Below are 144,179 nucleotides of genomic sequence, written 5' to 3'. Positions count from 1 at the left end.
TGGCTGCCCCTTTCTGGCTTAAGTTTTGAGAAGCGCTGGGCTTTGTCATTAGGGAGACATGGGTTTAGATTCAGGCTCTACCAAGTGCTGACTGTGGGTGACTTTGGGCAGGCTCCTGACTACCTGAGCCTCTCTTTCTTCCTCGCACAGAGATAATGATGACGCATCCCCCAGAGTGTTGTTGTGAGCCCCGGGAGGGTGCAAGCCCCTAACTAGCAGAGCATAGGCATGCAGGAAGCGCTCGCTGAGGGGGAGCTGTTACCATTATTACTCTGGATCCCGTGAAATGTGAAATTCCGAAGCCACATGGAGAGTCCTATAGAAAGGGTGTTGAGACACCAGGGGCAGGGCAGTGGTGAGAATGGCGGTGCTGGGTGTGTCTCTGTCAGTCGTGGGACTCGGAGAGGGACAGGCTGTGACCCCCATGCAGGAGAAGATGCAGATGATGTGGGAGCTGGTTGTAGAATCGGAGAACGTACAACGTGATGAGCAGGGACAGGAAGCCGAGTTGTCACCCCGTTGTCTTATTACGGAACACCTAGATGTCTCTTCATCTGCTCCAGTTCATGAGCTTCCTAGGCAATAGTCACACTCCCCCTCCAAAGAGGTGAAGAGACTCAACTTTGTTGAGCACCCAAGATAGGGCAGTGCCCCCTTGGCCCTTTACGTATCGTATTCAACCTTCAGAAAAAGTATTGGCTGGATTGAATCTTGGCTTCCCAACTTGTCAGTTTGTTTGGGCAAGTTAATTAGCTTCTCTGAACTTCCGTTTCTTCAGGAGTAAAATAGAGGCGTTAATGTTACCAAACTTACAAGGTTGTATAATTTAAATTTAAACTATGTATATGCTAGCAATTAGAATACCCCCAGGCAGATAATTGGTAGTTATTATTATTATTATGTTCATGGTTATTTTATGTGATAACCCCCATTTTGTGGATAAATAAAACGAGGTCCTAAGACACTGAGCTCCTGAACCGTCATACAAATAATAATGAGCCGAGCCAGGACACAAACCTAGATCTGCCTATCTTGAGGATCATTACTCTATTTTCCTGCCTGTGTAGAAGGTAAGAGACAGAAGCAAGGCCATCAAATTTGAAGAGACACTCACTCCGAAATCAGAAGACATTTTATAACGTGTGGGTAACCTGTAGCCTGGATGGATAGTCGTTTAAATTGGTCTGGAGCCTCGGATGAAAGGTCAGACATTATCTGTGTTTTTAAAAAAACTTGGTTGAGACCAGATAATTTAATTTCAATTGAGTCCTTCTCAGTATTGAATGACATTAGGGGCTTACGTCATTTCATTCCAGCCTCAGTCCCCTGAATTAGCATGGTAATCATTCCTATATAGTCTTCTGGTCAACAGGGTCTAAATGGGGGCTCATATGCCATTGCTTAATGATGAAGTTCTTGGCCAGAATACAGGCTGACCCCCTCTTCACCCCACATTCTTCCCTCCAAAGCCTATGGCAATGTCTCTTTATCATCCTCAGAACTTGCCACGGAAGAGCCTGTGATTCATCCATTACTAAGGCTTTGTAAAAGGGAAGTTGAGCTAGGGCTTTCTAATTTCAAGTGAAAAGCCCCTGACTGGTTGAGCCGAGGCACCATTTCTGGTGGGACTTCTTGTCCCAGCCAGCCAGAGAGTGGGCAGTTGGTCAAGGGGATGTGAGTCAATGGAAGGAACCAGGAAAGAGTAGTCTTACTGGGGTCACCCTTATTACTGCATCTCCTCTCCTCAACACAGAGCCTTCCGGAAACGTTGAGCTTATAAAAGTAAAAGGCCAAAGTCATTCCAGAGTTCTGTCTCATCTAATAGTAGCCCTTTCAGTGGAAAGCAGTCTCTATTATTTTCTAATTTCCTGGCATTTATTTGCTATTCAAACCTTCCTATTGTGGCTGATGATTTCACTTGCGGTAGGCTGTGTGATGGAAAAAAAAACATGGATTCTGATTCCCCCTTGAATTCTGCCACCAGTTGAGTGGCTTCTGGCAAGCCACTTCCCTCTCTGAGCCTCAAATTTCTCCCAAAACAGGTGCCCTAGCCTATTGCACAGATACCAAATATTTTTTATTCACTTGAGAAGGGTTTTTGTGCTTCCAGAGGAGAGAGAAATAAATTAATGTTGTTCACTGGCCTTGGATGGCTTCCATGTTAATAGGTGGGAAAAGATACAGTCCCCAAAGCTAGAAAGCCAGGCAAAAAGTGCTAAGTCCGGGTTAAGAAACCATATGCTAAAATGTATAGGATTGGGCAACAAATGCCAAGTATCACCATCATGATCATCATCACCATCATCATCATCATTATTCCAGTACTCTCGGTAGAAGTCATTCCTGATTTCTTTACCCTCTATGCCTCCTACATTCAGTTTCCAAATTCTCTTCCTTTGAAAAGTCTTTTATCTCATTTTCCTTTTCTCTGCCACCTGTCATTCCCCGTTCCCTCATACCAGATAACTACACTGTTTTCTAATTCTTTTCCCTTTACATCTGCCTAGGCTAATGTGTTTTTTAAATTACACACATACATACAATAACTAACAAAAATAAAAAATAAAGTAACATCCCCTCCCAATTTTCCATATGCTGAAAATTTTCCATATTCAACAACGCTCCTGAGAAACTTAAAGTGGTTCCCAGTTGCTCATCAGTATGTCGTCCATGCCCACAACACAGTCCCACCTCAGAACAGAATGAGTACCAGTGGGCCAAGTCCCACTTCCTTCTCCAATGGTCAGGTCCTTACGTGGCCGTTCCCTGCTCTGCTGCAGCCCACTGTGTTCTTCTCCCACCGCACCCTAGTTAAAGCCAAGACCTAGTTCATGGGTGACCCTGTCTGTGAAGCCTAATCCAGCCCGCCCTGGTCTCGGTCCACAGAACCTAATTCCCTGGAGCTAAACCCACAGTCCCTGAGGAAGGATGCTCTCAGGCCTGCACACAAAACAGAAATTTCCAAACCAGGGATCTCAGCATAAAACCACCACCAACAACAAACAACAGCAAGTAAAAACACCCTCTAATTGACAAAGACCGACCAGTGCATATAGATGGTGTACTTAAGATAGTATCTCAAGAGATATAAAAGGAAAGAACCTTATTAATCATCCTAGGAATGTAAGGAGTAATTGTTCTCAATTTCATTATTACCCTGAACTTCATTCAGATAGACTTTCATAAAACACCTGCTGTTTAATAAAATTCTGCTAGGTGCTAATAATGGGGAGAAAAACCTCAGGGCTTGCTATGGTGGTCTCTGGGGGCCCTATCTTGGGGCAGAATAAAAAGTAGAGGAGACTCTCTTGCTGCGTGGTGGGTCTGCTTTACCCTGAGTGACCCTCACTGCAGCCACCCTGGACTGGTGATTAACCCTCTGGCTGGATGTGCAGACCCACACACCAGGGCCAGTGGAGAACTAGTGAGTTGCTTTGGGGAGGACCCTACATGGGTATCTTGAGAGCTTAACGAAGCATCATATTGACAAGGGCATCTGCAAAACCCAATACTGCTCACTGTGCATCAGAAAGTTTCATCTTCCCCTTCTCCTCATCACGTGTAAACTACACTGCAAAAATGTATTATAGTTCTAACATTTAGGGCACGATAAAACTCTTTGAGAGCCAGATAAAATCTCTGGCCTTTCCCCTAAAGATCTGGACATATGCACAGATTGTCAGATACATTTCCAAGAAGCTCATTTATTCTCTGAAGTAGAAACCCAGGGTCAGGATGAAAATCCCTGCCTAATGCGAGGCTGTGTTGGTGGATATGACAATATTGACTTGATGACGTCACAGAGTCTTTTTCCTGTGTTGCCTCCAGTTGGTGAGATATTTATTTCAAAGCTGTAAATACAGCCTCCAGTACCACTGTCGTGTGTCGAGTGATTTGTCGTAAAGATCGTATTTCTTCTCGTAACGTCTTTCTTTCCCCCCAATAGCTCTGTGGCAATTCTCTCATGAACTGCTACGGAGTCCCCCCGAGCTAGATAAAGGAGTGTATCATTGCCTTCATTTACGGACTCCAAGGCAAGGTCCAGAGAGTCTGAGCAAATGGCTGAGACCTTGGGGAGTCACTGAATCCATTCCCAAGTCAGAATTCTTTCACTCGGTGGAGATTTGTGTGTCGGGCACTGTACTTGGCTCTGGGTCTGCCAAATCTCAGACTGCTAGCTTGTTCCCAAGTCTGTTCCAAGAGGAAAAAGACTGTTCTCTTTGGAAATTCACTGGGATGAGTACAGCATCCCTCACCCAGTGAGAATACCTTACATTTTAATAGCACCCATGAAAGCTGTTGACAGTTTCCGGAAGCAGACAAACTGGATTCAAATCTGAACTTCAGGAACTTAAACCCTTGAGCTTTAGGGTTTTTTATTAGGAAAAGTAAAATTATTTCTAAAGCAAGCATCAGCAAACTACTGTGGGCCATATCTAGCCATTGGCCTATTTCTTATCACCCTTGAGCTAAGGGTGCTTTTTACATTTGCAAAGGGTATAAAAACAAGCAAAAATCAACAACAACATAAAACTAAACTGAAAAAGAACAAAAAAAAAAAAAAAAAAGAAGAAGAAGTAGAAGGGTATGCAACAGAGATTATATGAGGATGATAGGACCTCCCTGCCCGAGGAAGTCAGCCCTATAATACTAAGATGACCTAAAAAACTTACATCTAGCCCTAGTATAGGAAAAGTTTATGAATCCTCTTTTAGAATCGGGATGCCTCTGTTTGATTCCTTGTGGCCTCTTACCAGCAGCACGATCTTGAGCAGATTCGCCAACCTCTGTCTCTAACTTTCCTCACATGTCGGGAAGGAGTGATAATAGCACTTACTGCTCATGATGCAGGGATTACATACCAAGCTGAGACTGGATGCTGGTCTCGGGTAAACACTGCAGAAGTCTTAGCCATTGCTATTAAAGTCAATATGACTGTCATCACCAACGGTGTCAACACCAAAGGTGTTTATAAGTATCAAATGAGACAGCCTCTCTTGAACACCTAGCACGGTGCCCTTCTCATGGAAGGCACTCAGTAAATGTCAGCTACCCTCGTTACTATCAGCCCCATCACTGTTGTGGTTTTCAAAGCTCTTTTGCATATATCATCTTACCAGAAGCTCCCATCAACGCAGCAGTTGGCGTTAGGATGCCCTGCTAATAAATAAGAAACTGGAGCTCAGGGAAGTGAAGGGATAGACGCTGAGCCAGGAAGAGGGAGAATAAGGACGAGTGTAGATTTTGCATTCTGGACCAGCCTGTCCTCTCTCCGCACCATGCTGCCTCTCCCATAAAACATCTGAGGATCTGTTGTTTGTTAGTTTTCTCCAAATGATATACTTTGAGTCCAGGGAGCCTGACAAGACAGGCAGACATTACTGTGTTCTTCCCTGGCAAGGCTCTGCAGACAGGAAGCTGGGATAATTGGATTCCAGCCATTTGATCTTAGGATTGCATATGTAACCAGCCAACTGCTGATGACCAAGCCTAATGGAAAAAGCCCTGAGCAAACAAACACAGCCCCCCTTTAGGACCTCATTGTTTATGCTGCAGAGAGTGAAATTCATCAACAGCAGCCTGCCCCCTCCCAATAGTTCCATCCAGGACAGAGCCGGCTTCAGAATGTGCCAGACTTCAGTCTGCCACTAGGGACCAGCCGAGGTACCTGCCATGGGGAAGCATGAGAGGAGGGGCCAGGACATTTTTGACAACAGAGCTGGTGTGGTCAGATGAGTACCGTATTTTATTTGGTTTGGGCAAAAGCCAAAACACATTTGAGCAAAAGCATGCCCTTGGAGTGATGTGTAAAGCAGGTTGTTAAGATCGTAGTGGTCTATAGCCTGAGAGTGAATTCATGACTATAAAATTAGGGAACATTTCAAAGTTCGCTCATGGAAAGAGTCCCTGTCATTTCTGACCAACATCAACTGTAATTCAGCGTTGACTCAGGTTCTCTTTAAGGCCGTAGATGCAAATAGACCCTGTTGTCGGACGGTGTGGACAGTCGTGCTTCCTGACACTGTTGTGGCACAAGTCGTGCAAATGGCCCTTAAGGAGCTTCCGCACTGCCCCTGGCGCAGAGGGCAGAAGGACTGGAGGTGCGCTTTGTAGAGGGGCGCTGGCCCGCGAGGGAGAGCTAACGACCTGCCTCTGCTCGCGGCAGCCCCTTTGCTCTAGAAACAGCCGTGCGACTTGTTCCCCACCGGTGGTCCCGGAGACTTCCATAGAACGTCAGACGGAGGAGGAGGAGGACGAGATGACCTCCCTGCCCAGGGAAGGCAGCCCTGTGGGTCGCTGTGTTGAGCCAGATGGAGTCTTCTCGTAAGAGCCTGTGGCAATGATGTCGGGGTATTAACTCAGTATTTGTGAATAAGACCCTTTTAAGTAAGCGTTCCTCTAAGGGTAACAGGAGTGCAGCTCCGAGCCATGATTCCCGGATCCCAGCTCCCGGCCAGGCCGCTTCTCCCTGTCTGCCACCGAGCCTTGTCTGCCCCGCTTTGAGCTTCTAAACACCTGCTGCCAGGCCGCTGGCTGACCACCAACCAGCGCCCGGCCGGCCACGGCACCCTCCGAACGGCCGCCCAGGCAGCTCGCCTCGTGCGGCTTCCTGTGTCTGTCGCAAGCTCCGGGCTGAGGCCCTGCCTGGACTGAACATGCGTGAACTTAAGGAAGGTGAGCCTGACCAGTGAGCGGGGTCTAGTGTGATCGTTTAAAGCCTTCGGCTCAGGTCATGATCCCAGCGTCCTGGGATCGAGCCCCGCATCGGGCTCCCTGCTCCGCGGGAAGCCTCCTTCTCCCTCTCCCACTCCCCCTGCTTGTGTTCCCTCTCTCGCTGTGTCTCTCTCTGTCAAATAAATAAATAAAATCTTTTAAAAAAAAAAAATAAATAAAGTCTCCCCTGCTGTCTGGACAGAGGAAGGCAATGAGTGACGTATTTTTCATTCAGATCTTCACACCACCTCATGGGTGTGTGGTGAGTACAAAATAATAATGGATGTGAAAGGGCTTTTGTAAGATCGTGATCTGCAGTACAAACGTAAGGAACAATCTCTGTAAATAAAAGCAGACTCGATCGGACGTGGTTTTATGTGATCAGTCCAGCCAGTGAGAATGCAAACAGCGAGAGGTCCCAGGAAGACTGTATTGTTAATCCAGCAAGGGTGACATGGGCAGGGGACAGTCCATAAGGTCTTTAAATACAAATGATAAAATTTCTGAAAATCTAAATTTTTATTTCCTGTTAATATTTTAAATTTCATCTTAACATTACTTGAGGGTGTAAAATTAAATCACATCTCCCATTTTTAAGGATCGGGCAGTGCAAAAACGTGTTTGTTAAGAATTACATTCTATTCTAAGATTTTCACAAGAAAAATTTTTTGGTTTTGTTTGTTTGTTTGTTTTTTGGCCACAATCTGCTATGTTCAGACATGTCTATAAACTTCCCCCCACGTTGCACTCTCAAAAGTTCACTCATTGGACTCATTAAGGGTTATAGCGAAGAAAAGCAGTATGTGGCTTGCATTTAAAAAGTAAATATGTAAGAGTGGGACGCCTGGGTGGCTCAGTCGTTAAGCGTCTGCCTTCGGCTCAAGTCATTATCCCAGGGTCCTGGGATCGAGTCCCACATCGGGCTCCTTGCTCAGTGAGGAGCCTGCTTCTCCCTCTCCCTCTGCTGCTCCCCCTGCTTGTGCTCTCTCTCTCTCTCTGACAAATAAATAAATAAAAATCTTTAAAATAAAGAAAAAATAAAAAGTAAATATGTAAGAGTAGTTAAAATTTTAATTAAATAATTGAGGATATATATATATATATACACACACACACACACATGCATATACACCCCCCCCAAGTATTAGTTATTTGTAATAGTTTATAGTTCTGTGATCCTGTGAGTAATCCCAGCCCTACACCAATACTTGGAAGCACAGAATTGGGGGTGGAAGACCCAGAGTGAAGGAGTGGTTTTGGCTCCTCTTGCATAAAACACACCATGGCTTCCAGTATTTGAACGGCTGGGTTCTGATAGTCTGACTTCCAGGGAAGTATGTCAGGCAAACAGATACCCAGACATTTAAGTCTTCAAATGATTATTTATGGCCTAATTAAAGTTTCTGAGTTTCTCAAATTTTCATTCCAGCATGTGTATTATTGAAATTGAAGAATTTCACAGAATATTCAGAATATTCTGATGGTAACCCTTAGAGAGCTTTGTTAGTGAAGGATTCGGAGGTGTGTCATGGCGCTAGTGAAGGGCTAGAGAGGACCAGTTGAAGGAAGAAAAAGTTGGGGGTCCAAGTTGCCATTTAATCATGTCATTAACTTAAAGTTTGCTTAGAGTAGTGCCAGCTCATATTTACTGAGCACCATGCACGTGATGAGCATGCTTTGTTTCAGTTAACACTCGCTGTGCTTTGCTCAGTGATTTCTGTGTTACAGATGAGGAACTTGAGGCATAGGGAGGTCTAAGGTTGAGGGGCTACTAAGTAGTGGAGCTGAGATTAGAATTCTGGACGTTTGACTCTCAATCAGCATTGCCTAGCTAATAATGATCAGTAAGATGAGTAAATGGCCCTGAGAGGCTTGTAATTTATCTGGAAACATACCAGGTCAATGCACATACAGGTTGCACTTAATAAGCTACATCAAGGACTGTCACAAGGCAGCTTATATTGTCAAATAAATTATAGAAGCAGGAAGCGCTGTGTTTGTTTACAAGAAAGAAAGGGATTATCATATTGGGATGGTCAGAGATGGCTGAATGGAGGAAGTGGCCATATATGCCCAACGATATTTTCAAAGATTCTTCGACGGAGACATATCATAGGAGATGAGCTAAAGAAGAGAGAGGAGAGCTGAAGAGGGTATGTTCTGTGCTTTTTAACCTTATGGTGAATTATTTTAATCAGATTGCCCTTAAAAATCCCAACTGCAGGATCCTGGCTTTCTGCTTGGCCTCTTGTTTCATCTGAAGTGGAATTTGATGTTTGCTAAGGGAAGACATGGGCAGAGTTAAGAGAGCCTTTTAGAGCCTAGAGCCCTGAAGGGGATAGATATTCGGGTGGGGTTTTCTAGTACAGGGGTTTGGGGGTGTCTCTGGCAAACAGGAGGGAGCCACGGACGGCTCTTCCTTCTTGGAATGGGACCCAGAGCTCAATAAAAAAAGAGCCTCATTGCTTTCCTGGCCCAGAATCTGCCTGGGGGGTGGGGACACAGGCAGTCCAGGATTTTAGAAGCGAGGCTTAGAGACTCCTGATTCTCACAGTTTAAAGGTGTGTGCTTCTGAGTCAGAGGGCCTGGGGGTCGAGTCATGTTTTCCCTCCGGCTCACCAGATTATCTTGGTCAGATTGCTTCTAAGCCTTAGCTCCTCATCAGAAAATGGGAGCAGTACTCCCTGCCTCATAAGTGGTGGTGACTATTACGTGGGATCATTCCTCATTCACATAACAATGCGGGATAGGACCTGGCACCCATAAGTACTCGGGAAATGGCAGCTAGTGATGAGGAAGAGGAAGAGGAGGGAGGAGGGTGGCTTTCTGTGCATCCCTTAGCCACATCCCCGTGCAAGGTAACTCAGAACACGTGGCTTTCAGCTGTCTTCGCTGCTGGGTACCTGTGGACAGGAGACTGAGCTCTCTATGCCTGGGTCCTTCCTTGGTAAATCCAGGTGGCCACCTGCACAGTGACCCTCCCAGGCTGCTGTGAGACCCGCGTGAGATGCCAGCTAGAGAAGTGCTTTCTAGACAAACAGTGTGACGTAACCATGTTGGGCAATAAGTATGTTCCCCGCTTTATCCTCCCCTACAGGCACTTTGAGGCTACTGGAATACTCCTTTAGGCTAAGATCACCTGTCCACTCACTTCTGTGTTTTCTTTCTTTTTTCTCTCTCAACTTCTGCTTGGCTCTCCCTCCTCTGTGGCTGTTTTCGGTTTCAACTAAAAGTGGCTGTCCCTCTGTCTCCAGCTTCCTCCTGTTCTTCTGCAATAGACCAGTTCCTGTCTGACTCTGAACGTGCTCTGTAAGTCTGTCACTGTCTGTGTTATGAGTCTGTCTGTGTCTGTCTCGTCACTTCTTCCTACACAACGTCCTTGGTCTCTGCCTGTTTTTCTGTCTTCACTGGGCCAGCTTGTCCGATGGACACATCACCTGCCATGGAAACATCACAGTTGTTGGCAGACGCCCGCCACGCCCAGAGCTCCTTCTGGACTCTGATTGCTATTGATCCGAAGGCCAGGGATACATATGGTGTGGGAGGTTTATTTCATTTTATATTCTTTAATTTTTAGATTTTGTTTGAGGCTTCTTCCCTGTCCTGGGAGCATAGGCTTCCCAAGGCCTCTGGGAGATGAGCACCTGCCAGAGCTCGATTCAACCCGTGAAATTGTGGTCCTAGAGCTTCTGTCATCTGGGTCGTCCCAGGTCCCCATTCATGCTGTCTCTCCTTGGCTATAAGTGGTGAACTCCTTCATCTTTCTTTCTTTTTTTTTTAATATTTATCTATTTATTTGAGAGAGAGACAGCACAAGGGCGAGCGGGGTGAGGGGCAGAGGGAAAGGGAGGGAGAATCTCAAGACTCCGCACTGAGCGTGAGCCCAACACGGGGCTCGATCCCACAACCCCGAGATCATGACCTGTGCTGAAATCGAGAGTCGGCCACCTAACCGACTGTGCCACACGCAGGCACCCCACCCTTCATCTTTCTTAAACAAGTGATCGTGACTAAATCAGGATGAGGGGAGTTTTTTGTAGTAGTTTATTAATGTTTTATTTGGAAACACATTTATATCTGTAGAGTAACAGTCCAGAGATACTACAGAACATTCCCTTATACCTTTCACACAGCTTCCCCCTAATGCTAACAATTTACCCAACCATGGATCGTTTATCAAAGCTGGAAAGATTAGCATTTTCCCAGTACTAGCAGCGGAACTACAGACTTTATTTGGATTCCCCAGTATCAAAACAGATCTTGAGCCACTTTCTTCAGAGCTGTGATTTTGACTTTCCTTTGTTAAGCCACCCTGATATAGTCATGGCCTAAAGAGACGATTGAAACGTTTTCATCTGCACCAGTGGCCCCTGTTGGTTTCACTGGGTCGATTTCTGTCGACTTTCTTATGTTTCTTTGCTCTTTGCACACATTCACTGTCCTTTTGTCCTGCAGCCAGTCTGTCCCCTGCTGGGGAGCTCTGCTCTGCCGTGGGTGGAAGAAGTACCAAGCTCTCCAGAGTTATACACAAACCAGGTGTAAATATTCTCTGAGTGAAAAACCAAGGAAGGCTAAGAGAAGCCAACGTATTTGTGACAACTACTCTGATGATTCAGAGGCCTTAAAAAAGAACAAACAAATAAAAACCTCTCAGTCAGGTCTCTGCATAGTTAACGACACTGGATGCTTGATCTCTAGACAAATGACGTGTTGTTAGTAAAAGATTCACAGAAGCTCCCACTAATTCACACCCCTCTGGTAGTTCATTTATTTTCTCTTGATGCCTCGGGTTTTTCTGAGTTAGTCACTTAAAGACAAAAGGTCCTATCTCTCCAACGCATCCTGTTGTTTCCTTCTCCCTCCCTACGCATTCTTTCTTTGGCTCCTTGAGATCTCCGCTATTAGTCTGCTTGGGCGGCCATAACAAACTATCATATATTGGGTGGCTTAAACAACATTCGTTCCTCACAGTTTTGGGGGCTGGGAAGTTCTAGATCAAGGAGCCAGCAGGTTCGTTTCCCAGTGAGAATCCTCTTCCTGTTTTGCAGGCAGATACCTTCTTACTGAGTCCTCGCATGGCAGAGAGAACCAAAGAGGGAGAAAGAGAGAAAGTGCTCTGGTCTCTCTTCCTCTTCTTATAAGGGCACTAATCCTATCATGGAGGCCCCACTCTCAAAACTTTATCTAAACCTAATTATCTCCCAAAGGCTCCACCTCCAAGTACCATCCCATCAGGGGTTATGGACATATTTAGGGTGGGACGCATTTAGTCCATAATACCCTCAATCCTCTACCAGCTGGAAAATATCCCTTTCTTCATCTTCAGACTCCCACCTTCTCTGCCAGGGTGTTTCCATCGGAACAACCCCAGCCCATGATGTGATTTTCGTGCTAAGGTGGCTTTCTCAGTCTCCTACCCATGGAGAGATTGAGAACCAGAACTACCCACAAGCAGGGCCATTTCCACATGTGGAAAGGACCACACCCTCCCCCCCCAGGAGCTATGGAATGGAACATAAAAGAATGGAAAGCACATCACAGATGCAGAGATTGAGCAGTGCAACACACAGAGCCGAGTGAGGACCAGGGACAGAAGAGTTCAACGTCTTTTGTGATCAATACAAATGCCAGGCAATGTCGGGGAGGATTGTCTCATTCTGTAATCCATTCATTTCATTCCATTTCTATAGATTCCATGATCTGCACTGTGTGAGGTGTTGTGAGCTCTGTAGCAGGATTAAGAAGGAATAAGGTTGGAAAGTGCTAATAGCAAAAAGGGCTTCAGATTCTAACACGTGTGGATTTGAATCGTGGCTTTGCCCATTGCTGGCCGAATGACCTCTGGCAAATCTCAGTTTCCTCATCTGTGAAATGGAGATATATAAAATAACAGCGCTGACATCATAGAGTCAGTGTAAGCACTAAATGCAATAGGGTTTTCAAAGCACTTAGCATAGGGTCTGGTACAGAGGGCTAAAAGATTGTTACCTCTTATAAGATATGGACCTTGCCTCTCAGGAGTGTTAGGAGGCCAGAGATATGTCCAGACACCTGACATTAACAGATAATTTGTATTTCTACAGACAATAAATGCTGAAGGATAGTGTAGAAGGCTTCTGGAAGGCCTCCTGGTGGGCATTGAACTGGGTCTGTAAGGATGGGTAGGATTTGAATGTGGCAGAATTTGGGAAGTGACTGTAGACATGGAAGACAAGGAGCACGGACATTACATCATTTAGAACACTTTGGCCTACAAGGACATTCTAGAATGCCTAACTAAAATTAACTTAAAGAGGTCATTTATACAAGATAGAAAGTCCAGAGTTGGGTAGTTTCAGGTTAGGTTAATCCATTGAGTCAACAGCAGCATGGAGGACACAGATGCTCTTTATCTTTCCACTCTGCCATTCTTAACCTGTTTATTTTCATCCTGGGATGATGTTCTCATGGTCACAAAATAGCTGCAACAGCTCCAAACACTGCATCCTCCTCACAAAACCATAGCCATAACCAAATGCTAGAAGATAAGGCAGACTCTTCTTGCACTTGTGTTTTATTCAGGAGGAAAACATTTTTCAGCAGACTCCCCTAGCAGACCATTAGGTCTTATCTACCAGGAGAAGATCACAGGCCGAGCCCTTAGCTGCAATGCATCAAGCATTTTTGCCTCCACTAAGAGACATGCTCTGTCAGAAAGAAAGAAGAGAGTATGGGCACATGCTTTAAAGGACATAATTCATAGTGTCTACCACAGGCTGTAAATCCGTTCATGCTTCCTGAAGAAAAACAAAGAGAGATTGGAGAGATACGGAGACAGCTCGTGGATCTCCAGAGCAGGAAGTTTCTTGGCTTTCACTGGGGCTAAAATAAGGAATGGGGTGCTTTCAGGAATTAGTAGTCCTCTTTCCATCTCTCTGAGGCCATAATCTCTGGCTTGCTTTGCACTACACATCAACTTCATTCTTTTCTCTTTCTGGACCACCTTTCTCTCTTCTATGAACACACGGGTCAAACCTGGCTCCCTCAGACAGCCCCACCCATTCTCCGTTCAAGCAGTAAGAGCCTGATAGTGTCTTGACATCACATCTTTTCTGGAGATGGAAGAAGAGTGCTCTAGCTTTGGCCTCCACTATGACCAGGATGAGCCTGCTGCGGGAGTGGGGATCATTCCTCAGACCGGGGGGGAACAAGGGCTGATGCCACAGCTGCATCCTACGGTGAAGAAGCACATTTGGGAGATAGTGGGCCCCTGAAGGTACGGGGTGGGGGTGTGAGGGGAACCCACTTAAAGGAAACACTCCCTGTTTTGGAATAGTTATAAATACCTGTATAGAAATGGACACCTGGGCCATAAATGTGGATTTTGATCCTGACTCCACTGATAACCAAGGGGAGGGCCTGAGGCCAAGGTCCCTTAGCCACCTGCAATACTTGTTTTCAAGTGGCAAAGATAAGCTAGTGCAGAGTGGAACAGCCAAGGAGCTGAGGAGAGTAGAAACTCTGATCTGTGAGGAATGTTGAGGAACTGGAGGTGTCTCTACCAGAGAAAAGAGGCTCAGGGTGGTCAGGGCCCTCTCGTGAATGGCATCCACTTAGTTGCCCCTAAACTCAGGCTCACTGGGACATCCTTCTCAGTGGGTCCCCACATGCAATCCATGATGGTGTCCTTCCCATCACTCTCTGTAAGGTTCTCTTTCTCCTTCCACTGCTACTAACCTTTGCTCATGACCTCATCTTTCTTGGAGGAAGGAGCCTCCACGCTGGTCTCAGTGCCCTGGTCATCCGTCCCACTTTCCACGGTGCAGCCAGTATTCATCTCAGTCTCTGTCACCTAAGGATTCAGCCCAACCTCCTTAGCCCAGCTTTTAAGACCCCCAATAATGCCACCTCACCCTCCTTTAAGCCTCATCTCCCAGCACCCTTACCCACCATGTAGGATATATTCTTAGAACATCTGCCCTTCCTCAAACAAAGCATACCACTCTGTGCTCTGTCCTGCCTCCACGCCTTTGCCTCGCTCATGCTGGGCCTCAAACTCCCCCATTGTCCCCATGGCTGATGCATCAGGGGATCCTTCAAGATATATCCTGACTCTGACTTCTTCTCAACACCCCCACTGGTCCCATCCAATATCTCTGAGCCACCTCTGGACACCTTGAGAATCATCTGTGGCGTGTAACGTAATGGCTGTCCTAAGAGGACCACATCCTAACCCCCAAATCCTGGGAATCTGTTACCTTACATGGCCAAAGGGACTTTGTAGATGTGATTGAGCTATGCATCTTGAGATGGGGAGATTATCCTGGATTGTCCGGGGCAGGTGGGTGGGTGGGGGGCACTGTACTCGCAAGCACCCTTATGTCGAGAGGCGGGAGGGTCCTCAGTGGAGGAGGTGTGCTGATGCAAGCAGAGGGCAGGGCAATGTAGCCATAAACCAAGGCATGCAGGCAGCCTTCGCAAGAGGCAAGGAATGGGGTTCTCCTCTAGAGCCTCCAGAAAGAATGCAGCTCAACCCCATCCTTTGACTTTAGCCCAGTGAGACCCATATTGGACTTCTGATCACCAGAACTGTAAGGTAATTAATTTGTGCTCTTGTAAGTCAATGAATTTGTGGCTATTTGTACAGAAGCAATAGGAAGCTAATATACCTCCTAATTTACCTCTGGGTTCCCACTCCAACCTCATTCTAGTCCATTCTATACACCACAGCTAGAACGTTCTTCCAAACAGAAAGTCCTCGTGCACCTGCTCTGCTCACAGCTTTCTGCGGCTTGTGGCTGAGTGAAGCCATCCAGGGTGTGCTGAGCCTCACCGAGTCCCTGTGCTCATCTTAGACTGACATACTCAGCCTGTTCTACTCGAGAAGCACCCACCTGGCCCTGTGGCAGCCGTCTTTTGGCCAGCCTCCCCCTCCCCTTGCCTGCTTAACCCCTACCTACCCTTCAGTTCTCATCTCCATCGCTTCCCGGGCTACGGGACCCTGACGCCCAGCCTCACCTCTGTCCCTGTGACAAGTGCCCACGGCAAGCCCAAATGCCTCCTGTCCCAACACCTCTTGTGGCTGTGACTTTGCATCTGACTGTGGGTCTCCTGCACCACGCTGCGGGCTCCAGGAGGACAGACACTGTGCAGACTGTCCTCACCACCCTCATGTCTCCGGGGCATGGCACAGTGCCTAGACTGTGGTAGGCACTGAAAATATGTTTTTAAATAAACAAGTGGCCGAATGAATAAACGCCTAAGACTTGAAAGTCTCATTCCTCCCAGCATCAAGAAAACACCCAATGTGAGGTCTTTGTTCCCAGGTGATGGGGGTCCAGCTTCGGGAAACTCTGCTTTAGGGTTGAATCCCTTTAAACCCATGCACGTTATATTTTAATAATTAAAACATCTTGCAGGCACCCCATGTGAGCACCGCCATGCTGGAGACGGCTGGGGTGATGTGGAATAAAGTCTAATCATTTCCTTATAATGCCAGGCTGGGCAGGCAGAGGGGGCTATTTTATGCGACTAATTATTGCATCCAAGCTGCTCTAAGTGCGATGCTAATTGCTCAGTGAATGAATTGTAGACTCAGGTAATTACCAAACCTAATGTGGCTCCCTTCATGTTTGAGTAAATTAATGCTCCAGGCGGGAAGCAACCCCGCTTGAAGGGAGCTGCTTCCTGCCTCGCCGTTGCTTGGGAAACAGCAGTGAGTTTTTTCATCTGGGCTTGAAACTGCCCAGGTATACACCCACACATCTGGGGTCTGCCTTCCACCGGCACAGCTGCGAAACGACAAGGAAGATCTTACACCAAACAGAACCGAGAGGCTTTTGCCACTCTGACAGATGACAGGCTGTCTCTGGGGCTCTTTCTTTATCTGTAAAGCCATCATGAAGTTTTCTTTCAGCTCTGTGATCGATTGCTAAGTGAACAAACATCTGATCAATTACTAAAGAATGGATTTCTGCACCGAATCAGCAATCAAGTACTGGCTTCAAGTTTTACATCCAATGTCAAGGAGCAACAGTACTCATAAATATTTATGGAGTGCTTACTACTTGGCCGTCACTATTCTAATAAGAGTTTTGTGTGCATTATCTCATCTAATGTTCGCAACAACCCAGAACATTTGTAGTAATTCACAGAGTTAGTGAGTGTCAGAGCCGGGGTTTACCCAGGCATTAAGAGTCTGTATTCTTAAACATCCCATGTGTCATACTTCTCGGACCCTGGGAAAGCTACATTTTTCTGAACCTTGGTTTCCTTAACAGTGAAGATACCAGTATCTACTATGTGTCTAGCCCTTTGCTAAGCCCTTTCGAGATGGTAATTTTATCATCACAAAGAAGCTGTGAAGTAGGTGGAACTGATCTCCTTGACCAGGTCACACAACCCAGTAGATGGTAGAGTTGGAGTTTGAATGCTGTTCCGTTTGTCTAAAGTATCGTGTGCTTTCTTTTTCCCCACTATTCCTCAAATTGAGGATGTGTAGATCCCCATGAATACGCTTATAGACTGCTGGAGGTTCATGCATCCTACTTCAAGAAACACAGCATAAAGTTGGCCACCGTCAGTGCGACATGAGGGTGGACCTCACGCAAATGTGTGATCTGAATTCACAAGGCAGTGTGAGTTCATAGGGTAGCCATCCAGATCACCCCAGATCTGCTTAAATACCTGTCATATACTATGAAAGTGCAAACACTGACTTAAAGATCTATATCTCATAGAGACTCGGGAATGCATACCCAAGCCCAGAGAGTACCTCTGCAGGCCAGACTCCATTGGGGACACACTGGGGACAGTCCTGCCACTGAAATCTCAGAGCAGTTCCTCCATCCTGTGTGTCCCACCCACCACACCATGGTGAGGACCCCCACCCCACAGGTGTTGTAACTAGAAAGCATACCCTTCTGTCTACCCCCCATCTCTCAAAAAGCTGCTGCCCTTCAGCTGTGCTCTGGGTAAAAGGGAACCTCCACTTGCAATATCCCCTCCAGTTCCACACCTCTTCTCTAGTCATTCCTGAACAATCTGCTCATTGGCACATGAGAAGCTGATGCTTGGGAGAGAGGAAAGGCTGCTGGACAGGCGTGCCTATACTCCGTGAAAGCACATTTACTAACGTGATTGGATGTATCAGTTTGCCTTTTCAACCAGGACACCCTCTTCATGTGAACTTGGTGTAGGAGAAGGTGCCCTTGATGGCCTGTGAAAGGAACTTATTGGCCCCAATCAGGGAAAAGGGTCAGGAATGTTAAGAGTTTTGAGGTCAAGAGTGTGGGCATCGTGGACACTGTGGCCTTATATCAATCGCTTAACTTCTCTGAGTCTCGGTTTTCTCATCTATAAAATGGGTTTAAGTAGAGTAGGTACCGCTTAGAGTTGTGACGAGTAAATGATACAAATGAAAACAATGTATGTCATTATAGAAAATGAGGCCTGGAGTACATCTTACTTCCTTAGTCATGTGAGCTGTGTCTGAAGCTACTGCTACCTCCAGGGTTGAGGGGACAAGGCAACAAACAAACGAAACAGAAGCTTAGAGGAGGGACCCCACGGACCAGAGAGGCGGACCTCTGGAGAGGAGCACTGGCCAGCTAGCGCTGCCGTCTCTGAGAGGCTGCCATGAAGCTGCTTACGCAAGAGTTGGAAAGACGGCGAACTGGACTCAGCTGCCGGGCTGAAGAAGCCTGGCTGGGATGGTGGCCGCAGGAGGAGCAAGGCCCTTTTCCTTCTTCCAGGCTGCCATCCTCCTGCAGTGCCCCCTGTTGGAGAAGCCCGACCGGAGCCCCGTACAAAGCTGATACTGTTTGCAGCATCTTTCAAAGCCAAGCGTAGAAGAGTGGTTTTGAGGCTGAGCATTAATGACTCAGTAGCTGGAACGCTGACTTCCCGAGGTCTTTAGTCACATATCTCCCCGGGGCACCCTCCCTGGTCACCCTCATTATAAGTGTGCCCTCTTCCTTTCTAGAGCCATTTCCAGTCTATTCTTCTCAACGCTCATCTAGCAGGTGCTTGTGGTTTTCCAAGTCGCATGCCCTCCGCTAGCCTCAAGCCCAGCCGCAGCTACAGTGGGCAGTTCTGGGAGAGGTCAGACTCACGCCCTTCACCTTGTCTCTCTTCCTCAGCTAACTTCTGCTTCCAGCCAGCTCAGAGGACTTCTTATTCTAGATCAGGGTTTCTCAATCTTGGCACTGTTGACATTTGGGGCCAGGTAACTACCTCTCTGTTGTGGGACACTGTGCTGTGTATTGCACGGTGTCTAAGTGGCACCCTTGGTCTCTGCCCACTAGCTGCCCTCGCCATGACAACCAAAAATGTCTCCCAGTTGTCCCTGTTGAGACCCACTGTTCTAAGTTCATACCTGGTCCATGGGTTGTGTGAGAACATGGGTACCGGCATCAGATGGAGTTTGATCGACTTTCCCTTCACATATTACCTTCATTCTCTTGGGCAAGTCACTGAAGCTCTGTGTCATTTTGCTCAACTGCAAAATGAATATAATACTATCTTCTACTGTGAAGATGAAATAAGGTAACGCTGGAGAGGGTTTAGTACGGTACCTGGTAAATACCAATCGATCAATACAAGTCAGCAACAATTTATTATAATTCAAAGCAAAGCATTAATGTAATTCATGAGAAACCACCACCAAGTTGATTGTCAACATATGATGCCAAGTAACTGGCATGTGTTTATTTGTTCTACGGAATGGGCTTGACATTGGCCTTAGGGAAGTAGTAGCGCTCCGAAACTCTGTAGAAATTTCGTAAGAATAACTGCCAGATGCTGGAATCTGGGTTACTGATGATAAGACCCACTTGCAATTGAGATTGATTTAAAGGCAGTTAACATATGAGTGCAACTGTGTGATACTGCAGACAAATAATAAACACTTGTCAAGTAGGAAATTTCACTGTGATGCTTAGAGTCAACAGGCTGTTTGATTCATCTAATCGATTTACTCTCCCAAATGTCACCAAAAGGAATCAAAGAAACGAATACAGTTACTGTGTCTTTCAGACTCTGAGTACTTTACGAATCTCAGCACTTTGATATTACTGGATCCAGAACCCTCCCTGGTAGAGGAAACTTAGTGTACATAGTGCTTGAGGTAGTATATAAAGTCCATTTTGATGATTACAAAAGAGCCTTAGGCTTTGTTGGGAGGAAAGAAGAAATCTAGGTTCTAGTCCAAACTCTGCCACTAACTCTTTGCATATTCTAGGCCTGTCATTTCCTCCAGGCCTTCAGTTCCTTACTTTTAAAATGAGCAATTTGGATTCAGTTCTTGATGTAGATTTTGCATGAAGTTCCTTCGGGAATACTATGGAAGAAGGCCTTCAGTGTGTTGGCTAGATCAATAGTTCGAATCTTTTCTGGAACCCCAGGGTTTTGGTTGGGTTCAGGGTCTTTAGAGGAAGTTAGATGGGTAGAACTCTTAGGCTCCTTTTTAGCTTTCAACCAGAGTTGCTGCTTTCAATTGGTTTGCATAGTAAGATTTCACAAAGGTTTCAAATGGTTGATGTACCCCCATGCCCAGCCCCACCTCACCATGCTCTCAGAAACAGACAGCAGAAAGGAAGTCAACAGTAGTGGGAACATCTCTTCGGTGCATTTGAAGGACGCCTGTAGAATTCTCATGTTTTCTTTCCTTCCTCCCTAGGTACACAGTTCTGCACAGTGGACATCACCAGGAACTTGAGAAACTGCCCATACACAATGACCCAGAATCCTTGGAATCATGCTTCTGATTGAGAACATGGCTCGTGATTAAGCCATTCATTCCCATTCATGTCTGCATGAACAGGACTCCCTGGCATCTCTCTTGACCCTCCTCACCACCAGTGAGGCATGAAGCAGTGGGGCCGAGGGCCCAGGGAAGCTACATGGAACACAGTGTTGGACAGGACGAAGGCCAGAATATGGAGGATCTCAGAGTTGAGAAGGGACTTCAGGCATCCTCAGATCCAGCCTCCCATCCAATGCAGGAGTAGCATCTTCCATAGCATCCCTGGAAGTTGGTCAGTCTCTGCTTGCACACCTCCAGGGATAGGAGCTCACTACCTCCTAATGCAGTTCCTTCTATTGTAGGGAAGCTTTAATTATAAGAAAGTTTTTCCTTTTGTTGGAACACAATCCTGTCTCGGCTCCATCTTCCATCGGGGGTCATGCAGTTAGCTCCCTATTCCCTTTGAGAGCCCTTAGATATTGGGAGAGACACTGATCTGCCATCCACCCACCCTTTTAAGTCTTCTCTCCAATCTAAACAGCTCCAATTTCCTCTCCATTGTGGCCATCCTCTGGACATGGTATAGTGGGTGAATTAATCAAGGCTCTTGTAATGAAGTCAGATTGATATCAATGCCAAGATGTCTGTCCAGAAGCACTAAAGAGCTGACGAGTGAAACATCAATATTTTCTGGTTGATAGATATGAACGTTTCTCTTTTCTTTTTTCTTGGGGATAGATTTGGAAACTGCTCAGGGTTTGGTTTTAGATCCATTACCCAAAGGCATCTTTACTATTGGTCTAATTTGTGTGTGTGTGTTTAAAGATGACATTTTTCTCATTGGCATACTGGCTCTGAGGTCACGTGGAATGAATCTTGATTCATTTTCCTTCCATGACAATGGGAGAAGGAACTGTACCTTTACTGAGAATGCTGATTAAGGATGGTCTTGCAACTCATATTTGGTGAGGAAATGAAGTTACTCCAATAAGACACCTTTTAGGGGCTTTCAGGGCCCTGTGCTGAGGCAGTGCTTGGTCTTGGGCCCGGCACTTTGCTCGCTGGGGCGAAGACATAATCACAGACCAACTTACTTTCTTGGAAAATTCCCTGGCCCCCTGCCTGTGAAGCTGCTGGGGCTCCATTTTTCTGCATCTTTTTTAGCATCTCACTTCCTCCAAGCTCCTCAGGAGATGCTCCCCTGATGTCAAAGCTACCAGCAAATCATTTTGTCTTGGGGTGAATTATCCCCCCAGGTTGAAACTCTTGAGGGCAAATTTTCTTCCAGTTGCCTTTCTTTTGACTGCTGATAAAAATCCTATTGCAAAGATGGATTGCTGGTCCTTAGGGACTCAGCCCAGGGAACAGGCAATGTGGGTGGTGTGGGGCGGGGGGAGGTTACAAGATAAAGATGTGCCTGAAGTTTCTAGTCTCACCAGTTCTCCTTGCCTTTGTGCTTGATCTGTTGACCCCACTTTCCTTCCTAAGTCATCCCAGAAGCCACAATTGCCTCCTTACCATCGATTTTATCCATGGAAGCAGAACCCACTGGCTCTCCCTCTTCTCTCCATCCCCAGAAACGGTGGGAAGGATAATCAGACACCCTGGTTTTTTGCACAGCAAGTCCCACATCCCAGGAAACCCCTCAGTTCCAGGCAAAGGAAGCTGGCTGGTCACCCCAGGTATGGGACCCTCTCAGAGAGGTTTAACAGGCCTCCTCACAGTTGCATTTTCTTTCTACACTTTTTCATGGAAAAGGCAGAGCTGAGTAAATTCGGGGCTCCAGAGTTCTTCCTGCGCTGTCTGAATGAGGTCTCTGATCTCAAAGCACAAAGAACTTCTTAGGGAAAGACTAAGAGATCATGAGAACCAGATCATCATGAGGAGGAAGAGGTTTAATGCTTTGAGGCAACTGGTAAGCTTTGTTGAATGTCCCCAAAGTTGACAGTATCTACTATTGAGTACATAGACGCATACACACGTGCATCCATCCAGTAAGATTTGTTCCCTATGAAATGCTTCTTTTCCCAGGAGCTTGGCAAGCTTATCTGCTTGTGTAAAATATGATTTCTCAGTGGTAGGTCTACCATATTCAGTGGGAGCTTGGATTCAACAGGGATCCACAGATTACAGCATGCGTGGGAAAATGAGATCTTGCCATATCCTCAGGCCATCTTCTTCTGGACTCTCAGGACACGCTTCTGTGGGCCAGCCCCTGATTGGTGTCTGCAGAGGTCACAAGCACCCTGGGCCAGCGAAACAGTAGTGATTGAAGAACTAGAAGCCCTTGCCGTTGTCAAGAAGATGGTCTCCTTTGCAGAGAAGTCCTCACAAGCAAACTTCGCTCTTGCTTTGGACCAGGGCTGGGATGATGTGGGTGATGCACCCAACAGCACACTGGAAGTTTATAGGACAGGACCAGAGGTGCTCTGTCTAGACAGCTGCTAGCCTGGCATTACTTAGAGGTCTGGCTTCCTGGAGTCCAGGTAATAGAGCATGTGTATGGAAGATGGAGAAGGAGGAGATGTAGATAGAGCTTGTCTAAGGAAGGAGGAGACTTACTCTGCTGTCTTCTCTGAGAAGGCCACCCTCTTCCAGGTAGCCCCAAGTGTCAAGAAGAGATGCTTCCGGCGGGGGGGTACGCCTCTGGCCACATCTGCCAGGTCAGCCTGGACAATCACGGGGGTGCCGGCGCTGCAGCCAGACTACCCCACGCCTGGGTTCGAGGCGCTCCAGCTGTGCTTGTTCTCCACATGACTCTCCAGCTCACAGGTCTGTGCGGGTAGAAGCCCCGAACTCCCTGTCCAGCTCCTGGTCAGCAGCTGGAAAGCGAAAGAGATCAAAACCAATCTTCTTCAACTGACCCCCAAGTATGGGTTTGTAGACAACCCCGTTCTTCCCGAGATTTCACCTTCTCAACTCACCACCATTTCCACTTCACGCTGCTCACTTGCTCTATCCTGAAGCAAACTGGGAAATGGGGGGGCGGTGGGGGGAAGGAGGGGGGATGTAGGGCAGATGAAGGAGGGGATCTGGGGATCCAGGGAGGGGCTGGGAGTGGCTATAACTAAACTGCCTTCAATTTTGTCTTCAAGTAAGAACAAAGTAATGTTTTCTTGGTGCTGTGCTGTCTGCCTGTTTTCTCTTTGGTGTTGCAATTTTCTCCGGGGAGAGATCAGTGTTGCTTTTGTCTTTCTGTTACTCAGGAATCCGGGACCTGCCTATTCCAGTGTGCAGCCCTGCCCGGCACTTGCTTAGTGTCTTCTTTGGCTCCCTTCCACGCTCTGAGCCTCACTTTGGGTCTCTAAACAAGGGAGGAATTCAGTAGATGACTGGTCTGGAGGAAAGGCCCTCCCGCACTGATCATTCGTACTCTTGCCAGTATTCAGTCGGGCTACTGAGTAACCAGCAGCAGCGCACCCTGAGAATGAGCGGCGTGAGCCAGAGCGAGCGCTCCTCTTTTGTATCTCAGACCCTCCCTGGGCTGCGCAGACGAGGAGGAGTGGCTCCAGTGGAAGGCAACTTGACTTTGCCACATTTTGTGGTTGGAACCTGGACCACTATCTGGATAGGCTCCTCTGTCCCAGGAGCTCACCACTGCGGGCACTTTATAGTTTCTATTTCCCCAGCAAGGTCCCTGGGCCTCTCACGGCAGCCTGCAGGGAGGGATTACTGACAGCATATTCTAGAAAAGGAAGCCGCCATTGTCAGGGAAGGTGATTTGCCCAAGGACACAGGAGTCAGGGCCTGAACACTGCAGGTCACTCCACTCTAACAGACTGCTTTCCTCCTTCTCTTCTTTGAATTTGTTTCTAAATATACAAATTATATATTTTTAGACGACATAAATGATGGGTTACACAGATAATGTATTAATGCAGCCCGTCCCCATGATAACAAGTTCTAACTATAGCTAGAGCAAAACACCCCTTGATCCAGCTCAATCCCACTCGCCTCCTGAGAAGTATCTGCTCTTCTACCTGGCTTATGTAACTCAAGAATGCGTTCTGTGTATCTCCATATGTATAAATGTACATATAAAAATATATGGTCTTGTCTTGTTCTTATATATAAATGATGCTGTGTATCATGATCTGCAACTTGCCTTCTTCAACGGTACACCGTAAACGTCATTTTACATCAACACATGAGACTCTTCATCGTTCTTTTTAGTTGCAGTGCGTCCGCACCGTACAGCAGATGCTGTCCAGCCGGCAGTGTTGTTTCTCTTCGGGTCTGGCTGCATCCCGTGGCAGAGCGGGGCATGTGAGGCCCGCAGCTGAAAATCAGCAGCCTCTCTTTTTCTGGGACTGTGCTAACCACATGAAGGTCAGCAGGAGTGGGCTCACGTTCATGGGGCGGCTGCCCGTGGAGAAGGCCCGCCCCACCTGGGCCTCAGCCGGTCTCCCTTCGAGGCCCTTGAGACGCTCTGCCCCAGGGACACAGGCTCTGCGGACAGACTGACAGCATCCTGCTTCCGCTGCTTCCCAGGTGCGTGCCTCTGACAAGATAGTTAACCTGCTCAGCCCTAATTTCCCCAACAGGAAAGCAGGGGACAGAATGATCAGACACACTTGGAAGTGTTAGTATGAGGATGTACGCAAAGCACTTGGTAAAACTTTTTTAAAAGATCTATTTATTTGAGAGAGAGCACACATTGGGTTGGGGGGGTGGAGAGGCAGAGAGACTCTCAAGCAGACTCCCCGCTGAGTGTGGAGCCCAACACAGGGGCTCGATCTCATGACCCTGAGATCATGACCTGAGCTGAAATCAAGAGTTGGCCACTCAGTCCACTGAGCCACCCAGGCTCCCGGGGAAACACTTTTTTAAAAATGCTTTCATGGTATCATTACTTCCTTAATGGCCTCACCAGTTATCTCTGCTTCCTACCATCTGGAATATGGTACAAGGAAGAGGAGGTTATGGAAAGAGTAGTAAAAACCCCTTTCCTAATAAAGGGAATTACAGCGGAAGCAGTACTTTGTCCCCTTGCGTCCCATTTTCCCGTTTATGGAGGCTCTCATCGCGCCTTCACAACTGCCCTGTGGGGTGGGCCTATTATTCCTTGTTACCATTTTACAGCCGAGGAAACGGGGCCCCCAGAATAGAGGCTGTCCCCGTAAGGGTTATGTGCCCAGCTGTGCTCTCCAGAGATCGTCGGGGCTCACAGCTGGGCAGCACCGTCAGACAGACGCGATTATCTCGCACGACTATCTAACACTGACATTAATTCAGTCATCCGTCCGCGACACAGTGCTTAAGGTCTTTTAAAAGTGTGCCGGACACTGCACCACAAGTTGGTGACACGCAATTGCGTGGACGAACAGGACAACTCCGTTCTCTACGGCAGGTGTGGGCAAGCGCACTAGGGCCTGGGGGCCAAGTCCTCCAGGCTGGAAGAACGCTTTTTACTTTTTAAAGTGGTTGGAAAACAAATTAAAAGATATTTTGTGACATATGAAAATGATGTGAAATTCCAATTTGTGTCCATAAATAAAGCTTTACTGTAACACAGCCACGCCCGTTTGTTGACGTCCCCTGTGTGGCTGCCGTGGTGGAGCCTGGAGGAATTTACCGTCCGGCTCTGTCCGGGAAGTGGGCTGAGCCCTGCTGTAGGCCGATCGCTGTGCAGCCATTCATTCCACATGCACGGACCAAATGCCTACTACACTAGCCTTCTTCCAAGTTCATGGTTTTGGTTTTCAGTCTGAGCATCTTTGCAGTGATTTTAGCGCTTCCTGCTGTCCTTGTGCTAACAGTGGGTTAGATGAGCCGGAGAGAGAAACCACCAAGTTAGAAAGCAGCGGCCTCTAGCGGCCCATCTCAGCATTGTTTAGATGATTTGGTTAGGGTTACATTGAAAAAAAAAACAAACAGGTTTAGCCTAAGGATGGGGGGGGGGTTGTATTATTCGGAAATATCTAGATTGTTTTAGAATTTGTTTCCCTGCCTTTTCTAAACTGGAGAGTACAACACACTCTTAGTTAAAAGGGAGACTGGCCGAGTTAAAAATAAGGTAATAAAAAGATGACTGAACGTGGTACCTGACAATTCTTCCCAATGTGATAGAAATAATTTTGTCTTGAAAAAGAACTTTAACGAAAAGACACTGATGATCATTCACACTATTTCAGTGTTAGAAAAACTTGCTAGCGCCCTTGCATTCCTATGGACGTGAATGATACTGAGGCAGCCCAGTGGGAATCAGACACTTAAATTCTTGTCCTACCTAGCTTTGACCAGTTCTTGACCATAAGTGAGAATTTTCCCTCTCTGGACTTCAATTAATCCCCTGTAAATGAAAAGGTTGGACTAGGCGGTCTCTAAGGGCCCTTACACCTCATAGAGACCGTAAGTACATATCCTATGTGGAAAGGGTTGACAGAATTTTTCCACAGACCTTCCAGTTTAAGCAACTTGTGAGGTCACTCAGCTAGCAAGTGGCAAAGCTATCCCTCAAGCACAGGTGTTGCTCTAGAAGGTGTTTTTGCTCTTGACCCCTGACCCTATAATGAGGCACAGGTCACCGCCCTTTCAGGGTGATGTCTCTTCTGAGAAAGGAGAAAGGCCATCTCCTGGTGACCAGGTATTTCGGGAACTTCTGCTCTCCCCAGTGTTCGGTCACATAATAGCTCTACGGGTTGAACACCTTGCAGCCACAGGATTTTAGAAAAAAAGAGGCAAGAGACCAGCTTACACTGGAGTCTTACTTAGACACGACTCCACACGTTCCTTTTCTGTGCGGTATTTGCTGCTCTTCTTTAAAAACAGGGACTCAGGCCCAAGGCAAGAAAAAAGTTTTTAATACGCTTTTATTTTTATATTCAAGATAAAGCATATACACAACTGAATGTGGAAATAAATAACTAGAAATGCTTTGGAAACTTCCACTGTCCCTCTCAAACTCAATTTTCTTTTTTAAACTCATGAATCTTTTTATTTGATTTTAAGAAATACGGCAACTATAATACCAAGAGAAAAAAGAACCACCATTTTGTACACAAACATAAAGCTTCCTCCTATAGGGTTTAGTTGGTTTTAATAATAACACAAAAAAAGCACACAAGACACAAAGACTCTTCAACAGATTTACTCAAACAGCTTTGCTCGAGAAGAAAAAGGCACAGATTTAAGGGGATGACAATGATTATTAAGAATATAGTAAATGGGGGCTCAGCCAAAAAGTGACACTTTATGAACTAAGTCAGGAAAAATGAACAAAATGAACTCTTTCCAATTATCTGCCTTCATTAAAATGAATTCTTAAATTAAATTGTATAAACATATGATATAAAGGTGGTACTCGGGAATTGTCTTTGTATATTTCCTCTATGTACAAATCTTTGTATACAACTTCAATGTTCCTTATACATTTCCTATATACCAAAATGTGCCAGGGCCTCCAAACTGCATGCCCTGAATCCCTGTGGCACTCGCTGGCGGCTAGGTGACCCCAGCAGCTTCCGCCAGAATATCTGGGAAGTAGGAGGGACCAGTCAAATGTAGTCATCTTCAACCGGCTCCCCATTGACATCACAGTAGTGGATAAAAATGGCCACTACTCGCTGAAACACACCTTTCTTCATCTGACGCATCTCGGAGATTTCTTCTCCTATTGTTTCCATACAGATGTCTGCAGACAGCTGCCCTTTCCTTCGAGGAGCATAGATGGTGCCTTGGAAATTAGAAAGTAAAGGGGAAACATGTAGGATTATGAGAATCATTTGGAGGTCACTGGTGAAGCTGGTGCATGAGAAACGCCTATGTGCTGTAATGTGATGCTAGTGAACTAGGCGTAGCTCCCGGACTGGGCCCCCACGTTACACGTGCCACGCTGCCACCCACGCCTGGGGCCTCGGCGAGCACGCATGATTAAAGGCCCAATGTGACAACGCACCAGACAGGTAAGTCATATGTACACGTACGTGTGGTTTTCCAAATCGGTTTCTTCATAAAGTATGCTTTTAAAACTTCCTACGAATGAATGTTCAAGTGTGCTAACACTCAGAAGAACTCTATTCAAAAGCTCCTTCAAGTTTCTCCCCAACTATCTACACCTGAATTGTAAGTTCCTCTATGGTATCCAAAGAGAAGCGGTTCGTAAGGAGAACAATCATTCATGTAAACGGAACAATTTCAAAACAATATAGCTGACAAACTCTTAGTAGAGAGTAAGAAAATTACAAGCATTTAGGTAATAAAAACACCTAGGTAAAATATCTGTCTCAAGGACTCCTGCCCAACTTTTATATATCCATAGTAAGTCAACTTATTGTACAAACTGAGAGCTGCTGTTTGCGGGGGGGTAGGGTGGAGGGGCAACAAAAAGCAAATAAAAACATTTATATGAGCATCTGAGCTCTTTGCACAGTTTGGCTGCTGTGGACACTGCTGCTATAAAATTGGGGTGCAGATACCCCATCGGATCACTATGCTTTATCCTCTGGGTAAATACCTACTAGTGCAATTACTGGGTCGTAGGGTAGCTCTATTTGTGTTTTTTGGGTTTTTCTTTGACAGATGAATGGATAAAGAAGATGTGGTACGTATATATAACAGAGTATTACTCAGTCATCAAAAAAATGAAATACTACCATTTGCAATGACGTGGATGGAACTAGAGGGTATTATGCTAAATGAAATAAGTTAGTCAGAGAAAGACAATTATCATATGATTTCACTCGTATGTGGAATTTAAGAAACGAAACAGAGGATCATAGGGGAGGTGAGGAAAAAATAAGATGAAATCAGACAGGGAGACAAACCATAAGAGACTCTTAACTCTAGGAAACAAACTGAAGGTTGCTGGAGGGGTGGTGGGTGGGAGGATGGGATAACTGGGTTGTGGGCATGAAGGAGGGCACGTGATGAGTGAGCACTGGGTGTTATATGCAACTGATGAATCAATGACCTCTACAGCTGAAACTAATAATACACTATATGTTAACAAAATTTAATTAACATTTTTAAAAAACTTAAAACAAAAAAACCCCTCACATTTATATGAGAAGCAATTTAAAGACTACATACACTGTTTTTAACTCAAACAAAATATTAAGTATCTAACACAGTAGGATATACTCAAACTAGGAAATACAAATCAGGCCATAATTACTTTCTTCATCATCTTCAAAATCGTATCTGGCGAAGCTGTTGGGTTCTGCGGCCCGTAATGATCTCAACCAAGGGAAGTCAGAGATCATGGAATACGGAGCTCCATCCACAACCCCTAAAATAAGAAGACACATTAACAGTGTTGCTGGTGTGGAAGTAAGAACAGGGCCAAACACTAGTATTTTGTAAGCAGAATGGAAAATGTGCTTTCATCCATCATGGGTAAAAAAGTGCTGGACCAAGAGAGGTGGACTCTTAACTCTAGCTCTGCCTCTATTAGGTCATGTGATCTTGGTCACCCTTTGATTAAGCCTCAGTTTCTCCCTCTCTCTAAATAAAGAGGTTGAGACAGGTGCCCTAAAGTTACTTCCAACTCCCAAACTGTAGCAGGTTTCAATTTTCTTCTACTTTTTGTGTTTCAACACTGCTTCGGATTATTTTGGGGATGGTAAAGACTCACAGAGGGAGAGCAGTATTCATGTGGTCCCTGCTACCTGCAGATACTCAAAACACCCATTACCTTGAAGAACTGTAAGGCTCCAGATTCCTACCCTCCCTATGGCCTGTCTCTCCATCTAGTTAGTGAGCAGCTATGAAGCTGCCCAACCACTGGTCAATGCTCACCTTCTAAAGTATAGATTTCTCTACCCCAGGGGTACTTGGGGTATTTCTTTAAATCATCTTCACTTCGTGTGGCTTCAGGGAAGAATTCATACTTAATGAGTTCTCTGGAGGCAACAAGAAAAATTAAATAAAGGTTACAAAACTGGAAACAATATTGGGGTGTGGGGTAGAAAGGACCTGTCAAAGTTGTATCAGGCCTAGATTCTAATGAACATCTCAAACAAAATATTAAATAGCTAACAGAAGTAGAAAACTAGAGGACGTGTATCTAGTCAAGTCAAAATTACTTTCCTCACTATCTTCAAAGTCCTATTGGGAAAAGAAAGAAAGCCACTCTAATCAAATGTCTTGCGTGTATAAGGTGCTAAATAAAACATTTATATAATAAATGCATAGAAAAATCCAACTTTCTGATGATGTAAAACATTAACAGTTTTAAGATCTTTAATTTCATCGCTTTTCCACGTACATGAAGTCAATGTACGTGTATGGTCTGTTCCTGCAATTTTTCTCTAAGTTTAGAAATAAAGTTACAAATATATATGCGTGCTTTTTAGTTTTAAGTACTCATTTCCCTCAGTTTTTTTACATGTTATATGTCATATGTTTCAGTGCCTGAAAAGCTCAGACAAAATCATTTCAAAGAACAATTAGGATTCATTTCTGGGACCCCTTGCCACGGGAAAGGACTGAAAAGACCTTTAGGGGCCACAGATTACTTACTGATTGATGTTTGCGATAGTATCCATCCAGCTGCGGATGCGCACCTTGTTCCGGACATTGGGAGGGTTACTGAATTCATGGATAATGCAGATGTGATAGGGGTAGGGACCACTAAATAGCTTCTGCTCCAGGGTCAGTGTGTCCACCTGGGGAAGACATCATAGACAGGGCTTTGGACCAAGGAAGAGAACACCTTGAAAATCTCACTCTTTAGAGTATGAACAATCTTTCTTTGGGACCTCAGTTTTAAAAATCTTTGGCAGATTTGAAAATCAAAAAGTCACATTCAGTCCCGAACACAGCTTGCCATGCTGGGAGCGGGGCTTGGTAAAATTCTTCTCAGCAAGCTTGCTGATTTACATGTCACTGTTACAGACACACCCACTAAAGCAGGGAATCCTGATGCAGCTGACTGACCCCGGGGATCCATTTCTGAGTATGCCCTCCACAGGTTGAAGTACTGGCTGCATTGTAGAGCTGGGAGTGTGTAGTTTTCTACATACCCTATTCAAACTGGCCTACTGCCAATCCTAAAGAACACATTCCCTTGCCCCCGTGTAGCCTTTGTTCACTTGGTGCCCCCCCCCCCCGTCTTGACTTAGGCAACCCCACCTTACCATCTTAGTGGCGTACATGTCTCCCTCCTACTGGAAAGGCAAACTTCTCGAGAGAAGGAAAATGCCCTATGTATTCTTCAACCCCAGAAAATTACAGACAACAAATGATTTGTTTGTTGAAATCAATCTTTTGGGGCCAGGCTTAAACACTGATTGCAACGATTATTTACTATCTCCTTTAAACTTGATTTTGGCACCAAGCACAGAGTCTTACATAACGACGTTTGCTTTTTCCCCCACCCCCAGTTTCACTGAGAAGTAATCAACATACATCACTGTGTAAGTTTAAGGCATAGAGCATGATAGTCTGATTCACATATATTGTGAAATGATGACCATAATAGGTTCAGCCAATATTCATCTTCTTATGTAGATACAATAAAAAGTTTCCTCTTAATAATGATGATAATGGCAGCTATCACAGGACTATGTGTTACATGCCAGAAACTGTTGTGATACTTCACATTTATTAATTTAACTATCATAAGTGTAGGTTTTTATTCTAATTTTACAGATGAAGAAATAAGACAAAGAAGCTAAGTAATCTGTTCCTGGTCAGTGAACGAGAACTTGAATCAGGCTGTCTGAAACCAGAGTCTGTGCTCTTAATAAGCACAGGCAACTTTTACTAAGTATAAAAACTTAAATAACAACTGCCTTCATTATATAGCTTGCTGAAAACCCATAAAAATCAAGCATTAAGGATGAAGATTAGCAAGGCAGTCTAACTACCTAAAAGACCTTAAAGAAGTGTGTAGAATCTAAAGACTCATTACCACAGGTTGAGCAAATGAATAAATTCCGAGTCCAAAAAGGTGGAAGACTAAAAAAAAAAAAAAAAAAAAAAAAAAAATCACCGCAATATTCCTCAGAAAAGAGCAGAGTGAGCTCATTACCTGCTGCATGGGGCGTAGATATATGATGCGGTTTCTCTCAGGAGGCATCCTTAGTATCTGATCTAGTACTTGATCCATATTCAGTTTCTTGCACTGTGCATAGTCAAATCGATTCACAATTGGTGCATTTTCTACTTTTAAATGTTTCAGTACCCTGCACCTGGTAGCTACAAAATGGAAATAATGGTAAGCTCTACAAATACTTTATACAAAATAATAGAGCAATGTATAGCCCATCTGGAATCATGTTTGGAAGACTGGGCCAACTTATATTAGCAACAAATACTGCAGAGGTGAACATCTCTAACCTAGGTCAAGTACTGTCATAAAGTACAACTAACAGTTATCAAAATGATTTGAAAATGTCACAGGGCGCCTGAGTGGCTCAATCAGTTAAGCATCTGACTCTTGATTTCAGCTCCCGTTGTGATCTCAGGGTGTGAGACTGAGCCCCACATCAGGCTCTCCACCCAGTATGGAGTCTCCTTGGGATTCTCTCTCCCTCTGCTCCACCTGCTTGTGCTCATGTGCATGCTCTCTCTCTCAAATAAATACATAAAATTAAAAAAAATAAAAAGTCATTCTGTCCTGTTCACAAGAAGGTGGTTACCCTCATGTTGAAGGAATGTCAAGGTACTTTTTCCGATCTAAGCTTTTACTGGCAGAGAATCCATGTTCCAGAGAATAACTTCCCTAAACACAGCAACTGTTTAGAAAATATTTATTGAAAAGAATGATGGTAACTATTAAATTATACAATTTTACGGGTAATGTTCAAATAAACCTAGAATAATTTACAAATACTATCATATATTCACCCATAGGAAATGAGCAGAGCTGATTTTTAACTCCTATCTTAAGCATAGAAGCAAAACCTTAAAAGACCCCAGTATCTGGATACTCTGGTCTGAAGCCGTATAATCCAATGTGGTAGCCGCTAGCCACCTGTGGCTTTTTAAATTTCTATTAACTAAAATGTATTAAAATTCACAATTTAGGTTCCTCAGGCATTAGCCACAGTTCAACAGTCACACGTGGCCAGTGGTTACCACATCAAACAGTGTAAATACAGAACATTCCCATCACTGCAGAGAGTTCTTTTAAAAATGCTGGCCTGAAACATGATTAAATATGCTCTCTGTTTAACATATAAGTGTGAGGTTATAGAGAAAAATAGTTGCTATATAATAAATGCATTTAACTGCAATAGTATGCTAACTTCAGAAAAATATCCCCTTCCTTTTTTTTTTTTAAACCTCGAAGTTCATTCTGATCCAATTTTCACTATAGATTTCAACTTGGTCCAACTCAAAGAGAGAATCAGATGGAAGATATGATAAAACCATAAGGCTGATACGCTTGATCTCGTCAACATTTCATAAAGACATCTTCTATAACATCCTTGACACAATGTCACGTTCCTGAGCAATCTAGCCCCGTAACTAACTTGATGTTGGAGGGCTAAGCAAGTCTCTGCCTTTCTGACTCATTTTCTCCTCCTGTGACCTGGCAGGAGGAAGGGGAAGCAGGGCAGGCGACAGGAAAGGAGGAAAAGAGAGAGGACCAGATGGCGATACGGGATCAATGGCTCTGCAGTGTAAAACCAGACAAGGCTGAGGTCAGTTCGGACCTCAATTAGTCATCTCGCCCACCATTAACTCAGTTAGCAGGTGTCTAGGGACAGAGCTACTTATCTAGGATCCCTGGTCTCATGATAAGCTGAGCTAAACAATTTGGTTTAAGGGCAAACAAAAGGCAGGGCCTGAAGCCATGTGATCCATCACTAGGTTTAGACAAGAGAGGGGGGGGAATGAATCCTCAAGAGTTAAGAGCAGAGGTGAAAAAGAGATTCTCCAAGAGATGAACAGAGAAAAGAATAGGAAGTCAAAGCAGCTCAAAGATTGCGAGGCAGAGTCTCAGACCTCAGAGGGGAGAGCAAGGACAGTGCTGCCTGCCAGGCTGGGCTCCCCTGCTGTTAAGACCTCTGGGCTTCTGAAGGGCCCCCTGATTCTGTTTTAGGAGGAAAGTCCAACAGGAGATGGTCATTTAGTAGATATTTTAAGACTCTGTTGACTGGAATGGAGTAAAGTATCACCTGTTAAGGGTGAACATAGGGTCTAGAGTTTTCTAGAATTCAGGAGAGAGGTAGTGTTTAAATCTTAGTTTTCTCTCTTCTTTCCGGGATTCTCCTAGTGTACGACAAACTGGTAAGGATTTCTTTGCTTTGCTTACTAGTAGTAACACAGAAATGCAAAGAAATGAAAGCCCCTAATACCGCAGTACAAATATAATACAAACTAACATAAGGTAACCTTTTAGTTAGGGCTCAGACCCTCCACTATGTATATGTGTACATACATACATAGACACACACATGCACTTATTGTAGTTAATCTTCACAAATATGTGTATATAGGGTAGGCATAATTATGTACACTTTACAAATTGAAAAAAGTGAACCGACTATATAACTTGTCCAAGGCAAAACACTTGTCATATCTTCGTAATTCTACATTGATAGGTATCAAAAACATAATTCTGAGTGAGGATAATGTGCCAGGAACTGAAGTTCTGATCAACGATGTCAATCAAATCTAGAGCCGTTAAACACATAAGGCACAGTCCCCACTCCCCACAAAAACACAAACACAAAACACGAACAACATCATATAGCGTGGCAAACGGTAGACACAGGATTCAAGCTGAGATCTATTTGACTCCAAAGCCCACCCATGTTGTGAATCTACTCTGTCAGAGCAAGTAGCAATTATCGTTTGGAGGAAAGCAAAGGAGGGGCTGTTTTAAAAGATGAAGTCTCTGCATGTATTCCCTCACAAATACTATGGAGGAACTGCTTGAGAACTTTAGAACAAGGACAGAATTAGAAATAATCCAACATAATGATTCCATTGAAAAAAATAAAGAAATGTTATTGTAGTTATTTATGCGTCTTTAATTCTTTAAGCTCATTCGTGATGCTCGTGTATGACAGAGGCCTAAATACATACCATGGATGAACATCATCTTGGGACAGTCCTTTAACACAAGATCTGTGATTCCACAGTTGGTCATAGTGACTCCAACAAGATTTTTGGATTTTAATACCAGGACCTACAAGGAGAGAAATTTTAAAAGATGTGTCTTTCTGCAGACCTTTTTTTTTTTTAAAGCTTAAATGTTTTCATTGGCACAAGAAGCAGCTGTTACCAATTTCTTCTTTTAGGGCAAAAAAATTATAAAGATGGAAACTTTAGTCATTATTCAGGAACGTGGCTGAACTGAAAGTTAAGTGGGGTTTTTTCCTTCACCTGCACATGGTCATCCTCAATCACAGGATCACTGGTACTGGTGGACTTATCTGCTGTCCGCTTCCGCTTCATGGCATGACGTGGCTTTGTTTTGGCAACTTCTAGAAAAAGGCAAGAGGAAAATCCAAATTTTAGCTTTAGCTTTCTTTCTGTCAAAAGAACATATTCAACTGCATACTGCATATAATGCTATCAAGGCAACTTTCAAATCTATGACTCGGTTCCCAATAGAGTATCATCAGATTATATCCCAACACAATATGACTGCTATTTCCAACTGACTATTCCAAAACAAGATCACCCTCCATTATCTCAAGCCGGTCAACATCAAATAGGATTTCCCTTCTCACACCTTGGCCATATCAACAATCTACTTAACATTCCTATCTCCAGTTACCAACCCATCTTAAATACTATAGGTGGATTAAACTCACCACTTTCCTGCTGAACAACTTTAAATTATTAACTACTGCTTAGTAATAGGTTTCAAGGCCTTTCAAGGCCTATTCTCAATTTTATTCCAAACCATGTCCTAGTCATTTGCCACCGCCAGAGCGCCTGAAGCCAAAATCATTCTAGCTCCTTCTGCCTCGAACCTTTCCTGAACTCACTTTTTGAAATTCTACCCATTCCTGAAAAGTCCAGCTCAAATACCACCTGCTCTAACAAATTACCTGGGCCCCCAAACCTTGTAAGTGGTTCTGTAATTCCCTGCACACTTGTTTTGTTTCTCCACTTAAACTAAAAGTTCCCTGAGGGCAACAACACTGCCTTATTTCACCTTTGTGTCAATGTCAGCCACTAGCAGTGATCTCAAATGAACATTTACTGAACAAATTGGCACTCAACATTCACTGAATGAAGGAGTGCATTACAGATACGGAAATGGAGCAACAATGGTAGCAAATATTTACTGAGCGCTTACTGTGCGTCAGGCACTTTTCTAAGGGTTTTACTCGCAATAACTAATTTAATCCTTAAAATAGCCCTCTGTGAGATTATTCTCCGGTTTTACGTATAAGGACACAGACATGGGACGGGAGAACAGCTTGCCACGGTGTAAGTGGTGGAATGAGGAGGCAACGCCAGGCAATCTGGCACGTCACTACGCTAGAAAACCTGTAGTCTTTATCTGGCCAGATCCTGGTTAGTAAGGCCCTAACTCATTTACTAGTGCTGTTCTAAAACCTGGCAGTTTAATTATAACAGCAAATACTATGTTGATTTTATTTAAAGGCAAGGTCTGAAGTCCTCTCTAAAACTTTAACAAATACATATCCATACTAAGACAAGACACTAAAAAATCACTGTCCTCAGTTTTTGACAAGGATTCTGTAGCACAGCATTTATTGAAAGCACTTAGTAAGGCTGATCTTCATGAATTAAATCTCACCACACTGCCTTCAGAGACCACCACTAGATTACAAACATCCTACTTGGTAATTCTGTAACTTCAAACGAGGATTAGAAAGAAAGATAGGGAAACAAGGTACAAATATAGCAAATTCCCAAAGGCTTGGGTTAGATGGGAACTCTAGAGATCTAATCCAAGTACCTTTTTTTTTTTTTTTTTTTTTTTTTTACATACCAGAACCTTTCCTCTACCATTTGAAAACTTTATGAAATCTTACTATGCAAACCGATTGAAAGCAGCTACTCTGGTTGAAAGCTTTAAAAGGGAGCCTAAGAGTTCTACCCATCGAACTTCCTCTAAAGACCTTGAACCCAAACAAAACCCTGGGGTTCCGGAAAAGATGAGAACTATTGATCTAGCCAACCCACTGAAGGCCTTCTTCCATAGTATTCCTGAAGGAACTTCATGCAAAATCTAAATTATCTTTATTGACGAGGAATCTGCTAAAGGTAGCACATTTCACATGACAGATAAAATTCACACACCTGTTACAACCAATAATAGGAACTGGTTTGTCTCCCAGTACCCGAAAAATGAAAATGAACTAACAAAAAACAGGTCTGCCTCCATTCCTTTACGACAGTGTTGAAATTTGAATCTTCAGTTAGCATTCTCTTTTTATTATCTGATTTTCAAACTTTTCACCTTCCTGCAATGCTCTCTCCCTTAACTGATCAGAACATGGGGTTCAAAGTTAAATTTCCTGCTCTGCAGAGTACCCAAACTGGCAGTTCATATTTTCTAAGAGAAATTATAAAACAGAGTCACACTTTACATGTAGATAAGCATTAAAAACAAAGGCTTCCCAATGTAAAAGAAAAAAAGAATTCATCATGTTTTTTTCTCATGCCTCCCTCTTTGTTTAGGGATAATTCTTAGTGATTTCATACATCCACCAGCATCAACATACCTCATATGTTGGTTCCTACCACTTATTAAGTTCACAATTATTCACTGAGCCCCATACCATGTAACACATTGTGCTAGAAGCTGGGAATAAAATGGCAAACAAGCAGACACTGTCCCTGCCCTCATGGAGCTCAGTCTATTGGAAAGACAGACAGTAAAACACGGAATTACAACACAGTATAGTTAACATTGGCGTAGAAGATGCTACAGAAACACAGAAAACAAACCAATTCAGTCTTGGGGTGTCAGGGAAAGAGGTTAGTATCAATGAGAACCATACCATATTAATCTTAAATGCTATTCTTTGATAATCCAATTAGTTATTTTTGTGATATTTATTTTATAAAGTATACAATGAGGATACAAAGAACAACTTACAGGTATTTATTCCCAAAATCAGAATTCACAAGATAACTATGTTAGCTTCTAACAGGGTTTTAACACAACATTAAGGCCTTAATCGAAAACCAAATTAAAAACTCAAACATTTTCTTTGAACAAGTGATTTTTAAAAAATCCATAACACTCAATCAAGTTTTGTTCCTTTATCATAGTTTGGATTTTTCTCCTTAAAACTTTGAAGAGCAGAATGGCCAAGAGATATCAAAAACATGCTAGATCAAAAATAGCAAGTTGAAAGCCACTCAAATAACTTGTTCTTTCCAAAAGAGATCCAGATAATACTAAAATCAGCACTTTGACATCTCTCCAGAAAAGTTGTTACTGAAAATAAATGAACATTTGTATTGTTGAAAAAATATGAGTTAATCATTTACCTACTGTACAATTAGCTACATACACATTAGAAATCTTCTCAAATTGAAAAAAAATTACAAGATAACAGATATAATTTACCTAAAAAAGTAAAAATGAGATGTCTTTTTTAAGTTCTAGAGAATTCTTTAACCTAAGAAAAATGCTAGACCTGAAACAAGTCAGAAGGAAATGGTAAACAGGGTAGCAGGGCATGAGACAACAAAGAAGTCAAAAGTCCCCTAGGGTTAAAATGAAGTATTTATATTAAAAACAAAAACACCCCCCCCAAAACAGTAACAACTGAAATGTTTACCAAGAGACAAAAGACAAAATGAGAGACAAAACAGTCCCTAATAGGAAGACTCCATGCTGTAAAAATGACAATTGTCTTTTCAGTAGATCAATGTAATGGAATTCCAAAAAAACCCCAAGATTTTTTGGAGCTTCACAAAAATTATTATAAAAAACTATACAAATAAACGAGAAATGCGTGACTAGCCAAGGAAATTCTGAAGAAGAATAAAGAGGACAGAACACTGGAATAGAACAGAGTGCCCAGAGACAAAACTAAGTTTATCTAAGGTACACAATAAAAAAGCATTTCAAAATAATGACATGAGAATGGGATGCCAACAAACAGCATTGAAACAACTCAGTAACAATTTGGAATAAAAAAATTAAGTTCATTCCCACAGATTAAAATAAAGAGCTAAGATAAGCAAATGAATAAAAGAATGAGAAGATATGACCAAAGAGCTGAACCATGCGTACTTCCACAGCAGCAAAGAGAGAAATAAATCATAAAGGTAAACAAGTAGATCTGGCTTGACAAACGTGAAAAACCATGCAACAAAAGGCGTCGTCACGGGGAGTTCCTGTGTAATGGGCACAGAGTTTCCGCTTGGGAGGATGAAAACGTTCAGATGGATGGTGGTAATGGCTGCACGACAGCGTGAACGTACTTAATGCCAATGAAATGTACACTTCAAAATGGTTAAAATGGTGAATTTTGCGCTATGTATAAGAAAAAAAAAGATACGATAAAACATTTAAAATTCAAGGGAAATGTATTTTTCGTCATATGGCAGAACTAGTGTTTGTAAAGCATAATGAAATGTTTAAATAAAACTCATATTTTGAGTTTAAGCTACTATGATTAGCACATAATTAAGGTCTCATATTTATTTTATGAAAGCTTATTTTTGTTAGTTTAGCTCCACGTGATTTGATTGGCTCTATTTAGTATATAAAAAAAAGCACTAACTCTACATTCTGGAGCTAATTTTAAGATTTTCAAATTAAGGGAGACCTGGAGATAATTAAAATATATTATTCATTGATAGCTATTCATGATTTAATAAAGGCAGGTGAAATTACTCAAAAATAAGGTCAGAAATATAAACAGAACTATGATTGAGAAACGTGCTTACCCATCCAATCCAATGCCTTGGCATACACATTATAAATGTTATCAATGAAATTATATACATATATATGTTTTGAGTATATCTTCACCAAAAATAATTCTCAACTAAACTACCTACTTACCTGCTTATCTCCTGGCAAACCTAACTGGAAGCAAAACTAGATTTCAGAAAGAATTACTAAGTAGTGCAGAGGCAGACAGAGGGGTATACCCATATGATATGTTCCCCAGCCCCAGCAACTTCAGGTCCTTACCTTTTGGCTAAGGTTTAAAGCTTCACTAAGAGTTGCAACTTCCCTAAGTATGGGATGGGAGCAGAGTTACACTGGGACTTAGACATCAGAATCAGTATCGTATTTAGGGTCAATATACACAGTTATTATTTCTCTCAGAGGCTGAACTATTTGAGTTTTTCTCGGTTGGAGGTTTGACAAGATCTTTCACATGCCTTCCCCCCACCCGCACCACTGCTGAAAATTAGTTCAAACTCTGTATGATCACAGAACCCCAACACAGAATTCCATTTGCCAAACTGGCTTTATGGAAGAAAACTTATGGAACGAGCTCATGCCCCTGCCAAGGCCTACCCTGCAGTTGCTAGTCCTGGCAGCATTGTCATACCTGACTCAGATACCAGCGGTACATGGGAGAGTCTGCTCCTGGCCCTTGTTAGGGGCCTCCGAGGGTAGTCTTCATGAGACTGCACGTCACAGCTCTCAGGCTGGGAGCTCCCCCTCCTGTCCTCACCTGTAGCCCCAGAGCCACTCCCATTAGTCCTCTCATCATGTGCTGGGCCTGAAGACCCCCCTTGTGGCAGAGTCCTAAAGGAAAAGGCGGATCTCGTACCATCCGGGCCATTCACAACACAGGCTCGGCTGGTTGAAGGACGTTCCTCATCAGAACACCTGCTAGTTCTCCTTTGGGATTCCTGGGGCCTGTGACAGCAGCATCTGGGGCAGACAGAACTCTCTGCATCACCCTCCTCCATGGCCTCAGAGTCCTCTGACCCACCGGGGGAGCAGACACACTGCCTGGACACATCCACTTCTGAAGGGCTAGGCTCGGAAGAGCCGCTGCTGTTCACCGTCCTTACAAAGTCGGGGCTTTGAGAAGCAGTGCCGTGTGAGCTGGAGGTTCCCACTGTGCTGGCCGTGGCGCTGCTGCAGCTGGGATAAACATCCTTGTTTTTTTTCTTTTCAGGAATATCCCTAGCTGCTTTCATATCGGCTTTGATCTGCTCACTGGTGACCTGACAGCCTTTCTCACAGCTGCTTTCCTCGAGGGGAAACTGCTTCGACTGGCCCATCTGATGGGAGTTGTACCTCTTTCGAAGTGGAGTCTTGCCTTTTCCACTTACTGCTTATAGAAAAAGAAGAATGGCCCGAGGAAAAGAAAAGATTTCAGTACAAATTCTGGACAAAAGGCAAGAGTAAATTCGGAACAGGAAACAATGTACACTAATTTTCCTAAAGTATAATGGTGACCACATCACTCAGCTGCTCAAAAAGGCTCTATGGTCTGTAGCGCCTACCTGCTTTATTCTCCTCGGCTCAGCCTCCGCGGCCCACCACCACCTAGTTCCGAACCAGCTTTCTGTTCTTGGCCCCTCCATGTACATACCACACGCGAGCCCAAACTTTTCTCTGAACATACCCCTGCCATACTATCTCCAGACCTTTGTTCTCACCAATTCTTTGGCCTTGCACCTCTGTTCAATCTCTCCTGTGCCCCCACCCCAGAGCCCCTGTAGGATATGCCCTGTTGATACTATTATCTAGATTTCTGGCCTGACTCTTCAACCAGACTAGAGGTTCCCTAGAGAGAAAGGGATCATGACTTATTCATCTCTGCGTCCCTCACCGCACCTAACAGTACCTGGGGCACAGTAAGGCTCAATGAACATATAAAGGAATACTGAAATAAGATTTTGTCTGGCTGACAGATCTAGTTTCTAAATTCAGAAACTGAACTTCCTAGGAAACATTAGGCTAGTCAGCTGGTCACATTCCTTTCCCTAAATTTTAGTTTTCAAAAAAGCTCCTTTCAACCACAGTGTGAAAATACCCGAATTTCTTAAAAGGAATAAAATAAGAATGGAGTAATCAGTCATTGGTTAGTAAATGATTCCAAGTCTAAAGAACTAATAAGCTTTCCACACACAGAAGTGATTATGTATTTCAGGTCCAGTGTTAAATGTATACCGAACATTCAAACATACTAAGGAGTAGGGTACCCAAGGGAAATTAGTGGACAATTTTTAAAAATCTCATCCTTTGCTCAAAGTGGTATGCATGTAGTTCTGAGAAACAGAAGGGAAGGAAAGACAAGGAAGAAGAATGAACTGAAGGTTAAGAGAATTAAGAGAATTCATAGTTTCTTGGTGAGACAAATGGTAGAGGCTGCTGACTGGATGTAAGGGGAGGCGGGGATTATAAGACCACACTGCAGGACTCCCTCAAGCACCAAACTAGCCTCGAACATTGACTAAGCACAACTGGACAGAGTATCAGCTGGCAGAGTGGTTGTTTGCTCACTGCTCTGGACGCCTCGGGAGTCCTCCCCCCACGTGAAGGAAGCCCAGGCCCCTCGCTAATCCCTGATATCCTGATGCCGCAAGGTCCTAAAGCCTCCACTGTGGAAGTCACAATCCTCACGTCTTCTCTTCCCTGAACCCTGATTCCACAGTATTTTTGTTGTGCTACACCTGCCCTCGAGAGTGCCACCCTGACTCCCCTCTCCCTTGGGCTACTGCCCTTCTCGCCTCCTGTCACATTCCATAAGGAAATGTTAACTGCACCACAGGTTGTGGTAGGGACACATTATATAAAGGTCAAGTGTGTCTGTCAGTTCTCACGATGACTCCCACTAACCAGTCCCAGCAAGATATTATCTCTCACCTGACAGTTCCCTGGACTGCACGGACTCTCCAGATTTTTCTTCGCGTTCACAGTAACGCCGAGCACCATTCTTAGGAATCCAGACTTCTTGGAGTTCTAGACTGTCTTCCTCATCATCACTCTCTGAATCATGAACAGTAATTGGGGTTGGTTTTACTACACGCTGAAGACCACTGGGTCCTAAAACAAAAAGCACAAGCCTGACAGTTACTCTTTGCCAAGAAAGGCTCTTACTTCAAGTACTATTTACAGGGATCTGGGCTCACAGAGATGCTTTGGCTCTATGTAGCGTCCCACTCATGTTAATGGAATATACACATTTCTAAAGGCAGATCAAAATAGAAGATCATATGGCATCCCCCTTGAGGACCTTCACTATTTGAAGAAGTCACATAAATCATCCTAAAAATAACCAACTAAGTCATAATAATCATTTAAAAAAATTGCCTACTTTCCCAATTTTGCAAATGTACGGATGAAGACAAAGCAAGTGAAGATGAACCTCAGACACCTATAGGAGTAGTGAGCTCTCTGCGTTCGAGAGTATCGTCTTTCTCATTAGATGTAGCAAGATACGTTCTTGAAAGGCTAGATGCATGTTACAGTTTGGTTATTTGAGTATTTATGTATGTGTAAAAAGTGTCTTCTCTGCTTGGCAGTACACCTTGTAAACGTTTAGTCTTATGACCCAAGTCTCTCTGACTAATGACTGAAGTTCACTCCACTGATAAACTGTAAGCTCCAAGGAACCTTGCCTGTCTTGTTCCTGTCACATTGTACAATGCCTGGCACAGAGTAATACTCAATAAATATTTGTTGAATAAGTGACTGCATCTGTAAGACACTTAAAACAAGGATAGTTAAAAGATATTTTCAATTCAAAGACAAATTAGCATTCCAACAGATCAGGAGTAAGAAAACTTGGGCTCTAATCTCAGTGCTGTCCCTGTAAGACTGGCTGAATGGTCTTAGGCAAATTATTCAAACTCATTCTGAAAGACTTAGTTTCCCCATCTGTAAAGCAGACGGTTGTATCAGGTAATCTTTAAGGGCCTTATGACTCTATATAAGCCTGCTGTAAGTCACCCAGGGGCAAACAGAGACGAGGTCTTGGTCTGTTAACTAAACCAGGTCAACCTCTCCACTCCTGCTCCTCCCCACCAAAATGAAGGAAGAGGACAAGCAAACTATTTAATCGGGTCATTTATTTTCTCCATCAACAATCTGAGTGCTTTCTTTCTACACACACACACCACACACACACACAACACCCACACACACACACACGTGTGAACACCAATATAGAAAAAGGAGTTGCTGCCAGTTAGAAAAAATAAAAAACCCTTAGTAAGATACGTATATGTGCAAGGAGAACATCAACATAATACAGGTGTCAATAATAAATAGCATGTAACACATCATTAACTGTAATGTTAAAAAATAATCACTCTTAGTGTTTTACTTTCTTCACTAGAGTGGGGCCCAAATTTTCAGAACCACGAATGTGGAAGTCACATGATTACCTGCTTGTTCCTCGTCAACATCCACAGGGATAACAGCCTGACTGCGAGCTGCCATCTCCTGTCCACTCACGGCCACCTCTCCGTCTTCTGGGACCATGTCTTCCATCTCGTTCAATGCTTCAACAGAAATAAACACAGTCAAAGTGAAACCAAGAGAGGTCTAAAAAAACCACAATGGGCGGCAAATCTGTGGCACCCCTGAGAAACGAACAGCCCTGTGATTATTAGGCCCACGCTGGAAGAACAGCCTATAACAGTGCTTTCATTATACAGACGAGAACAGGAAGTGCCCAGTCATTCCATGGGAGAGGAAATCATGATGGCAAAGCAGCACTCGGTGGAGCAAGTCCATCACAGTAAGATGAAAGCAGGGAGAAGGGCATGCGGCGGAGAGAAGAAAGCACCATGTTCATTCCTGAGGATGTCAGCAGGCATGGCTCTAGGAGGCAACTGTGGGCCTCCCTCTAAGCAATTTGCCAGACAGGAGTGAGGGCCAGCTACTGGAAAGACCTCACGATCATTTTACAAGCAATTAGTCTTTTGGTATCTGCCAGCTCCACCAGGACGCACTGAGCAGGCAGGCTCAAACGGTCCATTTCCTCTCCTCCGCTCTGGAGCCTATGGTATCATTTTTAGCTAACACAGGACAAGGATTACGAACAAATACACTAAGCGCATTTTTAACATTTTACTATCCCTCAAATGTTCTACATCAAAGAATTCGTGACCGTTACTAGTGCCTAACATGAATGGGAACGTGTGATTTTATTTCTATCCTTCCAGAAGATGAGCACAGTGAGCAATTTCAGACCAATAAGCTTCAATTAGCTTACTCTATCTTCTTAAGATAAAATGGTCACTTTTCCAAGAGGACCCTAAATAAAACAATTCCTAGCTTTGCCAGCTTTTTACAAGATTAAATTCAAGTCCCTCAAATCAGTATTCAAGGCAGTCAATCTAGTACCCTCTTACAACCTAAGCTTGTGTGCCTGATCTCAGTCTGAGTCAGGGCAATAACCATACTATCCTTCCACTTACAGTTTGGCCATGACCTAGCGGGCCGCAGAGACTGTGTCCAGCCTGTTCATCACTATATCCTCAAAGCCTAGGGGTGCTCAAGGACTACTGCTGGGAAGTCAACCAACCAACCATTTGGATGAAATGAATAAGCCAACAAAAGAGAAAACAAGATCCTGTTCCTGAAAGAACTGAAGAATCTACTTACGCAGACAAGGCAAATTCAGTTAACAAATAAACCAAGGCAAAACAGGATTACGACAGAAAGGCAGCATTCAGATAAATGTCTCTGGAATATACAACAGTAAAATTTGAGATTTTGTGGGGACAAGGGGATTTGCTTTGGTCTTTAATATACACCAAAGCACACTCCCCCTTACTGAATAGTCTCCCATCTTACATTCTTGACCAGCTCTAGACCTCAATTTTCTATATTTCATTTAGTGCCCAAAGGAGGCCTGACCTTGCCTACAAATCTTTCATGATAAAAGCCAATCGATTCTCTTCTTTCATTCAATTCTTATGAACAGTTATGAAGAGAATTATCATATACATACTCTATGCCAGGCTCTAGGCTAAAGGTTTTTATATACATTACCTTATTTATTTCTTATGGCAAGCTCACAAGCACATTAATACTAGCCTCATTTATGCAGCTGAGGGAAGTGAGGCTTAAAAGGGATAGTAATTTGCAAGGATGTGAACTGAGGTCTGCTTCCTGAGCCTGCTACAGTACAGGGACAAGGAGCAGATGGGAAATTTATAATCTCTGCTCTCAAAGAGAATGCACACGTTCTAATAGAGATGTCGGATACGCAGAATTAGGTCAGAAGAGACTCGCTAAGTGCTACAGCAGTCCAAGTGCAAGGGGAATATGGACCAAAAAGGAACAACTGTTGGGCAGGGAAGTTTTCACTGATATAAGGGGACATTTCCTAAACACCAGGAAGCATGCTACCTTTTCCAGAGAGTGAGTATTCCAGTGATAGAAAGAACAAGTGTTTGTATTGGCATGAGGGTGTAAAAGAAAACAAGGCTAAAATAGTAGCCTGGGCCCCAGACCGTGAAAAGCTTAGAAAGTCTTGCTAAAAAGCTTAGAATTATCTCTCATATGCAGAGGGGGATTATTAAAACCGAAGTACATTCATATACCTATGTGATAAGGTTTTCCAAAGCTGCTGAGCAATAGCTTTTTAGGTTGCCAGGCTAACCTGCTGGAGGTATTTAATAGAATATCCAAAAGCTACTTTATATTTAACTTCTTTCATTGCATTCATTCCTTTGAATATTTATCAAGCAGCTACTACACTGTGTCACTGTCCCTAGGTGCTGAGAAATAGCAGTGAAATCCTACGAAGAGGCAGCAGTTGGTGTGACAGAGGTACGAGCTCGGCACGTGATAAGCGTAGTGTGTGAGGTGGGGAGTAGCACACAGTGAGGACAGGCCAGATCCCATAGGTTTTTATGGCCCAAATCAAGAAATTGGATGTTCTCCTAAGGCAGTAGGAAGCTACTGGGAAGTCTGAAGTAAGGGAACAACGTCATCTGGTATATGTTTTAACAACACAGCCCTGGCTGCTCTAAGACCTAATTTTAGCTGATCAAGAGAGAAAGTAGGGTGACCAGTTTGAAACGTATTAAAGCATTTAGATTTAAAAAAAAAAAAAAGATGTGGTACAATGGTGGTACAGTAGGCAAGGAGAATGTAGACTGAATGGCAAGATGCTTTGAAGACAGTCAACAAGTTCTTGCTAAAGGACTCAATGCCATGGAGAATAGATAGGTGGGCTGTAAAGAAAAGAAAAGAGAACATCTTGATTTTTGTCTCCATAAGTAAATGAGACGGCGATACCCTTGGGCTAGGGAAGGTGCAAGGGGTTCTTGGTTTAGATTTTTTTGTTTCAAAATATTTTATCATTAGGGCAGTAAATTTTTTTCAGAATGATTTAAACTTACAGAAATTATATAAGCTATCTTTTAATCAACTATCAACGTTTACCAAATGTTTTGTTCAGCTTAAATGTTATTTCAGTTGTAAAAAAAATCCTCTTACAAAATATAACTATAAATCTTAATGGATTTGAGCTGTTTTTACACAAATATATTAACTGGTCTCTTTTATACAAAGCCTGGTTAGAAATTCATAACATTTATTAAATGTTATAAAATAAAGGAGAACTCACTGTCTTTTAAGAAATGATTTATATGTATTATTTAGTGGTTGAAAATCATCTGCCCAAAATATAAAACAAAATGCATTTACTGTAATTTTTTTTTCACACGGTAGTTTACCCTCAGACTTCATATATAAGGATTTTCCAAAATCAATGGTTCTCAAACTGTGGTCCCAGACCAGAAGCATTAGAATCACTTGGGAACTTGTTAGAAATGAAAATTATGTGGCCCCACCCAGACGTACTAACTCAGACCCTCTGAGGGCTAAACCCTGCAACCTGTGTTTTGACAAGTCTTCCAGGTAATTCTGATGCACTCAAGTTTGAGAACCACTACCAAAAATAAAAGCTGCAGAGCAATTTCACTTAGGCTGATTTAGATTAATGGGGGGCAGGGGGGAGTGGTGAGGGGAGGGAGAGGGGCACATCATTTTTAAAAGTAGTAAGTACTTGGGATTTATGTGTTAAATCAAGATAGAAACTTAGTAAAATGATGTAGAGGCAAAACTATGCTTTGTGGTTATAATTAATTCAAAAGTAATTATATTAAAATAATTTGGCAAAATGCTTTAGCAATTAGAGAAGTATGATTTTGACACATGGTAATTTTATGTTAGGCAAATGTGAATTGTTAGAAAATATGAACATCTATTCCTGTTTTAGAGTGCTGTAAAATGCAGGTAGTGAACTTAAATTTTCAATTAACATAACTAGCCCAAAATAAAGCATTCTAAATCTTAAGAATTTTGGAAGTGCAAATCTTAAGAATGATAATATCTTTAACAAACTATAATATTCTGATAAATCAATACTCTGTAAAGCAGTAAAATCATATTTTTGAAATTAAGTATTACCTTAATAATAATGTTCGCTGAAAAACACCCATGATTTACTATAGCAGTTTATAAACAGAGCCACTTAACTTGCATGAATAAAATTTTATTTTTAAAATTATACAATGCCCTTCTTTTAAACTCTGCTACTTTACACAAGCTGTTAAATGTAACAGGGAAAGAAACAGTGGGGGCCTCTGCTTCATTTTGGTGGTGTTCCAAGACCAAGTAGAGGCCCATGCACAAAAAGTTTTAAAATTCTAAATTAACAACATATCAATACCACTTTCAAGTATTTTTAAATTATCAAGATCACACCTAAAGAGTGGAAGCATCAATGCTAGTCATTTCAACAAACACCAGGTCCCACTGATCCCTTTTAGTTTGAATCTCTGTACCACTATTTAAGAAAACTTTTTTTGCTTCTCTTTTGTATTTGAATTCTTTCCACCCCTGGTTTTGATCAAAAGTCACACAGCCTTTCTCCAGCTCCTCATTTTTTATTTAGAAGAACTGACCTGATATGTAATGGAATAACAAATACAAATAAATACACTGCCAACTCAGGGAGATCTGTGGAACCCATGTTTTATGGCAATCTGCAGTTCCCTACAAGTGCTGCCATCATCTTTGGTGTTCTGAGCCTTCCTCTGGTTGAAGCTGTTTAATTCTTCAATCTTGGCATTTATGCAGTTTCTTTGCTTCTCAGCCTCTAACAGCATTTAAAGATAATGTACTTGACAATACTATATCTCAAAATGTGGTCTGTATGCAAGTCTCTCATCTCCTGAAACCTTAGTTTCAAATGTTAGTGGATTTAAGTTCCACTGTTCTCTCCTACAAATCAAATATAGTGTTCTTGCACACATTTTGGTCTCTGCTGCACCAGTATGTGATTTCATAATGGAAGGCATTCTCCATTCTGTACTGAGAAGCCTATGGCCATGTAACTTCCAGTGGAGACTATAGTCTGTCCAGTGCATCCACTCCAACCACAACTGGGTTCCTAGGATTTGGGTAGCTCTGCACTGAAGCTGCTTTAACAGTTTCCCATGGATGGTCTTGTGTCCTCTGAAGTCCAGGTCCTCACGGCCCAGGGACAAATATGACAGCACTCAGGCAGAGTAAGGTGGAGAGATAATACCTGACCTCATTCTCCCTCCTTCAGTGCTAGCACCTGTTAGCTCTGCACTTCTGTTTTTGTATTTTGGGGGCAAGATGTCAGGGGAGAGATATAACCATAAGTTTGAAATGCCTAAAAGTAGTCGTGTGGAAATAAAAAGTATGAAGTTGTATATAACCATATTTATTTCAAAAAGTCGGAAGACAGAAGGTAGAAAACAAAGGTTTGGAATTCATTATCATATAGCTGGTACTGAAACCATGTGACTGAAGGAGCTTATGCAAAGAAAACGTATAGAGAGAAACAGGGAGATCAAGGACCAAAGTAGAATAGAGGAGGTGCTGTAAGCAAAGGAAACTGAGCAGGCACTTCCAGTGAGACACAAAGAAAACCAGGAAAACAGTTTTGGAGATGCCAAGAGAAGAATTATCTTAGGAAGGGAGAAGCGGGCAACAATGACAAATGCTGCTCAGATGTCAAACATGACGAAAGTGGAGAAATGACTACTAGTGTTCTCAAGAGAATCACTGGTGACTTTGCCAAGAGCCAAAATGGAGAGTTCTATAGAGAACATGTGAGGTGAAGACAATGCCTAGAGATGATTCTTAGGTCAGGCCCTACATACTCAGAGCAATCCTAAAGGAAAGGATGCTCGATACACAGTTTGCTTTCATGATGAAAGCAGGTACAACATGTCAGGGCACCCCATTTCTCAGTAATCACTGTGTCCAAGAGAACTGAGTGAAGGGGCAATGAAAACAAGATAGCTTGAAAGATTCCTTTTCCAGTTCTTGAGGGCCAACTGGGAAACTGGAAAACTTGGTAAGAAAACAATTTCCCTTCATCCTCACTCCCCAACAGAGGGGCATATGAAGCCCAAGAGCACATGGGCTGGATACAGCAGGATTTCAGTCAATACTGAAGAATGCATGGGTAATTACATAAGTGAAATCCAACAGGTCTTTATTGGCTCATGTACTTAATATGGTGGGTGTTTGTGAAGACTTAATGATGAAAGGTATACGAAAGGTGCCCAACACAGTGTCTAGCACAGGACTGCTCTTCATTTTTTTTAGTTCTAGGAACATCCAAAAACGGCCCCCCAATGAAGTTCTATCTACCGATCTATTGGTCAGGGAGATATAAAGAGATGTTCCTTTGCCCAAATCCTGAAAGTTAAATCTCAGGTAGGCCAGGCCTCTAAGGCCCACTGTACCCTAATTCCCATGGCATCCATGAGTCCTTCCCATGCTGTAAGCACCCTTACAGAGTCCAGGGACAAGAGGCATCACAAAGATACCTTTGAAACAAGCCAGCAGATAGGCACATTTCATCCCCACCCCCCCATTTGCCTTGTCAACCAGGTCCCCCATGTGTAAAGTGACAAACTAAAATGGGGGAGAAGGAAACAGAACAAGGTCAGAGAAATACAATCCAAAGTAAAAATCACTTCTGTGTGGAGCTCACAAAAGATCTGGGTTACCGTCGGCTGCAAACTGCTGCTCTCCTGGCTGCAGGTCTTGCCGGAAGTCATTCTCCTCGTCCGAGTCATCTGGGTGATGGTGATTGTTGTCATGGATGTTGGCATTATTCTGGGCATTGTTATCATTGTCATTGTTGGAGTTCTGGTTGCTAACAAGGGCCGAGGAAACCCCAATTCCCGTGCCTGCACTCAGACCGACTCGAGCACAGCCCTAAAGCGAGATGAAAGCACATGCATATTCACTCAGGTTAGTTAATAGAACACTTCATTTTTCATATTCCTCCGTTTCATCTTGACCTAAGAATCTTTACATAGCACTACTTTCACATATGCATCAAGCACCTTATTAGAGGCTCACAAGACTTCAAGCAAGACGCAGCGCTATCAGTCTGGACTTAGAGATGACGAAATGCAGTGGAAAGAGGTCTGTGTAAGAGACCAGTAGGTGCTACAGCTGGGACTTGAAACCCAATAATCTGACCGCCAATCCTGAGCCTTCCCCACTATCATGTACTGCTTGCACGGTGGGAATGTAACCATTAAGAACTGAGGAGAGAGAGGGTAACTAGCTGAAGCATTAAGTTTTTATTACAGTGAGAGCAAAAAGTTTTATTAGTTAAGCAGTTTTGAAATAATATTTCATACAACTAGACAATCTCAAGGTTTTCCAGGATTTTCAACTGCACAGAAGAGAGAACAGCAAAGTAAAACATTTCCAAAATAAATCCCTAATCCATACTTATATCTGAGGTTCCTAATTAGAGATTTAATCTCGCAACTAATTACTCTGAGTAATACATTTTGACCTAGCTCAAATTTCCACCTTTGCTCTTACCTTACCTTCAGCTTATAGAACTGACAGAGACAGCTTTCCACTTACTTTTCCCTTTCCCTTCTCTGGAGAGCCCTTACCAGAGCAAGAGGCCATGTAAATTATAACCTTTATGCCTTCACTGAAGCTAGAGTAAAAAGTCCAATTGTAACAATGTAAGGGCATTATTATTAGGAAAAAAATCACTTAGGTTTTGTTTTCTTCCTTGAGTATTAAAACAAACAATAATTCCCTCAAATGTGACTTACTTTGGGTGGTTCACGAAACATCTGGTCCAGTGAAATAAACTCGAGGCTGGGCAACAATTCAATAAACTGGCCAAAGGAGTCCAGCTTCAAAGCATGGCACCGCACTAAGTTGATATCCACCAATCGCGTCCATCTTGAGTGGTCTGTTGGGAGAAATGACATGGCCAGAGAGTTTGACTAACACTTTCTCCATTACAGATGAATTTTGCTATATAGGTCACAAAGATTTTCAAACCCTTTTCCTTTAAATAACTTTGATTTTATCTCATGATCTCAAAAACTTGATGACTAAATTATGATGTCTTCTTACCTAATTTCATTGTGAAAACGACAATGGCTTGGGAATTATTAACTTGAAACCAAGTCAGCCTTGATCTAAATGTGATCCATTCAACAACCTACATGCCTATTCAACAATAGGACACTAGGTTAAAGAAATGTTGGTGCATTCTTTTAATAGAACATTATACAGCTGTCAAAAAGAATGAAGGAGAATTGAGTATGCTTGCTATGGAAAGCTCTCCCACATACTCTTAGTGTAAAAACCAAGCTACATGAGAGGGTATACCTAATAAGGTCCTCTGTATATAAATCACTTTTAAATGCTATACATGTATAGGTTGCAATATGCACAAAATAATCTGTCCAGAGAATATACAAGAAACCATTGATGGTGGTTACCTTTGAGAAGAGGAGACTTTTCATTTTGTACCTTTCTGTACTGTTTGGTATTGTTTATCAAGTGCATGTATTATTTTTAGTTTTTAAGTGTTAACAGGAGTTCTGAGTGATGGGATTACAGGCCATTTTTTTGTTTTCTTCTTTATATACTTCTGTATTTAAGAAAACAAACAAACCAAAAACCCAATAAATGTTATTTTTTTAAAGTGATCTATGCCTGCTACAACCTCAAGTTTGTATTTCCCAGTTACCTTCTTGGTGCAGCTGGGCTAGGGACAGAATTTCACTTCTGGGAGGGGAGACATGGCCATTCTAATGAGTAATCCCAACAGATGGCCCAGAGCCTGAGAAGAGACTGGAGACGGGCTCTGTAAGGAGCTACAGTAGCCTTATGAGGCAACTCAGACAGGAGAGGAGGCTGTTCTGCAGGTGTCAGTGAGGGGGCTTGGTTTGGTTAAAAAGGATGTCAATTGAAAATTCTCTAGCTCCGAATTTATTTAAAGGTTTGTGAATTTAGGTATTTAAGAAGGGCCTTAAGAGTAACAAATAGTACCACTCTCTAGGGAGGAAAATGAACTCCCCCATATAAGGAAACATATCAAGTACAAAAGTCACACTTCTATACACAAGGGATCAGGTAGGGAGGGGAGAGCTGAAATAACCTAAGATTTTAAGGCAAATGAAAATTTCACCACAAGTTAATGCTAAATACGTCACCTAACTGAAGTTTGTTTTTTTTTTTAAATACATACCCACTTTGTCCTTTCAGATGATGTGCGCCATTTGAAGGTAGGTCAGAGAAAACAAATATAATATCCCAGGCAACAATTCCTAACCTTAATTTTATGTGCCTGGCTCAAAGAAATATACAAAAAAATCAGGGCAGTTGAATCCGTAACCTAGACAGTGCCAATTTCTAGGCAGAGAATTTCAGGAGTTCAAAGAGGCACTGATAGAATATTTCCAACTAGGTTATCAAAGGTTCCCAGCACTTGTATGAACATTCATATAAAATATCTACATTTTACATTAGGAATACAATTCATATCACACACACAAAACAAAAATATGTATTCTTTTGACAGCAGGCAGACATAGCCATAGTTAAGCCTACAGTACCTGAGATCCAATTGTATGGGTTATGGAGATGGGGGCAATTATAAATTGCCAGATATTTGATACAGGAAAAAACTTCATTGACTGCCTTCATCCCTATATCGGTGATGATACCAGGATTTTCTACCACATCAGCCAAACCATACTTTACCAGATCTGCATTCGCCATTCTGCCTAGAAAGAGAAATCAATTCAAAAAAAAAAAAAAAAGACTCTTAAATGTCATGGAATGTTGCCGATTCTTTATCTTAACATCCAGTATATCACTCTCTATGATTGTTCTGTGTCATCGATCCATCATCAGGTTCAAGTCTGAATACAATTTTAGGTTAGGTATTCGGTGTAAATACCATTTACTTGCAAAATAAAAACTTACATTAATATTAAAAGTCAAGGGATAGCTAACAGAAACAAATTATTTCCAATTGTTTAGAAAAGAAAAAAAGAAAGCAAAAATTCTTAAAGCAAAACTGAAGGATATATTGTATTGGTTCACACTTACGCTGAAGTTTTAGCTTTAGCTTAGAAAAATAAGATCTTAAATATGTAACTCTTTCACAGTATCAGGATCATGTTTTTGGAGTCAAGTGTGGCCATGTGTAGAAAAGAGTAAACTGGGAATTCAGGGTCATTCTTAAAACCCACGGTACTGGTTAGTAAAGATGTGCCCATCCCCAGAAAATGGGACTTCTAACTCAAATAATTCCCATTAAATTAGCACTCCCTCTGCCAATGGCCTTTAGTGCCCCCCATCTTGTAGGCACGCACAGGGATGGGGGTGGGGGTGGGTATCAGTAAAAGACAATCCTCCGTTCTCGTCTGTGGCACTGGAAATCACACCTTATTCCTTGCCTCCTGTCCTCATTTTTCCCAGCTTCCTGCCTTTAATCTCCAGGATGGTCCACTTGACTACAAGCAATCTGAAGGAAAAGGGACTGCATCTAGTTAGTTAACAGTCACATTTTCAATGACCAACAGAGTGCTGGGGAGACAGGAACTCAATAAACGTCTCTCATAGTCCTCACTACCACCTGCCACCAAGTACGAAGGAAACACTGTTGCTCTGGTGAAGATGCCCCACACATCACAGGGATTTACACCTTTAGCTCGGAGCATGTTTAAAACAACTATTTACTCCAAACTCTTCCAATTTTATTCTCCACATAGTTCACAGTCACTCTCTTATAGTTCCCGTTTTTTGTATTTACTGGCATTTCTTGCAGATTCTACCTTAATCCAATCCATCCTTTACAATTCGGCTGGGCAATTTTCTTTAGTCTGCTGTAAACACATTTTTCTTATCCTTTGGACTTGAAACTTTTCTAATGATTGGGTAAATCTTGAACTGACCCTGTTCCCTGTCTGCATAAATGTTGTAACCTGACATAATAAATCCATCATCGTACATTCATTCCTTTGAGACCATCACCCTCTTCCAGCTCCTGGGGTCTCCTGATTGTCACGCTCCCTCAAGAACTCTGATGACATCACCCAGAACTCATCTTTGTTTCTTTTGCAGGTCTCAATTCCATCTCTCTCCCTCTCTCCAAAGCCCCAGCACTAAAGACAACACTACTCTGGTTTTTAGTAAGTTTTACATTCCTATCGCCTTTGAATAAAACTCTGCTATCATAAATCTATGAAAGCAAAAAACTCTTAGTGTTCATCTTTGGAACACTTTTCTTCTACTCGTAACACACAGCTTCTGCTTTTCAGCACATCCATTTCCCCAATGTGGCATTGTCATTTTTACCATAAATGTATCGGGCACAAAGGTGATGTTTTTATTGATATTTTGCCAAGTCTTTGTAACAAAACAGTGATAGAAGTTTTACTAGAGGTGATGCCACCCCCACCCTCCTGGAGAGGTGCTTCAAGATCTAAATTACTGATAAGAATGAGATTAAGTGACAAAGTATGAGCAGTGACCACGCGTTCCTCCCTGGATGCTCTGTCAGAGGCACCTAGCACCTACAGTGATACAGACAATCCTGGACTGTCTTTGGAGGATCAGAGGCAAATACATATATGGAGAAATGGATGAACTGCAGCAAATATGAAAACAAGAATTGATTATGAAAAGGTCAAGACAAAGAGATTTCAATGTGAAAGACACTATGAAACATGCTGAAAAGCACAGGGAGCAATAGTCAAAAGGTAAAGCGTTTTTCTATTGAATGTGTGTTTCAGGGAAAGAGACACTGTAGGGAAATAGCTGGTTATAAAGATAACTCTCAAAAGACAATCTTTCAGTGGGCCTAAATGTGGCCATCTTGAAAATACAAAATTTGTCAAGTTTTGAGCTTTGGGGAAGACGAAAAAATAAAATTATAGAAGGAACACCAATTACCAAGCTAAAAATTTTGCTGAGTTACACATAAAGCTACTGTAGAAACAACACAGAGAATGTAAGCAACCTCATTCAAAACCAGAAAAGCCTGGTATCAGATACACTAATTTTATATGAAATGCCTATACTAGTTTAGCATTTTAAAGCTATGTTGGTGAAAAGCCCATCTTTTTCAAAGTTATACAGATTAAAAATAATTCCCATTAAATTGGCAAGAAGATAATAATTTGATTTCTTAATCCTTCGCATGTAATAACGAGCACTGCAACAAAGAAAAAGTAAACAAAATATTCAGACATCTATTAAAAATGAAAAAGGACAACAGTCACGTTTGACCTAGACTGTCCTGACCAGAGGAATTAAGCCTTATGTTCTTCTACAGTGCAAACTAGATCCTAAGAAAAAATGCCATCTGGTATGACAGTGAGTTTAAGAAAGACCTGTTAGAAATTACACGGGGAAGAAACAATTCTTGCAAAAATAAAAACATGCTGACGGTGGAAATGCTCTTGCATGTCTGATTAATGTCATATGTGGGAAAAAAGCTTGAATATTGAATTGACATGCATTCAAACCCAAAGGAATGAGTTCCCAATTGTAAATACATTCCAGAAAATGCTGTCAACAAGCCTTCCAACAGCAATCATCATCAAATGAATACTGACCATTATGTGCTCACACTATCTGGGAAATCCAGAACCCCCAGCGGGCTTATTATGGAAATGAAGAGCATGGACAGGGAATGGGACCTCATCTGAGAGGACCATCAAAAGCTTCAAGAAGTGTGGCAGATCAAATTCAACAAATGGAACCAAGGATGACATTCTGTGAAAAAAATGAAGCAGAATGGGAAAGAAACTTGGGCAGTAAAATGGAGACAATATCAAATGTAGGTAAGGATTTTTTTTTTTTTTGAATACTGTTAATCATTATATTTTCTTTAATATGCTAAGTCAGAGGCAATATGGGGGAAAAAAAAAATCACTGACACTTCTAGATTAAATTAAAAGTTCCTTTTTCATGAAGGCAGAGCCCCTAAGATCTTAAGCTGTCTTATATTCAAGAAAATATGGCACATCTCAATTCAAGTTTCAGTTTGTCAAGGAAGTTCCCTACAGCAATTCTAGGGAATAAAATGGTTGATTAAGTCTTACTCTGCAGCAAAAACTCATCTACATATCCCAGATGAAGTGTTTCAAACTGGGGGAACTCCAGCTCTGCCATCTTTAGGGCAGAAAAGACGCCATCTTTGGTTAGGGAAGGCTGGATCCGAACTTCATGTAACCTATGAGGAAAAAATATCAGAGTAAAATAAAAACCATCAGCATCAAAGGTTCTTCCTAGCATAAGGCTCTGAAAGAAGTTCATAGTACCGAAATGTCACATGCAAACAACTTTCCTCTCCTCTATTAAAAAACATTAGAGATGTTTCCTTTAAAGGAGCATTTTGCAAAGTGTGGGCACAAATTACATTAACAATGAGTTACACAGTAAGAACTGTATATCCTTTCTAGTGCTTGCTTAAACCTGATTAAGTCAAAGTCAGAATCTGCATCTGGTGCTGATTATTCAACATCTTTTTTTATGCTGTTAAAAGTGCCATTTTAACAAAGATTATAGCTTTATATTGGGTAACAATACCTACTTACTTAAACTTAGAAACAGTTTTATTTATATTCTTAATATTCTTTTGATGGAAAGAGTTTTGTTTTTAAATTGAAAAAAATGGTTAACTCAATTTAAATACAATATAAAAGTAGAGATAGACTTCTGATCTGTAGGAAACAGTTAATGTGGCATAAACTGATATAAAGATATGTTAAAAATATAAAGATGTTAAAGGTCAGGACTCTTAAAAAGCTGACTTAAAATACTGATTTCTGAATAGCAAATACTATCACCAACTAAAATAATTCCAAAAATCAGAGAAGGTTCAAAGAATGGTTCCCAAGAGAGCTGCAGACACCAGTGTATCAGTGCTGATTTCTGTTGGGACTTCAGAATGTTGACTGCTTTTCTCTGATGAGACCACACCCCTGCAGAGCTTGCTGGGTCTGGAGGGCAGCTCAGCTGGTCATCAGTTATAAGACTACCACTACTAAGTGATGCCCTAATACTATTTAAACAACTCCTTTATATTTTACATCTGGATGAGACATAATCAAACTTCATACACACATTCCCCCAATTTTTATAAAATAGGAGAAACATAACTCTAAGACAAAAGACAACATGAAGAGGAAACATACCTACGAGCAGCAGTGATAATGAGGTAACCAAGATCTACTTCAAGAGCATTTTTGCATGCTCCCAAAACAATTGTGTGCAAATTTCTAAAACCACCTAGTTAAGGGAGAAAAGGAACAAAAACAGTAAGAATTTCCTTTGACTACAGCATGTTCAGTATTTATATGCATTTTAGATGACAGTTATCTGGTTAAAAGTAAATCTAAGTTTGTTTTTTCATTCGAATTAATATCTCAAGAAGAATTATGACTACTAGTCATTTCCTAAAAAGAGATGAAAACAGATACTGTCATTCTAAAGAGGCATTCTGATCGTGTTGGAAAATTACTCCAAATTATTGAGGCTTTTAAGAAAGGATTTTCAGAAAGCTAGACATTCATAAGGGAACTGTAAAGAAGGGATCCTGACATTTTCTAGCCAAAGTTTGAACCTCCAATATATCATATGGAACAAGACCACCACTCCTTTAACTTCAACTGTTTTTTTATGTTTTTGGAATTTGCTCTGTAAATACAGAGCAAAAACAGTACGTGAATTATTAACGTATACAGCTCAATGAATTTTCACAAGATTGACTTTAAACTTTTATGAATAGAATCACACAGTATGTACTTTTGTGTCTGGCTTCTTTTGCTAAAATTCTTGTTTAGGAGATTCATCCAGATTGTTGCATATAGTGGTAGTTTATTCATTTTCATTGCTGTGTAAAATTCTTTGCACAAATATGTCACATTTGAATCATCCATGCTGTTGCTGATAGGCATTTGGGTTGTTTCCATTTGGAGGCTATTATGAACAGTGCTACTATGAACAATTTGGGGTATCATCTTCTGGTGAAGAGATATATGCATTTCTGTTGGGTTTAAAGCCAGGAAGGCAACTGCTGATATGCATATAGTAAACTTTAGTAGATACTACCAAACAATATTTTGTTGCTCTACATCCTGGCCAACACTATTGTCTCTTTCCTATTAGTCATGCTTAAGCATAAACATTTTAGTGCTTGTGTATCACACTGCAGTTTTATTTTGTATTCCCCTAGTGATTAATGATGTTTATCATTTTTTCATGTTTATGGGCCATTTAGTTACCACCTTTTGTGAAGTCTTTTCTATTCAGGTTGTATCCCTATTTTTCCTATCGGGTTGTCTGCCTTTTTCTCATTAATTTTAGAAGTACTTCATATACTCTAGATACTAGTCCTTCATCTGATACCTGTATTGCAAATAGATTCTCCCACTCTGAAGCTTGGCCTTTCACTCTTAATCATACCTTTTGATGAATGGAAAAAATGTTTTATATAGTACAGTTTATCAATTTTTTTCTTTATGGTAAGTGCTTTTTGGTATCCTGTTTGATAAATCTTTGCCTACCCAAGGTCAAAAAGACATTCTCCTACCTTTCTTTATGAACGTTTTGTTTTTCACATTCGGATCTATGATTCATCTATCTGGAATTAACAACTTTTGTGTGAGGCATACTGACTCCTTAAGTAAAATATAAGGCAGAGTCATTCTTAAACACTTTATTAGGGGAGAAAAGTCTGTTTTTCTTTCAGGACATTTATACAAATTCTTGGGCTTTTGGCATCTCTCTCCAGGTCTTCTCTCTAATGAATGGTTCCACTGTGGTCTTCTTATCCCTTCTCTGACTTTTTCCTGTTTGCTACAGCCATGCAATAAAGATAATGCTGCTGATCTTGAGGAAGCTTGCTCCATCCCCTTCATACAATGTAATAAAGTATACTCCCACCATATTTGACTGAAAAAATGCCTAAAAATGTACTGCTTACTCATATTTTAATAGTATTAATAACATCAATTTTTACCAATAGTACTTAATGATATTCCATTTATATTTTGAATATACGAAGCTAGATTTTTGTTCTTAACAGTTAATTATCTACTTTGCTAAATTTTGTGGTATTTGTGTTGTAATGAGGAGATGTGGAGCACATTCTGTTATATATCATTATTTAAAATATAACTAAAGGACCTAGAGAGTAAAATATATTTTCCTTTTAAAAGCCATCCTCTGAGATGGATCTAATATCCAAGTGATAAGCATGAAAGCATCTGATATACCTTAAAGTATTAGACAAATGTTAGACGTTATCATTACTAATGCCTGAGTTCTTTTGTAGGCCTAAGATGTCCAAGTCAAAAAACATCACTTTTTACCAACAGACTTCTAGAAATCCCTGTTAATATTTCTCAGAAAAATTCCAAATATAATAGCTGTACGATTAACTAAGTAATAAGGATTAACAAGCCAGAAAACATGCTTTATCACTCTATTTTGAGGTTTAGCATTGCATAAAAAGAAAATGAATATTAGTCCATGCTCATGGTTACTTATTCTCCATCGAATGCACCAGACAGAAAGGGCAATTACTAACAAGCATTTTCTTTTAAAAAGACTCACAAGAGAAGCTAAATAAAAGCATAATAATTTTTTAAACTGATTTTAAAAAGTATTCAGTAACTAAAGAAAAACGAATACCTGATCTCCAACTGTCTTCAACTACGTGTTGGATAAGACCTCCAAGGAAAGGAACTCGAACCATTTCCAAATGTTCCAAGTTTCGGGCAGAGGCTAAGCCTGTTACTAAAGGGACATACTTCAAGGAGTTTGTGGGCCCTAGGGGGGAAAAAATAATTCAGTGGAACAATGTAAATTGACTTAAAGATGAATTTTCAAACCAGCAGCTGAAATAACTTATAAATTCTATGTGTGCAACTGACAGCCAAGTAGTTAACTCTCTATAATTTATACTTATTAGAAATGAAAGTATTAGCCTGTTAACCATGTATTTATTCAGCATAAAGATTCTTCAGTAACATTGGAGAAATACTTAGTATTTTTCATAAATCCCCCAAAGTTTCAATAGTTTTGAGCTCAAAATAACTAAGGGGAGAAAGCCAAGGGGAAGATGGGATCCTTCACTCAAGTAAATAGCTGGTCATAAATACCCATCTGTGACCAGTGTTATATGAGGTATTATGGAAGATCACAAGACATAGTCCTATCTATCACAGAGCTTACAAATGACATGGAAATAAAACTAAATAATTCTAAGAATACAAAGGCGTGACATATCAACTGTAAAAACAAGATCTGTTGTACTACATGAAAAAGAAAAGAGTGAAAGAGAAGAGGAAGGAAGGAAGTGTATAGCTCAGGACAAGGGAACAATACACAGTGTAAAGACAGACACTGAGGTGAAGGCTGGTAGGGTTGCAGAGGGGACACTGAATAGGCAAGCCTGACAATAAAAGAAGGTACATCTTGGTAAAGAATCAGAAATAAAAATATCAAGAGGGGCCCCAGCTTTTAAGAACTTTAAAGCAGAATAGTTCCCACTTGACAATCTAAGGCAACAGAGACACTGAAGGTTTCTGAACAGAAAAGCAGTACCATAAAAGCAGTGCTTTCTGCTTTACGAGATTATGTCATGCTATGTAATCAGAAATCAGACAGAGATCTATTACAACAATCCTACAGAAAGTAAAAAGTGAGGGGTGCCTGGGTGGCTCAGTCAGTTAAGCACCTGCCTTCGGCTCAGGTCATGATCTCAGGGTCCTGGGATCGAGTCCCGCATTGGGTTCCCTGCTCAGTGGGGAGCCTGCTTCTCCCTCTCCTGCTCCCCCTGCCTGTGCTCTCTCTCTCACAAATAAGTAAATAAAATCTTTTTTAAAAATTTAAAAAAGAAAGAAATTAAGTGCCTATAAAAAAATATGTAGAGACTGTGATGCACCCCTCTCCCCCCGCCAAGGGTAAAACACAAATCACGTGTCTACTGACTTTAAAACAAAAAGAGCATTTATTTTCACAAAGTGAATAATTTACCAAACATAAATAATAATAACGTAATGTAATTCAATTTACAAATGTAGCTACGGAGTTTGCTTTAGGATATTTTTAGACATTTTAGAACTGTGCCATTACCTGCACAGTTCCTCATGACGAAAGTTCGTAAACTGATGCAAAGAAAGTCTTTGAACGGCTGTGGTTTAGTGAGTCTTACCCACTTCATATAAAGGTGCCTTAGCATCGGGATACAAGGAATTTCAGGAACATTCACCCCTAAAAACATATACCAAAAAAACAAAAATCACAAAAACACTCTGTATTCTGCATAAAAGTGCAACAGTCTAGTTTTCAAGTTGACAATTTATCCTTCATGGATTATTTTCACCACAACGAATTGCCTAATCAAAGTCCATCAAGTTTGGCTTAGTTAAAACAGGCTTGTAACGAACAATTTAAGCAAACCATGAACACTCTACTTTGTTATTTCTTTAGAAAAGGCATATGGAGATGGGATTTTAAAAGTATTCCCACTTTTTATACACATGAATCTTTCTCATAACTCTACAACTCTTCCAGGATACATACATACACCCAGTAGACGTAAAATGAAAACAGGTTACTGAAAACAAAATTATGTGGAAGGAATACACAAAAGTACTATTTGACTATCAATGTCCACTGTCCCACCAGTGAAAAAACTAAAACACAGGCAGGCTAGTTGGCTTCAAATATCATAATATCCAAAAACAGAGATTAAAGCTGTTTCTACAAATGAATGAACCTTAAGGATTTGTAAATGTGTGGGAGAAACCAGTCAGTATGACTCTGAGAAAGTGAGAAACCCATCAGTCATTTATTTTAATATTTCAAATTGATAAAGGTATTTTATCCTTCAGATCCATAAATGACTTAACACTAGGAATCATACCTGCAGAGGACCCTGTCCGGGAGAAAGGGGATGGAAAGTGGAAGGAAAAGCTGGGAGACACAGAAGAAGAAAGAAGATAGGTAACTTGTAAGTTCTGAAGGGAAGAAAGCAGATCAAAGACCTTGTCCAACAGTTAAAAACCAGAGCCTCACGAAAAGCCGAGGAAGTGACACAAATCTCTGAAAGAAATCCTAAGGACCCAGTGTGATGGCATTTAACACACAGCAGCTGGCAAAACCAGTTTAATACCAACTTCACTGGTAGAAGTCCTGCTAGCAAAGGCAACTAGAGAAAGCGAAACTAGTAGAGTACCTGAATGACTGGTTTTTTAGAAGTTAAATTCTGCAGGATGCTCCTACTATAAGGATTACTCCTTAACCTGCCCCTTCCCAAAAAGCAGGTACCTTTAGACTTGAACTACGCATATACCCTGTATGGCAGCAGATGGGAAGTAAAATCGAGGATGAGACCAACGGAAGAAAGGCAGAGGCAATGAGGTATAGACTAAGACTCAAGATGCAGAACTCACAAATGTATACTTAGTATCTACCACGATGGTGGTAATTCTGATTAGCAAACTCAGTAGCAAGAGTGAGAGATCCACCAGACAACACAGCTCTATCCTATGCCCAATCCACATTTTGCCTCAAATCCATTCTATAAACAAAAGACACAATTACTATCTTCCCAGCACGTGCACTAATTTACTATACACATTTATAACACCATCACAGTGTTAAACTATTCAATTAATCAAATGAATGCATGCATTTCAACCAAATTTACCTACTTATATCTGCAATGAACAATGACCGGAATCATGGGAAATACACTGAATTTACAGAGCTTACATTATTATAAACTTCAGACATTACAGTATCTTTATTGTCTAAAAATGCAGTCTCAAACTAGATATCCAAAGGCCTAATCACAATCATTCCTTGATCATGTAAATAAAAGGGGGCTAGAGTGCATTCCTCTTGTGCCATAATTGTGCACATAAACCCTAGTTAAGCCCCACTCCTTACCACTCCTGCTGCACTCCCTGCACCACCTGACCCAGTTTCAGAAATTTCTAGTTCTTAAGACCATCACCAATGCCGAGAATAATGCTTACAACAAGCAGATACTCAATAGGTGTATTTTAAATAAAATATTTAATAAATAAATATTAAAAGTCAGACTACAGTAACAGAAGTCCTCCCAAAACCCTTTCAATAATGTTAAGCCAGAGGCGGTAAATTAAATTTGAGAAAATATATACCCTTATTATTTACTTAGATAGAAATCATTGGGACTTAGACTATTTGGATGGAGAATGTACACTATAATCACTGCAAATAAGGTGCCTCTGGAAAAAGAGCACCCCATTTCCCATTTCTCAGAGAAAAAGAAAAGTAGCAGATTTTTCTCATTGGCTCCGAGCTGAACAAAGGGGAATGTTCTGGTTGGAGAAGATACAAGTAAACTAAGAGCTATTTGGCTTTTTTATTCCTCAATGTTCTAGAGATGAGCTGTGTAATAAAGTTGCCACTACTGCATGTGGCTGTTTGATAAATGAATATGAGATAAAAATTCAGTTCCTGTTTCACTAGCCCCGGAGGGAACCATATGGGAGAGTACAAACCCATGACATTTCCATCACCACAGAAAGTTGCATTGGAGAACTCTCCTCTGAAGGGTCGAACTAGGACCAAAAGGGCAGAGAACAAGGGCAGGATTCTGGCTCACTGAAACAAAACAAAACAAAACAAAAAAACCACAACCTAACAACTTTCAGAACTACTCAAATGGTCTTCAAAAAGGGAACAGACTGGTTGTGAAGCAGTATTTCTCTAACCCTCCAGCCCCCATCTAGGACTCCTTAATGGGAAATCTAAATTCGTATACACACGTCTCACAAGCATTTCTTTGGCCATCATCAATCAAGAAAGCTATTTCTCAAATTCTCATTATTCCTTTTCAGTGAATATTCAGTTATATGACATTTTGAAGAGACACAGGTGACCCAAGAAACATGTACTTACCAACTAAATGTAAAGTCTGAATTTTGGCTCCTATAGGAATTTTCAGTTTATTTTCAGGAGGAATTGGAAATGCTCCGTTACGATTACGAAATTTCCCCAAAATATGAACATGAGGCATGTATGTCCAAATAGATTCTACCAATTCCAAATGAGAAGTTTCCACACCCTAGAAAATAATGCCAAGCAAGCATAAGAAAAGGCTATTTATTTAGCATCCAAAGCTTCTATTTCTGTATCATAAGATGCTAAGTACACAATGGAACTTAAAAGTTTGTTACGGATGAAATCTGCATGTGAGTGAGCATATTCTTTCATTCTTTGATTTATTATTTCATCAATCAGTTGGTATCAAATGTTCAACCAGGTACACTCACCACTAAATTTGGGCATGCCTGCAAAGCTTCCAGAACGCCTGGAATGCTAAAAGCCTCATGGCCCCGTACCCTTCGCCTCTCAAGGTATCTAGGATGAAGGCCATAAAGCTGTTCGACATCTGGCATCTTCTTCAATAGTGTTAGAAAACTGGAATCTGTGAAGCCTGAGAAATTCAGAAGCATTTAGAGGCAAGTTAATCTTTGTATTCATGAACATTTATTAGGCACTTGTCATTTCTGTCAAAAGTTACCAACAACAAAAGGTTTCCTTTTTAAAGTTTCCTAAGACTAACACTATGGCTGAACAAATGGTTAAACAGAAAATATATTCCTTTAGTAATAAAGGAAATGTTTCAGAAACCCCACTTATCCTGAATTAATATTTTACAGAGCTGAGGCTTTTAATTTATGATTGTCTTTTTGTTGCTGCTGCTTTTAAGGGACACAAATCTTCGACTAGGGACAACACACATTTAACCTGGATAATTTGCACCTATTACTGGATTGGTGGGTGAGGAGGGACCACCTACCTGATCAGCACTACCCTCCACCCCTCCCAAGGTGCTCTCTGATCCAAAGAACCTCTAAGGCTCTGCCCTAGAGCACACAACTAAAAAAGGAGGAAGATATGATCCTCACCTTCACGAAGCTCACAGTTCTAACCTAAATCCCATCTCAAACTAGGTTCTCTTGGTCTAACCATTTCCTAATAACTACTCTATCCTGTGTTTAACTACCACTCCCTGGACATTTCAGAGAGTTCATTCTTCTGAAAAAGACAGATCAAGTTAGCTAAGAGAACATAAGTGAACCAAACTGAAAGGATGCTGAGCTGACAGAAAGCTATTTATCTGGGAGGCCAACTGTGTTCCATCCACCAGATGGGAACAGAGAGGCAGGTTACTTTCACAGCAGGGGTTTTGATGAGGTAAGGAGGGAGACAAGTTTCATTAGGTTGATACTTTATTTAATCTGGGGTATTTTGTCTTTAATGGAGGCTGTCAGAAATCCAACTGTCTGCTCACTAATGACAAGCAAAAATATTAACTCTCAAGAATGTAAATGGAGCCCCAAATCACTAAGTCTTACATACTAAAGTTTTCAAAAGTTGTTCTATTTGAACAGGGCTGGTCCAGATGACTGTGGTAACCTTAGAATCACAAAACTGAAAAGTAAGAAGAGACCTCAAAGATTACTTGGTCTGATTATACTAATAGTTCTTATTATCATCATGTAGAATAACCTTCACTAACTGAGCCATTCAATGTGCTAACAATTCTACGTTTTTTCATCTATTCTCCCAACCCAGTGAAAAAGGTAATCACCCCACTTAGGAATATAAAAATGAACCTGAAAGAATTTAAAAGCTACTGTGTGAAAGAGCCAGAATTCAAAACCAAGTCTGACCACTGCCAATGTCCATCCTCTTTTGTCATACACTCTCATCAAAAAATGGATATAGTTCCAGCTTGTTTATTGAGATTGTATGAGAACCCAAAGAAATCACATATGTAAACCATAAAGTACTACATAAAAACCTTAGTTATCATTATTATATAGAGAATCAGGGCCTAAACTCCAGGTTTAAACTATTGCCAGAGGGGCATTAGTAAGCAGGGTTAATGAGATCTTATTCTAGGCTACCGACTGTTTGCTTTGACCCTCTTTTATTGCAGGGATGGGAAGCCTTGGGCTCACAGGTATTTATCACAGTCTGAAAGAAATCAGCAATACGCAGACAGATTCTTCTCTAATTTGATAAGGGGCAGAGATCTTAAGGCTCAGGCTATATCACATGGGAGCTCTGCTATCCTGCCTCTTTATACAGTGCATTAATCCCATTGCTGGAATTCCTGCTGGTCTAACCTCTGTTAAAGCATATCTAATCTAAGGACTGATAGTCATTTTCACATTTCCCTCATTTTTTTCCCCCCTTTCCTGCTATAAATGATTACTCTCTGGAATAAAAAAAGTCCTTTTCCCTCAGGACGGTTTCTTTGAAGTATTTGAAGACAACTGTGGTTTGCCTCCCACCAAGCTAAGTTCTAGCCTCAGGTCTTTGCAATGTTCTTCACAAAAAGGTATATATACTGATAACTAACTGGCCAACTGAAGAGTTACTAGTTGACTGATGACCTTTCGAAAGGATATGGCACCCCAAACTGTAAAATATTCCAGTACCGCAGACAGTCTATCCTGTTCCACTTCACTTGTCAAGGTTCCCCCATCCCACCCTCATCACATTTTCAAAATATCAGGATCTGGATAATGCTGATAAGATGTCGTTAAACAAGACATTCAAAATTGTTACATAACAGTAACTAAAAGTCACCAGTTAATAGACTGGTGTTAACTGAGAAGAAGCCTTGATTGGCCCTTCATTTTAATTCTTCCCTTTCAGGTGTGCTCTGCTTAACTAAATGTATCAACTTTCTTTTCTGGTCTCTACCTGAGGTCCATTTGTGTGATTAGGCTACTAAGTCCGAATTCTTCACCCAGAAGACCAATGCCTTATTTGAGAATCTCTAAGACCTTATATAGGCCTTCCAAAAGTGCTAAAGAAATGAAAGCTCCACAAGTGCAATTTCTGTGGCCTGCTAGAGCAGTTTTACACAAATTGATTAATATCTGTTTAACTAGAGGCTGCCGTTAAGGGGTACAGGGAAGCTATGAAAACCTGCGTCATAGAACAAAGGACACTTTGTCTAATATGAGAGACATACATTGAGTTCTCCGATGGTACATTTGTGGAACAGGCTGATGTAGTTCCTTAAGGAAATAAACCAGTAAAGCCTCCGGCAAAACATTTTTCAACCCAAATGAACCTAAGTAATTTAGATAAAATTCACCTACAAGGTGACTTAGATTGCCTATCTAAAGACAAGTAATGTTTGATGGGAATATTATGAGGTTCCAGTAGGATTCCAGGGTACCTTACAGGCTAGATCTACTTACCACTTGGCATGTATTCCCACCACCGCCCTGCACAGAGATCCACAACCCTCACCACTCTCAGATATAGGGTCACTGCTTCTTTTAGCTTCCTGGAGAGACATTCCATACACATGATATCCTGCAGAGGGAGGTACCTTTGTGAGAGAAAGAAACTCATATTTATCAAGTGGGTAAGTACTTCCTCTCACCAACAGGTTACTTTTTGTCCTTCTTCCATTCTCCTACCCCTTGAATGAAATAAGACCTTAGGAATATTCACAGGGTTTTAAGATTAACATGCACATAAAACTTTTCACTAAAAACAAATGAGTCAGCAAATACTCAAGCATCCAAATAAAGTACTGAGCTCCCTCCATAGGGTGTTTGCTAAAACCTGCCTTTCTCCTTTTAAGTTTTTACAAACAAAGAAAATCTCAAGAAAAAAAAAGGGAAGAAAAAGATCTTAGTGAATTTCAAGACCTGATGATAAGGGAACATGAGAAAGAGAGAATTAATCAGTTTAAACATGGCCAATATAATTTTACAGCTTTTACAGAAATCATTTCCTGTAGTAGCTAAAAAAATTCCTCTCTGCTCCCTCAACACACCCAGAAACTCTATTTTCTCCATGAATACTAAAGTTTATAGTATACAATTTCTTTTCTAGATCTTTTTACTTTTTAGGTCACACACAAGTACTGCATAAGCATTAAGTGAGAACACCTCGTCTCAACTACAATTTCCTCTTTTACAACTCCCCGTTATCTCTTCCTTCCTGAAACTTTTCAACTAACCTGCACTTTTGTTGTTTCCAATAAAAGCAATATATATTTTGAAATATCAGAAAATCTCATCTCTCTCTCTCTTCCTAAACACACCTCCATATACAACTACATTAAAAAAAAAAAAAAAGGTAAAAACTACCCTTTACTGAGGTTGTATTGTATCACAGACACTGTAATGTAGTCACTATTTCACAACCTGACGAAGTAGGCTGTACTTCATTTGCCCTCCCCCAATCCTTTTTCTTTCTTTCTCTGCTAGGCTGTGTTCCCTACCCTTCCAGCTGCCGGCTGATTTTGGCCAACACATACCATGGGCGAAGGCTTTCTGCTATTCCTAGTCTCCTAGCTGAATTCTTTAGCACTCCTTATTGGCTCCATTAACCCTATCTAAGCCTCTCTAAATAGTCCCTTCATTAAATGATCTTCAAATTCCAGCCAAGTGTATGTACCTTGTTTCCTGCTAGAACGCTCACTGATATAACAGGTACTATTTTACAAGTGGCAAAATCGGCTCAAAAAAGTTAACCTGCAAAAAGTCAACAACTAGGAAAGAGGAAGGAAGAGCAAGGATGTCAACACAGTTGGATCTGACTCTAATTCCTAAAAATGAAGCTAATTCTAAAAGAAAAGTCCAAGTATGCCTGCTGAGCATTTCTCTGCTCCATTTTTTTTCTACCTCTGGACACGCTCTCTTCCCCTTCAAACTATTTAAAGAGAATAAAATAAAATGTAATTTTCTTCAAAAAAAAAAAAAGCATTATGGGTAACTTAATTTAGTCTTCATAACTCAGATATAAATAGGATAATTTTCAGAAATTATAGGACTACACATTTTATAAACAACGAAAAATAGTGAACTTGCTTTCTGAATCAACTTACACACTAAAGTATTTTTTCCCCAAATTACTGATTGTTATCCAAAGTATATGCCTGAGTAAATATTATACTCCCTTTAATTACAAATAGATCAGTAATTGCATGAAGATGATCTTACATCATATTTACCCTCAGAAATAGAAATGTATTTTTTCTTCAAAGATACATAATCGAAGAGTTGGAGGCATTTCAAATACATTTTTAAAAAGATGTGACACTAGATTCCACTCCTTCCACTTGAATATTCTGTTTGAACTGCAAAATGTTATCGTATCCACTCTCAATTTAAAATATGGTTCAATTTGTTTACAATATGCCCACCCATTATTCAACAAATACCTAACACACATCCCCAGAAACAATTTTACCTATGCTTTCTTCCAGGATTTTAACAGCTTTATTGTTTAATTTGTTGATGCATTCAGAATTTGGTATCAGATATGACAGATAACAACATGCTTTTATTACTCTCTCCAAATGATTCCTGGGTTATGACATCATCACTGAATAATCCACTCCACTCAGCTTTACCTCACTGATGTGAATACCAAGTTTATCATAAACCAGATCTCAACATATATTTGAGTCCCCATATGGAGCCTACATATGCAAACTGTCGGTTTTACCCAACTGTCTGCTTAATTTCTCCAGTACCAAATCTTCAATGGTTGTATATTTTAGAATATATTTGAACACCTGGTAGGGTTAGACTGTTTTTCTAAAAAAACTTTCTGAAAAATGTTCAGACATTCTTCTGCCAAATGAACTTCAGTATCATTTTGTTTTGTTAAAAAAATTCTGTTATTTTGGGTTTCCTATTCCCAGACAGAACTGAACTGTGACAAAACTACACTGTGTCACACAACAACAAACTGTAGAAGATATATCCAAGTTTATGTTAGAAAAGAAAAATAAAGTGCCCATGGTTCCCTAAAGTAGCTTTGCTGTCTCTATTTTAAAATTTCTTGGGACGCCTGGGTGGCTCAGTCGGTTAAGCGTCTGCCTTCAGCTCAGGTCATGATATCAGGGTCCTGGGATCGAGCCCTACACTGGGCTCCCTGCTCAGCGGGGAGTCTGCTTCTCCCTCTCCCTCTGCCCCTCCCCTTGCTTGTGCTCTCTCTCTCAAATAAATAAAATATTTAAAAATAAAATAAAATAACATTTATCTGCAAATATTCAGTAATTTTAAAAAATTCAAAACCCTTGGGGTGCCTGGGTGGCTCAGTCGTTAAGCGTCTGCCTTCGGCTCAGGTCACGATCCCGGGGTCCTGGGATTGAGCCCCACATCGGGCTCCCTGCCAGGGAGCCCGCTTCTCTCTCCCCCACTCCCTCTGCTTGTGTTCCCTCTCTTGCTGTGTCTCTGTCAAATAAATAAATAAAAGCTTTAAAAAAAAAATTCAAAACACTTCTAAGAACTTCATAAATGGTAATTTCCCCTAGGTAAATAAAATAGTGGAAAATCCAAATGCTTGGAAAAGTTCATTGGAACTGTGTAAGAGAAAAACTGCAAATAATCTAGATGTCAGACTACAAGGGAAAAGTTAATTATTGTGTCATAGTCTAGTGACTAAAATGCTCATTATGAAGACCATGAAGCAATATGAAAAAGGGCAGAGCGGGATCAGAACCACTAACGCTCAACAAGCATTTATGCTATCCAGTGTATTGAGTGCTTTAAAAGCATTCTCTCACCGAATCTTTATAACAACATCTTTATTGATCCCTGGACCAAGGCAAGTAAGTGAAAAGACTCATGATTCAAACTCAGGTCTCCAACTCCAGAGACAAAGTGTGTTAGGGTTGTTTATTTGAATGGATAATGACTGAATGAAGAAAGCAGGGGAAACTGGAAGTGACAGATTTTTGTTGTTTTTTGTTTTGGTTTCTTTGACTGTTGTTTATAATGTAGTGTGGACAAAAATATAATTTAAAAAAGGATTTTGAAAAAAGCTTTACCACAGAACAACTTTAATGTGTGCATGCATAAAGTAATGATGGATATTATTTCACGAAACTATGATTTCAATCACTTACATACATGTACATATAAAGAAAATGTTTCTCACTGTGGGTTGTAGTCAAAGTCAGAAACACTGCCTTATATTGTACACACATGGTACCGTAATAAGAAAAGTCAACAAATCAGTTGCTAAGAATTCTGAGAAGCCTGAAATGTTAACGTAGTCTAGAGAATGGATATCCAGTAGAACTTAGTGCAACGAAAGTGGTATTCCCTAGCTTCACTGTCTGAGCTGTCCTACACAGTAGCCACAAGACATATAGGCTAGTGTAACTGAGGAACTGGACTGATTTTTAATTTCATTTCATTTCAATTTAAATGCCATAGGTAGCTAGTAACTACCATACTAGAAAGCGCAGCTCTAGAATTTGCTTCTACTTAATACGTTCTAGCGGGGTAAAAGTCAACCAAACAAAATCTTACCTAAAAATATGGCAAAGCACTTCATGTGAAAGTTGATTCATATAGTCCTTTGTTTCATCAGATATTGTTTCCTCAGATATTTCATTATTCATGAGACATGTTTTAACACTTTTCTTTCGTGGACCCATTGCTGTGTTATCTCCAGTATCAAAGAGCAAATCTTCCCTCTTGATAACTTGAATTCAAAGCACCTGAAAGCAAGAAGAGACTAGAGTAGACTACAGCACACCAACTCCAGACTCAGAAATTATCCCTAGAAAACCTAGTTTTGTAAAACGGTGTTTATTTTAAAAGAGAAAGAAGGGTACAGACCACATTCAAATTAATAAAAACATTACACAAAATGCACAGAACATCTTTTTCTGAAGAGCAGTAGAGAATATAAAAATGCATTATTTAGAATGAGCAAAAAAATAAATAAAAATAAATAAAATCCAAGGAATCAGGAGTTCTGGATTCTATTTTGTACTGTTGCTTCCTAACTAATTCACTCAATTTTCCCAAGCATCAATTTCTTTACCTGTAAGGTAAGATAGTTAAACTAGGTAACAAAACCCCTTCCAGTTCTGGGATCTCCTTATTCTAGGACTGACCATCACAAAGAAGGTAGAAGAGAAATGTTGGGTTCCAGTCCTGATCTGCCAAACTACTTTTATGAACTTGAGTCACCTTTTAATTCTTCATTTTCTGACCTATAAAGTGAGGGGATTAGACTCTACCAGTGGGTCCCAGGCCCCTTTATAAATCTGATAAGAACTACAGACCTTCTGCTCAAAAACTAAACACTATTTATGTATAATTTCAGATGGAGAATAAAATCACCCCTTTCCCTCTCCTGTAAACATTAAGGAGCAAAGGTTAATTCTCTTTTGTGTCAAATGTATGTTTTGTCTGTGTTTTAAATAAGCTTTGGTGACAGAGGAAGAGAGGGGAGGAGGGAGAAAAAGGAAGGGATGGAGGGTAGATGGAGAATTAAAGTCAGATGAGCAAGCACTCAAAGGGCTTTGTTTTATTTTATTGGTCAGGTTAAGAGGGAACCATGTAAAAACAGTGTCCTTTAAATAGCATTATCAACTATCACTGGTAAAATTCTTAAAAATGATTTGGACTCAAACTCAGAGAACTCTAGATCAGAGCTTAAACTACATCACGCTGCAGTGATGCACAGAAGTGCAGTTCCAAACCAGTGCATCTCTAGGAATAGTATCTGTTCCATTTCATGTACCACCTTTTCCTTTTTCCTAATTATAATCCTTTACTATGAAAACTTTCTAAAGCGGACTACATGCTTCTATTTTCCTACAAGGTGGACTCAATAAAAGCTTAACCTTTTCTTGATGACCTCAGGTTATCAATATGAATATCCATTATATTCTGCGATACCTCTCCTCAGAGCTATGGAAGTCTGTGGAGTTCCTGGGGATTCTTTGCTTTACAAATAAATGGGAGCAAACTACATGGCTAAGTGAATCCTCAGATTTCCTGTGCCTGTGTGTGTTCTGGTCTCTTCCCTCACTGACAGGTCACTTTTAACTTCTCACAGGTGGCAGCATGCTCGCTTCTCCCTGCATTCCACACACGCTCATGTGCACAGACACATCCCTATACCTACCTCTAAGCCCCCCTCTAATTTGTTGCCTCTTCAGCTATGGCCTAGGAAACCAATGAAATACCTTCACACAATTGTGTGCTGATTAGCATCATCAGACACCTAGCAGTACAGACCTAAGCAATTCTGCAAAGAGTTGGTGCATGAGCTACCTTGCACCGAATTTGTGACATCTCTTTTGCCTTCTCAAAAGCTTATATGTATGTTGTCCATCCCATTTTGGTTAACGGCCTTGGGAGAAATAAAAGTTTGTACTTACAACTCCCCACAAAAAAAGTTATAAATATACTCACCTGTTTCTATCACTGCCCACCTTTTCCTATTCACTGCCCTCTCCCCAGGAAAATGAATCTTTCCATCCTACAATGGCTCCCAAAACTGCTATAAGGTTATTTTGACCTCCTCCTCATGAAATCCAATAGGCTCTCTTCAAGGCTCCCCCCACCTGACCCATCTGTAGCATGGGCACTGCTAACCACTCTTTCCTTGAAATCCTCACATCATGCGACCCCCAAAGTGATATTCTCTTGGTCCTCTTCATTCCTCTATGACCACTCCTCAGTCTCCTCTGCCCATTCGCCCTAGAATCCTCTTCCGCCTGGGGCAACTGTATCCACTCTCAGCGCTTCCGCTACTGCTACTACAAAGACACCTCAAAAAAAAAAAAAAAAAAAAAAAGAATCCACTTCTAGCTCCTATCTCTCTTGAGTTCTGACCTTTACCTCCTCTCAGAAACCTTCATCTCAGTATCTTGAACATCTTCAAAAATCTTATGTCCAAACTGAACTCCCTCCACAACCACCACCACTCCTCTCCCAAAACACATTCACACACACCTACTTTCCCTACTCTATAGTTTACCATACGCCCAAATCAGAAACTGTGAAATCAGCCTCAATATGTTGTGCTCTCTCACTTCCCAGTCACTCGACTGGCTATTCTTACCAATCTTACCACAAAACATTGCTCTTGCATCCACTTCCGCAGGCTTTTAGGCCTCTATCAACCCTCACCTGGGCGACTGCAATGGCTTCCTCAGTGATGTCCCCAGGGCCTGGAACAAAGCCCACCACACAATACCCACAATAAGTAATTTGCTGAATAAATGCTTACCATACCATCCTCCACATTGAAACCAGAATAATCTTTTTAAACCATTCCTCTGAGTGCGTATTAAGTGAAAAAATTGAGATGTGGATTATTTCAAAAGTATTACCTCATTTGTGTAAGAGAAAAAGGACAAATATGCTCCTGTTTACATGGGACGTTTCTGGAAAGGCCCACAACAAAGTATCAACAGTGGTTACCTCTGGGGAGAAAAGAGGTTTAGGAAAGTAGCTAAGATTACGTTTCCTACTCTTCTCCATTATTTGAAAATTTAGATTTGTTTTGTATATTACACCTCTCAAAAAACAAACAAACAAAAAACGAATCAGCCTACAAGAAATCCCAGCTTCCACAGGATAAAATCTTTCCAGTCTCATCCCATGGCACCTTCCTAATCTCATCTTTCAATCCTTAACCCCTTGTCCTTCAGGACACTCGCTCCTGCCACACCAATATCCTCAGTTCCCCCAAACATTGATCTTTCATTCCTAATAAGCTATTAACTCTGACTAGAATGTCCTTTCCCTCCCTTTTTTGCCTAAAACAGCACTAATCTGTTTTCAAAATCTAGTTTAAATGTTAAGTCCTCTGTGAAAACTTCTCACCTCTTTCGAGCTCCCTGTGAGACTTAACATATGCTTCTCCTATAGAAACTTGTGTAGTATTTTTTTGGCCACGTTTCGGCCAGGAAAAGGGAAAGAATCTCAATCTCCTGCATCTACATGAAAACAAGTCTTTGCTCATAATAAATCCTCAAATATCTAACGTATGAACATCCATCAGTCTTTCCATTATTCCGGGTGCATCCAGTAGCTTCAAGGCTGCTAGGAGCCACCTCATTGTCCTCTGAGCATCCTGTTTGCTACCACAGCACTCAAAGATCTCAGCAACAAGCTTATAACCCTGGCAAAAATGCAATCAGATTTTAATCCAATCAGGAAACACAAAACAAACAGCTACCTGCACCTACAAATGCCTCAACAAGACTATTAACCAGTTCCGACCAATCCAACCATGGATGAATTCTCCAGCTCTCATATCTCAGCACATGCTTCACTTTTAAGAATCTTGACAGCTCTAACCTTCCATGAATACCATGTTCTTGACTTTTCATCCTATAAGTAAAAATCTTTCTTAGCCTTTCTCCCTTCTTTTTCTTCACCAAAACCACGCCACTATTTACACCCTCATCTTATGATTCTATCTTTTGCTGTTCCTTATTATTTTGCAAGCTGTGATTTTGTGGGAATCAGATTTAATAGCCCCATTGTACAACCAACACTTGAATTTTTAAACCAAACAGACTGCACCTTAAATATCATTGGGTTTATAAAAGTTCACTTGTTTAGAACTCAGAAATATTTACTCACAGATATGACTTTATACAACATTATGCAGAGATCAGGTCCCTAGCAAGCCCACAAAAACCTATTTAACTTACAGTACGCATTAACACTAACTATCGAAGGGCCTAAATTAGCAGCACGAACAAAATTTTAGGTGGAATTATATATATATACATATATATTTATTTTCTATATGATGCCTAGAATTGAAGACTTATTCATGTAGCTATCTACTTGGCAGCAAGTGTAGTGACTCCCCGGCTCTAAGCGTCTGGTGGGGTACTTGTGGAGATGAACACCAGGGTAAAAGATAAGATCTCCATCCCACATCTAGGGGCTTAACAGATCAGGACCCACAGCCAGGGGAAAGCCATCAGTCGTCTCCAAGTAGGTGTCTTAGAAATATCCAGGAGATAAAGAGCCTCCTCGTTAAAGGATTCATTTACTTGCCCTTACTACCAGTCAAACTCTATAAAGGACAACAAAATTATCTCCACTAAGGTTGGCTTCATCTTCATTGACGTGGCTATGCCGAGAGTAACAGAGGCCTGGCAACCCTATATGAGAAGAAAACAGGATACAAGACAAGCAAAATCCAAGTGATGATGGCATCTCTCCTGTCTGTGAACCCTCTCTCTTGATTGCTTTTCTTTTAGCGGGATGAGGGATAAAAGCAAGTGAGAATGGGAAAGTAGCCTTCCATACCTTGGTTTCTTCCTACCCCTATATCCAACATATCACCTTTTGCCACTTGAGAAACTCAACAAGGCAGGGAAGGTGCAAAGCAGCAGTAGATTAGAAGGGAAAGAGCAAAGGAGGAAAAAGCAACAGTAGGTAAAGATGAAACACTGAAGCGGAGCTAGCAGAGGAGTTAGAGAGGGTAAGGGAGAGGTGACTATAAATAATAGGTGAGTATAAATACGTGAAGAATATATTTTGCAGCACTAGGTGTTATTTCTAGGGTTAGCCAAGTTCTGGAGACTCAGACTCTAAACCTCAAAGAAATGTCATTCTGACAGAAGTATAGAATCCCAGAATCTCAAAAGCTGAAGGGGCCCTCAAAGCCTACCCAGTCACACAGTTCTTAATTTTTTGTGGGTCACAACCCCATCTGAGACTATGGTGAAAGCTGCACATCTTCTCCCCAAGAGGAAAATAAAACATACCTCAGACTCATGCACGATGAATTTCATACACAATTTCAGGGGCTTCACAGACACATCAAAGCTCATCCAGAGGTCCTTACCTAAGACCAGCTCCCTCAATTTCCAGATGGACAAACAGAACCAGAGAAGGTAAGTCATTTGCCCAAGGGCACGTATTAAGTGTCCTTCAAACTTCTCAGCCTACGCTACACACCGTATCATCAAGTCAGGCTCCGCACCTTGGCTGTCCCTCCGCATTCCAGAGCTACACCCCAGTACTCCGAGATGGGCTTCTGGATGCTCTGACAGAACTGATGCTGACCACACCCTGCTTCACAAATTAGGGTTTGTGGTCCATCTAATTTAGGGTCCCACACCACAGCTTTTAGCAGTCCTGGGTATCCTACAGTCTTTCGGTGGCAGACCTTAGCCACTGGAAGCATCTTTTTCGTCTGGGTGGTGCAAGTACATTCTAAGTAGTAAGTCTGAGTTATCTATGTGTGTTCTTTAAGCCAGGGGTCCTTCTGTAATACAGTTTCTCTTAGGTGTGCTCTTCTCCTTCCAACTGGCCAGTTCAAATCTCCTCTCTGCCCAAACAGAACTACACTATTCTCTATTAATTCAGTTCATTCTGTTTGCTCCCAAATTTATCCCCATCTTTTAATCCCTAACCCTTAAGGCTATCTCCACCTCTTGCAGGGGAGCACTAACATTTCCTTGCAATATCAAGTTCTTTTCCTTTTAGTCCTCTATTTCCACTGTAGAGGTTTTAACACTTACTATTCACAATTCTGAGAATGGCTGATATCTATAAAAATCCTATATAAATCCACTCCTTCACTCCCTAAATGTCACATCTAAAAACCTTCCTATACCTCTACCATCCTGCTAACATCCTCCACCATCCCTGACTTATTCTACTAATTAATCCTTTCCTCAGATCACACCAGGCCTTCCCAGGTGCATGTTTATCTCTTATTAACATATTTTACAGGGCAGAGATAAACCAACTTATCTTACAACTAACCAGAAAACTTAGGGATCTCTTGTTCTATAAAATTTTCATAATTCTGAACCAATTTCTCATTCCGTATCTAATTAACAGTTCTATAGAGAAACTCCTTTTCTTGATTGCTGTTATCTGTTCATCCATCTATCTCCTCTATCATTTACTGCCTACTAAGTGCTAGGTGGTGACAAAGTCTTTCTTCCCTTGAAACTTACTGTCTTAGAATGCAGACAGACTCTAACACCAGTTTCTTATAACTCAGTCATTTCCAATACTATAGTTTAAATTACCTTTCATTACCCTCATCAAAAATACCTTTCTCCCATTTAAAACTTCCCCACGTCTTCAATCATCTATCCGGTCAAGGGCTTTCCTGCCCTTCAGGTTCTTTTTTTTTTTTTAAGATTTTATTTATTTGACAGAGACACAGCAAGAGAGGGAACACAAGCAGGGGGAGTGGGAGAGGCAGAAGCAGGCTTCCCGCCGAGCAGCGAGTCCTATGTGGGGCTCAATCCCAGGACCCTGGGATCATGACCTGAGCTGAAGGCAGACGCTTAACAACTGAGCCACCCAGGCGCCCCTGGCCTTCAGGTTCTAATGCCTTTCTTTAGTTTCTATTGGCTTCAGCTTGCTCTTATCAAAATAATATTGCATGTCACTTAATCTGACCTAACATCATAGATCCTAACATCAATCATAGAGCTTTTATGTCTACCTAGGATAGCCTCTCTTCCCTAAAGAAGTGCCACACCACATCTGCCAAACTGCTTAAATAAAGAACAAACAAACACAGAATTCAAGTGCCAAAAGGGTCTAGGAATCATCCAGTCCAACCCTTCATCTTCTCGATAAGGAAAAGTGAGGCCCAGAGAGGTAAGCTGGCTTGTCCAAACATACAAAGTCAGAAAGTATGAGTCCTGAAGCAAGGATACAGGTCTTAAACTCCAGTGCAGACTAATTTTATTTTACTATGTCACTTCACCTTACTGAAGCCTCATTTTTCCTTTTTCTCTTATGCTATGCCTTAGTATATTTTTCACTTAAGTGTATCCCTGCAGGCACACATTCATTTAAACAAACACACACAAGGGGTGCCTGATTGGCTCAATCGGTAGAGCATGCGGCTCTTGATCTCGGGGTTCTTAGTCTGAGCCCCATGCTAGGTGTAGATTAATTTAAAATAAAATCTTAAAAAAAAAAATAAACACACACATACAAGTCTATATTCCTTACCCTAAGAGAACATAAGAATCACAGCACTGCAAATTTTGAAAGGAGGAAAGGACCCTCAGGGATTACCTAAACCAGTAACTGTCAGAAGTTAAAAATTACAAGCACAGATTTTTCAATCTACAGGACTACACAATATGTAGCTTTCCACATCCCACCACTTCTCTCCCCCAGAAAATCATGGTCTTATAGAGCCATTATTTTATTCTTCAGTTGTACTGAGAGTATGGGAAAGAGGATTAAGAACCAGTGACCTAATCCAATGTGCTCATTTGCCAGGTGAGAAATCTCAAGTCCAGAGAGTCCAAAGGAATTTGCCCAAAGTGCCAGCAAGTTAATAGCAGGTTTAAGACAAAAAAACCAAGATCTCCCATTCTTCACGCAGGTGTGTTTTCACACTGCTGGTCTAGATTTATAAAACAAAGTCGTCAGGACAGAGCTTCCCCCTGCACAAGAACCCTCCTAAGTTGCCCTTGGCCAGTTTGGTGCCTGGAAAAACATGGTAGACATCTCTTATCAGTCAACTCCTGGCTATCCAGGAGGCAGGAAGACAAGCTGTTCAGGTCTGTCTCTAAGGAAAGACCCCTTTAAAGGGAGTTGAGAACCTGATCTTCGGAGCTAGGAGAAGCATAGGAGGCAACTAACACTTTCATTTTACAGATAAGCAAACTGCGCTACAGAGAGGGTAATGGAACTGGGCAAGGTCACACAGGGAGTCGGTGGCGAGGTAAGACTAGAACTTGAGGCTCCTGATCCCAGGGCTGGCCGCCTCTTGCTCAGAGACATCTCCTCAGTACGCTGACTGCCGGTCTTCCCTAACGTACTGGCTTAAATACTGACAACGTTAAAATCGTAGAATTCGTGACCCCCGGGGTGGGATGGTGTCCCATAAATTGCCCAGGCCAACCCCCCACCCCGCCCCCCATTCTGAGGGAACCAAAACTCAGAGAGGGTTCTTTATGCTAGAATCTTCGGCCAGATCTGGACAAGGTAAGCAAACCCCTCAACCAGGGCCTACAAGGCCAAGACCCACAAACTCAATCCCGGCTCTCCCGGGAGCTCTAGGCCTGAAAGGAGCCCGAGACCGAGAGCCCAGGCGGTCGGGAGCCCGGGAGCCCCGGAGCCCCCATCCGGCCGCCTCCACCCCGCCGCCCACACCCCCGGCTCTGCAGCCCGCCGCCGGTCCCCGGGTCCACTCGGCCGCCGCCTCACCTACGCCGGCCCTCCGTCTGTTATTGTGGTCGAGAGGGAGGGAGAAGCGCGACCGACACTTCCCGCGGCCCCCACCGCCGCGGCGCTTCCGCTTCCGCCGCCGCTCGGGCATTTCCGGAGGGTTGCCTTCCGGGGCTGGGCTCGTTCCTCGTGTCCGTGTTGGGTGTGGGACGCAGGCGTCGAGTCACGGCAGCCATGTTGAGCGTGGCAGTTCGTGAGGCGCTGGAGCGGGTCCATCTTACCGTGGCGGCATTGCCGCGCCGGAAGGGCTTAGAGTCGGAGGCGGGGGAGGCAGTTGCTTTTCTGTGGTTCGCAACTCAGTTCGCCGGTGTTCGGCGGCTTTGGGTAAGCTTTTGGACCTTGCGTTTGGCATTTGCAAAACGACTGCGTTCCAGTAGGGATTTTTCCAGAATTCGTTTAGCTAAAAAAAGAGAAATTTTTTTTTTTTTTTTTTGGAGAAGGGTCGCGGGGGACAGTTTGAAGATGTTAACGTTAAATCAGCCCTTCTCTATTTGGGGGACGTTGTTTCTGCACATAATTAACAGCATTTTATAGGTTTCAAAAGGCTCTCACATGAGTATCTCATTAAGAACTCCCTACCACTCTGACATATGGGCAGGACTCACTTAATCGGTTTTCTTCTTTGTTTAATGGATAAAAATTTATCTTCAGAAAGGTTAATTTACTCAATGTCACACAGGTGGACTGAAACGCAAAATTTTACCCTCCACATCCCACGTTCTTGCCGCTGCATACATGTAAGTAAAATGGACTAAAATGCATAAACTAAAATAGATACAAATAACCTTTAGGAAAGTTAGTGTGCATGAGACCCAATTTGACAAGACACAAGGCCAACTAGACGGTTCTGCCGTAGAAAGAACTGAAGATGGACTTTGGAAGGGGGGCGCCGTCCTTCCTAGTCCTTTCTTGATGCCAAACCTGGTTTTTCCTCTTTCCCTACTATGGTTTGGCATCATGGGTTTCAGCTTATCATGGCAGTCACAGTTCTAGCTATGCAATTCCAGGTGTCAAACCATGTGTCTTGATTTAGGGCTCTGGGAAGAAAAAGCAACAAAGCCTCATCATATTTATATACTATTCATCTTAATCCCCACTTTCATATTACATTATTTCTGTAAGTGAAAATAGTCCCGTTGCCATGTTAGTTGCTTCCATCGATTTCTTTCATATTTGAACTTAAATAAATCAAACAGTAAAACAAACCTTGGCTTTTTCTGTTTTCTGGATTATTTAGAAAAACAAATAGGAATTATATATGAAAGTGTCTAGCACTGAGCCCGGCACAGATACAAGTGATTCAATAAAGTTTATTTCAGTGCAAATGGGTTGAATCTTTATTTGAATATATTATTGAATGTGGTTAGCATTCCTCCTTCAGTAAAGAGTACTATGGTGGGACCAGAAATACTCACAAATAAGATACGTTTCCTACTTCAAATTTAGAAAGGGAAGCAAAAACTTATCTACAAATACTGTAATAAATGCTGAATAGAGATGTTTTCTGAGTGCTATGAGTGCCTGCTGTCTATAAGTAGACTTAAAAACTAGTTTTAACATTCTTTTTCTAAGATTTTATTCATTTGTGGGGGGCGGGGAGCAGAGGGAGAGGAACAAGCAGACTCCCTGCTTAGTGCAGAGCCAGATGCGGGCCTCAGTCTCAGGACCCTGAGATCATGACCTGAGCCAAAATCAAGAGTTGGACACTTAACCGACTGAGCCACCCAGGTGCCCCGGTTTTAGCATTTTAAGGTAGAAGGTGTGCATCCCTTTACCTCCAAGATTTTTTTGTTCCTTGGTGATGTGGGTTTTTATTAGAGTCCTGAGCTAGTGTTCCCTGCTCTCATACAGTAGCATCATCAGGGAAGCTCTTCCCTCTACAGCGAAATCTGCCCTATACTAAATGGCCCTGAACCACTGTGGGTTTGTTTTTTTTTTTAAATTCTTACTCCCTGCTTTTTAATAAATTTTTTAAAGATTTTATTTTTATTTCATTCACGAGAGACAGAGAGAGAGGCAGAAGGAGAAGCAGGCTCCCCCGAGGAACAGGGAGCCTGACGCAGGACTGGATCCCAGGACCTGGGCGCTTAACTGAGTGAGCCACCCAGCCACCTCTTAATTAAAATTTTAAATACCTCTTACTTCTCATACTCCCATAGGTTCTAGCACCAGCCTCTCTTCTCCCTTGAAATGTCTTAGGCCCTTAAATAAGGGCTGAACATTTGTTGGAAGGTCTTAACACTTAAGAGAACAAGCTCTGGTTGAGGATAGGGGACAGGGTTTGTTAGGTCCCCTTCTTATGGCTATGGGGCCTGTGTAATGCAAAACTGCAGGAGGTACCATGCACATTGGGGTCATCCACATTACGCTTGGAGTCAAGTAATGTGGCAGAACTCAGCTATGAATTAAATACAGTATTTTTTGAGAAGTATATCCTTTTATAGCTGCTTCAGCTGAGAAACTGTGTATTCAGTGGTCAGCAATGCAGGCTTTACAATTTTAGAAGTTTAGAAAGATCTGCTTCAAGTGTGAGTTCCTCTGCTTACTGGCAGAGACCATGAGCAAGCATTTCAATTCTCAGCTTCAGGTTTGCCAAGTAAAAATGGACATCATTATGGTACCTACATAATAAACCACAGCAGAATTTAGTGGTTAAACACAATTTGTTATGATCTGTCATGATTCTGTGGGTTGACTGGATTTGGCTGGGTGGTTCGAGCTTGGGGTCTCTTACACATTTGCAGTCAGATGTCAGCTGAAACTATAGTTAACTTCAGGCTCAAATGAATGTCACGTTATTGGCGATTCAGGCTGGAAGCTCCCTAGGGGCCCAGCTAGAGCTATCCAACAGAGTGCCTGCACATGGCCTCTTTCTCTGGTTTGGGTTTCTCACAACAAAGTGCTTGCTTAGGGGGCTCTCAGAGACCATAAATGCAGAGAGTGAGCTGTTCCAAGCAGTAAAGTAGGACTTATGATCTAGCCTTGGATCCCAGAAGTTACTTCTGTCACAGTCTATTGGTCAAGAAGACACTAAGCCAGCCTAAATTCAAGGGGAAAAGAGTAAGACTCCACCTCTTGATCGAAGAAGTAGCAAAGAATTTGTGGCCATCTTTAATTTACCACACTACCTCATTTATTTGTTTTTAGTTTATTTGGACATATGTACATTTTATTAGCACAGGTAACAAAAAGAAAGCCTGGTAACCCCACCAGTACAAATAGTTTTGCGTCTGCAAGTGAATCATTCTTTTTTTTTTTTTTTTTTTAACGATTTTATTTATTTATTTGAGAGAGAGAATGAGAGACAGAGAGCATGAGAGGGAGGAGGGTCAGAGGGAGAAGCAGACTCCCCGCTGAGCAGGGAGCCCAATGCGGGACTCGATCCTGGGACTCCAGGATCATGACCTGAGCCGAAGGCAGTCGCTTAACCGACTGAGCCACCCAGGCACCCAGTGAATCATTCTTTACATGCTTTTTAATTGTGTAAAAATATACATAACATAAAATTTACCATCTTAAACATTTTTAAGTGTGGACTTCAGTGGCATTTAGTATATTTACATTGCCATGCAACAATTACTACCAGCCACTTCCAGAACTTTTTTTTTTCTCTTCCCAAATTGAAACTCTATACCAGTTAACTCCCATCCCTGCCCACCCCCCAGCCCCTGGCAACTATTGCACTTTTTGTCTCTAGATACAAATCATATTATTTTTTGTCCTTTTGTGTTTGGCCACTTTCACTTAGCATAATCCCTGTTTCATCCCTGTTGTGTCATGTGTCAGAATTTCGTTCCTTTTTAAGGTTGAATAATACTCCATTGTATGTATATACCACATTTTGTTTGTCCATTCATCCATTGATGGGCATTTGGGTTGTTTCTACCTCTTGGCTATTGTGAATAATGCTTCAGTTACCATGAGTATGCAAATATCTCTTCTAGATCTACCCTTCCATTCTTTCACATATATATCCAAAAGTGGATTGCTGGATCATATGGTAGTTTTATTTTTAATTTTTCCATTCGGCTGCACCATTTCACATTCTCACCAGCAGAGCACAAGGATTCCAATTTCTCCACATCTTTGCTCTCTTCTGTTTTTTTTTTTTTTGTGAGGAAATATTTGTAACCCACTTAGAACAGTGCCTGGCATGCATCAAAAACTCCACAAAGCTTAGCTGTTATTATTTGACTGTCCAGAGCCCTCTTTTCTTTCCTTCTTCTCGCCTATAGTTGAAGTTGCAAGGGCTGAACTCTTCGCATGTGGTATTTCTGAAGTTCATTTTCAAAGCATTTTACACTTTCCCAAGTTACATAAGGAAATGCTAAGAAAGGATATTGTACATAGGTATATGCATAGAGAATTGCAGTTTCAAAACCAAACACAAGGTGGTAGATTAGGAAAAAAGAACAAAAATATAACAACAATAAAAAAAACAAAACGAGAGAATGAAGGAAGGTAGGAAGAGAAAGAGAAACAGGAAAAGGAAAAACCTGCATGGGAGGCTTTTGTAAGCCTGAGCTCTGAGTAAAGCATTAAGCAACAAGGCCTTTGTTTTTTATTTTTATTTTGGACCAAACTATACCAGATCAAAGTTATGTCACAGGAAAGTGAAAAGATTGAGGATGAAACTTAAGAAACTAACAAGCTTTAGGGGTGCCTGGGTGGCTAAGTCGTTGGGCGTCTGCCTTTGGCTCAGGTCATGATCCCAGGGTCCTGGGATCAAGCCCCGCATCAGGCTCCCTGCTCAGTGGGAGGCCTGCTTCTCCCTCTCCCCCTGCTTGTGTTCCCTCTCTTGGGGTCTCTCTCTGTCAAATAAAAAAATAAAATCTTTAAAAAAAAGAAAAAACTGACAAGCTTTCTTTTTACAATACTTGTGTTGTGTTTTCCCTGTCACTACCTCTAGGGCAGGTCTTTTAGCCTGATCTCTAGAGATATGAGAGCACAGAAGTTACTCTTTAGAAAATTATTTGAAATGTCAAGAGCTATTTACGTTCAGTAGACATTTATTAAAAAGATTTCATGGAACCTGGGAATATATTAGACACCAGGGCAGCAGAGATGACCAGGAACCAGTCTCTGCTCCTAGGCAGGCTGGAAGACATGTTCTGAACAAAGAACACTTCAGGGGAATGCCAGGATGCCCTGCAGCACAGCGGGCACCAAGTGAGTCCAAGCTGTTTGCAGCTACACTTGAAATAACTGCTGAGCACCCTCTTTAACTCACTTTTCCTCCCACTATGGTCTTCTGTGTCACTGCTTCTTAATTGTGTCCCTGTCTCCTCAATCATCCTGGCTCTAGCCTCTCCCCTGCAAAGTCTTACTTTGATTATGTTTGTTTTGGTTTTGCATTCTTTTAATCACAATGTCACTCTATCGGTCATTTAAATACATCATCACATTTAATCCGATGAATTCTGTGACCTACGTACCGCTTACCCTGTTTTATAAACAATGCAACTCAGGTTCAGAGCGGTTAAGTTTTTTGCTAAAGTTCACACAGCTAGTAAATTGCAGAGAATCATTATGAAATCTGAGCTATCTAACTTCAAAACCCATATTCCTCATTACTAAATGGTACACTCTTGTAATTTTTTCCTCCAAATGAAAATCTGATTAATCTTCCTAAAGCATACTGTGCATTATAATGGCTCTTTTGTGATTGAATTTTTAACCTTCATGTATACATTTGTAACTTGTCAATCAGATGTCCAAGGCCCAATACACATTGGTTGTGGCCTACCATTTCAATCTCGTTTCCCTTCACAGTGTGTTCCAGCTGCACACGGGAGTCACTGTTTGCCCTTGCATACCCTGTGGCTCCCCCTCATGTTAGCTGAGTGAGCAAGTTACCTCCCTCTAAGTAGAAGGTGAATCAGTGTCGTTCAGCTATTACAAGGAAAGAAATGGAAGATGGGCCCCTAGGTGGACCCAGTACTGCAACAGAAACTGATGGTCCTTAAATTCCAAAGATAACAGGGAGAGAACAGTTGTAATTTTTAAAACTGATTACATTTTGGGCCTCACGTGGTTCATTCATTCAATATATATTTCCTGAGTGCTTGCTCTGGGGTCAGGCATTGGACTAGGTGCAAGGAAACAATTGTGATGGCAAACCTTCCGTTTGGTAAGGGAAGACAGATAAATAGCATAGAGGTGAATTGGTTTCTCAAAATTGAACAGATGTGGGGGGTGGGTACACAGTTAAGTTTTATTGAATGAAGGAATTCATGAATGAATGGATAAATCTAATACACTCAATTTTTCCTTTTAAGTGCTTCAATTGCTTCACAAACAAAACCAAATAAATAAACTTTATAATCCTATTCAAGTAAATATAAGTATGGCAAATGGCAACTTCTCAAAATGCCAATAATATTTATTTTTATTTATTTATTTTTAATTTTTTTTGAAGATTTTATTTATTTATTTGACAGAGACACAGCAAGAGAGGGAACACAAGCAGCGGGAGTGGGAGAGGGAGAAGCAGGCTTCCTGCGGAGCGGGGAACCCTATGCGGGGCACGATCCCAGGACCCTGGGATCATGACCTGAGTCGAAGGCAGACGCTTAACGACTGAGCCACCCAGGCGCCCCACCAATAATATTTAGTTTTAACAAAATTCTTATTCTTTCAACTTAAAATTCTAAGTTTAAATCAAGACTCAATCAAAAACTTTGAATTAGAATAAGATTCATTCCATTATATTCTTTAATATGCTATATTTTCTTAAGACAAATATTTTAAATGACATTTATAGATTGTTTCTGAACACATAATAGTAATGTAGATATAATTCAAATCTTCATTTCTATATTTACATTGAATCTTTTGGGGATTATAAGACACTTAATCATGTAAAAAAAAATTCTGTTTCCTGTCTGGGGATTGTAGTTGCATATTAATTGGAGGTTTGTTGGACGGGGTCCCAGTATTCCCTTCTTCCCACCCCCACCCCTTTTCCTTTTGGCTCATGAGCAGTAAGGACACTTGACTGGGGAGGTAGCAGCCATTATCTCCTCATGTAGATGAAGTCTGTAAGAGAGATGATGAAACCAGCACTTAAAGACTAGCAGAGGGTAGAGATGGACTCCTGGTATTGTTTAAGTCTGTGGCTGCGCTTGAGTTAAGACCCACCCTGAACTCTCCTAATTGCATGAACCCACACTTTTCTTATTTAGCCTAAGCTAAGTTGCAGTTGGATTTTCATCACTCTTTTTTTAAGATTTATTTATTTGAAAGAGAGAAGGGAGGGACAGAGAGGGAGAGGGAGAGAGAGAATCTCAAGCAGACTCCATACTGAACACAGAGCCCAACACGGGGCTCAATCTCACGACCCTGAGATCATGACCCAAACCTAAACCAAGAGTGGGATGCTTAGCCAACTGACCCACCCAGGTGCCCTGGATTTTCATCACTCTTAACCAAAAGAATCCTGATATATTTCCTATGATTGCTAGCCATTGTCCTCCCTTATTGTTTCAAACCTTTACAAAACATTTGTTACCCCAAATAGCCTTGAAAGTGCTTGAGGAATGAAGGAAGATGGGGAAGGCCTCACTTGTACCAAAGTGGTAGGGAGTGAGGCATCAGTATCAGGTGAAATGAGAAGCTGATGGAGAACTCTGCAAAATTAGAGATACAGAGCAAGTAGTAAAAACATAAATGCCCTGGGGTCCTCTTACCAAACTTCCCATGGTTTGTGGAATGGGAAGTCAAATAATTTTGTATGTGTTTGAAAGCATGTTTGAAAGCATATTTTCCAGAAGGCTTAGATCTCTAGGTGACATTTCCTTGCTTTCTACCAAGATAGTAAAGTGTTATTATGATACAAAAATAGTTAATTGTAATAAGGCAAAAAAAAAAAAAAAAAAAGCAGGGGATTGAGTTTTGCACAGGCCTGAAGGCAACCTCAGACTCAGGGGAGGAAAGATGGCATCCAGAAAGGATAGTGTTGACGCATCTGTTGTTTTTGCTTGATTTTCATTCATTTATCCTGGCAATAGTGCCTCAATATTCCTTTGGGGAACAATTCTTTATCCTCTTGTAGTCCCCATGGAGGGGCTGCATCACCCCCGGCTCCTGTGGTGTCTTATAATTCAGGCCATTTCAATGAGCATTAAGCATGTCTGTAGCCATAGCTTGTAGACTGATTCAGGAATCTTATTCCAACTAGTCTAATAAGCCTCAAATCTTTTATTAGAAGTTTTAGGAAAGGAAAGCAGCCTTCTACTGAAACTGTTAAGTCTAGAACTGCTTAGATCTGTCACAGGGATGAGGGTGGGGTGGGGTGGTTAATGTCTATCTGAAAAGGAAGACAACATCAAGGAAAGCATGGATGGATCCCAAAAATGGAGAGAAAAAATTCTGGCAACTTTTTCTGAAACTCTCATCTAGCCATGTCTGAGTTCAGAGATTCCTCTTGACTTTTCAAGTGTAGGAGCCATAGAGATTGCCACACACACACCTTTTTTTTTTTTTTTTTTTACTTCAGTCACTTTGAGTTGGATTTTCTTTTGGGTGTTACTCTTCCAAAGAAGTTGGTTATATTACATGTGGTTTCCCCACTAGAGGGTGTAGTTCACTCAATGTGCTAGGAGCAAGCCTTTTTTTTTTTTTTTTTTTTTCCCCCAGAGAGGTAATGCTAGCAGGCTGGCATTTACAGTCAGAGACACCTGTTGGGAACATTGCAGGGTCCCAGCCACAGAGCTTACCTCCCTCACAGGGCCCTTGGCTTAGAAGGACTGGGAGAGCAGTCAGATGACGAAGTCATGGCTACAGGCATAGGAAATGGGATAGGACTAAAAGTATCAGGTGAAGACTTCATCTCGATAACCATGAAACTTCCTTAGTCTTAAAAAGGAAAATGGGTTTTGTCTTCCATGACAAGTCTGATTAACAAGGCATGCCTAGATTGTTATGTTGAGAAAGATTTTGAGGCCACACAGAGCTCAGTGGAGTGTACAATCGTTGATTACTGATACCTGGTGTGGGCATGGGGAGAGGCAGTTTTGGAGATGATACTTTCCATCTATGGGTGAGATGTTTCTCAATAGGAGTACTGTTGGCATTTTGGATGGGTCATTTCTTCACTGTGTGGTGCATTACAGAGCCTTAGTCCACTGAATGATAGTAATACCACTCCAGTCTTTCTGATAAGCAAAAGTCACAGACACATATTTTAATGGCTCTTATGAGAATAGTACTACTCAACTTAAAAATCATTAGGTTTGACCAAGAATGACCTGACTTGGATTTACCTGAGAAATGAACTAGAGCTTCTTAAATTCTTTAAGGGGGAATAAATGAGTTTGTTTTGTTTTGTTTTAGATCCTGAGATCAGACTGAGCTTGCCATCAGTAGGGGATAGTGATTGAGAATGGGGATGGAAATGACGAGTCTCCAGACAAGGGAAGAAGATGCTCACGGAGACAGGGAGTCAAGTAGAACCTGACAGGAGGTGATTCACATGTCATTCTGGGTTGAGGAAAGCGTATGGAGAGCCTGACCTGTGAGGAAAGGAGTATTTGGTTAGAGGTTAGTGTCATTTGGGGTATCCTCATCTCACTTTAGGGTTCCATTGTGTTTACGTGTCTCTTTGGTCAGTGTTGTCTTTATATGACTGTTCTCAGAGAGCTGCCCTCCACTTTGTACATCTGAATCCACCGAATAATATCTGTCACCTTCAATTATTTTTGGAACAGGTATCATATGAGTCAATGAATGAGAAAATAAATGAATAAAATATGAAGGGGGGAAATCGGAGGGGGAGATGAACCATGAGAGACTATGGATTCTGAGAAACAAACAGAGTTCTAGAGGGGAGGGGGATGGGGGGATGGGTTAGTCTGGTGATGGGTATTAAAGAGGGCATGTACTGAATGGAGCACTGGGTGTCATATGCAAACAATGCCTCATGGAACACTACATCAAAAACTAATGATGTAATGTATGGTGATTAATATAACATAATAAAATTTAAAAAAATATATTCCCTATCCCTTAAGAGTTCAAGTATCACCTATTTTCATATTCTTCATGCCCCTCTCAATGCCTTGAAAGAGAAATGAGAAAAGAGGGCTTTGAACAACAGGCATGATATGGTTGCCACTTTCAAGTTTTGCATTTCTCAACGCCCTCCAGCCGGAGAACACCAGGAACATTTGAGTTGAACAAGTTGGGTTTATGATTTATTGCGGAGAGGGAGAACGCACATGAGAAGCCATAGGGCAGCTCAGTAAAAAGATATTAGAAAAGATTTATTGTAGGATTTGGGATTATTAAATTAATTTGGGGAAAATTTAAGGAGGACTGGCTTTGCTCTAGATTGCATGCCCTCAGGAGTGGGATATTTCTGCACTTTGATGTCTTAGAAAGTCTTATTTAGAAAGAGGGAAGAATAACCAAAGGCTAACGTTGTAATTGGTAGAGAAGTGGCCGTCACTTACATTAGTTTAGTTAGGGGATGTTTGGTATTTTGTAGTTTGCATAATGTTCACGTTTTGCCTTTGTTCAGGTGTGGTTATGGAGTGGTACTGTCCTTGTCTTGATTCATTGTGGCTTTGCTGGGTGTTAATGTTCTATGAAATTGATTATGTTAAACAGAACTTCAAGGCCTAGCTGTGAGGAGGAGGCTAACCTGCAGCAGTCCCAAGGTTGGTGCTTAGAAGTCATGGGGTTGTTTTCTTGCCCACATATTTTTAAAGAATCATTCATTTTCTTGTTCCCTTGCTGGATTGTAAACTGCACAAGGACAGAGACCTGTTTTGATTACCATTGAGGTCCCAGAATTTAACCAAATCTCTCAGTCTCATGAGTACTTAAAGAATATTGACTGAATGAATGAATGAATTGTCCAATTAGCCTATCAGTCTATGAGTTGCTCAAAGTCAGGGTTCACTTTCTATTCAGCTCTGTATTTCTAGAAACACAATTCTGGTGCATCTCATTAAAAATATCTTCAGTTAAAGAGGGACTTTCCATTAGGATAAGATTTATTGATTTTTTAAAAATAAAGTAATACAATGAATTCCACTTTTTGAAGGAAAGATGATGCTTAAATTCAAATGGGTTCACTCCTGACAAAGGAAAATCACGTCATATCCCAGACTTTTTCAGTCTTTCTGCATCTTCCATTGTACTGAATTTGAAGAGTGAGTTTCAAAGCTCTAAGAGAAATTGATATAAATATTTAGAGACCATTTGTATGCAATATAACCGTCCTTCTTTCTAACCTAGCTGTATTCCAGTAAGGATTTTAAGGGAAGGGAGGCCTTGTTATAAACACCTGACTTAAAAATAACCCATAGCTACAAAGATATGCTCTCCCCTCACTCTTCCTTCACCTTGGAGAATCCTCTATGTTGTAATCATGGTGAAAAATTATTAGAGCTTTTAGCAAATGTGTGAACCTGTATATTAAGAAGTACAGGAAGGGACAAACAATGATTCGCTGAGATACCCTCGGGAGATTTTTTCACTTTTCTGAACCAGGGTTACCTTATTTGTAAAATGGCCGCAATTATGGGTACCTACTTAGAAAGCTCTTTGAGGCTCACCGTGAGAGTAGTCTATGAACTGTAAGCAGGAGGGAGTTTTATTGTTGGGGGCAAAGGACATAGGGGTCAAGAGCAAGATAAAGACAGCAATGTGGAAAACATAGATGAAGATATTTGCCCCTTTTGGCCAAATACAATAATAACAGCAAGCCAATGACTACATTTTGTTCTAAATTATAGTCAGTGGGCTTTTGCTATTGCATTTTTCATGAAAAAGTGGTCCATTTTTTATTTGCTTTTTTAGGGATTTATTTATTTTAGAGAGGGGGGAGGGGCAGAGGGAGAAGGAGAAGGAGAGAATCTCCAGCAGACTGCCCGTTGAGCGCAGAGCCCCAGGTGGGGCTCCATCTCACAGCTCTGAGATCATGACCTGAGCTGAAATTAAGAGTCAGGTGCTTAACCAACTGAGCCACCCAGCGCCCCCCAAAAAAGTGGTCCATTTTTAAAAAAAAATTTAACACTAGCCACATAGGAGCTACTGGGCAATGACAAAAATGTTCGTCTTCTTCAAATACTTCCTATTTGACATTGGGCAACAATTAACTTTGGAGTCTTTTCTTTTTATATGTAAAAAAGGGAATAACTGTATTCCTGCCTACAGGGCAGTATTAGTGTGGATCTCACAGGGGCCATGTTTGGGCAAGTGCTTTCTAAGCTGTGGCAGCTTTATGATATTGTATTATTTATGGTAATAGTATATTTTTCCCTAGCAGTGTCACGAACTTATGAGGTGCTTAGTAATATTCATGAGACAAATTGATAAATATGAGAAATTATTCTGAAAAATCCTAAAACTCTAGCCAAATATAAGATTCTAATCGTGAGATAGGATAATGCAAAGTTTAACTTGAAGGCTCTGGATATCAGATTTCTAGACTCATCTCTTGGTTTCTCCCCTTGTGAGCTATGACATCTTGGATATGTCCCTAAATTACTCTAAGCCTCAGTTTCATCATCTATAAAATGGGAGTGAATACCAATACCTCCTTCACAGGATCCTTTTGAATACTGAATAAGATAATTACTATGTAGTAGCATGCACAGTGCCTGGCTTAAAATAAGCACAAAAGTTACATCCATTTATTTATAAGTTTTCAAAAATCCCCATCCTGTATTCTCTTTAATATAGTCTATATTTCCATGTATATGTAATGGAATATATTTTTCAAAAGTCTGATCATACTATATATATCATTTTATATCCTCATATTTTCCCCCTTTTTAAATTAACATTGTATTGTGCTTATTTTTAGAAAACTAAATACATAATGTCTAGTAAAATTTCTTTTTATTATATATGGCTTAAAAAGGATGAGCCTTTAAGCAAAATGTTCAGCCAGAGGTCTTTGGTGTGCCCAAGCAGATCAACCTTCCGACTGCCCCAGGATGCAGAAATAAAGTACTGGCAGAACCTGAGTTACAACCAGAAGGATGGAGGGAGACACATATGCAGGCAGTGTAAAGTTGTGCTTGGTCCCCTCATCTTATCATGAATGTGTCCTGGCCCCACGTTTGGAATGCCTCGAAAATCTGAGAAGAAAGAAACTGCAGGTTAAAGGAGATAAATGTGACAGCTGGGGACTCTGGTAATTCTTATGTGTGAATTGTCTGCAATGGCCAGGCATGAGAAGCAGAATGGATTTCTCAACTGGACCGGGACAAAGAGAAGATTGGCAGTAGGATATAAGTGTACTAAACATTGGGGAGATGGACATTGACAAGGATATTTAAGTGGCAGTGTGCCACAATAGGAAAAGGAACAGATTTTGTCTAAGAAAATTGTATTTCCCTCCAGTACTACTAATGTCTTTGAATTCGTCTAAGAACAATTTGGAAAATGAAAAACTTGGAAAATATTAAATTTCTTTCTAGCAAAGTCAGGCGGCATTGGAGCATTGATATTTATAGAATTACCATAAACAGTGACACAATTGCTTTCCATGACTGTTTCCCAAGAAATATTGACTACAGTTATACTACAAATTGTTGAAACCCATCATCTATTATTAGAGTATTTAATTTTTTCCTAGTATGTTACTCTTAAAACTATTATGCTGAACGGATCTGTACATTATTCTTTGACAACACCTTTAAAACTTTCTAAGGATAGGACCCAGAATAGCCAAAACAATTTGCAAGAAAACAAAGTTGAAGAATCTACCCTTCCCAATTTCAAACCTTATGACAAACTTCAGTAATCAAGACAGTGTGATACTGGCATAAGGATGGATATACAGACCAGTGGAATAGAATTTAGACTGTAGAAATAAACCCTTGTATTTATGGTCAATTGATTTTCAACAAGGGCATTAAGACAATTCAGTGGGGAAAGAACAGTCTTCAATGAATGGTGCTGGGACAATTGGCTATCCATATACAAAACAATGAAGTTGGATATCCTGCCCCATACCATATACAAAAATTAACTCAAAATGGATCAAAGACATAAGTATAAGAACTAATAATTATAAACCTCTTAGAAGAAAACAAAGGAGTAAATCTCTGTGACCTTTGGTTAAGCACTAGTTTCTTAGATATGACAACGAAAGCACAAGCAACAGTAGATAAATTAAACATCACCAAAATTAAAATCTTTTGTGCTTCATAGGATATCATTAATAAAGTAAAAAGGCAACCCACAGAATGGGAGAAAATATTGCAAATAAATATATGATAAGGAACTTGTATCCAAAATTTTAAAGAACACTTACAACTCAACAATTAAAAGGCAAATAATATTATTAAAAGGTGAGCAAAGGATTTGAATAGACATTTATTCAAAGAAGATATACAAATGGGTAATTAGCCCATGAGAAGATATTAAACATCATTTGTCATTAGAGAAAAGCAAATCATAGTCACAAGATACCACTTCACACCCATTAGGATGGTTATCATAAAAAAGATGAACAATATCAACCAATAAGTGTTGGTGAGGATGTAAAGAAATTGGAACCTTCATACATGGCTTGTGAGATTGTAAAATGTTGCAGCTGCTTTGAAAAACAGTTTGGCAATCCCTCAAAATGTTAAACATAGAGTTATTATATAACTCAGAAATTCCACTCCTAGATATATACCCAAGAGAAATGAAAACGTCCACCCAAATTGTACATGAATGTTCATAGCAACATTACTTGTAATAGCCAAAAAGTGCAAACAACCCAATGCCCACTAACGGACAAATGGATAAAAGCAATGTGGTATAGCCATACAATGGACTATCACTCCACCATAAAAAAGCATGAAGAACTGATACATTCTACAACATGGATGTACTTCGGTAACCTTATGCTGAATGAAAGAAGTCAGAAACAAAAAGCCACATGTTGTATGATTCCATTCATACTAATTGTTCAGAATAAGCAAATCCATAAAGACAGAAAGTAGTTTAGTGGTTGCCAGGTACTGGGGGGTTGGTAGAAGGGATACAGGTTTCTTTTTGATGAAATTTATTCTGAAATTAGGTAGTGGTGATTGTCACACAACTCTAAATATACTAACGACCACTGGATTGTATACTTTAAAAGAGCGAATTGATTATTCAATCTGCTTTTAAGTTAAAACCCTAAGGATAAATTCTTAGCAATGAGAAGTTATTTTTCATTTCCCTGAAACCTTGGGATCCCAGGGAAGAGGGTAAACAGTAAGTTTGAAGAAAGGAAGGAAGGGGAGAGCTAATAATAAATTTGGGAGAAGGGGAGAGCTAATAATAAATTTGGGAGAAGGGGTAGTCTGTACAATTTCTCTTTCCTCTAAGGAATCTCAGTGTGTGTGAGATTATCATGACCACTACATTGGAAGCCTAGGAAATGAGGTTTTGAGATTGTCTGGAAGGTACCTTTGTACTGGTTGAGGATGACCATGGTATAGGTCATATGTCTGAGTGAAAGAAAGAGTTGGTAAATATGGAAGGAGAACTAGGGGCTAGATAGGAAGGCCTGTTGATGGGAAGGTGACCAGTTATTTTGGTTTTGTCTGAGACTGTCCTGTTTTAGCACTCAAAGTCTCATGCCCCAGGAAAACCCTCAGCTTCAGGCAAACCAGGATGGTAGGTTGTCTAGTTGGAAGCAACATGACAAGGACACTGATGGCTCTTATTTACGGAGGGCCTACTGTGACACAGGCATTATGCTAAGGTCCCTTTCTGCATTATTTTTTTTCAATTCTCACAGCTTCTCAGGTAATTACTGAGGTTATCTGTTCTAGGTCATATAGTTTAAAAAGAAGAGCTGAAATTTCAGTCCTAGTCTATGTCAGAGTCTTTAGTCTTAGCCACCTACTCAACTGAAAGATTGAGCCAATACAATAAGTGCTAAAACAAAAAAAACAAATTACCTATCAAGGTTGCTTTAAGTTTAAAAATGCTTTTTATGCCCATGGTCACATTCATCCCCCCTAAGAACCCATTTGTTCATTTGTTCATTCATTCAACAAGTACTTATGGGCCTTACTTGGCGCCAGACACTGTATTAAGTGCTGAGAATAAATCACAAACCTGCCCTCTGACTTCATGGAGCTTATGTTTGGTGCTAGGCCAAACATAAAGAAACAAAAATAAAATACCTGGGAGTTATGCTCAGAATTATGAAGGAAACAGAAGCACATGGAAACTATCAGAGGTAAATCTATTTTAGGTAGGATGGCCAGGGGAGGCATCTGTAAGGGAGACGGATTTAGACGGAAGCCCCAATAATGAGGAAGAACTAGTCCTGTGAAAAGCTGGGGAGAATATTCTTATAGGAGAGGACGGTTTGCCCAAAGGTCCCGAAGCAGCAAAGAGCTTCATATGTTTGAAAAATACCAGGAAAGAGTCGTCAGTGTTGTCATAGCGCATTTAGCAAGTAAAGCAGGAAATCTTATCTCAGAATTTGTAGATGAGAACTTGAGGTAGGGAGGGGTTGTGAGAGTTCCCAGTACCACTTAACCACAGGGGCAGGACTCAGCCTTCTGACTGAGGGCTGAGATTTGTTGCTTTAGTCTTAGGTTGAAAAGGGTGATTTTTCTTACGGCTGTGATTTTCATACATTTTAGGAACAGAAACTTTTTTCACATATAATCTCAAATTGAAGCCTAATGTTCGAAACACATAGAGGGTGGCTCCTCTGCTGGGGCTGGAGGTGAGGGCTCAGAGTCCCAGTGTTTTAGTCCCTGGGTCCCTCCCAGCCCCCTTAGGTTCAGCCAGCTGACCTGAAACCCCGGTGATTAGCTTACAGAATCACATCTTGAAGACTTCACACACATTTTCCAAAATGTGTAGAAGGGTTTTGTTTTTTGGTTTCTGTTTTTAACTTTAATTCCAGTGTAGTTAACATACAGTGTTGTGTTAGTTTCAGGTGTACAATATAGTGATTCAGCAGTTCTATAGATTATCACTCAGCTGCCCATTAGATTTTAAAAAGAAGTTTCTGTTTTGTGTTTGGTGTTTTCACTTACATGTTAGCGAAGCAGTACACGCAGGTATTAGAATATGTAACATTATTAGAAGCGCATAACGGGCTCACTCTTATGGAGCATATATGTTTCTTTTGTATAGACGTCCTTTGATAATAACCGCATGGAATGTCCTAAAACAAAACTCACAGGTCAAACTCTCTATCCTTTAATGCTCTCTTAATGGCTTCTGATGTTAGTGCTTGGGAGTTTTATTTTGTGCAGACAGGAGATAATGATAAAATATGTCTTCCTTCACACTTTACACATCAAAACTTCCTTTATCTTAAATTCAACAGCCAGAGCCTTCAGGATTTCCACTTTGAAAGACAGCTGAGGCCATACAGCCCTGAACTTTGGCTGTGTAATATATATCTGTAACTTGTTAGAAGGGAAAGAGAACATTCTGGGAAGTGACAGAAATGCCTACAACCACTGTCCAAGTGCTTCTGGGATTATTTTAGTTCATCAAAACCCCCTTTAACTGTGGTGCCTGGATCAGAATACCCTGCATGGTCCCACTCTGGTATTGGCTATAGTCCAGTCCTCTGAGGATTAAGAGGCTGGAATAGTGAGAAAAGATTTCCTCAATATCTCCTCATTTTGTTTTTCTTCCTTCATAGTCCAAGAGTTGGAGTAAGCTGGATTTAGAGGACTTGAGTGACAGAGTAAATTGTCTATAGGTAGAAGGGGGACTTGGAAAGTTCCTGAGCACCATGTAATGAGCAGATAAGGAGTGAGCTACCACAGATTTCTACTTCATTGGCTCAGATCACGGTATATTCGCATATCCATAGATCAGGGTACTGCCCTGTCTACGAAACTTAAATGGCTCCCATTACTGACAGCAGTGTTTACCAATTTCAGTTACTTGACTCATAATTCCTTCCAAACTCATGTGCCATTTTTCTTTAAAAATATTTTTTGTTGAATGGGTTTCTTTTTTTAAACTTGACTACTCACCCTAGAAATGTTCTGAACATGAATATCCATGATGTCTTGGATTTGAAGTTGTAATTCTATTTTTTCCTAACACGCTTTAAAGAAAAGCTATGACCATTGCAATAAAAAAATATTCATTGTCAAATTAGCTAAAATCATCACTAATATTATTATAAGGTACTCAAATAACTTTTTGGGAAATACTGTTTATGTTTCTCATCTCCTTTTTTAATGAGTAAGGCAACAAGATTTGTTTGGGGAGGCTTTACCAAAAAATTGATTCTTTAGTGGATTCTTACAAGATGAAAATGCTTTCTAAAATTGGCTATGAGTATGAAAAGAAGGACAATTTGATTAAAGATGGGGGAAAAATAAAAATCAGAAATAAGGAGCTTTAATTGCTAGTGGTATGTAAGGAGATAGAGGAACAGTAGAGACAGGGATGAATCCTGGTTTACCCCAGAATCTATTTTGACAGAGATGGGTAGATTTAACTATATGCATTGCCATTATGTATATCAGAAATGCTCAAATATTAGCAATTTCATGTGGTTTAATATAGAAACCTAATAGAAATACTGGAAGCCTAAGATTGTAAAAATCATTCTCATGTAGGAAGTAGAAAACTTACCTTGGATAAATGGCGACCAAAAATACCTGAAACAAAAATGTTTAGGAAAAAGGATCGAGTAAAAAATGTAGTATTAAGATGCAACCAGTTAATTAACCCCTTAAGGAATCCCATATAAATTAATAACCATGAAAATCTTAGAAAAATATCTGACTCCCTCATGCAGGATTTGCCTAGCCCTGCCTGATTCCCAAAAGACTTCCCCAAATACACTTAGTGTCCCAATTGAGAATTCAACCATAAACCCATTCGTAGGTTTAATGCTGACTTTATGCAGGAGAGATTTAAAACCAAGCTTCATCCTTTGGGACTCAGCAGATCATCTACCGCTGGGCTGCTCAGACATTGTGTAGACACCTTTTAGACAAAGTCTAGTTCTTGAGAGTCAGCCTGGCTACCTGCTGACAGAAATCTTAGATACCTGCCTTCTTTTTTGACTATTGCCTGTCTTAAATATCCTCTTTCCAAACTCTGTTTATAAGGAAGCCTCTTCCTCTGTTTGGGATCTCTGTGTCAACAGCTGCTTACCTAAACTATTAACAGTTCCTACGACCTTCATATTTTATATTCCACTTAACAGCCTTGACTCCTTTCAGCTACTGTAGCTGAATGTCCTCCCTGCCTCCCCTTCCACTTCACCACTCCTCTGGCAGAGTTAGTTTCGCATCATGGGCTTCCCTTCCCATTTTGCTGGAGTTAATTAGAAAAGCTGAGCCCTCTCTTGAGATTTGATAACATCAGGTTGTGCTCTAACTGTAAGCCATGTTAGAAACTGATACTGCTTTGTGTAGAAGGAATTTGAATACACACACACACACACACACACAATACCAGTGTATGGGAGTATGATAGGAAAGTATTAGGAAGAGATGGAAGGAGAGATGAAATTATCAACTCAAAAGACCAAATTATTTGTCCAATAGTGATTATACCTCTCATCGATCATCTTTTAAGATATCTTGAGTCTGAACCTGCCTATGACAGAGTTTTTGGAATATGGAAAAATGGATTCACCACTGATATTCATTCTGGTTGAGGTAGTAAATTCATTCTGGAAGAAACTTCAAAGTTTCAAAAATCCATACATCTAGAAAACAGTTACTATTGCCTTGTTTCTTCCCTTAGAAGATCATATGTTTACTCCCTCCCCAAAGTTCTTTGACAAATCCTTACATGAGAAATAGCTGGTAGCCAAAATAGCCACAAAGAAAATTTTCATCTTTTCCCAAAAGGAACAATGTGATTCATCCACCAGAGTTCCCTCTTTTAAGAGCTTCTTAGCAAATCCTCGAAGGCTCAACTCTCTTGAACTGAGGGCTCTACCCCTTATGAGAACCTGAGACCCCATTATGAAGTCACTTTGCAAATGATCTGTTTACATGTGACACCAAGGGCAAAGTCACCAGGTCACCAAAGACCAAGAACACTCTGTAGGCCAAAATATTTCATTTGTAATAGGCTGTAGAGCTGTGGCATGATACCATGATTTAACACTGATTTGTTTGATTGTAAATTATCATTGGGTTCCATAGAAGTACATTCTGTTTTTTAACTAGCAAGAAGAAACAAATGTGAAAAAGATGAACTTAGAGTGAGTAATTCTGGGGAACTTTTAAAAATTTATATGTCTGTCTTCAACACCTGCTCCCTCCCACCCAAAGATTCTGATTCAGTAGGTCCAGAGTATGACTCAGATATCACACACACACACACACACACACACACACACGCACACAGACACACAGTGCATAGTAGAGTCTGATTCACCTCTTCACTTGAGAACCAATGGATTAGGATACCACAATTTTATACTAAAGGGCTAATTTTCTGGGTCCTTTCTTCCTTTACTGCCTAACGGCAATGTTTCTGTCTTAGTAGAGCAATCTATTTATCCTTTTTTATTGCTATAGCCATTCCTACTTTCCTAGTCATAGCATCTACTATTATATTTAACATAAAGTATGTTATTTTTTTATAAGATTTTATTTATGTATTTGACAGAGAGAGCCACAGCGAGAGAGGGAACACAAGCAGGGGGAGCGGGAGAGGGAGAAGCAGGCTTCCTGCAGAGCATGGAGCCCGATTCAGGGCTCAATCCCAGGATCCTGGGACCATGACCCGAGCTGAAGTCAGATGCCCAATGACTGAGCCACCCAGGTGCCTCTAACATAAAGTATGTTAAAGAAATAGCCAGGAAACTCAAGTCTATTATGTGTAATTTCTATTATAATACTTGGATTGCATAACAAGGCAGGAGCCCAGAGATCATGAAAAATCAATAATTCAATATTTAAGATTGTGTTATGACCAGGTGAAACAGGGCTTAGCTCATACTCTTACTAAACAAAGACATGAGGTTTAACTCTTAAGGAAGGATGTGCTATCCTAAAAATATGATCAGTTCTCAGATTTCCCAGGAACACCAAGTTCTCCCAAGCACTAGGGGTTTGAAAAATAAAGATGGACTATCTTAGAACAGATCATTCTTTCTACAGTGTGACCAAGATTCTTTGCTTGACAAAACTTTAATCAGGCTCCTGAACTTTCTCCTAGGGCCTTGTGGGCAATTCCTTGTAAAACTTCATTTTTGTAAGAACCGTGCTAAGTCAGTTTAACCACAATTATATTATGCAAATATAATTATTTGTGCATTAATTGATTGACAAATAAAATTGTAAGATATTTACCAGGACTTTTTTTAAGATTTTATTTTAAAATTGTAAAATATTTAAAGTGCACACTGTGATGATTTGATGTACATTTACATTGTGAAAGGGTTTTCCTCATCTGGTTAATTAACACATCCATCGCATAGTTATCCTTGGGCTTGTTTTTGTTTTTGTTTTTGGTGAGAACATTTAAGTTCTACTCTCTTAACAAATTTCAATTATACAGTACAGTGTTTTCCACCATAGTCACCATATTTTACATTAGAACCTGGGCATGTAGCATCTTATAGCTGAAATTTTCTTAGTATTATTGGCTGAGTTTAAGCCTGGGAAAACAGTCTTCAGAGCTCACCAACTTAACCACTGTATTATGTAGCTTTTTGGCTCAACATAAAGAGTTCACTGAGGACAAAAATAATCTTACTCATCATTGCCCCCAACCCAGCACAAGGCACACGATGCCTGAATAAGTGGTGATTAAGAGATTGTGAGCAAACAATTTTCTAAACGTTCAACGTGTCAAATGATGGAAAAGGCTGCCTTATGGAGGCCTGACTTTCTCATCTTCAGGGCTATCCAAACAGAAGCAAGAGTCAAATGACAATCTTTCAGGGATACGGAGTAAGATTCCTCTCTGAATTGAAAGTTGAAAGATAAGACCTTTAATCTTTTCCAAGATCTGAGATTCTGTGACTCTATCATTTCCCAAATGTGTTGTCACAAAGTCTTTCAGGAGAAAAATATATCCACCCATCTGTGAGGAGACAATATCTCAGAATCCTCTGGACAGAAGACAGTCCTGGGGGCTGCTGTTGTCTGGGGCAAGGGCAAGAACCCCAGAGAAAGGGAGATCCAGAGGCAAAGGCAAGGACAAAGGACAAGAGGCAAGTGCTGTGCTTGTGGGGCTGAAATGACCAAGGACAGTGGGATGGAATCAAGACAGATGATCTAGCAGTGCTAGCCAGGCCTGCTATACTTGCATCGTATTCAAGCAAGAGAATTCATCTTGATTACTAAATTGTTTCTTAGTGATTTAAGATGGTAAAATCATGCTAGAAATATTTGCTGAGCTGAGAGAAGGCTTCATTTAGGAAAAGAAAGTTTAGAACCAGAAAGTGGAAACTGAGATAGAAGACCTCAAACCCCTCAGGAATACCCCCTAGGCTGCTGGCATGGATTTTAAAATACTTAAGCCCAGAAGAGCTTATTTAAACACACAGCCTGACAAATGTAGGTTCTTCTTGATATAATTGATGACAAGGCCTTTCAATGTTTTAGGGGCAAAAGGAGATAGGATTACCAAAATACTAACCATGTTCCTACAACTACTAGTGATTTTCCAAGCACATTCAAATAACAATATAATAATAATAATAACAACAACAACAACAGCAGCAGCAGCAGGAGCAGTTACAATAGCATTTATATAATTTAACATTTTAACATTGTTACATGTTCTGGGTACTTCCCTTCTAAATGCTATCTATTAATCCTTATAATAGTTTTTTTAAGTTTTTAAATTCCAGTTAACATGTAGTGTAATGTTAGTTTCAGGTATACAATATAGTGATTCAACACTTCCGTACATCATTTGGTGCTCATCACAACAAGTGCACTCCTTCATCCCCATCACCTATCCCCCCCCCTCTCATCCCCATTCACCCATCTGCCCACTTACCTCCCCTCTGGTGACCATTAGTTTGTTCTCTATAGTTAAGAGTCTGTTTCTTGATTTCTCTCTCTCTCTCTTTTTTCTCTTTGCTCATGTGCTTTGTTTCTTAAATTCCACATATGGGTGAAATCATATGGTATTTGTCTTTCTCTGACTGACTTGTTTTGTTTAGCATAATGCTCTCTAGCTCCATCCATGTTGTTGCAAATGGCAAGATTTCATTCTTTTTAATGGCTGAATAATATTCCATTACATATATATATTACATATATATACCATATCTTCTTTATCCGTTCATCAGGCAATGGATACTTGGGCTGTTTCCATAGTTGGCTATTGTAGATGCTGCTGCTATTAACAATGGGGTGCATGTATCCCTTCAAATCTGTATTTTTGTATCCTCTGGGTAAATACCTAGTAGTGCAGTTGCTGGGTAGTAGGGTAGTTCTATTTTTAACTTTTTGAAGAACCTCCATACTGTTTAAGAAGAGTGGCTGCACCAGTTTACATTCCCACCAACAGTGTAAGAGGGTTTCCTTTTCTCCACATCCTCGCCAACACCTTTTGTTTCTTCTGTTGTTGATTTTAGCCATTCTGACAGGTGTGATGTGATATCTCATTGTATTAGTCTTCAAAAGTAAGTATTATTGGTACCATATTTAAGCCTATGCAAAAGGAGATTCTTGCCCTGAGCCCCCAAATATTATGCATGGGCCTGGCTATTATTCCCATTTTAAAAATGTGGTAGCCATTCTGAGATGACAAGTGACTGGTTTATGATCATAAGCTGAGGCGGATTTGAGGCCAGCACTCTTTGACATGAGTGACAGTGCCCTTACTACCACACTGTTTCCTATCACATATGTTCTGACAGGACCCTCCCTTCAATTCAATGAAGTGCAGTTACTTCTATTTGCATTTTTGCCAATTAATGAGGACTTCTGACTCCTAAAGCTGAGGTAACTGGCCCAGAGTCCATGGCACAGTCAGTCCTTAATCCATCTTTTGACTCTCAATCCAATGCCCCTTCCATCTACAAAATGGGAGTAGACGTACCTACTTCGTATAGTTGTTAATAATATTAAGTGAGTTTGTATACACAAAGCACTTAGAATAGTAGCTGGCAGATAGAAAGGTCTTTACATATTTGCTGTAATTATTTTTACTCCTTCTGGCATTCTTGCTTGGAAAGTGATTTTTTTTGAAGCACAGATCTGCTTAGATACGGCCTGCTTGTGATGCTGTGTTAGTCCTTGCAAGATGGAGGCTAAGTGGCTCAACACTGCACAGATCGGTCTTCACCACCCTGGAGCACCTCTGTAGCCTTAGAGACCACCCAAACTCCATCCTCTCCTCTCAGCCAAATACTTCTTGCTTCATGTCCGGTGAACTTTTCACTGCATCTAAGTCAGGGTAATATATTTTGATGCCTACATCACGTACTCCACTGCCTCTCACTGTTTACTGAGAAAATCCTATTTATTTCACAAGACAGGCTCACCTATTCATCTCACACTCTTCTGTCACCCCTTTTGTGTCATATCAGCCTACATGCTTAATAGGAACGCAAAATGGCAGTAGTTGAGCTGTATGGAACTCCTGCCTGTTTGCCTGAAACCCTCTGAGAACGCTGAATGTGGTTTACCTTTTAACTCTTGCAGTCTTTTGAGGTAGACTCTATTAACATTTACTTTAAAGAAGGAAACCAAAACAGAAAAAAGTTAAGTACATTTTCCAAGACCATATAGCTAGTAATTGATGAGCCTATTACTGGAACCCAAGTTTGTGACTTCAAAGTACATCTTCTTCACTTCTATGCTAATTTATTATTCTCTTTCACTTATGAAGCATAGCCTCAAAGAGAATTTAGAGTGTCGCTTACATTGCCTGCTCATTAGTTGAAAATTTTTATTATTATGTATGAGAAGTCTCTAAAGAATATTAATAATTTTCATCCTGAATCAAAATGATAAGGCTAGATCACATTCTTCATCCCCTGATGAATAAGTAAAGAAACATGGCATTTTATAATAATAATAGCTAAATGTCCTAGAATTCTTACTATGTACAAAGGGTTATTTAAAGCCCTTTGCAAAAATTATAGCATTTATGCTCATAGCAATTCAATGAGGTAGGTGTTATAATTATTCTCATTGTACAAATGAGTAGACAGGTCCAGAAAATTAAAGTGATGTGTCCTAGTCACACAGCAACAAAGCTGGGAACTAACAGAATTCTTTCTGACTCTGACGCCAATGCACTTGGACATTATGCTCCATTAACTCCATTTAATAATGGTTTGAATCTAAAATTCTTAAAATAAAACCAGTTTTGACACTTAATAGGGTAAATACTCAGGTACATAACAAAATTGTTATGTCAGCTTTATCTCTGATGATTCTATATAGATGATTCTAAATCACATCTTTTACATATTAAAAGATGTATGGAAGAGCTTTTAATTTTGAGATAGAAAAATTCATCCCAATTTTGAGATTACATAAGAGTAGTAATTCTCTACCACATGTTGTGAAATGACCATTTTCTTTAATCAAAATGAATTTTGGGGGGGAAAGATCTGATTTTTGTTTTGGTTCTTCATTTGTGCCAGCTGTTGCAGGGTTCCCATCAAGGCTTCAAATCAAACTAATGATCAGTTTAGACTCACTCAGCAAGAGTGGTGATGCTATGATTGCTTTTCTGGAGTGAGAATGGAGTACAAGAAAAAGGGCCTGAGACTGGGAAGGGGATCATAATAATGAGAATTTGTTTACTAAATGACGCCAGGCCATATTCAGTACTCCATAAATATGGAATGGACAAATTATATATTTTTATATTCTTTAAATCTTGTGTCATCATAAATGACAAGTTGAGTCAATGTTGATTTCTACCCAATGAATTAAGAATATTCTATTGACTCAAATAAGTCAAGAATGGACTATCTTTTTGACAAGAGAGTTTTCGCATCAAAGCAGAGGCTAGATGATGATTGCTTCTCAGAGATCTCACAGGAAGCTTTCTTACATTTGGGTTAGATGAGCTTTATGGCCACTCCAACTCTGAGATTATGTGATTCAATGATTTCTCAATGGAGAGAAAAATGCATTAAAACAAAGACAGACTTGCTTATCTATAAGATGAAAAAATCTCAGAATTTCCTGGGCACAGTTTCTAGGATCATAAGGAGCTATTGCTCATATGCTGCTAAAAGCAGCCAAGGGCAGTAAGGTGTAGTCAAGAGAAGTGACCTGATATTATCATCCTAGCTCATTGAGGCTTGCCTTGTATCCTAGCCAGATGTGTCATCTCTATTAAGACATGGCTGCTTCTCAGAGCTGTGCCCTAGAACAGGTTTAAAAGATTCAATGAACCATGGGAAAAGTTTCTGTGCAGAAGGATTACATAATATAACCTAAATTAATGCTAATTTACATTTGGATGGCGCATAAACAGTTCATAGTGCTTTCATATATACTATGTTATTTGATTCACATATATGTCTGAGATGGGTATTACCATCTTCTTTATTTTATAGAGGAGGAAACAGGGTCTTAGTGAAGTTAATAACTTGTCCAAGATCTCAGAACTAGTAAATGTTTAAAATAAATTTTAAAGACAGTTTCCTTTGTTCAGTACTCTTTTTTTTTTTTTTTTTTTTTGCAATAGAGTCATTTTCATGTGAGTCTGATGTGGTGATCAGTATGGCTATCAGCACCAGCTGTCTTAGCCCTTTACCCAGAGTTCTCATCAACTGAAAGTCTGCCAGATCTGTTTCCAGACTGGACACAGAGCAGAGGAATCTATTCACTGATCTTGGTTGGCAAGACTTATGCAATAATCCATGCTCTACAGTGATGTATGGCTTTCTTGGGAGCCCCAGATTTTATTGTATAAGTAAAGCTCATGGGAGAGTTAGCTGAATATCTATTGGGAATATACCCGTTCTCAACTGGAAGCTACTTATTCACGTTTCCTAAGGGGAAGGTCACGGGTATCCTCAAACCGAGAATGAGGGTCCATGTGGATATCTTAAGAATCCAATGGTGCAGAAGCTGGGCTGTTCCTATGCTTTGTCTATGATAGCTTTGTCTCCAAATAGGACTAATCTTTAGAAACCAAGTAGAGTTTGATAGACCAAGAGCTAGAGACGTCCACTGCATTCAGTATTGGGGGCATACTTAGCTAGTGATACCATCAACTGCACAACCACTGTCCAAGGGAAGGGCAGCTTTTGTACTTCTTACGGTGCCAAATATTAGGAAGTAACTTAACAAAATAAAACGTTCTTTATGTATGCCATTTGCTAAATGCTACAAGGACTCAACTATGCAAAACAACGATTTCAAGGAGCCATGCTATGGCTCTGTGAAAGGGTCACTGGCAGCTCCTCTTGCCTTTGGAGTTCACGAGCTAGCAGGCATTCTCTATAACACCAATGGCATAGTGCCCTTGGCCTGGAAAGGCTGTGCAGCAAAGAACTCACATTTATCTCTCTGTGAATAAATAAAAACAGCCAGAATCTGTCCCAGTGGGCTGCTCTGGGGATAGGGATTATGATACTACCTAGGGAGCATAGAGCAGCAATGTTTAAGAACTTGAGCTCTAGGGTCAAACAGGTGCAGCAATGTTTAAGAACTTGAGCTCTAGGGTCAAACAGAGCTCTTGTCAATCATAACTCTGCCATTTCCTACTAGTGTTGGACTGCATATCTGTCTTCACTGAACTTTTTCTTAAGTGGGGAAAAAAGCAGATTCATTCATTAACTTAATTCTCTCTCTTTTTTTCTTTTTCTGAGCTCTGATCATGCCCTAGAAATAAATTAAGTGCTAGATTTACCATGGTAAATACTATAAATACCCTATTTATATTCACATAAATTTATTACTAGGGTTGTTTTATGCATTAAATAAGATCATGATGTAAAGCATTTAGCATAGGACATGGTCCAAGGTTTTCTTCAACTAATATTAGTAAACACAGGAAGTATAAAGAACTATCTTAAAAATACTGAAAGAGTTCTCAATTACACTTTTTCTCTGTATCTTCAAGGGCTATATTTAGGACAGATGAGGGGGTAAATAATATGGGGTAAATCTAAGCTTGATAAAAAGTTTTAATAGTGTTCCCCATTAATAATGGCCTTCTCACTCAACAGATCCAAGAAGAAGCTGCATGAATACCTGTTAGGATGCCTATAAAGGCAATTTCTGCATTAAGCATAAGGATTGTAGCCACCAGTGTTTTATATTTTTTAACTGTATTAATAAATCTTGAGTTTATTCTGTGTTATTATTATGTGCCATACCATGAATATTCTAAGCACATATTATCCATGAACTCATAATCCCTGCAAAAATTCTACTAAGTGGGTAAATAGAATCCTAACATAACTAATGAGGAAGGGGAGATGAGCCAGAGAAATTCAAAACTTGCCCAAGTTCAAACAGGTATCCAGTGGAGGAGCCAGGAAATCTTACTGTTGCCCAACATAAGAAATAAATAAAAGAAGTGTCTCTGAATTGAAGAAGGAGTAGGGTGTTCTGACTTGTTGTGCCTGCTTTCAAGCTGCTCAGGCAACACCAAGAACTTCCTAGCCTTCCTTAGAATAACATTTAAAGAACACTGGTCTTCGTGAGTGGTTCTTAAATGCTACTACTTGGTTCAGATGAGACTTTTGGGAAAAAATAAGAACCATTTAGTAATAAAAATAGTATATGATTACAACTATCATTTCATGTTATAAAGTAATTATGAAAGTAGATTAGGGGTGCCTGGGTGGCTTAGTCAGTTGGGCATCTGACTCTTGATTTCCACTCAGGTCTTGATCTCAGGGATATGGTATCATGCCCTACATTGGGCTCCCTCCTCAGCAGGGAGTCTGCTTGAGATTCTATCTTCCTCTCCCTCTGCCCCTCCCCCCGTCATGCACACGCTCTCTATCTCTCAAATAAATAAATTAAAAAAGAAAGTAGATTTTAATTTTTATTAAAGTTTTTAGATAAAAAATGGCAACCCTATATTAGTCTCCCAATGGTTACTTTTTTTTAAGGCTGCTGTGTATGCTGGTTATTTCAAGAGATTAGGGAGGAAAGAAAAAAAAGACAAAAGAAGAAATTAAATATTATTGTGGCATAACATTAAGGAAAATGGAACACAAAATTGCATTTATGATATTACTGCCAACGTGGAAACTGTATTCATGGTGTATGGATAAAATGATGAGAAGTTTCCTGAAAATCGTGGGTGATTTTTTTGTTTTGGATTTTTTTTAAAAGATTTTATTTATTTATTTGACAGAGAGAGACACAGTGAGAGAGAGAGCACAAGCAGGGGGAGTGGGAGAGGGAGAAGCAGGCTTCCTGCTGAGCAGGGAGCCGGATGAGGGGCTCCATCCCAGGACCCTGAGATCATGACCTGAGCTGAAGGCAGATGCTTAACGACTGAGCCACCCAGGCGCCCCTTGTTTTGGATTTCTATTGTGTGTGTTTTTTACTTTATTTTGCAATAAATAATTATGTTAAAACGAAATTTAATTGATCTGTGATAATCCAGAAATCTCTGAATCGCTGGTTCAATATTTGACGTCCCTTTTTTTTACAGTGGTTTCTGTCACAAGATGCGCTTGATTCTGTGCTTTGTTCTTCATGGGAGGTTTCAATGAGAAAGTGGAACTTTTCCGGCCAGTTGAGTGACATAATGCCCTACCCCACCCTGGATCCCTCCCTCTATGATCTGGGCCCCTATATGGGCTAGTTTCCCTCTCTGTGTAGCACTATTTCAGGAGAAGAATAAGTGCCTGTCCTTGAGAAAAACAATGTCAAAGAGGCCTCTAGATCTTGGAGAAGAGAATGCCGTAAAGGCAAACATATTGATGCTTTTCACTTAGCAAATCTCAACTTCACAGCCAATTTATACCAGAGAACATCGACTCCTTCTCTCCTTATCCATCTACTTATCTATCCTCTATTTTGTCATATGTCACATATACAAGAGAGTCTGTATTATACACATGTACAATTTAAATGCCAATAGCAACACAAATGCTCCCCTATCTTCCTCTCCTCTGGCAAAGACCCTCATGCAGCCCCAGGCTAGAAACATATCTCCAGCTGTGAGGAATTAACTTTGTTATTCTGTTCTCTGCCCTTTGCTAAATAACACTGTTTTCTCTTGTTATTCGCTGGCAATGTAGAATTTAGTGTGGGACTCTTAATGCCATTAGGATGTTGAATACATGACTTTGAATACATTCAGCCTAAGTTTGTTCTCATTTTTTTTCCCCTGACAGTTTAAAAATTACGTATATATGTCAGGCTGCCTACTGTATGTCAGGCAGTGGAGAAACAAATCAATATCCATTTTAGACAAAAAGATAAATAGGATCCAATCCTCTGTTCTCAGGGGACTCCAAACCAGAAGACACATATTTTTTTCTTTTTCTTTCCTCCTTTCTTTTTTTTTTTTTTTTAACCAAAAACGAGAATAACTTAAAAAACTTCCCAAAGTCCCCAGTGGGAGTATATTTTCATTGCAGTCAAACCACTCTGCTGCCTTCTGTGGCTGTGTCAGTGATGGTCTGCTCTAACAGGAGGTCCATAGTGTTCTCTCAGGAGCCGGTCAGGCAGGGGTCAGGCAGGGGTGGCCTTGTGCTAGGGTGGAACTGGGGAGAAGACAATGAAAAGCCGAGCCTACCCGTTGCGCTTAGGGGACAAAGTTAGGATGACCACAGATTTTTATTGTTACTGTTTTCGAAATCATTCATTCACTGTTTGCTAATTATGTGCCAAGCACAGTATTATGTATTGTATTACAGGTTGATTCACACCAGTCCATAAGGAACTGTTGTTGTCCCCACTTTAAAATGCAGGAACTGAAACTCAGGTTCAACCAGTAACTCAACGTTACTCAGAAGTTGCAAATCTAGATTTAATCCCAGGGCTCTCTATTCCCAAAGCCCCATATCCTTTCTTTTTTTTTTTTTTAATTTCCTTAAGGTTTTTTTCTTTCTCTTTTTGAAATTTTAAAAAATTGAGATATAATTCACATATAACATTATATTAGTTTTAGGTATTAAACATAAAGATTTGATAATTGTATATATTGCCAAACGATCACCATCTTAACTATTATATTACAGAGGCTTCACAAATAATTTCACCTGACATGGAGGACACGGCAATATCTAAAGGGTGTGGCAGCAAACAGATGGTGGTTCAGGCAATCCATGGGCCCCATAGATAAACAAGAAAGAACTGGAGCCCTGATAGGCAGCCCAAACAGAGACAGGACGACCAGGGATGCGACTGGCACAACAGATGTCTGCCAATATTTTGGGGTGCCTGCCACTAGGCTCCAGGTAGAGTGGAGAAGAGAAGAGCAGCAAAGAGCACAAGCTGGAAGTGCAAGACCAGAGGGCTGGGCTGCTGGACAGGGCCTCAGGCTGGGGAAGCTGCCTTGGTCAGAACAGGGGTCTTGGGCTTATGGAATGAAATTCAGGAACAATGGGGCAGAAGAAGAATGAAACCCAGAAGCCAGGCTTACTCTTTGATGAGTCAGTCATACAGGGCTGGGCTGCTCCTGGCCTTCGTTGTTTTAGCCACAGAGCCTGTTTTTGAGCGTTAAATGACTCACATCCCAGGAAATCAGCGCCCAGGAGTCTGGCAAGTGGAACGATTGGGTAGTTTCCTGAGCTCCCCAGAGGCATCTTTCACAACCTCAGTAGTTCTTTTCCAGCAGCGTTTCAGCAGGCACTCATAAAAGGCTTAACTTCAATTGACTTCAGTTCAGAGTTCCTTTTCTTAAGAAATTCGGAAAAGTTTTCAGGATGTGTCCCTGCAGATAGGTTTTGCTAAGGAATGTTTTTGTAGCTCTGGCTTCCACTTCCTTGATCTGTACTATCACTGTCAATTAAAATTCCGAAGTCAGTGCTTCAGCTTCCCTTTGTTCTCCCAGAGAGGCAGGAGTTACCTGTTCCAGAAGGACTGGTTTATTGGCTGGAGTAGTGCCTGCTTTGCTGAACGATGAGGAAGAACTAATTAAAAATGAAACAGAATGAGATTCCTTAGAATGTGAGTAGGCTTCAGTTCTAGCAACAGATTTTAGCAAATGGATTTAATTGTTTTTCTTTTCTTTTATTTGTGCATCTTTAAAATTTTATGTCAATTTCCTTTTCATGTTACAAATGACAAGGATTTGCAAGGTGGTGTTGCAAGAGATGACTGTAGAGGATAGGAATGCAATGGGGAGTTTTAGGCTGTAGGTGAGCAAGGTGACTACCATTTAAGTCACTCCCCCACAATCTCTGGAAAAGCAGCCATTGCTCTCTCTTATTTGTATATCTGTGGATTCTTTTTATGGGAACTTGAAGATGCATTCCAGAGTTTGGGTTGGTGTAGAATGCAAACAGATGTCATATAGTCTTATGCCACAGTTGGATCAGGAGGTGACATCTGACTTCAGGGTTATCTGGGATAAGACACCATGTTCCTTGCTTACTTGTTGATAGAAGTCAAATTCAATTCATCTTAATTTAATTCAGTTAGTTTATTACGCATTCATCAAATACCTGCAGCATGCCAGCTATGATCTCACAGTATAGCAAAAGAAACAGATGCTAACAAATTAATGAGAATATACTATGATGCTTGATAATCTGGGAGGATTACATGAATGAATGAATACATAGGAGACGCTCATTAGAGAATACATAGGAGCTTTTTAGAGAAGAGAGCATTAGGGATGAATCTTTTTAATGAGTGGAAATTGGTGAGATGGAGAAGTGGGAAAGAAAATTGGAGGAAGAGGGACCAGCATGTGCACAACTGCAAAGTGCCTGGAGGGTTCTGAGAGTGGTGACCAGTCCATTTATAATGTAGAATGGAGAGAGATGAGGCTGGAGAGAGAGGTGGCCAGCACTGATGGACTTACAGGCAGTGAGACTCACTAAAGTGATTTTAGCAGGGAGGTGACAAGATAAGATCTATGTTTGAGAATTATCACTCTGGAGACAGTTGGAAATGGATTGTGGGCAATGGATAGTAGGGAGGCTTGGGAGGAAGAGTGGCTGAAAAACACGAACTGGCCAATAACTGTCTGTGCTGGTTTGTTATGTTGCAGTCTCCTGCTGCTCTCTTTGCTTGGAATGATGCTTCTCGCCTCTCAATCCCATGGCTACTGCCTCCTCCTTCCACCCATCTCCACTGCTTCCTCCATTTTCCTTTGCCTGACTTCTACCCATCATTTGGTTTTTGCTTATAAGTCAACTCAGGAGGGCCTCGGGAGGTCTTTCCTGATTGCCCTAGTTAGTCTAATTTATATATATATTTGATTGATATTTTGTTAATATCATTCTTCCTATGTAACCTTAAAGCTTCATGAAGGAAGGATAAATTGTTATATTTGTGTGCGCATTGATATATTTCTAGCATCTAGCAAAGAGTGGATATTTAATATTTGGTGAAAAGACAAATGAAGTCTAAGTCAGTATTTTCCATTTATTTAAAAAGTTTCTTTGGGGCACCTGGGTGGCTCAGTCGTTAAGCGTCTGCCTTCGGCTCAGGTCATGATCCCAGGGTCCTGGGATCAAGCCCTGCATGGGGCTCCTTGCTCCGCAGGAAGTCTTCTTCTCCCTCTCCCACTCCCCCTGCTTGTGTTCCCTCTTTTGCTGTGTCTCTCTCTGTCAAATAAATAAATAAAATCTTAGTGAAAAAATAAAAAGTTTCTTTGAAGAGTGCTTTTAAGTAGTCCTAGTGATGGTCTCGCATCATTCAGGAAACAACAGCAACAACAAAAAGTGAAAGAGAAAACAAAAGAAAATAAACCACCCCAGAGAACACCACTCTACTTGAATTCTTTGGAAATTAGCATAGGTCATTTTGTGGTCAGTCTTGGTGTCTGAATCTCTAATGGATTTGTGGACAAAAACACAGCTCAAAAGGACTTGACTCTATTTTCTCTTTCTCTCTCTTTGCAGAGAATATATAGTTAGATTTTCATATATTAAATGCATGCATAATGTGCTGCTATAATCCAATTGAAATGTTGCTTAATTTTGATTCAATGTTAATAAACATTTGCATAATATCAGTTCTGTGCAAGATGCTATACTAAGCATGGCAAATTCTTCCGTAGAATATAAGCTCCAAGAGGGCAAGATCAAGTCTATTCTATTTACCATTGTATGCTCCAAAGCCTATCACAGATATTGACACAAAGTAGGCTTTAAAAGATATATGTTAATTGCAGAGGTGCACAAATGGATTAAAAAGATGTGCAAGGTATCCTCTCTGTTCTTTGGAACAGACAATATGATCTTGGAACATATAATAATATGTTTTTTGAAACATATAATGTAATGAATAGTGAGATCAGATAAGTTTCAGGTCCTAGATCTGAGATCAAACTTTAGGGGGATAAGTCAATCAGAGAAAGACAATTATCATATGGTTTCACTCATATGTAGAATATAAGAAATAACGCAGAAGATCATAGAGGAAGGGAGGGAAAACTGAATGAGAAGAAATCAGAGGGGGAGATAAATCATGAGAGACTCTTGACTCTGGGGAACAAACTGAGGGTTGCAGAAAGGGAGGTGGGTGGGGAGATGGGGTAACCGGGTGATGGGCATTAAGGAGGGCACATGATGAGATGAGCACTGGGTGTTATACGCGACTAATGAATCAATGAACACTACATCAAAAACTAATGATGTACTATATGTTGGCTAATTGAATTTAGATTTAAAAAAAAACTTTAGGGGGGAAAAAACTCATGAAAGATGTCAACTAATTCATGGGAATTTACACAGCTTTACTGGGCACGTTGACCAGCCACATTTTACAAACACGTATTCTGGTAGAAAATAAAGAGCCGTCTAGGGCAGCTTTCGTGTCTTAAATGTATGAAACATCTAGCAAAACAGTATTTCCTGATTCTTGTACTTGGAGGCTCCCGTTTTTTTCTGTTCATTTTTCAGGAATACACAAGAACTAAGTTATGCACAGGGGGTGTTTTCCTAGCCTGGGCAAGAAGAAGGCATCAGAGGGGCACCTGGGTGGCTCAGTTGTTAAGCGTCTGCCTTCGGCTCAGGTCATGATCCCAGATCCTGGGATCGAGCCCCGCATTGGGCTCCCTGCTTGGCAAGAAGCCTGTTTCTCCCTCTTCCATTCCCCCTGCTTGTGTTCCTGCTCTTCCTATCTCTCTGTCAAATAAATAAATAAAATCTTTTAAAAAAATTAAAAAAATAAAAGAAAAAGGCATCAGATTCAGGTCCTTTGATATTCTGGGTCCAGCTACTGGTCTTAGTTGACCCTTTTCTCCCAGGATGTGGCCCTAAGGTGGTCCATTAGACGTCACCCAAAAGTGAAACATCTGGAGGATTCAACTCCTAAATAAAAAGAGTCAGACATGTTTATTTCATGTAGGTCTACTTTATTCTACAAGGAAATCCAGACATAATGGTGACAAGATTAGGCAATGCGGCATAGGTTATATGGGAGAAGAAGTGTGTTTCGTGTGAACTGGAATCACAAGATAGATTCAACACTTTCCAAAATGTACAAATTTAAGTTTGTTGTCAGTTTTTCTGTGGAGAGAAAATAGCAACAAATGAAAATTGCTGAGGCCATAGGCATTTTATTAGCATCCAGAACTAATTAGCATTCACTAATGAATCCCCAAGTCCATCCACTCATTGATGTTTTTAAAAGGAAGGAGTGACTGGGGGCGCCTGGGTCACTCAGTCTGTTAAGCATCTGCCTTCTGGTCAGGTCATGATCTCAGGGTCCTAGGATCGAGCCCCGTGTCTGGCTCCATGCTCAGTGGGGAGTCTGCTTGTCCCTTTCCCTCTGTGCCCCCACCCCCTGCTCCCGCTCTCTCTCTCTCAAATAAATAAAATCTTCTAAAAAAAAGTAATTTTTTTCTGATAAAAAAACAAACCAGAATGATATGCCATCTATATTAGGTGTTTGTTTTCATTCATGTAAGTATTGAAAATACTTAAAAGGATCTATATGTTTCTATACATTCTGGTATATCATGCACAATCTTATATTTTTCGAGCTGGTACTAATATATCTTTCAGATGATTACTTTGTAACTTTAAGCTATTTTTGGCTATTTGATTTTCAAATTTAATTTTTATTAGAGCTTCAATACATAAATCATACTCTGAAACAGAGAAATTTCTTTAGGATTTTTAGATATTATCCCCTTTTGTGCCAATAATTAGGGGGCTCTAACACATCTAAACTTAATTATTAAAACTGAACAATAGATATGGTTCATTCTGACAGACGACTGGCCTGGCATGCCTAGGAGGAGAGATGTTCCTTGTCCCTTGAAATAATGAAGCACACACTGTGGGATGACTTGAGTTTTTTGTAGAGGGAATTCAAACAATAGATTAGTAGGTGGACGCTGAACTAGATGACCCTCAAATTTCCTTCCAACTTACAGATTCTAGGGTTCTTTGATTTACTCTTACTGCCAGAACACCCACAGATCCAAAGACACTAGGGACCCCAAATTCTATGTATTCATCATATTTACATATTCATTGTGCCCTAAACCACTTCTTCTAATTGAGGTATATTTGTCATAACACCTAATTACACCTTAAATATAGAAAAGAAAAATATTTCAATACTTACTGAACTTCAAAACAGAAGAAGCAATCATTGGGGTAAGTTTTGCCATCGGATCCACAAATTGGTGCATATACTGCATGACAGAATCCCTCTTTTCCTGGTGGTGACTTTTTATATTTACTGCAATCAACCTGGAAATACATATTAAAAGCCTTCAACCAAATTTTTATTCCCAGGACTTAGGATTTCCCAAGCAAGTTTAGAGGGCTCTCAAATCATTTGTTTCTTATTCTAATTGTTCTCATCCAACCCCTTCGCAATAGATCAAGTATAAAGATTTCTTGCATCAGATATAAAATCATGAGTGATAAACTTCTTTATGGTAGCTTGTAACCAAATAATTTACCTAAAAATTAAGAATTTAAATTTAAAAACACACATGGCAGATTCACAGATGTAATCATTCCCCTGATGTTAGTTTTCTACACATCCTGCTATTTCTCTCTTTCCCTTAAAAAGTTGTATCTGAATGCAAGTATGAGATGTATTATAGGGATACTTCCTATAATTTTAAGAACTAGCACATCATTAGCAACTTTTACCATTAATTATTGGTCACAAAGCACGTGTTACACACTTCATCAGCGCATAGACAGACACATGTATTTTACTATTGTAGTTGAGAACCAACCACTGTTGTAAATGCTAGGAGCAAAGCCAATGTGAAGCCCCCTGCAGGAGCAGGTATGCAGTCACCAAGACAGAGTTTTCTGGGGTTTTCACTTATGAGCAAATTGAAGAGTGTGGACAGTAAAAGTCAAATACATCAGATTTCAAATCCTGACTACATGACCCTGGGACCATCATTTTACTTCTCTAAGCTTTGGTTTCCTTACCTGCAAAGTAAGGGCGACAATAACTACATTGTAAGGTTAAAGTAAAAATATATATAATCAAGAAGATACGTGTAAAATGCTTAGCACTTAATGACATGGAAAATACTGAAAAAATACTATAGTTTTATCCCTTGGCTTTACGTTCAGGACTACACAAACTCGAGCTCTATACAGAAGACTTTACATTCCCAGTTTTTCTGACTCAGAGTTCTACATGTGATGTCTTACTAATTGTTGAATATCTCCACTTGGGTAGCCTGAAATATACCCAAACTTCAGGTTAAATTCATCTTCCCCTTCAGCTATGTTCCATTAATTAACCCATTCATTCCTTTGGTTGCCATATGCCATGTACCTTCTAAGTTTTAGGGCTGAGCTGACGGCTGGCAACACAAAGATTAGCAAGCATGATAAAATGGCAGAAGGAGCTCAGAAGCTAGTGGAGTCTAGTGGAGAATGGGAATGATGGTGCCGCTTGATGAGTATATGTCAGCATGATTTCACTTCTTGCCTGCTCAAACCCCAGTGTTGGGACTTACGTCATATGCGCAGTTTGACCAGAAACTACCAAGGCTTATATTCATTAACCTTTTTCATTCTCAAGCAGCTACTAAATCATGAAGGATGGCTTGGACTCAGGACTGTCTGACTCCAAAATGTACACTCTTCATCCTCTTATTCTCTTTAATACGTAAAACGAAAGACTCAAAAGAAGTGAAAGGAGCTGCCTCGGCCCTGCAGGCATACAGCTAAAAAGCCATTGAGCTTGGGCTCCTGGTTTAAAGTTTTTACTACCACACCTAGATTTTCTCAACAATAGTTACTGCTTAATATGAGTCATAAAGGGAAGGTTAAATTAAAATCTTCATTCCCTAAGATAAAGAACAAAGATGTATGTGACCCATTTAACAATGATAAGAATCATGACTTGTCCTTCTTGAGCTTTGCTAGGTGCCAGGTACTGTGCTCTACTCTCCTCAAACACTGAGGTTTTAACCCTCGCAATAAGCTTATGAGGCAAGTATTGTTGCCCATGGCCATACGATCAAGGAGCTGGAATTCAAACCCAGGACTTTATAACTCGGATGCTAGGTATCTAACCACTTTGTTCTACTACGTCCATTTCAGAAAGGTCTCTTAATAGTTTTTTTAAATAAAATCAGTTTTGATATTTAAAAAAATCGTCAAACATGTAGCAATTTAATTAATGTACAGTAGCAAATATTTCCTTGTTGATACCGGCTTTAAAATTACATAGAAGTGGGACTTTTATATCAAGATGGATGTACTGACCTGTTGAGGGTGTGGAGCACATTCTACATCTGTGAGAAAAACAAAGACAAGAGAAACCAAATTAAACTCTGGAAGAACCTAAGCTTGTTAAAAAAAAAATGGTCTTTCATTTATGTTTCAGCTCTCTGCCTATCAAAAATATAAGACTCTCTTCAGAACTGTGTATCAATATAATAGCAAAGGTTGAAGCTCAACATAAATTTTTTTTTCTTTTTTGGATGGGATGAGAGCATAGCCAAAAGCATGGAGAAGCTACTATAATAATGAGTTTTGTTCTTTCCTACCTCATAGTCAGAGTTTAGGAAATATTGAAAACAAGAAGTGGTTTTATATCTAGTGAATGTCTGCTATTGTATAGTAGGAATAGATGGCAGAAGCTGGACCAGCAGTTGAAAATTCTTAGGAAGCAGATTTCAACTCAGTGCAAAAATAATAATAGCTCATGCTGCCAAACAATGGATGGGACATTTTTAAAAAAAATTTAAATTCAATTAGTCAACATATAGTACATCATTCGTTTAAGATGTAGTGTTCAGTGATTCATCAGTTGCGTATAACACCCAGTGCTCGTCATATCACTGCCCTCCTTAATGCCCATCACCCAGTTATCCCATCCCCCTACCCACCTCCCCTTCTGCTACCCTCAGTTGATGGGACAGTTTTATAAAGAAATGAGGTCCCCATAAATGGAGATATCAAGTCAAAGCAGAGTCTGGATGTACACTTACCAAAGAAGTTATACAAAATGTTTATGTGGATAAGAATTTGGCCTTAGCTGACCATTTAGGTCAACTCAGCCCCAAAGATGGTATCATTTAGCGATTTATTGGTAGAGACAAGAAAAATGCATTTCAAAAAGCTTCCCTTATTATGTACATGCTGTGTATATCCCAGAATGCTGTGAGCAAAAGATGACATGAGCTGTTGGTATCAGGATAGGGGTGGTGTTATGAGGGAGATACTTACTGAAGATGGTCATAAGTGCCAGAGCCAAGAGCAGGGCACAAGCTGTTGATTTCATGCTGCTGAAGTGGCCAAGCGTGGTCAGATGGTGGCAAAACAAGTGACTTTCTGGTGTCTGCTCTGCCCACTTGGGTCCTGCCTTATATATTGTCAAGAGTTCCTGCCTCAATTATGAAATAGCTATTTCCAGAAACAGAATCATGGGAAGAGGTCAGAAACATTCGCTAGTGTGGGAATTCTTTTATTGTGAAATCAAATAGTTGCCCATGATATTTTAATAGATAATAGAACCCAATAAAGCTGTTGTTATTTCCTTATTTCTTTACATACTTGAGAGTTTGAGTGCTTTCACATCTGTTATACCATTGGATCTTCATAACAAATCTATTGGATAGTTATTACCATTTTCTTTGTGTTACAGATGAGAAAATGAAGTGACAGAGAAGTTAAGTAATTTCAACCAGGTTTATTACATATTCGTCTTTGTACTACTTCCGGGAACACTCATCAGCATGGCAGCTTTCTAAGTTCGGACACTTTCCCAGTTTCCCCTCTTTCCTCTGACACCAAGTAGGAAATGTTGCCAGATGAGACTCCAGACTGGGTATAGAGAAAAAGTATCAACACCCAAGTCTTTTTTAGGGGGGGAGAAGGGCAGAGGGACAAGGAGAGAGAGAATCTCAAGCAGGCTCCACACCCAGCATGGAGCCCGTCGTGGGGCTTAATCCCATGACCCCAAGATCATGACCTGAGCCGAAATCAAGAGTCGGATGCTTAACAGGCTGAGCCACCCAGGTGCCTCAACACCCAAGTCTTGATTCAGCAGAAACAAGCAATGATTGATGCTCTTTAGCAGGGGGGATAATTTTCCCAAGAATCTAAATTTGAGGAGATGGAACAGTGGGTGGAGCTGGTGAGCAGTCACACCTCATTTACCTGCCAGATCTCTGGTGGAAGCTTCTTTATCAAGGGCACTTGGAAGAAGGGACTACTCAAGGGCAATAATAAAGAGCTATGTGACCATCTGAGCCAGTAGTGGATTTGTTGACTGCAGTGGCCGGACTGTCCCTAAAGCTTTGGCCATGATTCTCTAGTCCTGAAAACACAGCCTGATGATTCAAGAATGAGATGTTGACTTTGCCCTGGGCCATGGTTACATATGAGGCCAGTGACATCTTACACTAATACAATCATTTTTAACAGACAAGCTCACCAATCATTTGGCCATGGTTTAAATAGGTTTAATTGTGCTCTATCAAACCATGTTTCATTTGAAATCTCTGATAAAGACTACAAGGACACCTATTTTGGAATGTGCCAATTTTCAATACAATGACTCTATGAGAAGACCTTTTGAAAGCAGCTCTTGCAGTTTGGAAGACACTGTATATACCACTAGTGGAAGTAGTGCCAAAGACTGAGACACTGAAACTCACAACTGTTTCCCTTCAAAAGGATAAAGACAGCTGGAACCTGTGCTGGTCTGGGGGGCGGGCATCATTATATTACTGAGAGTGGAAACTCTAAGCGTCTTGCAGAGCTGAATTCATTGCCAGCTTCACCATTCCCTACATGACTTGGTGTAAGTTATTGAACTCTTAGTAGCCTTGGTTTCTTAATGTTCATTTAATCATTCAGTAAATATTAATGAGCATTTACTCTTAGAAACTATATTACAACTTGGGCATACCATGAATAATGAGAAACTTTGCCACTGTCTTCATTATAGCTTGACAAGGACTTTGTTCTTGACCGAACTGTAGTTAGGCTGCTCTGAGTCCTTTTCTTGATTCGGCCTTAACCTTGCTCCCCACCTCCCGTCCATCTCTTGTCTTTGGCCTGCCCCTTTCAGTCTTGGCATAGAATCCTGATAAGTCATCTCCCTACCATTGATATCTGATCACTCTTGATATCTGATCAAGTTCTTCATTCCCCACTTTTAATATATAAGTCCTTGGCCAGCCTTTAGCAAGAATCTTCCTATTCTTGGTAACTCTCATTAATAATTTTCCATCTCCCGACCCCCTCAACTTGCTCCTTGGCTAAAAATCCCCACTTGTTTTATGCAGACTTGAGCCCAATCTCTCTCTCCTATTGCAATAGGAGCTTTCAAGATTATACCTTGAGTGACACCTTCCTTACCATTTTAACAAGTGTCAAATACTTTAACAAGCTTACAAAATAAAGTTAATGGAACAATCATCATAAGCTTGTTGTAAGTTTCAAATGAGATTGTATTTGTAAAGTTCTTGTCCAGGGTCTGGAACATAGTAAGCTCTTAACAAATTTTGGTATTTGATGATAATGATCATGATAGTGAAGACAATGACAGTGACTGTGGTCTGAAGAAAAGACTCAGAAAGCACTTAAGAAGTATCTTAAAATAAGCAAATGGTGTATCTTTGTGGCCATATTGGAAATAATACATACTGGCATGTGATCACAAAAGGAACTTTATGATGATCAGTAATGTTTGATAATGACTAGAGGTAATGAGAATCTTATCCTTTTAAGTGTCTCATTGGAGGTCAAATGAATACTTCTCAGGGACTCTGCAGAGGTGATTCCTTTATTGAATGGCCTCTATCCACATTTTTAAACTTTTCTTTTTTAACAGCAAAATACTTTGTTTAATGACAATAGCAATATCAGTAATAATATTTACTGAGCACTAATTATGCGTCAGGTAGTTTTGGAATTGTTACATGGCTATTAACTTATTTAAATTTTAAAACTATGTTAGATAAATACTATTACTATCAATGACTTTACAAATAAAGGAAGAGAGGCACAAAGAAAATAGAGAAGTTGTCCAAGATCACAAGAGAGCATAGTGGAACTGGAAAATGTTGTATAGAAGCATAATACACTAAACAGACAACAGAGGTTCTCCATTACTTGAAGGACTGTGGCAGCTTGGCTTCCTTGTCCCCATCTTCCCATAATGGCCCTTGAGTCACACTCATGGAGTCCCTAGGGGTCCACAGGATAATTTGAAGATCTCTAGTCTAGGAGAGAAGTTCCCAAATTCCACCCTCAGACAGCGACTCCAGCAGGTGGGTCCATAGGGGTTCAGTGAGGAAAGTACTACTTGAGGGAGAGCTTATCTGGATCAGAGCCTCAGCTTGGCTGGTTATAAGAGTGTGAATGCAGAAGGGAGAATGCAGAAAAACAGGATGTTTTAGAAGGAGCAAGTTCACACAGAGTTCCAGGGCCATAAAGGAGATTCTCTAGTTCAGGGAATAAAGCAGTCATCTGAATTGAAGCCCAAGAAGAACTGAATCTCAAGATTTTAGATACAAGATTAGAGGAGAACTAATATAGAGGTTATTCTCTGGAGGGTGTCAGAGGGCTGGGCTGGCTGAGGCTATAATTGCTGAAACCTCTTCTACTTCTGAGGAAGACTGGCCAGAGTTTAGGAGCCGTTGATGTGCATGCATGGGTTAAGTGGTCACCTCTGGAGGGGAAACGTTGCAGGATCTGGGAATCAGGAAAACTTTGACACAAAGTCCCTTGAGCTCTTCAGAAATGTCTTTCCACACAATGGCAGTCCTTTCCTGCTAATAAGCTAGACCTTTTAGGCAGCCCTGAGTTACACTGAGAAAAGGAAGAAGAAGAACAAGAACAAGAACAAGAACAAGAAGAACAAGAAGAACAAGAAGAAGAACAAGAAGAGGAGGAGGAGGAAGACGAGGAGGAGGAGGAGGAGGAGGAGGAAGGCAGAGGGAAAGGGAATAGGTAGGGGAAGAAGAAGAGGCAGAAGCAGAAGCAGCAGCTTAAAATGTCACTGTGAATTGAGGGTTTTTTTTTTTTTTTTTCTCCTAAGGAATTCTGAACTATTTTCAGCATGTATTGGTTGGGAGAGGGGAGGTGGGGAGAGCCTTATGGTTTATTTGGGAATTTACTTAAGAACTCAGCCTGTGTGGCATATCCTTCCCATATTCTCTTGCTATTTCCCATTCTGAAGTCACTTCTGTGCCTTTACTTTGCTTTCTTGGAGAAACAGTTCTATCAAATTACTAGTACCTGTTTTGCATAACAATTAGGAAGAACACATTTTTGAATTTTAACTTTTTGTTTTGAAATAATTGTTGCAAGACTAGAACAAAGAACTTGTCATGTACTCTTCACCTCAAGACTCCATTTTGCCATTTGTGTCAATAATGCCTTTATAACAGAATGATCCAATCCAATCAGATTGTATAAAAAACTCTAACAGAAATTAACTCAAAATGGATGAAAGAGTTAAATGTAATAATTGTAAGTATACGAGTCTTAGAAGAAAACAGGCATAAACCTTTGAATGGGCAGTGGTTTCTTAGATACGACACTAAAAATATAATAAACAAAAGGGAAAATAGATAAATTGGATTTTATCAAAATCCAAATTTTGTACTTGATAGGACAGCCCACAGAATGGGAGAAAATATTTGCAAATCATAGATCTGATAAAGGCCTATATATTCAGAATATATAAAGCTAAACAGAATATATGCAGTTCAACAATAACCAGACAAATAATCTAGTTAAAAAATGAGCAACGGGTTTAAATAAACATTTTTCCAAAGGATATATACAAATGGCCAATAAAGCCATTAAAATATGCTCATCATCATTAGTTATTAAAGAAATGCAAATCAAAGCCAAAATGAGTACCATTTCACATCCATTAGGATAGCTAAAAAAAATAAAATAAAAGACAAGATGTCAAGGATGTGGAGAAAATGGAACCCTCATACATTGCTAGAAAGATGGGGGAATAAGAGTGACTGCCAGTCAGTTTAGAGTTTCTTTTTGGAGTTATCAAACGTATTGAAATCAAATAGTGGTGCTGGTTGCACAATTTTGTGAGCAGACTAGAGTTTTACATTTTAAAAACAAGAATTTTTGTAACTAATATAATGCTGTGTGTTAATTATAATTCAATTAAAAAATTAAAAAATAATAAAACCCTGAGTTTTATGGTATGTGAAATATTTCTCAACAAATAACAACAATGACAATAATAAAAGATCCATTCAGAATCATGCAATATCATGTTCTTTAGTCTCTTTCAATGCAGAATATTTAAAAGGCCTGTTCTTGGTTTTTGAAAGTTGTAGATGAGTTATTTTATAGAAGGTTTCTGAATTTGAGTTTGTCTCATGTTTCCTAGTGGCTATATTCAGGTTGTGCATTTTTGGCAGGGAAATACAGAAGATACTCTATATTCTTCGCGTTGTATACTTTGAGATAGTATCCATGATGTTGATTTGCCCCATCACTAACTATGCTAACCTTGATCACTTGTGCCAGTTAGTGTCTGCAATGTTTCTCTACTCTACTGTTACTCTTTCTCCTTCCAAATTAGTAAATATTTTGTGATGAGATCCCTTGAGATTATTTGAATATCTCATTTTTCATCACAGTTTTACTCATGGTATTAAGTGAGGCCATGTTCAAATAGGGCAAACTATATAAGTAAATTCATGTAATCTTACATGTTCAAATTGTACTTTTGCCTTTTCACTTTCTAGTATCAATTTCTAAGGAACTAAAATGTTCCCATTTCTCAAACCAAGAAAAAAACCCCACATTTACTGATCATGGGCCTTTACTTCAACATACCAAACACATTTCCAAAAATGTTGTCTATGTGTTCAGGCCTGGGTAAATGTTGGAGAAGGATGGACATACAGATCCTAATCAACCCTTTCATTTCCGTAGGACTTTACAGTTTATAAAGCATGTTCACATGCATATATCATCTGACTCTGACAATATACAGGTTAAATTAGGGATTTGATTTTGTCGGTAAGGAAAGAAATATTGCACATGTAAATGACCAACCTACAGCTACACACCTGGTGATGTTCAAGTTGGCATAAGCATACAAGTCTCCCGTTCCAAGTTTTGTTGTGTTCTCTTGAGCTGCTTGGTGGAGTTTTATAAAGAAGACAATGATGATGAATATGCCAAAGACCTCAGGGAGGCAAGTGCTGATGAATACATAGAGAAGTGAGTAAAACTTAATAAAGTCATTTTTTTCTTCAAGGCCTAAACTTGGAGAGGTAACAATTTAAAAATAAACCTACTTTATACTTACATTTATAGTGATGTAACAGTTTCCCTGTGGCAAAGATTTACTTTTCCTGGCAGGGAAAAAGGAAAAGAAAAGATATTAATAGATATACCATAGTAAGAAATATGTATATAAATTCCACTGATGTTAAAAGCTTATGATGAAAACCAAAAATCTTCATTGCCAATATCACTTCGGTGGGAGCTAATTTTAACCATTTCTATTCTAAGGTTGTTACCGTCACAATTCTCAATATTTAAGAAATCAAGAAATAGAGGTATAAGTATACCTTATTATTTATTGACTACCATCTATGAAGGAAAGTCATTAATTTATATTACCTTACAACCTTTAGTTCTTCCCAATTTTTGATGAGTATATCATGACTTTTCAAAAATTCTGCACACTACCTTTATAACTTTAAATAATATATCTTGGTCACTTTCTATTATTCTCATCCTTAGGCAACATCTCATAATCCTACAAGAAACTTACATGCCTCCATACACTTCCCTCAGTCAACTTTTCTCTCTAAAGATTTGTCACCTCTATGTTTATTTTTACATTTAAGACATTAAAAATATGCACATTCTGTTCTGTATGCCATAATTCATTCTTCTACAGTTCAACCACAGGTTAATTCCAAAATTTGAAGAGCAATAACTATTTTTAAACATCATTTATAAATTTTAAAAGGATTCTGGGAATGTATCAATTGTGGGCCAAATCTAGACTTCAATTTCAGAAAGATCAGAAATCTTCTTTAAGGTGGTGAGTTGTGGTAAGTGTTGGAAGAAAAGGAGAAATGTCATCAACAGCTAGTATTGGGCTCTGAATACAATATGGACCAAAGACCTGAGGCTGCTCAGGTCTGCAATGAAGCCAGATGTTTCCTCATTGTCTTTATGCAGTGTGGTGTGTAGAACCAACGCTAGCTAGACTCAGCGCCAACAGAACCATCCACCATTTACAGTTCTGCAATTCTGCCCATTATTTCCCTCTGGGAGCTTCTTTTGTCTCACCTGAGAAGCTAGGCTGATCATGTCTACCTTATGATGGACGCAGTGTGAGGATTAAATGAGACAAGGAATATGAAAGTCTTTTGTGAACTATAAGTGTTTTACAGATGTTATGTACTGGGTCATTTCATAGTAGAAAGAGTTTGATTCCCAAGAGTATTGAGATATGATGGATGAAATTCTGAAAACACTTTTTTGGGCCCTGGATTGGGAGTAGCAGATCTGGGTTCTTGTCCTCGTCTTCCATATGAGCAATGAGGCATTTCCAATTTTGGGAGTTCAGAGTTTCTATCCATAAAAAGAGGCTGTTTACTGGGTCTCTTTCATCCATGATGATCAGGAATTCTTATATAGGTGTGTATTTTGCCCACATTTTGTATCATGTTTCCATTGATATCTTTCCCTGATCTTCATGCACAGTTGCCAGGGATTTTGTAGGTTTTTCCATCTGTACCATACTTGGGGGTGAGGATGGGCTCACAGTGTAGGGGTATGCCCATGCCATGGCCTTTATCACAGTCCAACTACCTGGAGAAAGAGAGCTTTTTTGTACAAAGAAATGAGCTTCTGAGGACTCAGTTCTGCTGAGGAGATGTGAGTGAGATCAGAGGAAGAATGAGAAGGACTGAGGTAGCCAAAAGTTTGAAGGCAGTAGGGGAGAGAGGGGTGAGCAAGTGGAGCAATATGGAAATCAGACTCCTAAGAAGGTATAAACAACTGAAAATATATAAGAAAGATTAGTGAGGAGCACTGGGAAAGTGCAGGTGTTTGTTTAAGACAGGGCAAACAGTGTCAGGTGCAGGAGTAGATCAAGACCAAGAAAAGGAAAGACAAGAGAAGCTGAAGATCTAAGAAGATGGGAGGAATTGGCATGATGAGAAGAGCACAGCAGACTGAGAAACCTGTGGGGTTGTGGGCAACTCAGGCGTGGGGATGCTCCACATACACAAGCAGGTGTGAGCAGCTCAGGAGAGGATCACACCAGGAGGGGTGGGAGCTTGGAACCCGGAAGTGAGAGCCGCTGAAGGTGGCAAGCAACTGAAGAGGGCTAAGCCAGCAAGACCATTTGACCACCTATTCTAGGCCCTGTCCAGATCACAACTTCTCCCTATCTGCTACTTTTACCTCAGCAGCTTTGTTTGTCTAAGATACTTCCCTATCCTTGCTCTTCTTCACAGTTTCCATAGTTGACTTGACCATGATCTGGCTTGACCTTGACTTTGAACTTGACTCTGATTCAGACCCATATTTTATCCCAATCATCCAGACCATGTTAGGTGCGTCATGATCATGGGGACAGAGTCTGTACTTATGTGATTATACAACACTTTAGCAGTAGAATATAAATGCAGGCATGATCCAATTGTTTATAAGCCTTTTCATACGACTTTTATGGAGTTACCATAACTATGGATTCCCTCTCTCTTTTTTTTTTTTAAAGATTTTATTTATTTATTTGAGAGAGTGAGAATGAGAGAGAGAGAGAGCATATGAGAGGGAGGAGGGTCAGCGGGAGAAGCAGACTCCCTGCTGAGCAGGAAGCCCGATGCGGGACTCGATCCCAGGACTCCAGGATCATGACCTGAGCCGAAGGCAGTCGCTTAACCAACTGAGCCACCCAGGCGCCCTCTTTTTTTTTTTTTTTAGATTTTATTTTTTTATCTGAGATAGAGAGTGAGAGAGAAAGAGCACGAGTGGGGGAGAGAGGGAGAGGGAGAAACAGGCTCCCCACTGAGCAGAAAGCCCGATGCAGGGTTTGATCCCAGGACCCTGGGATCATGACCTGAGCCAAAGGCAGACGCTTAACCAACTGAGCCACCCAGGCACCCCTCCCTTTCTCTTCTTGAGTCTATGAGGAGATAAGGTTTCCACAGACCTCCTTGTATCTTTAGGGAAGCCTGTAGGTGGGCAGGACTATCCTCTTTCAATCTCTGGGCCAAGAACAGTTCTGGAGCAAGTGAGGGAAGAAGTGAACATGGGGAGGAGAAAATGAGGACCATGAAAGTATACCAAGGCCTAATCTGGGTCACTAATTTCTTGTGAGCTATGCCTATCACTGAAGACTTCCTCAAAGTGTTGTGGTCACATAAGCATCATCTATAGAAGGAACTCCAGCTTCATCACTAAGAATGAATTAGAGGTCTCTGTATTTAAAACAAATGTACAGTTTGCCAGTACGGCCAATGTTGTCCTGGTACATAGTGGTATCTGCATTTTACAGTTATGGAAAGCAAGTGTTAGACCAAGCAATGCAGTAGTCAGTGCCAGAGATGTTCTATTAAGGCTCCAGCAGGAGGTTAGCAAGGTGAGAGATAAGAAAGGAGAAATTATGGAATGCTCATGGAAAGAAATGGGCAGGAAAATCTTCCCTCCAGGGTTGACTTCTTATAATGAAGGAGGTGCCCCTCTAACGAACTTTGGAAAAGAGACTAATATAAAGGACCAGTATGGTCCATAGGCTAGTTCCCAGTGGCAGGTACTGATTAAGGAAAGTAAAGACTCCAGGAGAGGGTAAGGTGTTCACTGATGTGTGTGTGTGTGTGTGTGTGTGTGTGTGTGTGTGTGTGTGTGTCTTGGAAGTTACTTGGCATTCTTCATACAAAACTTTCTCGTAAAGAAGATTTATATATCCCTCAGTTTTATTTTTAAACTGAGATATTACATCCCAATCTAAGAAACAAATACAAGCAGAAGTAAAGATAAACTCTCTGGGGAGATTCTTTTATTGAGGTACAAAAAGAAGCCCGGAAGTCAGTGAGGCATGAGTTTGAGGAAGACCACAACAACTTTCTCCACTCAACAAAGATGACTCTGAATCTGTCTCTGCCCCTACCCAGAGCACTGGTCAAGATGAGGGAAAAGGCAGTCAGAGCCCGGGGATGATGACAATGACTGTGAAGATACCATCGCTCCGTACCCATGTCTGTGGAGAAGTTAACATCTTCCTTCATGAAGAAGCTGAACTTTTCCATTACTTTTCCTATGAGAAAACACATAACAAGATTCATTAAACAAGAGGAAATGTTATATGCCAGAGCCAAAAGGAACTATAGAAATTATGAGGCAGAGCTTAATGTTATAGATGAAGAAACTGAATCCCTGAAAAGGAAGGTCCTTGCCACAGGCAGTTTCTGACAGAGACAGAAGCAGAGTCTCCCTAGTCCAGTGATATTTCCACCATACCTACTGCCTCCACTGATCCCAGAACCAGGGCCCATCAACCAATATCCTACAATAACAATGGAGGAGGACACGGGAAGCTGAGGTGGCCTGCCCCTCAGCCTTTCCTGGCCAGCAAGGCCTGTGATGAAGCTGGGTCATGCGTTAGTGAGAACTGCCACCACATGTCCCTTTCAGTGTCCTTGAACACAAGCCAGCTTCTAGGCCAAGAGCCCAATGGGTGTGCATGTTAGAGAATCTTCCCTTTTGTGAATTTTCCCTGTTCCTGAATAGAAATAAAGATGCAGACATATCCTTCTGAGCTCAGGGCCTAAACTGATATTCTAACTTGTTTAAATAATCACAAAGATGAAAAATACAAGACCGAAGATGGGTAGCGAAAATCCAGTGGTCTAAAGGAGACTTAATAATGAACGAAGTGGACTTAGTGTAAGGTAAGAAATGCTAAGGTGCCTGTTCTGCATTAAAGAAGTGACAACTACCTAGTTATATTGCCTTCAGAAATCGTTCACAGGCCAAACAAAAATACCTAAGCAAAACATGCCCAGGTCTAAGCACTGGCAGCTTGCATCTCCCTCTTTTAGATAAGAGAAAACAATTTTTGTGGTAGCCTTCTCCTCTTCCCCCATAAGGCTACAGTTATTTAGAGCCCTTAGGAATTTGAGAAGGATAAAGGCGCTCTAGCCACAGTTTGTCTAAGAATCAAGCAGTATGGCCTCACGTCTCTTAGAAATCATGTAGGATAGTGGTTTTCAATGATTTTTTATTATGGGGGTCAAGATCTTTTCTTCTAACAAGATACTGTGTAGAACTCCACTACCTAAAATAGCCAAAAGCTGAACTTTGGGGGTTGGAGATCACCCCCAGATGATCCCCTTAGCCCCCTTGCCTCCATAGAACCTCTGGGCTCCTGGTCTTACTGGATTCCCTCAATTGAGACAGGAATTGGCAGTTGGGTGATGGATGGAACTAGTTTAAGCTGGCAGAGCAGGTGGCCCAAACCTCGCCTGACTGTGACACAGATGGTTTTCTCTCTCTACCAGCTGCTTCTGGGTGGGAATCAGCGCAGCTTATGGAGAGTGAAACAAGCTCATAGAGGAGAGGTTTGCAGTGGAGGACACTGGCTGTGACTTCTTTTTTCTTCCCACGAGGTACTCACAAGTTCTCAATGCATAGGTGGCATTCATTCCCATAGGTGATGTAGTCAGAACCACAAACGGGCAGGTATGTGATGGGGCAGGGGATGGCCACCACTGGGTACTTCTTATAAATGCTGCAGTCCACCTGCTACGGACACAAGAGAATGCCCTAAGCTATGCTGGCCTCTGTTGGGCAGGAAGCAAAATACCATCCTAGGAGTCCCAGGTCAGATATTCTGATGCTGCTTCTATTAATAATATTATCACCATGACAAATACTAGTACCGCTGTCCCCACCTCTGTTACTACTAGCACACGCTGTTAATAATTCCTGAGCATTTCCATGCTAGCCTTTAAGCTTAAATTATACATGATTTTTTTTTGTTTAATATTCATAACAACTGAATAGGGTAGGTTCTACCATTACACCTATTTATAGATGGGTGAAATTCAGGCTTAAAAACAGAGAACTTGCATAATGTAAAAGCTAGTCAGTGATGGGGTTGGGATTTAAATCTAGAGCCTGTGCAATTAACCATGGTAACTCTGTCCTGCCTCTCACATGTTGTCCTTTCCATGAAGACTTTACCAACCTCTCAGCTGGAAGTCATCTCTCTCTCCTTTAACTTGGGATATTTTTTAGTCTACAGTTGCTTAAATGTATGTCATATTTCTTCAACTGCCTTCTGGAAAGAAGAGGAGATTTTTTATCTGTGCCCGCCTCCTCCTTTGCCCCCTCCCCAAACATGCTGAATTAATTCTACATATATATTTCAAAACCTTTTGTTGACTAAATGACAGTCAATAGGAATTGAAATTAAAATGTAATTCAATATACTCACTGTTGTTAAAGGCAGACTAGCAGCTTCTGAAAGAGAGTTACAGATGGAAATGTTAAAAATAAAGCAAAGTCTTAAAGTCTCATGAATTAATGTTAATTTGGGCCTATGGATTGAGACTCTGTATTTGCTCTGGTGACGAATCTTAGCACACACTCTGTTCTTATATAAAACTCCAGCTGTTTGCTGAAGAAGCCAAATGGCCAATAAGGTAAGCCCTTTATTCAGATAGGAGAATTAACTGGTTTCCTCCCTTTATTGACATGGGGCATTTTCTGGAGTTTATCATGTCTTTGATAATGATTCAAAGTCAGATAGCAATAGAAAGTATTGCAGTCACCCCTCCTAAGAGCCTGAAGTGCCGCCATCTTTGATATTCTCCCCTCTGAACTGATACAAAGAAATGGAATGTTCTTAAGGTGTTAGACTCTTAATTTATTTAAATAATTTTCATCATATAAAAGTCTAATTGTTGACTCCTGGGCTTTGGAGAATTGTGTTTTATTTCAGTCCTCCTGGATTGATTTGGAGAGACATCCAAGTTTTTCTGTGTCATTGCACTGAGGAATAGTAACTAATAACACCAGCCACTTCCAGTGTCCTTACGGAATGGTAGACTTATGAAGAAATTAGTTCTTTTTTTCCCTATGGCTCCATGGATGAAAATAAAAATCCTTGAAAGGGAAAACACTGGACCCAACCACCTTCCCCCAACACCTGTTGGTACATAAGAGTTTCCCTTCCCAGGCCAGGGCTGTTTGTATTATAAGCCAGTACACTTTAAATCCACATGACCAGACATTTTCCTCCAATCCTGAGAAGGGGTTATTTGGGAAGACAAGCTTACTGGCTACACAGGCCACTCTCTGCCCTTAACTCACCCGAGTTGCTGAAGAAATGAGTCATTGTGCAGAGCAGAAGGAGCCCCCCGATGATCTTCATGGTGGAGACGGCTGTAGAGGCTCTCAGGGCTGTCACACCAGCTACATCAGCCATACCCTAGGAAAGGGGTTAGGTTTATATGCCAGTCCTTGGTTTCTCCACCTTTCCTGTGAGGTCATCCAGAGTCAGTGTTGGCTCTGAGAGGTTCTCAAGGCACAATGTCACACCCTGGGTGGTGTTGCGGTTCTTGTCACTTAATTGCTACTTATTATCTGACCGCGAAATTGATTATTTGAGGTGAGAAGTATTTTCCTGCTTGCACCAGAGGTGGGGACTGTTATTTAGAATTCTCAACTTCAAGTAGTAGAAGAGATTAACTACTGACTGCTTGGCCTAGTTATGAAATAAGTAAAAATATCAAACTTTTTTTTCACCAAATAAAGAATATTAGATTCAGATTGGATAGATCACACTTAGGTTTATATTCTGCCTCCTGGGGAAATACTGTTTCTTTTTGAAGCAATGGACATAGGAAGCAAGCTGGGACCTGGTGGGAGGAACAGTGACCTTAGCGTTTATGAGACTTGGAGAAGGCATTGACATTTTCTAGCTGTGTGACCTTGGGTAAGTCATTTATGGGCCATGAGCCTGTATCAGTCAGAGAGACCTGTTTATGCTGTGCTAACATATAACCTAAAGATTTCTGTGACTTAATATACGTTTGTTTTTCACTCAAGCTATCCACATACAGTTGTCAGCAGACGGTGCCATATTGCCTTCAATGGATCCCAAGTGGGCTGAGTAGTTTTGGAATATCGTTCATTGTCAAGGTGAAGTGAAGATGTGTTCTTGAGAATTTCCATTTTCAGGCATTATATGTTCCCCTCAGAAGTGACACTACTGTCACATTCTCTCAGCATCAAGTGACCTGGCTCAACCAGAGAGGTTACAGTGTGATCTTATCTTGTCCCTTGAAGACCAGAAGGGAGAGAACTGGAAAAATAGTTGTCAAAAAATACAGAGACCATCCCAGAGCCTTAGTCTCATGCCTTGTCAAGTGGGACCTACTGCTAACCACAATAGAATTTACAGAACTGGCATCACCTACATGAAAGTCTGTTCTAAAATGCAGTGCATGTCATTGTTATTGTGATTGTAATTATTATTAATGATCAGTCAAAAGTCTCTGCTATGGGTTGCTGACATTAGATTGTAAGCTGGATTGCCCAAACACAATTGTCCAATTAGCTGCTTTTTGTCTCTTGGACTTGAGGGCTTAGGCATGAAAACCTGAAGGAAGGCAGTGGACTCTTCCACCAGTCTTTTGCTTGATGGGTTTATTTCAGTACATTCTGAAACAGAGAATCTGCAAAGATAATAAGCTAATAATAAATGACATTGCATGGTTCCCTAAAATTTTGACTTTTACATCTGTTTGGGAAGGAATATAATGTAGTAGTTAGTAGGGGCATTGCGTCCAGAAGGTCTTATTTGGAAGTCTTGCTTTTAATAATTGTTGATTGTATGACTTTAAGTATACAGATTAAGCTCTGGGTGTTTTGATTTCCTCATCTGTAACATAGAAATAATATTTACCTCCCAAAATGGCTTTGAGTATTGAATGCGGATATATATATATACATACATACATACATATATATGTATATATATATACACACACATATGTGTCTGTGTGTATCAGAGTACCAAGATCATAATTCGAGCTTCATACATGGTAGCTAGAATATGGAATGTGATCTTCAGGACAACTCATTGAGGAAGGAATTTTTATTACCCTAATTTTACCAGTGAGTAAGTTGAGACTCAGAGGTTTAAGTAATCTTCACAAGATCATGATATTAATTAATGGGGGAGGCTATTTTGAGTTCAGTAATGGAAAAGAAGAGAAGCAAATGCCATAATAGAGTTCATTATGTTTTACTGTTTGCTATGATAGTTTGAAGACAATGAATACTGAGAAAAATCCATTATGTTTCAAGAAGAGGTGTCTTTGTTGCAGTTTGAAAATGTATTTAGCAAAGAGGAATGGGAATGGGTTCAAAGGGAGATTAGGATGAAGTAGAGAATAGCATTATAATTTTTTCAGATATTTGATAGTCAAAGAGAGGAGGGGAATGAAAGAAGCTAAGCCTTCAGCAAGGTCTAGGATAGACTGAACCTGTCTTACAGCCAAAGGAAAGAAGGAATTTAAGACACATGGTGGAGGGTGGCTAATTACAGCATTACAGAAAACTGTAACTTGTCCTAAAGATCACATTATCATTATATATACACACACATTATATATACATACAATCTCATTCAATACTCAAAGCCACTCTGGGAGGTAAATATTATATCTATGTTACAGATGAGGAAATTAAAACATCCAGAGCTTAACCTGTATCCTTAAAGTTGCACAGTCAACATTGTAAGGTTGACTCTGGCTGTTAAGTTCTGGGATTGCCTTTTGCAGTAGAAAAATTGGGTTGGTCTGGAAGCTGGAGAAGGATGGAGAGGCTTGGTACAGACATCAATGGAAGACTGTCAGATAGTCAACTGTGGCTATGAAAATTAATGGCCACTAGACAAAATTACCACTAGATTTTTTGCAGGTTCAGTCAGTACCATGCTGAATATTTCTCCCTAAATATATTATGACATTGAGTAAGAAATGAAAAAAAGGTGACTTTATGGATAGGGAGTGTGTACATCAGAGACTGGAGGGGAGCCATAAGGATGGCCATAGGCTCAGAAGAGAGTCAAGTGTTCGAGAAAGTTCTGATAGACTATGCAAGGTATGAGTAGTTAAGAGTTTAGAAGTCAAAGTTCAGAATACATGTAGACTTAATAGTAGTAGTAGGTTTGGGGAATATGAACAATTGTTTATGGAGGCTATGGCTAGTAGGCAAAATGCCAGATTAATTTCTCAGGGGTGGGGCTGAGATAGTAATCCTCAGGGTGTATCCAAATATAAGGCAGATAAAAGAGTGGTGGAAATAAAGTTCTTTGGATTTAAAAACGTGAGGAAAAGTGAGGTCAAATGATCAGGCATGGGTGGGTTGCTTAGGTTTGGGCAGCTGTTTACATAGAAATTTTTAAGTTGCACAATGAGCCATGAATTATAGAGGGAGGAGCCTTTGGAGGTGAAAGGTGAAGCTTGAGAAGACAAAAAGTCATCCATTTAGGCTGAGGGCAGTGTCTTTATTCCTCCTAACCTTCCTGCAAGGAGGGAAAAGAGGCCTTGTCAGATTATGACCATGGTTCCATTCTAGGGAAGGCAGGGTAGAACTAATGTGGAAAAACATAAAAATGAAATGAGAGAAAAATTTGAGAGTATTAGGGATTTCTTCCCCAATGGATTTAAGGTGCCACAGAGCAGGGAAAGATGACCCATCAGAAAGTTAGAGATTTGGGTGGTAGAATTAAATTGGTGCAGGACCTGAATAAAGAGGTTCTGGGTCAGTTAGCTAGAGGGAAATAAAGAAGCCAGCACCATGCTGGGCAGTAATCCAGGTATAGAATAATGACTGTAAGAAAGGAAAGGTACAATAAGAAAATTAACCATTTTTATGCACTTGCTATGTGCTGGAACTCTGCTACATTTGGTGTGTGTATTATCTCATTTAAGATTTAAAATAATCTTCTGAGATTGGTGTGGTTATTTGTCCTGTTATATAGCGAGGCAACAGGGACTTAGAGAAATGGCTAGTTTAAGTTTAAAAGCCAATGCTTTTTAATCTCTCGGGTGTATTGCTGTTAAATCTAAATCTAAGAGAGAGATTTGGAGACACGTTGGAAATTGGAATAATAGGAGTAAAACTGGTCAAATCAGGGCAGTCAGGAAGGACAGTTATGTTTTAAATAAGCAGGCAGAAGGAGCTGAGTACTGGATCAGAATGTGTCACCTTTTCATGTGTGAAGATCATCTGGAAAGAAGGAGGGTCCCAGTGGGGAGAGAGGGTGATCTAGAGTCAGAGGACAATGGTTCCTTCCCCATCCCTCCACTCTCATCTATCTAAGGTGCAATGCTGTGACAGTCCCTTCTCTACATTGTGCTTTCTACTTCTCCCACATCTAGTGAGATTGACCTAGATTGGTGCTTCAGGTTTTCAAGTTAAAAACCCTTCCTTGAAACACTAATATGTACAACTGATAAATAAGGCTGAGGATTGGAGGTGGGTGAGAAGAAGTTGCAACTCTACTATTTAATTCTGCATTTTCCTCCTAATTGCTGTATCAGCCCATTCCCAACCCTCTGGGTTCCTTCCTTCTTGGCATCCATCACACATTCCATCCAACACCAAGGCCTTCTTGTGATGATTTTAAAATCAATGGCCTAAATTTGGGTGGACTAGCTCTTGTCTTTCATCTGGCCTCCTCTCCCTTCCTTGTGTGGCTCCTTCACATTCTAGCTCTTTTTCTTCTTTTTCCTTTCCTTTTTCCTCACCTCCTCTTTCTTCTCTCTGCCCCCCCTTCTTCTTCTTCCTCTTCTTTTTCAATGTAGCCCTCACTATATTCATGCCTTTTTGGGTACTGGGACACAATGACCTAGAGATCTGGATATTTGCATTTTGATCTTGTGTCTGCCAGGACCTTGTTCCTTGCTTTTCATGGGAACAAGGAGTTAGCACATCCAGGGATCCTATGATTTGTTTCTCTTTAATTTTCTTTGACTTGCTGAGGCCAAATAATTTCAATTATGGGACAAGATGATGTAAATAAAGGGTAACAACACTTTCCTGTTGGTTCATTTTGCTCCAATGTGACCTCACACTATCTGGATTTAGATTTTACACAAACACACACAGCTTCCAGCTCCTATTGGTAAAATCATGTCTATTTTTTTTTTTTTTGCCATGTGCTACTGGTTTATTTATTCATTTGAGCTCATCATTTCATTTCTGTTTTTCTAAGCATCAATTAAAAATAACAACAAAGTAATGTCTTCTTTGCTCAGTGCTGAAGGGAACACTGTTTCTTTTGGGAGGATCCACAATGCACTTCATTTTATTAAAGGCTCCATTAAATGTTCTCTAATACTTTAACTCAGTTTTTTCCAAACTTAATTTGCCATAGTTTACTTATTATTTTACAAACATTAAACAACATCTAAAGAGATGTTAGTGTTTTCTTTAACACTGAGAACAAGGATTTACTCTAATTTCCTATAAGGTTATGATGTCCAATATAAAGTAAGGTTACCAAGGAAGATCACTGATTTTTTGGTCTGTTTGGTCTCCTCAGGAGTTCTTCATCATATTGAACAGAACTCCATTTCTGTATGGCTTCTATATGGCTTTTTAGTTCTCCACAGTGGAGACCAATAGAATGGGTCTGCTCTCTCTTTCCAAGTCTATCCCTTCAGATATGCAAAGGTAGCTCTGGAGGGTCTAGTCAAAGTCCTTTTTCTCCAGATGATACAGATCAGCTTCTTTAATATTTCCTTTACAGTATATAATCCCTTAGGTTCTCTAGACCCTGACATATTAACACAACATTACTTAATAACAGTGAAACACAAGTCATAATCAACCTTACCATTTCCCTTTGCTATTCTGGTCAGTGTCATCCTCACTGGAGATACAGAGAGAAATAAGGTAGACAAAAATTCTACTTCTTGGAACTTCCTTTCTTGTAGAGTAGAAAAAGGAAAATAATAAAAAAGTAGTAAGATGATTTCATATTTTGACAAGTATTTAAAATAAATTGTATCATGGTATTGGAATAAAGAGTAATATGGAAATAAGGAACAAATTGCATTGAGTTATTAGAGAAGGCTTCCCAGAGCCTGAATGATGAGGACAGACACCTGAATGATGACAAGGAGCCATTCTGGAAAAGCCAGGACTCAATGGTGCAGAGAGAAGAGCTAGTGTGATAGCCGTCGGCACATCAAGCCTATTGAGGGATTCCACTTTCTCCAATTCCAGGATTATATAAAATGGCAGCTTTTGTTTTAAAAGAATCAACTTGTAAATCAGTCAGGCTCCAGCCCATGTCCTCTGTGATTAGGCTACATGTTTTCCACTGAATTCTATGTGAGATTGGATTACAAAATTCTTTCATCTATTTTTTTCTTCTTCAGATGGTCTTTTCTCCATGTGTCTCTCTTCTTATTATTTCCTATTACAAACTGTCCTCCTGGTGACTTCAGTTAGAGTCTGCGTCTAGGAGTTTATGGTCTCAAACATCCATTTAGTGTCTACTTACTGAACTCTTATTATATGCCTCACTTGTTATTATATGACCTTGTTTGATTCATTTTCATCACAGCATTCATTGTTACCTGTTATTGCCTGTTTCTTTATTTGCATATTATTCATCTCTCACCACTGGGAGGCAGGTTCCACAAGAACAGGATCTTGCCTGCCTTGTTCGTTTGCTTCTACTAGCACCTAATATAGTATTTGCAGAGTAGGAACTACTCCACAAATAATTACCAAATGAATGAATGAATAGTTTTAAGAGTCCACATCATTAGTCACAAGATAGAGTAACAACAGAATTCATCCAGCATTGGGAAGAAATCATCTGGTTTGCATCAGTGAATTTAAAAAGAAAGAAAGCATACCTCACTGGAACTTAAACAAATTTGTCATCATTTTAGATTGAACTTAACCTCATTAAGAAGAGGACACTGTGAAATATTTAATACATTCTCCTCCACTTTGTTGCCCATATGACTCGGAATCTCCTTTAAGTTGAAATCACTGTTGTCTGAGTGAACAAGGGCTCCTTTGCAGAGCCCCCTGCAGGGGCGAAGGGCAGAGGATAAATGCACTCTGCGTGTTTCTCAGCTGCTACCACCACGGTATCAATGCCAGGGATCCACCAATCCTAGTGGTGCCCATAAATCTATAAAAAGATTTATCAGCTAAGCAAAAGTTTCCATGAATTCAGGTTATACCTACATACTTTACGATGGGTACTACCTAAATGTAGCATGTCCAGAGCAGATGGCCAGGCTAGAAAGAAATACATAACTGTGTCCACATCTTGCTTCTCTTACCAAACTTATCTCGCTTCGACTCTCCTGCCTGAGGGCAATTAAGGTCAATTCCTTAATTTTTATTTTGGTGGAGTTACTGTTCTACTGTTCCATTTCTTTGGTTTGCCTTTTATTATTTTTTAAAATAGAGATGGAAAGATGAAAAAGTAAAATACTGTTAAGTTACACAAGATGATCAAAATTAGCAAGAGAAGGTCTATATTTTAGGAGACTCTTGGAGAAAACGGAAAGACCTGGAACGATTTCCCCAGCTCCAAAGAGATCCACCCTGATGGACCCTACTGACCAGGGGCCCCGGGGGAAGGAAGATGATGTAAGAGGACAAAGGCCCTGTTGCCAGCAGAACTGAGCTGTGTATTAGCTGGAAAGAGGATGGAGAAAGCTGAGCTGTGGGGACCCTTCTGGTTCAAGAACTGGTCAGAGTAAGCTAGAAGAGTGAGGCTGACATCTAGTGGCAGCAACAGGTAATGGTACAGAGCCCACTGAAGCCAAAGGCTCATCACTTTCCCCAGCCTTAAAAATATAATGATGGCTTCAGCTCCCTGTATTAGTCAAGATCTTTCAGTTATAAGTGACAGCTTATAAGATGGATTAAGCAAAAAAGAAAAATGAATTTATTGACCAATGTAGTAGGAACAATGGAATGGAGTAAGGATTAAAAATGCTAAAACTAGGGGATCAAATGGTATCTATTCTTCCTCTCAAAAACATACTTTTCCCCCAGAAGTTCTTGGTACTCCTCCCTCCTTCTATTAGCATATGAACACTTTTTTCCTCTAATGAAGGTGAACTTCATTTACGAGTACAAGATAGAAAGTCTCAAACAGCTGTTTGTATGTGTGTGTGAGATGTTTTCTTAGGCTCGTGTCTTCAGGTGAGATTAGGGGGACAGGGTCGGATCTCACAGGTGAGCCTGCACTTTTGGGTAAGTTTAATTTGGGGAGTGTCAGTAACACCACTTGATGACAGATCTTAGACGCAAGTAAAATGAAAGCTTATTTTAAACAATCAGTACACAGGGGTAAATACCACCTCTTTCATTATTATATTTATTTGTAATAGACGTGTCAGTTGGTTCTCCATTAGTTTGATTCCTTTATTTTCAGTTTTGTTCCAAATTTGGGTGTAGCATAGATGTGTTATTTATCATATGCCTTTAAATTCCAAAGGAAATGATTTTCGGAATTAAGCAGTGAAACGAATAAGCAAGTGTAGTACTCCGTTACTCATTAGCCACATTTTCCATATTTATAAAATTTAATATGAGGACCAAATTCCCTAAAGAGAAGAGATTTTTAAAAAAGGAGATTAGCATCATAAGGAAAGTGGGTATTGCTTCACATTCTCTCATCTTCCAAATGTAGTCCTGAGAAAGGGAGCTGCTTAGCAGTTCCCTTTATATCTGTCTCTTTTCCTGCCGATCACCCCACATTCCTCCTCTATCTCTTAATTATTCAAAATGGTGTTCTGTGAAGTTTTTCAATAGAGAATCTTTCATCTCATAACTCATGCCCATTTTGATACCCTTTTTTTTTTTTTAAGATTTTATTTATTTATTTGACAGAGAGAGAGTTAGCGAGAGCAGGAACACAAGCAGGGGGAGTGGGAGAGGGAGACGCAGGCTTCCCGCTGAGCAGGGAGCCCAATGTGGGGCTCGATCCCAGGACCCTGGGACCATGACCTGAGCTGAAGGCAGACGCTTAACGGCTGAGACACCCAGGCGCCCCCTATTTTGATACCTTTCGATTCAACATAGCAATGCCAGATTTTTTTTTTTACCGAGAGGTAAAAGATAACCATAACAAGAGTGCTATGCATAATAATTCACATAATTCACGCTCTATCCAAATTTTCACCAGGTTTACACTGCTCATAGACTACAGTCTATTCTCCTTACCCTGCTATATATTTTTCCCAGAAGTCTAGCCTCTGCCTAACCTTCCACCTTTATTTATTTATTGACAGAGAGAGAGACAGCAAGAGAGGGAACATAAGCAGGGGGAGTAGGAGAGGGAGAAGCAGGCTTCCCCCTGAGCAGGGGGCCCGATGTGGGGCTCCATCCCAGAACCCTGGGATCATAGCCTGAGCCGAAAGCAGAGGCTTAATGACTGAGCCACCCAGGCGCCCCAGCCTTCCACCTTTAGATATTACTGTTCCCTAATATGTAACATTCATTTCAACACAATTTTTCTCTTTATTATTTCCCTAAAGACACCGCACATTTTCTCAGTTCCAAATGTTTTCCCAAGCAGAGTGCCCTGTATAAATTGCCCATTCTATTTTCTCTTGCATTTTTAAATTTTTTTTTAAAGATTTTATTTATTTATTTGACAGAGAGATACAGTGAGAGAGGGAACACAAGCAGGGGGAGTGGGAGAGGGAGAAGCAGGTCTCCCACTGAGCAGGGAGCCCGATGCGGGGCTCAATCCTAGGACCCTGGGATCATGACCTGAGCCGAAGGCAGACGCCCAATGACTGAGCCACCCAGGTGCCCCTCTCTTGCATTTTTTTAAAGAATCCTTTAAACTTAGCTTCTTTCAAGATACTCCCCACCTTGACCCCCATCTCGGGCTGACCGTTGATGTATATCTGATCGACTCACATGGGTAAGGGATTGCAAACATGTTAACTTGCAGGAGCCAAGCTGGTAATATAAATAAGTGAAGGGGGCCTCCTTCACCACAACAGAGAGGTGGGACTGTCTGAAATGCCTGAACTCCGTTTAGATGGGCAGCTGCTACTAGGCAGCCATCGCTTTTTTTTTTCATGTGAAATCCTAGCTTCCTATTAG

General features: G+C 40.6%; 4 protein-coding genes across 6 annotated transcripts in view; 1 reads left to right on the top strand and 3 right to left on the bottom strand.

Annotated features, from left to right (window-relative positions):
• HTR4 (5-hydroxytryptamine receptor 4) overlaps positions 1 to 21,700 on the top strand; it is a 165,848-nt gene extending 144,148 nt beyond the window's left edge. Inside the window, exon 7 of the mRNA XM_032395324.1 lies at positions 20,372 to 21,700. Within this exon, the coding sequence (XP_032251215.1) occupies positions 20,372 to 20,459 (88 nt within the window). The 3' untranslated portion in view covers positions 20,460 to 21,700. The remainder of the gene's footprint in view (positions 1 to 20,371) is intronic.
• Positions 21,701 to 27,236: 5,536 nt separating this feature from the next.
• FBXO38 (F-box protein 38) lies at positions 27,237 to 81,687 on the bottom strand. 3 transcript variants are annotated; one of them, XM_032395245.1, is made up of 22 exons: positions 81,587 to 81,687; positions 72,929 to 73,119; positions 68,846 to 68,979; positions 65,891 to 66,054; positions 65,517 to 65,682; positions 62,697 to 62,834; positions 61,251 to 61,388; positions 58,751 to 58,844; positions 57,656 to 57,786; positions 54,155 to 54,325; positions 52,355 to 52,497; positions 51,275 to 51,485; positions 44,645 to 44,761; positions 43,122 to 43,301; positions 40,846 to 41,580; positions 35,720 to 35,820; positions 35,420 to 35,522; positions 32,412 to 32,578; positions 30,899 to 31,044; positions 30,176 to 30,279; positions 29,553 to 29,666; positions 27,237 to 28,112 (listed from the first exon to the last, which is right to left on the bottom strand). In XM_032395245.1, exons 2-22 carry the CDS (start codon positions 73,054 to 73,056, stop codon positions 27,934 to 27,936), a joined length of 3,564 nt encoding a protein of 1,187 aa, XP_032251136.1. In that variant the 5' UTR covers positions 73,057 to 73,119; positions 81,587 to 81,687; the 3' UTR covers positions 27,237 to 27,933. The 3 variants fall into 3 exon arrangements, with proteins under 3 accessions (XP_032251136.1, XP_032251137.1, XP_032251138.1); XM_032395246.1 differs by having other exon boundaries at positions 41,071 to 41,580; XM_032395247.1 differs by lacking the exon at positions 40,846 to 41,580.
• A 35,258-nt stretch (positions 81,688 to 116,945) lies between these two features.
• SPINK9 (serine peptidase inhibitor Kazal type 9) lies at positions 116,946 to 121,314 on the bottom strand. The gene is made up of 4 exons (XM_032395263.1): positions 121,260 to 121,314; positions 120,294 to 120,322; positions 118,168 to 118,295; positions 116,946 to 117,101 (listed from the first exon to the last, which is right to left on the bottom strand). Exons 1-4 carry the CDS (start codon positions 121,312 to 121,314, stop codon positions 117,056 to 117,058), a joined length of 258 nt encoding a protein of 85 aa, XP_032251154.1. The 3' UTR covers positions 116,946 to 117,055.
• Positions 121,315 to 131,053: 9,739 nt separating this feature from the next.
• SPINK7 (serine peptidase inhibitor Kazal type 7) lies at positions 131,054 to 134,436 on the bottom strand. Its single transcript, XM_032395224.1, is given in 3 exon segments — positions 131,054 to 131,316; positions 132,676 to 132,841; positions 134,376 to 134,436. Coding segments are annotated over 3 exon segments (273 nt in total). The 3' UTR covers positions 131,054 to 131,270.
• Between the last annotated feature and the right edge of the window lie 9,743 nt (positions 134,437 to 144,179).

The sequence above is a fragment of the Phoca vitulina genome, unplaced genomic scaffold (assembly GCF_004348235.1).
Source record: "Phoca vitulina isolate PV1807 unplaced genomic scaffold, GSC_HSeal_1.0 scaffold83, whole genome shotgun sequence".
In the NCBI taxonomy this organism is placed as follows: Eukaryota; Metazoa; Chordata; class Mammalia; order Carnivora; family Phocidae; genus Phoca; species Phoca vitulina.
This window is presented reverse-complemented; position numbering and strand designations above follow the sequence as displayed.

Excerpts from the sequence above, each read along its gene's own strand:
- SPINK9 (XM_032395263.1), bottom strand. The coding sequence starts at position 121,314 with ATGAAATCAACAGCTTGTGCCCTGCTCTTGGCTCTGGCACTTATGACC. Across the intron at positions 120,323-121,259 it reads GGCACTTATGACCATCTTCA|ATGTAGAATGTGCTCCACAC; the intron begins GTAAGTATCTCC and ends TTTTTCTCACAG. Across the intron at positions 117,102-118,167 it reads TTCTTCTGTTTTGAAGTTCA|AAAAACTGACAACAAACTTA; the intron begins GTAAGTATTGAA and ends TTCTCTCCACAG.
- FBXO38 (XM_032395245.1), bottom strand. The coding sequence starts at position 73,056 with ATGGGTCCACGAAAGAAAAGTGTTAAAACATGTCTCATGAATAATGAA. Across the intron at positions 65,683-65,890 it reads AGGCATGCCCAAATTTAGTG|GGTGTGGAAACTTCTCATTT; the intron begins GTGAGTGTACCT and ends ATTATTTTCTAG. Across the intron at positions 29,667-30,175 it reads AGAAATCTATACTTTAGAAG|GGGTTGTGGATGGAGCTCCG; the intron begins GTGAGCATTGAC and ends TTCTTATTTTAG.